The sequence below is a fragment of the Elaeis guineensis genome, chromosome 4 (assembly GCF_000442705.2).
Source record: "Elaeis guineensis isolate ETL-2024a chromosome 4, EG11, whole genome shotgun sequence".
NCBI lineage: Eukaryota > Viridiplantae > Streptophyta > Magnoliopsida > Arecales > Arecaceae > Elaeis > Elaeis guineensis.
Window position 1 is genome coordinate 105,750,392 of NC_025996.2, and position 144,179 is coordinate 105,894,570.

Here is a 144,179-nt window from a genome sequence, read left to right on the forward strand (position 1 = left end):
TCCGCTCACTACCCCTACCGCCAGGAGGACCTCACCTGGACCTCAATAGAAACCGGGCTTCGGCCGTTGCCGAGCTTCAATCGACAGATCCACGCCCCTTGACGGGCCCTCAAAATGGCCACGACCCTGCTTCACTTCCTGTGGCGGACTCCGCACAGCTCCACTATACCCTGGCAGGCCACAGTAACGGCCACGAACTTGCTCCACCTCCTGCGACGGATACCACGCGATTCTCCTGTCCGCTGACAACGGACGCTGCTCCACCCCTCACAACAGATTCCACGTGGCGGGTCGAGGTGATGGCCACGTGTCCGCTCCATTATCTTTCGCAATCAATTCCCCTGACCAGGGGCGGCCCACTACCAAGCGGTTACAAACGTCGCCATCAATCCGCTGCCTCCTCCGTCTATAAAAGGGGGATCCAGATACGTTATTCTCTAAGCTCATTCTTCCTTATCTCAAAACTCTGCTAAATTCTTCGTTTGAGCACTCCATTCTTGTTGAGGCAGAAAACTGACTTGAGCGTCGGAGGGTTTTGCCAGAGCAACCCCACCTCCGGTTTAGACTTCCCTTGCAGGTCCCGGCGGCGACCGCGGCTTCCCCGACTCCAGCTTCTCCGACGCAAGCGGATTTTTGCACCAACATCCCTAAACTTATTTTTCTAATTTATAGAGTTTATCATAATCATTACTAAAGTAAGATGCAGTATATGATGAAAAATACCTTTTATTATTTAAAGAGTCAATACATAAGTCTGGAAGATTACAAGGGAAACCCATCAAAATACAAATTTTGATTGGCTTATAGGTATATTCCTTTCAATCTCCCACTTGCATTAAAGCCAATCTCCCTTATATTTTATCCCCATTCAATCGAGATGGCGATCGAACTGCTGCTGTAGTAGAGCCTTAGTGAATGGGTCTGCTATGTTATTCTTTATTTCTACTCGTTCAATGACAACATCTTGTCTTTCGATTATTTTACGAATGAGATGGAAGCATCTTAGAATGTGCTTGGATTTATGATGAGACCTTAGTTCTTTTGCTTGAGCAACTGCTCCAGTATTATCACAGTAAAGTGGTACTAGATTTTTAATCTCAGGAACGACACCTAACTCAGTGATGAACTTCTTCATCCAGATAGTTTCTTTGGCGGCTTCACTTGCAGCTATATATTCTGCCTCAGTGGTTGAGTCAGCTACATCTGCTACTTGAAACTTTTTCAACTAACAGCTCCACCATTAAGAGTAAAGACATACCCTGAAGTGGACTTGCTATCATCAGGGTCTGATTAAAAACTAGAGTTAGAATAACTTTCTAGTTTTAAATCAGATCCTCTATATACCAAAAAAATATCTCTAGTCCTTCTTAGGTACTTAAGAATATTTTTCACTACTTTCCAATGATCTTCTACTGGATCAGCCTAAAATCTACTAACTATACCTAAGGCATAGGCAACATCAGGCCTAGTACATAGCATAGCATACATGATCGACCCTATTGTCGAAGCATAGGGAATAGAACTCATTCTATTTCTCTCTTTCGGTGTTTTAGAAGACATCCTTTTAGAGAGATGTAAGCCTTGACTCATAGGTAAATAATCTCTTTTACTTCCATCTATGCTAAACCTCTTTAGCACTAAGTCTATGTACTTGGATTGGGACAAGCCTAACATTCTTTTAGATCTATCCTTATAGATCTTTATACCTAGTATATAGGATGCTTCACCCAAATCCTTCATGGAAAACTTACTTGATAGCCATGTCTTGACCGATTGTAACATTGGGATATTATTCCCAATAAAAAGTATGTTATCCACATATAAAACTAAGAAGACAATGGCACTTCCACTAGTCTTCTTGTATACACAAAGTTCATCCACATTTTTGATAAAGCCAAACTCTTTGACTGTAACATCAAATCGGATGTTCCAACTCCTCGAGGTCTGTTTTAATCCATAAATAGATTTCTTAAGCTTGCATACCTGATTTTCTCTCCCTTTTGAGATAAACCCTTCTAGCTGAGACATGTAAACCTCTTCCTCAAGATAACCATTAAAGAAGGCGGTCTTCACATCCATTTACCAAATCTCATAATCATGGTATGCTGCTATTGCAAGCATAATCCATATAGATTTGAGCATAGTAACAGGTGAAAATATTTCCTCATAATCAATACCCTATTTTTGTCTGAAATCTTTAGCTACTAATCTAGCTTTATAGGTTTCAACTTGGCCATCCGCTCCAATCTTTTACTTATAGACCCATTTGCATCCAATAGGGGTCACACCCTCTGGTGCATCAACCAAAGTCCACACTTGGTTGGAATACATGGAGTCCATTTCAGATTTCATAGCCTCTAGCCATTTGTCTGAGTCACTTCTCATGATGGCTTCCGTATAGGTCAAAGGTTAATCATTCTCAATGATGTGAGCTTCATTATTCTCATAACGAACCCATACCTCATAGGTGCATTCCGCACCCTATCCGACCTTCAGAGAGGAGGTGTACTTTATGTTTGTACTTCATTAATGGATATTTTTGGTTGAGGATCATTTTGTGCTTGCATTTGTAGGTCTTGAACTTCTTCAAGTTTAATTTTCTTCCCACTGCCTCTTTCTAGGATAAACTCTTTTTTCATAAAAGTGACATATTTACTGATAAACACCTTATGTTCAGTAAGATAGTAAAAGAGGTATCCTATACTCTCTTTAGGATAACCTACAGACAAGCATTTATCTGCCCTAGCACTCAGCTTATGTCCAAAATTTTTTTTAACATAAGCTGGACAGCCCCATATCTTAAGATACATAAGATTAGGCTTCTTTCCTCTCCATATCTCATATGGAGTGCTTGGCACAGATTTTGAAGGTACTCTATTCAGGATATAGACAGCAGTTTCTAAGGCATATCCCTAGAAAAAATTTGGCAAATCTGTAAGGCACATCATGGACCGCACCATATCCAATAAAGTGTGATTCCTCCTTTCTGCTACACCATTTAGCTGTGGTGTATAGGGAGGGGTCCATTCTGAGAGAATTTCATTTTTTTTAAGATGATCAAAAAATTTATTGGATAAGTATTCTCCTCCTCGATCAGATCGAAGGATTTTAATACTTTTTTCAGTTTATTTCTCGACCATACTTTGATACTCTTTAAATTTATCAAAGGCTTCGGATTTTTGTTTCATAAGACACACATATCTAAACCTAGATAAATCATCAGTGAACATTATAAAAAAAGAGTATCCTCCTTTGGCTTCTATTGTCATAGGATCACATACATCAGTATGTACAAGTCCTAATAACTCACTTGTCCTTTCTCCATGTCCACTAAATGGAGTCTTAGTCATTTTTTTCATAAGACAAGATTCACAAGTACCTAATAATTCATAATCATAAGGATCAAAGAACTCTTCTTTACATAACTTGTTAATCCATGTCTCACTTATATGACCAAGTCGACAATGCCAAAGTAAAGTATTATTCAACTCTTCTCTCTTTCACTTTTTACTTTTATTAATATGAAAAATATTATCATTAGATAGAATTAGAAGACCATTATTAATAACGCCATGATAAATAATTTCATTAGAAAAAGAAATTGAGCAACTATTGCTCTTTCCATTTATTTCATAACCTCATTGCAATAGTAACGATATAAAAATAATATTTCTAATAATCTTAGGTATATAATAATAATTTTCTAGCTCTAAGATCTTTTCAGAAAGTAACTTTAACATATACGTCCCTATAACCTCTGCTTGGATTGACTCTCCTCCAGCACCGTAGAGCTCGAAGTCACCCTTCTTCAGCATTCTAATATTCTGCAGCCTCTGCAATGACTTGCAGATATGAGAATAGCAGACGATATCCAATACCTAGAGTCTGAATTGGAAGAACTTAATGATAAAATTATATGTATCTCATACATACCTTTTGGTGCATCGCTTGCACCAGCCTTTACAGTTGCAAGATATAATTTGCAATTTCTTTTCTAGTGTCCTGCCTTGCCACAGTGAAAGCAAGTAAGTACCCTGTCTGGAGACTTTCTTCCCTTTCTTCATCATCTTGCCACCCTTAGGATTTAGTGCTTTCTTTGAACCCTTAAAACCTGACTTCTTCTTTGAGGTTTTATCCATAAGAAGAAGTGGAGCCTTTTCTTTCTTAATATGGCTCTAAGCTGTCTTAAGCATATTTAACAGCTCAGGCAAGGAGGTATTCAGTTTGTTCATATGATAGTTCACAACAAACTAAGCGAATGACTCGGGGAGAGATTGCAGGATCAAATCTTGACTTAATTCTCTATCCATCACAAAATCAAGTTGACCCAATCTAGTGATCAGATCAATGACCTTCAGGACATGGTCTTGTACAGATGATCCCTCAGTCATTTTAGTATGAAATAACTGCTTAGATATCTCATATCTAGCAGTTCTACTCTGTTCTCCATACAACTCTTTAAGATTAAGGAGTATGGATTGAGTATCCATGCTCTCATGCTGCCTCTACAACTCATTGCTCATAGAGGCCAATATGATGCACTTGACAGTCAACTGTCATTCTTCCACATCCTGTATGTGGATACCTCCTCTTCTGTGGCATCATCCCCAACATCTTGTGGTTCAAGGATGTCAAGAATATAGGAGAGCTCCTCCTGAGTGAGTACGATCTTTAAATTTTTCAACCAATCCACATAATTGAGATCGATCAACTTGTTGGAATCTAAAATTCAATGATAGTGAAGATTCTATTTGTAGAATTTAATCTATAATAATAAATGAATATTACATAAGCAAACAACTCATATTGACTCATACAATTAAATAAGGTCTTTAGATTTAATTGCCTTCCATTATTTTATCGAACATCATAACCCTCTACTATAATCAACGAGATATATTTAATATTTATCTTAGTGGGATTGAGACCCTAATTCCTCATAATGATCTTGTGTTAACACAACAAATCCTTATGAGTTCATAGGTAGGAAACTCTTTCCAATTGCATCTCATGCGATTTTCAATATTATATCTTGGCCTCTAAAATATTATTAGCCTTGTGTTAACACAACAAGCTATAATATTTTAGTTAACTTAGACCCTTCATTTCAATATAATAAAATTCTAATATAACTATCCTTGTATTAACACAACAAAGTAGTATATTCAAAATTGCCGTAAGCATCTTTTATGTACTAAGATTACGTTATATCAATCCTTATGACAAGCGTCATATTAACACAACAAACTAGTCATAGTTTATGATGTAACATTAACCTAGCATGAAGGAAGGCCCTTAATAGTTTTTTCAATATTAGGATTTTTCGATATCAAGATCGCTTATCAAATTGGCAAGGTAAGTAAGGTGGGGGTCTCCCCGTTGCTTTTTTTAGATACCAATAAATTAGCCAGGTCAGATAATGGAACTAATTAAAGAACCACCTATAGCACTTTTCTAGACACCAATTGATCAATTGATTAAGAATTGGTTAACCCATAGTTGCATATTACTACCACTTAATATAATTTTCTAATGAGGGCTTTTATTTGGACTCATGCACATTCTAACTATATAATACCCATTTATGTATCAACATTAAAACTTTCTATATGTGCAAGTGTAACATATGGACATTCATCATCCTAGGACAACCTTGCAGCATAATCCCGTTATGCTAGGACAACCTTATGTCAAGATGATGAAGTGGTGAATGATATATGCATTATTTCATATCATCATATAAAAGCATAAATTATTTTATAGTATAAATCATACTATGGATCATATAAATATTATGTATATATGATTGAACCAAACAAGGCCGGCTCTGATACCACTGTAGGGTTTCAGGGTGGGCATGCACAGTGAAACATAATGGATTTCAAAATTTTAATAAAGAAATCTTAAATATTAAACCCTTAAACCAGCATCTCTTTGATGATTAATAATCATATATAACATAAATTCAAGATTAAATTTAAGTTATAGAAGAATACCTGCAGCGCTTAATCCAAATTTCGGTAGAACCTCCACAGTCACCCAAGTGTTTGCCCTCCAACAGTGATCCACAAAGGGATATGATCAGGACACCAACTATTTGAGATGATTCTTCTTCTAAAATTTTTATTCTAAAAATTTTCTTGAACACTAAGACCTCAAGATCCTCTTCCTCTTCTCCTAGCCTTCCTATCCCTACCTTTCTTCTCTCCTTGTCTTCCTTAATTCTCTTCCTAAACTCTTGTCCTAAAATTGGACTTGTCCTTTCTATTTTTGGACTTATCCTAATAAGAGAAGGACTCACTAATTAGACAATAGGGAGAGGATATTAGAAAAAAAGGAGGAATTGAAAATCTGAATGAATCCAATCCCCCGGCGCACCACCCCTTTAAATACTTAGCGATGGGTTGCCTTCAAAAATTTTTCGCACCCCTTCCACGCGCCATCTCACATCCATCAAAAAATCTCACACCTCATGATGATTTCTCATTCCCATCTAAATATTTTTGACACATGACAATCATCAGAAAAAAATCCAAGAGACGTTTCATGCAGAAGGACTCTTCAGAATATTTTTCTCGATGATTCTCCAATGAGTCGCACAGCTTCCCATGGCATAATTTTTTTCCACCACCCATCAATGTAATTTTGTCCATCCAATGGCAAAAAATCAAGGCACTAACATGATAATATTGTGGAAAAAAATTTAGATTAAGAAGTGGTGTGACAAATGGGTTAGAGTCCTTCACAAGTTGGACTCTTGGTCAGACGCATGGATCAGGCTGACAGGATTTCCAACTTCAACAAATTTACACGATTAAACCAGAAGTAATTTTAACTTAAAAAAAAATTTTCATGCTCAAAACAAAATTAGGAATCATCCAAAAATTTATTTCATTGTGGAACATAGGATAAACTCGAGGATGAGGCATCCCATCTCATGGGATGTGAAAGCTGTTTCTGCACACAAAAACTGCACCCATGCACAAGAAAAATTTTTGACTCTTGGAGACTTGGTTTCCTTGCTCAACATTTTTGGTACATGTATCCAAGGGCTGAATCAACTCAAACCCAAAATTAATTTGAATTAATTTGGCTTTAATTAGCCCAATCTGGAATCAATTTTAAACCTAATTCGAAATAAAGAGCTAGTTTTTTGCAATATGTGCTAGCATGTCAATTTTGCTAACATGATCTAATCCAATTAGACCCCTGATCAATACCATTTGTATGTGACCCACTGAGTTCCACATCTAGCTAGTAATAGGTCTGAGTTCAAGTCAATTTTATTTGATTAGAATTTAATCTAACCGATCTAGATCCAATCGAGCTAACCTGATTTCAGCAATTAGAACTCTTTCTAATTGGTGATTGAATTAAACTCTTTAATTTGATCAAACCCATAAGATAAGATTGATGTCTAGCAATGTATCATGTCTATCTAAAAAATATAAAATTTTTGATAAAAATATCAAAAATATCCTTCAGTGGAAAGTTACCGTGTAATTTGATCCTGCGATCTCCCTGCACCCCTAATATGACTCTGGATATGGAATGATGTCAAATCCAATATCACGTTCATATTTCTCTCAATCTTATATGATGATTCAATTAATAAAATATTAGAAACTCTTTTTAATTTTTATTCTACTTTGATCAAAGGCTTTCTGAATCATCAATCGATCAGAACAAGTAAGATACGATTTCCTCTTATCAGGAGTGATCGATTTCATGTTGACCTACTCACAACCTCCATACACATTCTACTATATCTAGAACATCCTGTACATGACTAAGTCATGAATGAGTATGAATCAAAAAATATGGATTCATGTATACAAGGTTCTATGGTAGTCTCAGGTCAAAGGATTACATGCATAACTCCCACTATAAGAAAACATCTCTTGACAGGTAAGTAAATTCCATAAAATGTTTCTTAGGTCGGATCAATTCAGTGAACTCATTCTCTAATGAGTACCCACTTTTTTGTATTAGTGTCTCACATAAGTGGCATATGAGATCTGCCACCCTCTCCATCGAACATACATAGAAAGTGCTAATCTATCCGAAACATTGATCCCCTACTCAATGCTCCTATGACTAGGAATATTCTAAATTAGGATTTTTAAGATTTTAGGTCTTATAGGTATGATCTCATCATAATCTTAAACCCATTTTCTTGATTTATAAAGTTCATCATAATCATTACTAAAGTAAGATGCAGCATATGATGAAAAATACCTTTTATTATTTAAAGAGTCAATACATAAGTCTGAAAGATTACAAAAAAAATCCATCGAAATACAAATTTTGATTGGCTTGTAGGGCATATTTCTTTCAAAAATTCCATGATCTTTAGACTTGTGAGATAAGTTTAAGTTAGGTCCTATGATCTAATTATCGATGGAATTGTATATCCAGTGCATATGATGTGCGAAACCTTGGAATGATACATTGGATGTACATTGCCAAGACTTAGGTTTTTTTCTTTTTTTTGCATACAATGCATTCACCAAAGATCCAAGGGCTAACCACCATATTGTTGGGCACTCACCATTGTGGGTCTTCCATCTTGGTTGTTGTTCAAGGTATGTGTGGAGCCAAAAAAATTTGATGATGGAAAGGATGCATGAGACATGGATTAGGATTTTTGCCGATGGATTTATTTAACTATAATTCATTAGTCTAATGTGATTAGAATTGATGATTATAGATTAAATCAAATTCATAGTTTTAATTTGATTAGAAGTTATGTTTAATTTAAGTTGATTAAATTATGATTTATCTAATTTGATTAGGGCTTGAGTTATGGTTTATCGAGTCTATACTAACCTAATTGATTTAGATTAACTTAAGAATTGATCAATCCAACTCAAAAAGGATAACAACTGATTGACTTAAAATTAAAATTTGGATCAAGTGTTGAACCTGAATAAAAAATCCTAGATAGGCCTTATGCTTGAATTTTTAAATATCTTCATTGACATGTTTATGAATGATATCACAATTAAGATAACATGAGATATTTGTTATCATATTTTATAATTGTTATAAAATGCATGTTGAGTGGTTATGGACTATGATACATCCATGTGATAGATGTATGTATGAATGCTTTCCTATTAGCTGATTATATAAATGTATCTACAAGAGTTGCAATAAGGACTGGGTGCCCATGATGTATTGTATTATCAGCCATATTTTTTTTTTGTATGTCTCCAACTGTTGATTAGGATTTTTGCATATTGATATAAAATTATAAAAAAATATTATTTGAAAATAGATAAAAATTATTTCTTTCTATTTTCAGATAAAGATCAAACATTCATGGTAGTCTTCATAGAGATGAAGACTGGACTACCAGATATTTGAAGAGCAGAGGTGCATTAAGATTGACCATGAGATGGTTCAATCTATGATGCACCTAGGATTCGGATGATTTTTCAAAAGTCCATAATCATTAGATTTTTTTTATATGCTCTTACATACTGGTAGATAGAATTAAAATTGTATATGATACATTTTATTATATATATTTTGGATATGTATGAGATCTAAGTTTTTTATTTAAATTATATTAAGTCATAATGGTGAAGTGTCAAAAACATTACCCATGTCTTCCTTCATGCTAAGCCAGTATTATGTCAAGAACCATAGTAGGCTTGTTGTGCTATCCATAAAGCTTGCTGTGGAGATTGATTTGAAACTGTCTTGGTGTATAATGAAAAGCTAATAGTACTTAGCTCATACTAAGTCAATAGAGTATGTCAAAAATTATAGTTAGTTTGTTGTGCTATCCACAAAGCTTGCTATGAAGATTGATATGATGTTGACTAAGTGATGCTTATGGTATATTCTGGTAGTACTGCCTAATTATGCTATCTACAAGGGTAGTATTATTCAGATATAACCATATAATATTAAAGGGTATGACTTAACTAAAATACTATAATTTATTATGCTATCCACAAGGCTATAAGTATTTTAGAGGTAAAAGTTATATTGAGAGTTGTATGAGATGTAATTGGTAAAGAGTTACCTACTCTTAAACTCATAGGAGCTTGTTGTGCTATCCACAAGGATTTTTATGAAAAATTGAGATCTCAACCCCACTAAGAAACTAGATGATAGATCTCCTAATTTTTCATACTTGAGGGCTATAAAATTTGTTAAAATAGTGGGAGACATGATTAGATAAAAACTTCATCTAAATTGTGTATGTCATCATGAATAGTCTTTTTATGTTCTTATGTATTAATCTGTATCTTCACTATCACTAAATAGTATATTTGTTACTTTTAAATTGATCGAACTTTATGAAATAGTTGAGGAACCTGAGAATAGTTCTCACATAGGAGATAGCCTCCTATTCTCTTGATTTTGATTTGTTCAGAGTTGATACTATAAAGAAGAAAAAATCACATATGAGATATAGTGGATGACAATATCACTGTCAAATATATCCTTATTAACTTAATCTTACGATTAAGTTAATATCATGGATGGTGAGTTAATTCAGGATTCGATCCTGCTTACTCTCTCAAGTTTCTTCTTTAGTATTTTCTAAGAGAAGAAAGGTGAAGATTATCTTCACCATGGGTATCAATTTTCATTATAGTAATATTAAGCATTAGAGATAAATTGCAAGAGTTGTCTTGCAAATGTGAAATAGTAGTAGGATGCAAAGGTTGCATCTGCCAATGGTTTGTATATGATACAAACTAATTTATTGTTAAGTACTTCAGCTTTAAAATTTTAGGTATGTGATACCTTATATAGGTTCTACTTATGCAAAGTATTGCTGGACCTATAAAGTTAAAGTCAGGTGACTACATACTTTTGGCAGTAATAGATAGTTCATTCATGCTAAGGCTGTAGGAACCAATGTGACCTTCTAGCATGGTTTAGAAATTAATAGACCATTGTTATATGTCTAAATTTATCAAAAATATTATTTCAATTCCTATGCTATTGTAGTATGATTTTAAAATTAATATTACGAGTAAAAGTTACTTTTCTTCTAATAAATTTTATGGGTATGAATTTATGATAATGGTCTTATGTTTCTGTCACTCAATGATATTGTTCTTCATGTTAATGAGAATAAGAAAAGAATATGTGATGGTCACATATCTCTGGTATTGCCAACTTGGCCATTTTTGTGAGTCAAAGGTAAACAAGTAATACAAAAAAGAGTTCTTTGTCTGTATGATTTTGAATCATATAGAACTTGTAAATCTAATCTCATGGATAAAATGATCAAGATCCTATTTATTGGATATGAAAAAAGGTGAGAGTGAGTTATTAGGCCTTGTACATATGGATATTCAAAGGTTAATAATATCTTGACCCAGAGATGGATATCCCATATAAGATATGGTATGTTCCTTTATATGCTTCACAAACCTTGTTATCTCATTTTGGGATATGCCCTAGAAGTTGCTACATGTGTTTCGATTTAGATACCATCAAAATCTATTAGTAGCACTCCATATGAGATATGCAAAGAGGCAGGTTGCCCAGCTTATATGAAAAGAGTTGATGTATATAAGTTTTGTGCTAAAATAGGTTTATATAAATTTATAAATTATCCTAAATGTAGTATGTGATACTACTACTACTCTACAAGACAAAAAATATTTTGTAAGTAGGTATGCCACCTTTTGAAAAAAAAAATTTCTAAGAAGGGGATAGTGAGAGGATGATACTATCATATTTTGTGGAGTGTCCACGAGTTGATCCTTGACCAAATGTGCTCATTGATGAGGCACAACCATGACACATACCTCCTTACCGAAGGTCAATCTAAGTGTTTAATGTACCACTCAAAATATAGATTTGTCATTGAGAATAATTGTACACCATACGTCATTGTGAATGATATTTTTTTAACCTATTCGAAGATAGTCATGAGTAGAGACTCTGATAGATGGCTTGAAACCGTGAAATCCGAAATGAACTCTCTGTACATCAACCAAGTATGGACTATGGTTGAAGTAGCTATGGGTATGACCCAACAGGTTGCTAACAGGAATGTCAATCCGGATTTATACTTGCTATTGCCATACACCATTTAGGGAGTTTGTCTCTTGTGGGAGGACAAATCCTTTTATAGATTAAAGTAAGCATAGAAGAGATGGTACATCTATTTTTGATGAAATAGTTAAAATATTTGACTTTATCAAATATAGATGAACTGTGTGTGTGCAAAAGATAAGTGAAAGATCCACTAACTTCTTATATATGTGAATGACATACAGCATATTGGGAAGGTAGTCTCGATATTGCGCTCGGTCAATGACATGCTGATCATAAAAGTTTTTATTAAAAAGACTTGGATATAGCATCCAATTTACTTGGTATCTATAGAGATAGATGTAAGTGGATGTTAGGCTTGTCCCAGTCTAGGTACATGGATTTTATGTTGAAGAGGTTCAACATAAATGGGTGTAAAATAGTTTATTTACCCATATATTCAATGTACCAAGCCTGATGTGATTTATGCCTTGTGCATAATTGTTGATTTCAGGCAGATCCATGATAGGATCTTTTGAAAATTATGAAAAGTATTGGGTTCCAGTCACACAGTGGAAAGTGATTTTTAAATTTTTTTAAAATACTCAAATCAATAGCTATATCAAATAAAACTATCGAGCCAGACCCAAAACCCTAGAATCGCCTTGCCGAACACGATCAAAGCAAATTCAAGCATGCAAAGAGATAGAATATTATACTTTAACTAAAATAGAAAAGTGGCATATTGGTGTCCTCCACAAGACTCCAAGGTAGAAGTCCTCTAACGATGATCCACACAAAAGTTGGCCAAGGTCCTTCCCAATCGATGCACAGCCGCAGCCTTATCTTCTCAAGAACACGGCCAGCTTCAACTTGCGTCACGATCGCACCAAAACTCAGTTACTTTTAATCTTGCCATCAAAATATCAAGAAGATACTCTTCAGATGTCACACAATCTAGGATTTAATTTTTGACTCCAACACATGGAAAAACCAAATCCCAGGGTACTCCAGCAACACTTGCTGAAAATCTTACCACCCTTGTAGCAATTGTTGCCATGCAAATTTCTCTCTTTTTTTGTCAATTTTTTTTTAGATTTTTTTTATAATTTTTATGTCCCTTCTCTCTAGTCCACCCAAAAATCTCAGCCAAAATTCATTTGAGACATCCCCTATAAATAGGGGACCAGGGGACATTACATGGGATGAAGGGGCACCAACTTTTGGTGCTCCAATTTCCCATATGCCAAATAAATTCATCAAGTAAATTTTTGATAATTTAGATACTTGAAGCAAAAGAACTCTTCCTTCTCTATGTGCTATAAAAATTTTATTAATTTTGGGCATCAAAACATAGGATTTCTTATTTATCTTCTAAGACAACACATTTAATAAAGAGCCTTCTTTAAGAAGGACTCTTTATTTCTCACACTGATTTGAGATGGACGGCAATTATATTTTTGTGTGGGTTTTGGTGAACATAGAGGACTCCTTCTCTACTTGAAACTGGTCTAAGTTGGATAAAGATCTAATCCAAATTGACCCAATCCCATTAGGTCAAAGCCAACTGGTCTAGGTTAGCTTAAATACTTTGAACCAAACCAATTTGGGAACTTGGATTAATACAATGTGCTAGCATATCAAATTAACCCATAGAATTTATATTAAACTCTAATAAAATTAGATCAAAGCTAAATCTCAAAGTATGTGATCCATTGGATTCCAAATCTAGCCAGCAGTGGATCCAAACTTTTGATGTAACCCTAATCCGATGAGATTAGGTCACCCGAAGAGTCCCAATCAACTTGGACTCTTCCAAATTGATTTCAGAATCAAATTCTTTCAATTTTTATCAAGCCCACAAGTTAAAATTAATATCTAGCAATATGTTATGACTATCTGAAAGATTTAAAATTTTGATAAAACATACTAAAGTATCCTTCAATGGCAAGTTCCCGTGTAATTCAATCATTCAGTCAAACAACATCCCAGATGAGCTGTAAACATGAAAATATGTCAAACCCAATCACTTATCTTTATGTATCTCGATCTGAAGGTGATGATTCAGTTGATAATACATTAGAAATCTTTCTCTAATTGTCATCCTGCTTGGGCCAAAGACTTCTAGAATCACCATCCTATGAGATCACATAGGATGTTCGTTCCCCTTATTAAGAGTGACTGATCCCTTATTGATCACTCACAATCTTCATGCATACTTCACCATATCCAGAACACCCCACACAAGGATCAGAGAATCAAGTTAGGTAGTGAACCAAAATATGGATCCATGTACATAAGATACCATGATGACCTTAGTAGGTCAAAGGATCACTTACACAACTTCCATTAGAGAATTAACAGTTGACATGTAAAAAAAACTCTATTTGATTATTCTCTCGTAGGTCAATTTTGTGAACTAATTCTCTAATGAGCACCCATATCCTTGTATTAATGTCACCACACAAGTAGTTGTGAGATCAACCACCCTTATTTCTGAGCATACATATGACATGCCAGTCTTATTGGTATCATTGATCTCCGACTCAATATACCAACGACTAAAAATATTTTAGATTAGAGCTATCAAAGATTTAGATCTCACTAGCATGATCTCATCATGGCCCTAAAATCATTGCCCAGACCTATGGGGTTCATTATAATCTTAAAATTAATAAGATGCATCATATAATAAATCAAAAAATATCAATTTTATTAATAATATTAATGTCAATTATATGAGTTTGGAAGATAAATTACAATAAATACCCTATCACATCCCATATGCGATTGGCTTGTAGGGTATAAGTTTTTCAATCTCCCACTTACACTAAAGCTAATCATCCCTATACATGATACCCATGCTATCAAGATGGTGGTCAAACTGCTGCATTAATAAGGCCTTAGTGAATAGATCCGCTATATTGTTCTTGGTGTCAACACGCTCCACGATCACATCGCATCTTTCGACTATCTCTCGAATGAGGTGGAACCACTTAGGATGTGTTTGGATTTATGATGAGACTTTGATTCTTTAGCTTGAGCAACTATCCCAATATTATAACAATAAAAATACACTAGTTGTTCAATCTCTAGAACCACACCCAACTCTATGATAAATTTTTTCATCCAGATGGCCTCCTTAGCAGCCTCACTTACAGCAATATACTCAGTCTTAGTGATCGAGTCAACAACAGTTTGTTATTTGAAACTTTTCCAACTTACTGCACTACCATTCAAGGTGAACACATATCCAGATATCGATTTGCTATCATCTGGATTAGATTGAAAATTAGAATCGATATAAACTTCTAGTTTTAAATCAGATCCACCATATATTAGAAAAATATCTCTAGTTCTTCTCAAGTACTTGAGTATATTTTTCGTAGCTTTCCAATGATTCTCCCCGGGATCAACCTAAAATTGCTTACAATGCCTAAGGCATAAGCCAGATCAGGCCTGGTACATAACATAGCATACATTATTGATCCTACTGCTGAAGCATAAAGAATAGAACTCATTCTATTTCTCTCTTCAGGTGTCTTAGGAGACATCTTCTTAGAGAGTTGTATGTTATGACCTATGGGCAAGTAACCTCTTTTACTTTCCTCCATGTTGAACCTCTTCAACATCAGGTCAATGTACCTAGACTGGGACAAGCTTAGCATCCTTTTCGATCTATCCTTATAGATCTTTATACCAAGTATATAGGATGCTTTACCAAAGTCTTTCATGAAAAACTTTTGTGATAGCCAAGTCTTGACTTATTGCAATATCGGGATATTATTCCCAATGAGCAGTATGTCATCCACATACAAAATCAAGAAGACAATAGCACTCTCACTACTCTTCTTGTACAAACAACGTTCATCCATATTTTTGATGAAGCCAAACGATTTGACTGTCTCATCAAAATGGATGTTCCAGCTCCTCGATGCTTGCTTTAATCCATGTATAGGTCTATTCAGCTTGCATACCTGATTTGCTCTCCCACTTGAAACAAATCCCTCTGGCTGAGTCATATAGATTTCTTCCTCAAGGTTTTCATTGAGGAAGGCAATCTTGATATCTATCTGTCAGATCTCATAGTCATGGTATGCTGTAATAGCAAGCATTATCTGAATAGACTTGAGCATGGCTACCGGCAAAAAAGTTTTTTCATATTCAACATCTTATTTTTGTCTGAAACCTTTTGCCATAAGCCTGGCCTTATAGGTCTCTACCTGGCCATCTGCTCCAATCTTCTTTTTGAAGACCATTTGCAGCCTATTGGGGTCACAGCCTCAAGCGCATCAACCAACGTCCAAACTTGGTTGGCATACATGGAGTTTATTTCGGATTTCATGGCATTGAGCCACTTGTCAGAGTCACTACTCATGACAACTTCTGAATAGGTCGTAGGCTCATCATTCTCAATGATGTGGGTTGTGTAGTCATTCTCAATGACAAACCCATACCTGAGTGGTACACTACGCACTCTACTCGATCTTCGAAAAGGAGGTGTGTGTAGTGGCTGTGCCTCAACAATGGGCACATCTGGTTGAGAACCATCTGGTGAATCCCGGATGGATTGTAGGTTTTGAACTTTCTTAAGTTCAATAGACCTCCCACTGCTTCCTTCTTAGATAAACTCTTTCTCTAAGAAAATGGCATGCTTACTAACAAATACCTTTTTTGAGTAGGGTTATAGAAATACTATCCTATACTCTCCTTGGGATAACCTACAAACCTGTATTTTTCTGATCTATCATCCAGCTTATGTCCATCAATATTTTTCACATAAGATAGTCAGCCACAAATCCTAAGATACTTAAGATTGGGTCTTTTTTCCTTTCTATATTTCATATAGAGTGCTAGAAACAGATTTTAAAGATACTTTTTTTTTAAATATGCGCTGCAACCTCGAGAGTGTATCCCCAAAAGGATAATGAAAGATCTGTGAAATATATCATGGACCGCACCATATCTAATAAGATGCGATTCCTCCTTTCTGTAATTTTATTTAATTATAGAGTATAAGGAGGTGTCGATTAAGAGAGTATACTATTTTATTTCAAATAATCAAGGAACTCACTAGATAAGTATTCTCTTCCTCGATCCAATCGAAGAGCCTTAATACTTTTACCAGTTTGTTTCTCGATCATTCTTTGATACTCTTTAAATTTGTCAAAGGCTTCGAATTTATATTTCATTAAATCACATATCCAAATCCAGACATATCATCAGTAAATGTGAAGTAAGAGTATTCATCTCTGGCTTGAATCGACATTGGACCACACACATCAGTATGTATAAGGTTCAAAATGTCACTCACACGATCTCCATGTCCAGTAAATGGAGTCTTGGTCATTTTTTTCATGAGATAAGATTCACAAGTTTCATATGACTCATAATAATCATAAGGATCAAAGAAATTATCTTTGTATAACTTGTTAATCCTTGACTCATTTATATGACCAAGTCGGCAGTGCCAGAGGTATGTGACATTCACATCCTCTCTCTTTCTTTTCTTCATATTATCAATATGAAGCACATTATCATTAAGTGAAAGAAACATAAGACCATTATCAATAAAAATACTTAATATTCATTAAAAAAATATATAGAACAACCATTATTCTTTGTAATTATTTTAAAATCTTGTTCCAATAACAATGGTACAAAAATAATATTTCTAACAATATTTGAAATGTAATAATAGATCTTTAGTTCCAAAACTTTTCTCGAAGGTAACTTCAAAATCCTAGTTTCTACGGCTTCGGCTTGAATGGACTCTCCATTTGTGTTGAGCAGCTCGAAGTCACCTTTATTCAGATTCTTTATTTCCTATAGACCCTGCATCGATTTGCAAAGGTGTGAACCATAGACGGTATCTAATATCCATGAATCTTACATTGAAGTACTTAATGATAAATTAATTTGTATCATATACAAATCTTTAGCAATGTTTGCTGATTTTACAATTGCAAGGTACTCCTTGTGATTTCTCTTCTAGTGGCCCTCCTTGCCACAGTGATAACAAATACCTTTAGCGGAGGCCTTCTTCACCTTCTTCTTGGAGATGCCAGCTTTATGGTTCAGCTTTTTCTTAGAACCCTTCTTCGCCTTCTTCTTGCTGATCTTATCAACATAAAGAAGCTGAGCCTTTTCATCCTTGAAATTACTCTTTGCTATTTTTAACATATTCAGCAGCTCAGACAAGCTGATGTTTAGTTTGTTCATATGATAATTAATGACAAACTGAGAAAAAGAGATAGAGAGAGACTGCAGGATCAAATCTTGGCTCAGTTCACCATCCATGGTAAAATTCAGCTGTCCCAGATGAGTGATCAAATCAATCATCCTTAGGACATGCATTTATACGGAAGAGCCTTCAGTCATATGGGCACAAAACAACTGCTTCGATATCTTATATCGAGCAGTTCGACTTTGCTCCCCATATAACTCCTTCAGATTAAGGAGAATAGAGGGAACGTCCATGTTCTCATGCTGCCTCTGGAGCTCATTGCTCATGAAGGCAAGCATGATACATTTGATAGTCACACTGTCATCTTTTCACATTTTGTATGCGGCCCTTTTCTCCTCGAAAGTATCTTCTCCAAGAGAATCTGGAGCAGGTGTATCCAGAATGTAGGAGACTTTCTCCTGAGTGAGAATAATTCTCAAGTTTCTTAACCAGTCGACATAGTTAGGTCTGATTAGCTTGTTAGTATCTAGAATACCTCTAAGGGACAGTGAGAATGCCATAAGTGTAGTTAATTTACAATGACAAGAACACAATATAAGTAGACAACTCATGAAGACATTCACAACTAGACTAGAACTTTTATCTAATTGTGTCTCCTACTATTTTATCGAACTTCATAGCTCTCAAATATGAAAATCAAGAAACATACTAATATTTCTTAGTGGAGTTGAGATCTCTATTCCTCACAAACACTTTGTGGATAGCACAACATGTATTCATGAGTTCAAGAGTAGGTAACTCTTTACCAATTATATCTTTATAATTCTCAACATCTTTCATTCTGGCCTCTAGATCACATATAGTCTTATGGATAGTACAATAAACTATAGTGTTCTAGTTAAGTGGACCCTTCAATCCCATATAGTCATACTTAAATAATACTGTCCTTGTGGATAGCACAACAAAGCAACACTATTCAAATATGCTATAAGCATCAATATGCACTTGATCAACATTATGTCAATTTCTATAGTAAGCCTTGTGGATAGCACAACAAGCTCACTAAGATATTGACATACTCTATCAACCAAGCTTGAAGGAAAGCCCTTATAGTGTCAACATCACTAATCAATCTAAGTCTGAAATTCAAGAAGACCAAATTGATCAGGAAGTAGGTGGGAGGCTCCCCGTAGCTTTTCTAGACACCAACAGAGTTGGCCAAGCTAGCATATAGATCTAATTATAAAATCACCTTTCATGCTTTCCTCGACACCAATTAATCTTAAGAATTTAACTTTTGATTTAAAAGTGAATCCCAACATTACAACTTAATATAATTTTATGAGGGACTTTAAACTGGTCTTGACATATCCTAACTATATAAGCATATAAAATGTACACCATAAATTATGCAAATTTGCATGCTTCTACTATTTAAAATAGCAATTACATTATCATGCCAAAAAATATATAAGGGTGCAATCAAAGTCATAACATATGACTAACAAATTCATATAATATAACATACTCTAATCTAATTTGGCATGCATAACACCCTTATTAGGTATACATCGATTTAATCATCATGCAACCATGATAATAAAATTTTAAATTATCAAAAGTTTATAATTTAATAATTAAAATTTAGAATCATGGTTCACAAAAAGTCAAAAATATTTTTTAGAGTTTAAAGAATTGATGCAAAAATAATGCTACATTTTTGGCAGGATATGAACAAGAACAATTCTAAGCTAATATATTGCACTTGTTTGATCGAATCAGACAAGGGTGGCTCTAATACTACCATTGAATTTCAGCCACACAGTAACAAGTAATTTTTTAAATTTTTTAAAATACTCAAATCAATAGCTATATCAAATAAAACTATCGAGCCAAACTCAAAATCCTAGAATCACCTTGCCGAATAGGATCAAAGCAAATTCAAGCATGCAAAGAGATAAAATATTATACTTTAACTAAAATAAAAAAATGATATGTTGGTGTTTTCCATAAGACCCCAAGGTAGAAGTCCTTCAATGGTGATCTATATGAAAGTTGGCCAAGGTCCTTCCCAACCGGTGCACAGCCGCAGCCACAGCCTTGTCTTCTCAAGAACACTGTCAGCTTCAAACTTACATCACAATCGTACCAAAGTCCAATTACTTTTGATCTTTCCACCAAAATGATATTAAGAAGATACTCTTCAGATGTCATACAATCTAGGATTTAATTTTTGACTCTAACATATAAAAAAATTAAATTCTAGGACACTCTAGCAACTCTTGCTGAAAATCTCACCACCCTTGTAGCAACTTTTGCCACTCAAATTCTCCTCCTTTTTTTTCTTAAAATTTTTTCAAATTTTTTTTCCTTCTCTCTGGCTCACCCAAAAATCTCAACCAAAAGCCATCTGGGGCATCCCCTATAAATAGGGGACCAGAGAATGTTACGTGGGATGAAGGGGCACTAACTTTTGGCGCACCAATTTTTCATGTGCCAAATAAATTCATCAAGTGAATTTTTGATGATTTAGATACTTGAAGTAGAAGAAATCTTTCTTTTCTACATGTCATAAAAATTTTATTAATTTTTGGCATCAAAACATAGGATTTCTGATTTATCTTCTAAGGCAATGCGTTTAATAAAGAGCCTTCTTTAAGAAGGACTCTTTATTTCTCATGCTGATTTGAGGTGGGTGAAAATTATATTTTTGAGTGGGTTTTAGTGAATGTGGAGGAGTCCTTTTCCACTTGAAACTGGTCTATGTTGGATAAGGATCCAATCCAAATTGACCCAATCCCATTAGGTCAAAGCCAACTGGTCCAAGTTAGCTCAAATACTTTGAACCAAACCAATTTGGGAACTTAGGTTAATGCAATATGCTAACATATCAAATTAACCCATAGAATTTATGTTAAACTCTAATTAAATTAGATCAAGATCAAATCCTAAAGTGTGTGACCCATTGGGTTCCAAATCTAGCCAACAGTAGATCTGAACTTTCGATATAACCCTAATCCGATGAGATTAGGTCATCCGAAGAGTCCCAATCAACTTGGACTCTTCCAAATTGATTTCAGAATCAAATTCTTTTAATTTTTATCAAACTCATAAGTCAAGATTGACATCTAGCAATATATCATAACTACCCAAAAGATTTAAAATTTTGGTAAAAAAATATCAAAATATCTTTCAATGGCAAGTTCCCGTGTAATTCAATCCTTCAGTCAAACAACATCTCAGATGAGCTGTGGGCATGAAAATATGTCAAACCCAATCAATTATCTTTATGTATCTCGATCTGAAGGTGATGATTTAGTTGATGGTATATTAAATTTTTTTTTTCTAATTATCACCTTGCTTTGGCCAAAGACTTCCAGAATCATCGTCCTATGAGATCACATAGGATGTTCGCTCTCCTTATTAAGAGTGATTGATTTCTTATTGATCACTCACAACCTCCATGCACACTTCACCATATCCAGAACACCTCACACAAGGATCAGAGAATCAAGTTAGGTAGTGAACCAAAACATAGATCCATGTACACAAGGTACCATGGTGACTTAGGTCAAAAGATCACTTACACAACTCCTACAAGAGAATTATCAGTTGATATGTAAATAAGACTCCATCTGATTATTCTCTCGTATGTCAATTCAGTGAACTCATTCTCTAATGAGCACCCATATTTTTGTATTAGTGTCACCACACAAGTGGTTGTGAGATCAACCACCCTCATTTCTGAACATACATATGACATACCAGTCTTACTGATATCATTGATCCCCAACTCAATGTACCAAAGATTAGAAATATTTTAGATCAGAGCTATCAAGGATTTAGATCTCACTGGTATGATCTCATCACAGCCCTAAAACTATTGTTTAGACCTATGGGGTTCATTATAATCTTAAAATTAATAAGATGCAGCAAATAATGAATCAAAAAATATTAATTTTATTAATAATATTAATATCAATTACATGAATTTAGAAAATAAATTATAATAAACATCCTATCACATTCTATATGTGATTGACTTGTAGGGCATAATTCTATCAAAAAGTATTCTCAAAAGTATTTGAGAAGTACTAAAGGAGCAATGAATTGGAAGAGTTCCAAACAGCAAATTGGATTTGACTTAGTTAATTGCTGTTAGTAAAGATTGCTAAGGAAAGTCGCCTGATGAAAGTGTTTATCACAGAGTTGGGTGTGGTCTCACTAGAAATCCATGCATATCCTATGGCACTTTCACCTCATTTATGATTACATCACAAAATGAGTTCACACTAAGAACAGTATAATGAATCAATTCACCAAGCCTTAACACAGTAGCAGTGTGTTTGCCACCTTGATTGCATAGGCATCAGGTGTTGGGGCAATTAGTTTTAGTATAAGTGGGAGATTGAAAGAATAGTGCCCTATAAGCCAATCACATGGGTGATGTGAAGGGATTTTTTTATTTTTTCTTCCTGCTCATTTGCATGACATTAGTTATTTTATTTATGAGGTATTATATTTTATCATTTATTGCATCAAATTTTTATGATTATGATAAACTATAGATTAGGATAATGATTTTAGGACCATGATAAGATCATACTAGTGAGACCTAAAATCTTGATAGCCTCAATCTAAAATATTTTCAGTCGTTGGAACATCAAGTCAGAGATCGATGATGCCGGTAAGACTGGTACATCCTATGTATGCTCGATGGAGATGGTGGTTGATCTCACAATCACTTATGTGGTGATACTAATACAAAGATGTAAGTGCTCATTAAAGAATGAGTTCACTAAACTGACCCGCAGGAAGAACATCTGATGGAGCCTTACAGCATGTCATAGATGATTCTCCAGTGAGAGTGGTGCATCTGATCTTTTGACCTGAGATCACATGGTACCTTATGTATATGGATCTTTACTTTGGTTTATTCCCTAACACACTACTTTGAGATATATGTGGGATATTCTGGGTATGATAAAGTATGCATGAAGGTTATGAGTGGTCAATAAGGAATAGGTCACTCCTTGTAGGAGGAGAGAACATCCTATGTGATCTCATAGGATGATGGCTCTAAGAGTCTCTGACCAAAGCAGGGATGAATAGTAGAAAAAATTTTTACTGGTTCATCAATCGAGTCATCATCATCAGATCAAGATATATAAGGATAGATATTTGAGCTTAACATGTTTTCATGCCCATGGCCTATCTGGGATATTGTGTGATCGAAGGATTGAATTGCACGGTAACTCACCATGAAAGGATAATTTTAGTATTTCTATCAAATTTTAAATCTTTCAGATAGTCATGACACATTGCTAGATATCAATCTTGACTTATGAACTCATCAGAATTAAAAGAGTCCTAGTTGATTGAGACTCTTGAGCTGACCTAATTTAATCATATTAAGGTTACATCGAGAGTCTGGATCTATTGCTTGCTAGATTTAGAATCCAATGGGTCACACACAATAAAAATTTGGTCTTGGTCTAATCTATTTGGATTTATTGTCAATCCAATGGGTTAATGGAATTGCTATCACATGAATTAACCCAAGTTCCCATTGGGTTCAGTGCAAAGGTGTTTGTGCTAACCCTTCACTTGTTGCCTTGACTTAATGTGATTAGATTTGAACCATCTAATTAATAGGTGGTTTATCTAATTTTTATGGAAGAGTTCTATGTGGAATCAGCCTCCTCCATGCCAATATCCCATGCACAAATAATTGTAACACCCCATTTAATTTTGGCATTAAGAAGGAAGAGTCCTTCTTAACAAAGTATCTTAAATTTCCTTTTTAATTTTACGTGTCCCTTTTATTCCTCATGTCATGGGATGGCTCTTGAGATTATGGGCATAGATAAGAAGGAGGAGTCCTTCTTTTGGAAGAAATTTGAACACCACAAAATAAATGGGATGCCACATGTATGCATTGAATATGGAAGAGTCCTAATTGTTATGGACTCTTGGTTTCTCATCCTTTCCTCAATCCCACGTGCCATATGATGGCATCTTAATTTTTCTTAGTAGAGAAAGAGTCCTTCTGCTAGTCAATCACTTCATATTCTATGCCTTAGCCATTGGTTTCCATGCTAAAAATTAATTTGTGGCGTGTAAGAATTAAGGGACGCCAAGAGTTGGCATCCCATGGTGTCGCCCCTTCTTTCCTATAAATAGGGGGTGCTGCACCTTGGTTCCATGTCCTAATTTGGGCTGAGAGTAGGCATGGAAATGAGAGGAGAATGATGGAAAAATGTCTGGAAAAAGATAAGAAAAAAGGGAGAGAAAAATGGAAAGGAAGAGAGGAAGAAAAAGAAAAGCATGAGATCCTTGTCTTAAAATCAGATTGTTCATGTGTTGAATAAATAATCTGATATTTGTGTGGTGAGATCATTTGAAAAATAGTTTTTAGAGTAGTCCTAGTGGAGGTCTCGAATGCATATAAGTGATGGTGCAATCCATTCTTACAAAGGATGATCGGCAGCAAACTTACGAAGAAGGCTATAGCACTACTTCGAGTTGGGAAAGGCCCTGATCAGTCCCTTATGGATCACCATTAGAGGGCTTCTACTTTGGAGTCTCATAGAAATCTCAAAATTATCAGATCATCATTTTCATATTGGTGTTGGATTCTGACCATACAGTAAAAAGTAATTTTTAAAATTTTAAAATCATACAAATTAATAGCTTTATCAAATAAAACTATCGAGCTGGAATCCAAATCCTAGAATCACCTTGCCGATATCGATAAAACAAAAACAAGCATGCAAAAAGGATAGAATTTTATACATTCACCAAAATAAAAAATTGAAATGTTGGTGTTCTCAATGAGACTCCAAGGTAGAAGCCCTCCAACGGTGATCCACATGGAAGTTAGCCAAGGTTCTTCCCAACTGGTACGCTGCTGCAACCTTGTCTCCTGAAGAACACTATCGGCTTCGAACTTATGGTATGATTGTGCCAAAGCCCAGTTGCTTCTGATCATATCACCAAAATGACAATAAGAAAATACTCTTCAGATGTCTTACAATATAGGATTTTATTTTTGGCTCCAATATATGAAAAAATCAAACCCTAGGGCATACTAGCAACCCTTGCCAAAAATCTCACCACCCTTCTTGCAAATTTTGCCACTCAATTTTCCCTTGAATTTTTCTCAAATTTTTTTCAAATTTTTTTCTATGATTTTTACATCCCTCTTCTATAGTTTTAGTCCAAAATCACACCACCCAACCATCTAAGATGTCCCATATAAATAAGGGACTGAGGGACATGTCATGAGATGAAGGGGTGCCAACCTTTGGTGCTCCAACATCTCACATGGTGAATAAATTCACCATGTGGAATTTTTGGTGCATCAGATACTTGCAGCAGGAGCACTCTTCTTCTTCTATGTGACATAAAAATTCTACTTAATTTTGGCATTAAATCATAGGAGTTCTAGTTTATCTTTTAAGGCAATGCATTTAATTAAGAGCCTTCATGAAGAAGGACTCTTCAAGTTCACACGCTGAAAAGAGGTGGGCGGCATTTATTTTTTATCGTGGTTTATGGTGGGTGTAGAGGAGTCCTTCTTTACTTGAAACTATTTCAATAGATAAAGATCCAATCTAAATTGATCCAATACTATTAGCTCAAAGGTAACTGGTCTAGGTTAGCTCAAATACTTTGATCTAAACCAATTTAGAAACTTGGGTTAATACAATATGCTAGTATATCAAATTAACCTATAAAATTTATATTAAACTCTAATTAGATCAAACCAAGGCCAAATCTCAAAGTGTGTGACCCATTGGATTTCAAATCTAACCAACAATGGATCAAGACTTTCGACGTAACCTTAATCCGATGAGATTAGGTCACTCGAAGAGTTTCAATCAACTTGGATTCTTCCAAATTAATTTTAAAATTAATTTTTTTTAATTTTGATGAATCCACAAGTCAAGATTGATGTCTAGCAATATGTCATGATCTCTTAGAAGATTTAGAATTTTGATAAAAAATTATCAAAATATCCTTTAGTGGTAAGTTTTCGTGTAATTCAATCTTTCAGTCAAACAACATCCCAGATGAACTATAGACATAGAAATATATCTAACCCAATCACTTATCATTATGTATCTCGATCTAAAGGTGATGATTCAATTGATGATACATTAAAAATCTTTTTTTAATTATCATCCTGCTTTGGCCAAAGACTTTCAAATCACCGACCTATGAGATCACATAGGATATTTGCTCCCCTTATTATAAGGGACTGATCCCTTATTGATCACTTACAACCTTCATGCACTCTTCACCATATCCAGAACACCCCACACAAGGATCAGAGAACCAAGTTAGGTAGTGAACCAAAATATGGATCCAAGTACATAAGGTACCATGATGATCTTATGTCTAAGGATCACTTACACAACTTCCACTAGAGAATCGTCAGTTGACATGTAAATAAGACTCCATCTGATATTCTCTCGTAGGTCAATTTAGTGAACTCATTTTCTAATGAGCATCTATATCCTTGTATTAGTGTTACCACATAAATGGTTATGAGATCAACTATCCTCATTTCTGAGCATATATAGGACATACCAGTCTTATCAGTATCATTGATCCTCGACTCAATGTACCAATGACTAAGAATATTTTAGGTTAGAGCTATCCAGAATTTAGGTCTCACTGACGTGATCTTATCACGGTCCTAAAATCATTGTCCGAATCTATGGGGTTCATTATAATCTTAAAACTAATAAAATGTAGCATATAATGAATCAAAATTATCTATTTTATTTATAATATAAATATCAATTATATGAGTTTAAAAGATAAATTATAATAAACATCCTATCGCATCCCATATGCGATTGGCTGTAGGGTATTATTCTTTCAATCTCCCACTTACACTAAAGCCAATCAATCGCCCTTTTACTTGATACCCATACTATCAAGGTGGTGATCAAATTATTGTATTGACAAGGCCTTAGTGAATGGATCTGCTATATTATTTTTGTTGTCAACTCGCTCCACTATCACATCGCATCTTTCGACTATCTTTCGAACGAGGTGGAACCATCTTAGGATGTGCTTGGATTTATGGTGAGACCTTGATTTTTTTAGCTTGAGCAACTGTCCTAATATTATCACAATAAAAGAGCACTGATTGTTCAATCTCCAGAACCACACCCAACTCAGAGATAAATTTTTTCATCCAAATGGCTTCTTTAGTAGCCTCACTTGCAGCAATATACTTAGCCTCAGTGATCAAGTCAGCAACAGTTTATTGTTTCAAATTTTTCCAACTTACTGCACCACTATACAAAGTGAACATATATCCAGATATAGATTTGCTATCATTCGGATCAGATTAAAAATTAAAATCGATATAACCTTTCAGTTTTAAATTAGATCTATCATATATTAGAAAAATATCTCTAGTTCTTCTCAAGTACTTGAGTATATTTTTCACAGCTTTCTAATGATTCTTCCCAAGATTTGCCTGAAATCTGCTTACAATGCCCAAGGCATAAACCACACCAGGCCTGGTATACAACATAGCATACATAATCGATCCAACAGCTGAAGCATAAGGAATAGAACTCATTTTATTTCTCTCTTTAGGTATCTTAGGAGACATCTTCTTAGAGAGTTGTATGTCATGACCTATGGGCAAGTAGCCTCTTTTACTTCTATTTATGTTGAACCTCTTCAACACAAGGTTAATGTACCTAGACTGGGACAAGCCTAGCATCTTTTTTGATCTATCCCTATAGATCTTTATACCAAGTATATAGGATACCTCACCCACGTCTTTTATGAAAAATTTTTATGATAGTTAAGTCTTGATCAATTGCAATATCGAGATATCATTCTCAATGAGCAGTCTGTCGTCCACATATAGGACCAAGATGATAATAGCACTCCCATTAGTCTTTCTGTACACACAAGGTTCATCCATATTTTTGAAGAAGCCAAACGATTTGACTGTCTCATCAAAATAGATGTTCCAGCTCTTCGATCCTTGCTTTAATTCATATATGGATCTATTCAGCTTGCATACCTGATTTGCTCTCCCACTAGTGATAAATCCTTCTGGCTGAGTCATATAGACTTCTTCCTCAAGATTTTTATTAGAGAAGGCAGTCTTGACATCCATCTGCCAAATCTCATAGTCATGGTATGCTCCAATAGCACATATTATCTAAGTAGACTTGAGCATGATTACTAGCGAAAAAGATTCTTCATAATCAACACCTTGTTTTTGTCTAAATCTTTTTGCCACCAGCCTAGCCTTATAGGTCTCTACCTGGCTATCTGCTTCAATCTTCTTTTGAAGACCTATTTATTGCCCATTGGGGTTACACCCTCAGGTGCATCAACTAAAATCCATACTTGGTTGACATATATGGAGTCCATTTCGAATTTCATGGCATTGAGCCACTTGTCAGAATCACTACTCATGACAGCTTCCGAATAAGTCATGGGATCATCATTCTCAATGATGTGGGATGTGTTATCATTCTCAATGATAATCCCATACCTGAGTGGTATATTACGTACTCTACTCAACCTTCGGAGAGAAGGTGTGTGCAGTGGCTGCGCTTCAACAATGAGCATATCTGGTTGAGAACTATTTAGTGAATCCTGGATGGGTTGTAGGTTTTGAACTTGTTCGAGTTCAACAAACCTCCCACTGCCTCCTTCTTTGATAAACTCTTTCTTCAACAAAATGATATGCCTACCAATAAACATCTTTCGTTGAGTAGGGTTATAGAAATAGTATCCTATACTCTTTTTGGGATAACCTACAAACCTACATTTTTTTGATCTAGCATCCCGCTTATGTCCATCAATATTTTTCACATAAATCGAGCAACCCCAAATCTTAAGATGCTTATGATTGGGTCTTTTTTCTTTCCATATTTCATATGGAGTGCTAGAAACAAATATTGACGGCACTTTATTTAAGATATATGCTGCAGCCTCGAGGGCATATCCCCAAAAGGATATCGGAAGATCCATAAAACATATCATGGACCACACCATTCTACTAAGGTGCAATTCCTCCTCTCCAAAATTCTAATTAATTATAGAGTATAAGGAGGTGTCCATTGAGAGAGTATTCTATTTTATTTTAAATAATCGAGAAACTCACTAGACAAGTATTCTCCTCGATCTGATCGAAGAGTTTTAATACTTTTATCAGTTCGTTTCTCAACCATTCTTTGAAGCTCTTTAAATTTGTCAAAGGCTTTGGATTTGTATTTCATTAAATACACATATACAAATCTAGACCTATCATCAGTAAATGTGATGAAATAAGAGTATCCACCTCTAACTTGAGTCGATATTAGACCACATACATCAGTATGTACAAGATCCAATATGTCACTCGTCCTTTCTCTATATCTAATAAATAGAGTCTTGATCATTTTTCTTATGAGGTAAGATTCACAAGTTCCATATGATTCATAATCATAAGGATCAAAAAAATTATCTTTGAATAACTTGTTAATCCTTGACTCATTTATGTGGCCAAGTCGGTAGTGTTAGAGGTATGTGACATTCACATCCTCTCTCTCTTTTTTTTCTTCATATTATCAATATAAAATATATTATTATTAAGTGAAAGAAATAAAAGATCATTATCAATAAAAGCACTTTCATAATACTCGTTAGAAAAGTAAATAAAACAACCATTATTCTTTACATTTATTTCAAAACCTTGTTTCAATAACAATGGTACTAAAATAATGTTTCTAACTATATTAGGAATATAATAATAGGTCTTTAGTTCCAAAACTTAATCTGAAGGCAACTTCAAAATCTTGATTCCCACAGCTTCGATCTGAATGGGACTCTCCACTAGCGTCAAACAGCTCGAAGTCACCTTTTTTCAGACTTTTTTATTTTCTGTAGATCCTACAATGATTTGCAAAGGTGTGAGCCACCGACGATATCCAATATCTAAGAATCTAAAATTGAAATACTTAATGATAAATTAGTTTGTATTATATATAGATCTTTAGCAACATTTGCTGGTTTTACAATTGCAAGGTATTCCTTACAATTTCTCTTTCAGTGTCCCTCCTTGCCACAGTGATAGCCAATACCTTTGGTGGAGACCTTTTTCGCCTTCTTCTTGGAGATGCCAGCCTTACGATTTAGCTTTTTCTTGGAACCCTTCTTGCCTTTCTTCTTGTTGATCTTATCAACAAGAAGAATCGGAGCCTTTTCATCCTTGAAATGGCTCTCTACTATTTTCAACATATTCAGTAGCTCAGGCAGGCTAGTGTTCAGTTTGTTCATGTGATAGTTCATGACAAATTGAGAGAAAGAGTCAGAGAGAGACTGCAGGATCAAATACTGGCTAAGTTCACCGTCCATGGAAAAACCCAATTATTCCAGACGAGTGATCAAATCAATCATCTTCAGGACATATGTTTGCGCAAAGATGCCTTCAGTCATGCGGGCACGAAACAACTACTTAGGTATCTCATATCTAGTAGATTGACTTTGTTCTCTATATAACTCTTTAAGATTAAAGAGTATAGAGGGAACATCCATATCCTTGTGCTACCTCTGAAGCTCATTGCTCATGGAGGCAAGCATGATGTATTTGACAGTCACACTATCATCTTTCTAAAGGAAAAACTGACTTTTTTCTTGTAGGATCTTCCAGATCTAATGAGATCTGGGATGGAATATTTTAAAAAGAAATTATCTGACAATATTTCAGATCTAAGATCTATTAGATCTAATTCCTATTATCTGATATCAAATCTAAAATTAAATCTAAAACATGAGGAATAGAGATACCTCTAGGGTAGATTACCCTGTAGATGATCGCAGCAACGCCCGAGGTTCTAAAATAGCTACGCAGTCGCCTAGCCTCTACCAATATCCACTCAAGCAGGATCTAGATCATCTTCTCCTCATAAATCTTTGCTCCAAAAATTAGATCTAGATCTGATCTGGAAGATCTTCAAAAGATCTTCTGAAGCTAGAGCAGTAGCTTCTCGATAAATCTCTGCAGCCTTCTGATCAAGGAGCCACCACGCCTTGGACAAGCACCAGATGGATGCCCAACCTCTTGGGCATGAAGAGGGGAGAGAGAGAAGTAGAGGGATGTGGAGAATTGGAGGGGTTTCAGGCTTTTCCTGGGTATTGAGCAGATTCTTTAAACCCTAGGCGCAAACAGGGTTTAAATAGACCTTGCTGTGCCATGTAGTGCCACATCATTCGATCAATCAAAAAATTCTAATTAATTTTGAAAAAATTCTGATTGGTGGAGTGATATCATCTGATCATATTAGATAAGAATTCTCACAATCCCTCCTACTATTGGTGCCAATACTGGATAAACACAGTGAGATTGGCGCCCAACAGTTTGAGTCGATCAAGGAATTAGAGTCCTCATCTCATGAGACTTTATCCTTATCCACTTGGGGTGCATGCCCAATCTGAATGTGGCATCCACTTTGAGGCCCAATTTAGCAGGTAGACACTCCACCAAAACTCTCCAATGACCTCTTGCCAAGTGGCCTTCAGTCCAAGGTCCATGGGTCAACATTTGACCAATGTTCTAAAATGAAAATGGCAGGTGACAGGAATTAGTTGGTGCTTGTCTTAAATTCATCTCATGAATTAAGATAAGACTTTTTTGAGCTGGATTGACTCCAGTCAGACTGAGAAAAACCTTCTCAAGGTTCTCTAGATGAGTCAAATCATATTTGGCTCAGTCGAGATGAAAAAGATTACACGAGGAGAAAGTTAGGCTCAATCGTGTGCTAGCACGATTTCTTTGAACCTAATTGGATCTAATCCAAATCAATCGATCTGGACTAGCTCAATTGATGACATCCAGACCCTAACCCTTATTTGTGTGACCCAGTTAGGTTCATTTCTGTATGGTAATGAGACATGTCGTGATCTCATTATTGACATCATCGAAACTCCTTTCGATGGACCAGTACTCTTCTGATTCAGACAATTAGAATGATCGATCATCAAGACCATTCTAATTGCTCCCAAAATTCACCAGTGATACCTAGCAGTATATGGTGGTAACCCATCAGAAATGAAGATGAACCTCTCGGTGCAGCTACCTGTGTGATTGAGTTCTTCTATCATGAGTCCCAACTGAATTAGGGTTAAGGTGAACTCGTCAAACCCAACATCAGTCATATGAATCAATCGATCGATCCAAGTCCGATGTGAAACCCTAATGGAAAACTTTTTTTCATTATTTCACTCTGCCATGGCCTTGGGCTTAAGGACTCGATCTTTCGATCATCATAGGACTACTCCTCTCATCTACCAAGGTTGATAGATCCCATCTTGGTGCAATTTGGTTCCTACAATTAATATGCTACAGCCAACATACACCTCAGGATTTCGAATGGCTAGGAGACCGAGTTATGGTATAGTCAAACTATAACACACTCAAGGTGAACTATCGATGTACCTCTGATCAAAGAACTAGACACACAGCTGCAGCATCGAGCCAGTCATCGACGAGAAGGTAGACTTCCTTATGACTGCTCAAAGTGGTCACGCTCAGTACTCTCATTCTCAACGAATACATGTACTCTCACTCTGGTATCTCTACACCATAGACTCAAGACACATCTACCTTAAGAAAGTGATCGTACACCAACTTTTTGGATCGATCACCATCCTCGTGATGATCCTATGGTCAGGAGCTGTTTATGAGTTAGTTATGTAAATTCATGCCTTAAATTTTCAACTCTTGAAAATATGAATTAACATTCCTACTAACTCAAAAGATGTATCATAGATACAATGTACACAATGTGATAGTAGAATAACCCTTCTATATATTTATAGTCAAAATTATAAATTTGCCCTTAGATTTGTACAGAAATGTTTCGGCCAATCTGACATCTATGAAACACATCTAACAAACTCCCACTTGACCTAATGCCAATTGGCTACATATCTAAGTCCCATCTTCTCAAGGTGGACTTCGATCTTCTGCTAGCCTAATGGCTTTGTCAACGGATCTGCCATATTGTCTGTAGAGTCAACACTCTTAACCTCGACATAACTTTTTTTGAGGTAATCACGGATCAGATGGAATCGCCGCTCGATATACTTGGACTTCTGGTGAGATCTTGGCTCCTTAGCTAGAGCTATGGAGCCATTATTGTCGCAGTAAAGAGAGATGGCATCCGATGACATCACTCCAAGCTCTACGGCAAACTTCTTGTAACAGAATGCCTCCTTCGTAGCTTCCGATGCAGCAATATATTCTGCCTCCATGGTGGAATCAGCAATCACCGTCTGCTTGGAACTCTTTCAGCTAACTGTACCACCATTGCAAATGAACAGACTCCCAAATTTTGACTTTCGATCATCTATATCAGACATAAAGTTTGAGTCTATAAATCCCTGAACCTAGAGTTCTCCATTCTCAAAGACTAAAAACATATCCTTAGTCCTTCTTAAGTACTTAAGAATATATTTCACAGAAGTCCAGTGCTCTTCGCCTGGATTCGACTGATATCTACTTGTGACACTCACAGCATGGGCTATATCAGGTCGTGTACATAGCATGACATACATGAGGCTTCCTATTGCCGAAGCATAAGGGATCTTGCTCATGCGTTCAATCTCCTCAGGTGTGCTAGGGCACATCTTCTTGGAAAGATGAATGCCATGTCTAAAAGGTACTACACCTCTTTTAGAGTTTTCCATGGTAAACTTTTTTAGCACCTCCTCTATGTACATCTTCTATGAAAATCCCAGCATCCTATTTGGTCTATCTCTAGAGAACTCCAATTAGCATTTTTTTAGCATCCTTTTTAGCATCCCAGCATCCTTTTTAGCATCTCCTCTATGCTAAACCTTTAATACCCAGTATAAAGGATGCCTCTCCTAGATCTTTTATAGAGAACTCCTTAGACAACCATATTTTGACTGAGGTCAACATGAAAACATCATTTTCAATTAGGAGGATGTCATCTACGTACAGTATGAGGAAGACAACTGCCTTCCCACTGGCCTTCTTGAATACATATGGTTCCTCCTCGTTCTTGATGAAACCAAACATTTTGATCACATCATTGAAATGAGTATTCTAGCTCCGAGATGCTTGCTTAAGTCCATAAATGAAACTTTGTAGCTTGCAGATCTTGTGATCATCATCACTGAATGTGAAACCAAGCGGTTGTTCCATATAAATATCTTCCTCAAGATATCCATTTAAGAATGTCGTTTTCACATCCATCTGTCATATTTTATAATCGAAATAGGCTACAACAGCAAGTAATGTGTGGATGGATTTTAGCATGACTACGGGCGAGAAGGTATCTTGATAGTCAATGCCTTCGTGCTGACTATAACTTTTTGCTATGAGCCTAGCCTTGAATGTCTCCGCATTACCATCTGCACCTATCTTTTCTTGAAGATCCATTTACACCTAATAGGTACAATACCTTTAGGTGGATCTACCAAGCTCCAGACTTGGTTTGAGTGTATTGAGTCAATTTCTGATCTCATTGTCTCTAACCATTTCTCGGAGTCGATATCTGATATCGCCTCATCATAGGTCTTGGGGTCATCACCATGAGTCCCATTTTCTGTGAGGAACATTTTTTCTACTTCCTCTTGTATAGTACCTAAGTACCTTTCAGGAGGACGGAAAACCTTAGTCAATCTATGAGGTGGAAGAGGTTGTGTTAGGACTAGTTCTAATTGATTTGGTTCCTCAGGTTCTTTAGCTCGTTGCTCTTGGGAGACATTCTCCTTGAGCTTAATTATTCTTCCGATGCCACCATCTTGAATGAACTATTTTTCAAGAAAAATAGCATATTGATTCACAATCACATTGTGATCTTTTGGAACATAGAAATAGTATCCTAATGACTCTTTAGGATATCCTATGAACCGAGCTCTAAAAGACTTGAACTCTAACTTGTCCACCTACTGTCTCTTGATATGAGCCAGACAACCCCAAATTCTGAGATGACTCAGACTTGGCTTCTTTCCATGCCATATCTCATACAGTGTGGTAGAAACAATTTTAGAGGGAACCCTATTCAATACATATATATATTGCTGACATGAGACAATGTCTCCAAAGAAACTCAGGGAGGTCTATGAAGCTCATCATGGAACGGACCATATCTAATAGGGTCCAGTTCCTCCATTCTGAAACCCCTTTGAGTTGTGGCATTCCAGGTGGAGTCCATTGAGAGACTATGCCATTATCCTTAAGATAGTCTAGGAACTCCCGACTAAGGTATTCACCTCCTCAATCTGATCGAAGAACCTTAATGGGCTTTCTTATTTATTTTTTTACCTCATGTCTGAATTCTTTAAACTTTTCAAAGGTTTCAGACTGGTGTTTCATTAGAAACACATACCCATATCTAGACATATCATCGATGAAGGTAATGAAGTAGACATAGTTGCCTCTAGCCGGCACATCAAATGGGCCGCATACATCTATATGTACTAGGGCAAGTAGGTCTGTGGCCCTTTTCCCATGTCCTATAAAAGGGAGCTTGGTCATTTTGCCTTGAAGGCATGATTCACAAACTGGATATGACTCAGAAGTCAACGGACTCAATAGCCCAGATTTCTCCAATTTGTTAACCCTTTCTTCTACTATATGACCTAGCCTTAGGTGCCACAGATACCTATCATTTAGACTATCTCTTGGCCTTTTAATTCCTATGGCATTCACATTTTGCTCGATATTAAATATAGATACATTAATATGTAGCTGATAGAGATTATTAATAAAAAAATTATTTGCAACTTTATTATTTTCATAAAATATGTTACAATGGTTCTTATGAAAGCTAATCACATAGCCTTCTTGTGCTCAACATGAAACAGAAATCAAATTCTTGCTTGCTGTAGGCACATAATAACAATCTCTAAGAACTAAATTTAATCCTAATGATAATTGCAGAGGATAGGTTCCCATGGCCACAACAGCAACTCTTGCTCCGTTCTCGATGCGTAGGATCATATCCCAATCCCTCAACCTCCTGCTCTCCTCAAGACCCTGCATAGAAGTGCACAAATGAGTACTAGAACCAGAGTCAAGTACCCAACTGGATGCGGAGGAAACTGTAAGATTAGATTCTATAACGAGCATACCTCCAGAAGGACCATCTTTCTTGTTCTTCAGGGTGGCCAGGTACTGAGGACAGTTCCACTTCCAATGGCCGTCTGAATTGCAGAGAAAATATTTTTCCTTTTCAGCAGCCTTCTTTTTCGGTTCCATCTTCTTCTTCTTCCCATCCACCTTCTACTTCTTTGCAGACTTCTTCTTTTTTCAAAAGACTTTCTCTTAGAAGAAGTCTGCTCCACAGTAAGGACTGAGCCTTTTGAACCCTTCAAAGAAAGCTCAGCCATAACCAACATGTTCATTAACTCAACCAAGGTACACTGCATCTTATGCATATGGAAGTTCATGATGAACTGACCATATGCATCAGACAAAGACTGAAGGATCACATCAATCTGAAAATCCCTATCTAGGATGACATCGAGCTTCTCAAGCTCCTCAAGATCCTTGATCATTGTTAAACAATGATCTTGGACTGACTGCCCATCACGTATTTTAGCCTTAAAAAGTCTTTGGCAGACTTGATACTTGGCTGCGTGACTTTGTTCACCAAACAACTCTTGTAGGTGAGCCAACATTTGGTGGGTAGTCATAATATTCTCATGCTAGTGCTGCAAGTCATCAGATATGGCACCCAACATAAAGTACCTAGCTTTGTTATCGTCATCCGTCCACTTTTTCAGAGACGCTCTTTGTTTAGCAGTCGGACATGCTGGCATGGCAGGTGGGTCTTAGTCCAAAATATGAGTCAGTTTCTCAGAATCCAAAATAATTCTGTAGTTCCTCAACCAATCCTTGAAATTGGGTCCAGTCAATCTATGGGTGTCTAGTATTTTGGTCAGGAGGTTGGATGCAGACATATTTTCTGTAGAGAGTCAAAAGTTTTTAGTAAGATTTTATAATCAGAGTTAACCAATTTATTTAGGAGTTTCATTTTTAAACAAATTAGGCTCCCACTTTTTTCTCAGATCTCTACACTCCCTAGGTAGAGATGTGAAAATCTCCGTGATTAGTGATTTCTAGTGGGTGGTGCGGTCTCACCGACTGGCTCACCACCTCACCTAACAGTTATTGGTGATGGGTCAACCGATGAGTGGACAACTCTTGTCCAATGATTCTCTAGTCATGGTGCATCCAAAACTTGGTCTCTAATTTATGAAGCTCACCGTGCCCGAAATATTGCTTCAATCCTTAGTTAAGTCAGACCCACCATTTGCACGAACTAGATTCCTGATTGGGTCTCTCACCATATCTGAAATATTGAGCACAACCCATCCTCTAATCCGTAGCATCCAATGCTTAATGGACATGATTGCATCTTCCTGATGCAACTGAGCTACTATAACCAGCTGAGAACAATCAACCCCGAGAAGGGCCCGCACATCCACAATGGTGGAAGACCTTGGACTTAATATTTTTTTAGGCAGATTTGATTTAGGTCTCATTAAACTTGACTTGACATAGTCATAACAATTATGACTAATCTAGCGGCATGGGTTAGCTTAAATTATTAGTCACCTCAAATCAGAACTGGATCGACACATATGGCCAGATAAGTGAGATCGATGGAAGGGATGTGCCATTAACTCGAAAAGAACGCATTCGAGTTGAGTAGCTCCCAATTAAAAATTAGTTGGTCGCATCTGCCCAACTTACCTTAGACATCAAATTGTCGAACGAGAACCAATTGGGTTAGCCTACAATCCAGGCTCTAACCACTGAGCTAAATTAGGTCTTAACTTGATCGAGTCACATCTGAATGTGATTCAATCTTGACTTAGATTTAATCCTATTAAGCTGGTCAATTATTAGCTTTCATGATCCCACCTAACCAATTTTTGATTCAGTTTGATCAACCGCTAGACCTAATTGAGCTACCCAAGCCCGAACCCAATTTTATGAAAATGACTTAGATCTGAAATTCTCAATTTTAGACCTAATTAGGTTTCATAAGCTTAATTCATTAATCAAGTCTTGGGTTCATAAATAAAATATGTAAAATAAATCTTAGAGTTTCAGGATCTAAGGTTTTGCAGAAAAGTAAGTTTGATTTCTGATTAAGGATGAATGCGCAGCACCCCTGCATGCCATAAGAACACCCCATTGAATGGGAGGAGAGGATCTTAAACCCTACTTGGTTCTTATGACCGGACGGCCATAAGGAACACCTTAATCAAAAATATTAATTTAATTATAAAATTAGTTATATCTAAGTTACATATCACATATATAATTTCAGATCTAACATATACATGCTTTGCATACATCTCATGTATTAAAATCTGATCTAATTATCATGCTTTCACATCTGATACATCACATGCAACATCTAAAAAATAAGATTTAAATTAAACTATTCAATATATAATCTATTCTAGACAGTTACTAGAATAATTCTACAACTAGTCTAGGCATGCAACAGATCAATCTAATGAATTAATTTAAATTTTATATTCTATTTTTTGATCTGAATATAATATTTTTAATATTAAAAAAATATAGAATAAATTAGATCTAATTTATATTTTAATCATATTAAAATATAAAACTATAAGACTATTCATAGATTAAACTACTCCTAGTCTAGTCATGCATCTCATACATGTTAGATCTACTTAGATTTAATTTTAAATTTTTTGATTTCAGATCCCATCACATCTGATGTGACATCTAAAATCCATCAATATTAGATAAATAAAAATGAAAATTAGATCTAAATTAGATCTGAAATAGAGCCATCAACCTGGCTCTGATACCAGTTGAAGGAAAAATTAGCTTTTTCCTTGTAGGATCTGCCAGATCTAATGAGATCTGTGATGGAATATTTCAAAAAAAAATTATCCTACAATATTTTAGATCTAAGATCTATTAGATCTAATTTCTATTATCTGATACCAAATCTAAAATTAAATCTAAAACATGAGGTAGAGAAATACCTCTAGGGTAACTAGATTATCCTGTAGATGATCGCAGCAATGCCCGAGGTTCTAAAATAGCCACACAGTCGCCTAGCCTCTATCAGTAACTACTCAAGTAGGATCTGGATCACCGTCTCCTCGCAAATCTTTGCTCCAAAAATCAGATCTGGATCTGATCTGAAAGATCTTCTAAAGCTAGAGCAGCAGCTTCTCGATAAATCTCTGCAGCCTTCTGATCAACGAGCCACCACGCCTTGGACAAGCACCAGATGGATGCCCAACCTCTTGGGTGTGAAGAGGGGAGAGAGAGGAGTAGAGGGGATATAGAGAAGTGGATGGGTTTCAGGCTTTTACTGGGTATTGAGCAGATTCTCTAAACCCTAGGTGCAGACAGGGTTTAAATAGACCTTACTGTGCCATGCAGTGCCACATCATTCGACCAATCAAAAAATTCTAATTAATTCTGAAAAAATTTTGATTGGTGGAGTGATGTCATCTGATCATATCAAATAAAAATCTCCACAATTCCTCCTACTGTTGATGCCAATACTAGATAAACACAGTGAGATTGGCGCCCAACAGTTTGAGTCGATCAAGAAATCAGAGTCCTCATCTCATGAGACTCTATCCTTATCCACTTGGGGTGCACACCCAATCTGAATGTGGCACCCACTTTGAGGCCCAATTTAGTAGGTGGACACTCCACAAAAACTCTCCAATGACCTCTTGCCAAGTGGCCTTCAGTCCAAGGTCCATGGGTCAACGTTTGATCAATGTCCTAAAACGAAAATGACAGGTAACAGGAATTAGCAGGTGCTTGTCTTAAATTCATCTCATGAATTAAGACAAAACTTTTTTGAGCTGGAATGGCTCTAGTCAGACTGAGAGAAACCTTTTCAAGGATCTCTAGGTGAGTCAAATCACATTTGGCTCAGTCGAGATGAAAAAGATTATACGAGGAGAAAGTTAGGCTCAATCGTGTGCTAGCACGATTTTCTTGAACCTAATTAGATCTAATCCAAATCAATCGAACTGGACTAGCTCAATTGATGACATCCAGACCCTAACCCTTATTTGTGTGACCCAGTTAGGTTCATTTCTGTATGGTAATGAGACATGTCGTGATCTCATCATCGACATCATCGAAACTCCTTTCGATGGACTAGAACTCTTCTAATTTAGACAATTAGAATGATCGATCATCAAGATCATTCTAATTGCTCCCAAAATCCACTAGTGGCACCTAGCAGTATATGGTAGCAACCCATCAGAAATGAAAATGAACCTCTTGGTGCAGCTACCTGTGTGATTGAGTTCTTCTATCATGAGTCCCGACTGAATTAGGGTTAAGGTGAACTCGTCAAACCCAACATCAGTCATATGAATCAATCGATCGATCCAAGTCTGATGTGAAACCCTAATGAAAAACTCTTTTTCATTATTTCACTCTAACATGGCCATGGGCTTAAGGACTCGATCTTTCGATCATCATAGGACTACTCCTCTCATCTACCGAGGTTGATAGATCCCATCTTAGTGCAATTTGATTCCTACAATGAATATGCTACAGCGAACATACACCTCAGGATTTCGAATGGCTAGGAGATCGAGTTATGGTGTAGTCAAACTATAACACACTCAAGGTGAACTGTCGATGTACCTCAGATCAAAGAACTAGACACACAGCTGTAGCATCGAGCCAGTCATCGATAAGAAGGTAGACTTCTTTATGACTGCTCGAAGTGGTCACGCTCGTACTCTCATTCTCAACGAATACCTGTACTCTCACTCTGGTATCTCTACACCATAGACTCAAGACACATCTATCCTAAAAAAATAATCATACACCAACCTTCCAGATCGTTCACCATCCTCGTGATGATCCTATGATCAGGAGCTGTTTATGAGTTAGTTATGTAAATTCATGTCTTAAATTTTCAGTGCTTGAAAATATGAATTAACATTTCTACTAACTCAAAGGATGTATCACAGATACAATGTACACAATGTGATAGTAGAATAACCCTTTTATTTATTTATAGTCAAAATTATAAATTTATCTTTAGATTTGTATAGGAATGTTTCGGCCAATCTGGCATCTAGGGCACACATCTAATACTTTTCACATCTTATATGTGGCCCTTTCCTCCTCAAAAGTATCTTCTCAAGGAAATCTGGTGCAGGTGTATCCAAAATATAGAAGACTTTCTCCTGAGTAAGAATAATTTTCAGGTTTCTTAACTAGTCGACATAGTTAGGTCTGATCAACTTGTTTGCATCTATGATGCCTCTAAGTGAAAGTGAGGATGCCATGTGTGTAGTTAATTTACAATAATAAGAACATAATATAAGTGGATAACTCATGATAACATGCACAACTAGACTAGGATTTTTATCTAATTATGTCTCTCACTATTTTATCAAACTTCATAGCCCTCATCTATGAAAATCAAGAAATATACTAATATGTTTTAGTGGGGTTGAGATCTCTATTCCTCACAAACACCTTGTGGATAGCACAATAAGTATTCATGAGTTCAAGAGTAGGTAACTCTTTACCAATTGTACCTCAATAATTCTCAACATCTTTCTTTCTGGTCTCTAGATCATATATAGTCTTGTGGATAGCACAACAAACTATAATATTCTAGTTAAGTTGACCCTTCAATTTTATATGGTCATACCCAAACAATGCTGTCCTTGTGGATAGCACAACAAAGCAATACTATTCAAATATGCCATAAGCATCAATATGCACTTGATCAATATCATGTCAATTTCTATAGTAAGCTTTGTGGATAGCACAACAAGCTCATTAAGATTTTGACATACTCTATCAACCAAATTTGAAGGAAGGCCCTTGTAATGTCTGCATCACTAATCAATCTTAGTCAAAAATTTAACAAGACCAAATTGGTCAGGTAAGTAGGTGGGAGGCTTCCTGTAGCTTTTCTTAGACACTAACAGAGTTGGCCAGACTAGCATACAGACCTAATTATAAAATCATCTTTTGCACTTTCCTCATCACCAATTGATTTAAGAATTTGACTTTTGATTTAAAAGTGAATCCCGACATTACAACTTAATATAATTTTAAGAAGGACTTTGAACTGGTCTTGGTACATCCTAACTACCACTACATAAAATGTACATTACAAATTATGCAAATTGGCATGTAATCACAAAACATAATAGCAATCATATAATCATGTCAAAAATAAATAAGGGTGCAATTTAAAGTCATAACACATGACAAGCATATTAAAGTAATATAGCAAACCCTAATCATATTAGGTATGCATAACACCCTTAACTATGCATCAATTTAAGCATCAACCTACCATGATAATAAAAATTCTAAATTATCAAAAATTCATAATTTTAATAATTAAAATTTAACATCATGGTACATATAAAGTCAAAAATATTTTTTAAGTTTAAAGACTGATGCTAAAAATAATGCAACATTTTTGGCAGGATGTATGAACAAGAATGATTCTATGCAACAACTTTGCATTCGTTTGATCGAATCAGACAAGGATGGCTCTGATACCACTGTTGAGTTCTGACCATGCAATAAAAAATAATTTTTAAAATTTTAAAATTATACAAATCAATAGCTTTATCAAATAAAACTATCGAATCGGAATCCAAACCCTAGAATCACCTTGTCGATATCGATAAAACATAAATAAGCATGCAAAAGGGATAGAATTTTATACTTTCACCAAAATAAAAAAGTGACACATTGGTATTCTCCATGAGACTTCAAGATAGAAGTCCTCCAATGGTGATTCACACAAAAGTTGGCCAAGGTTCTTCCCAACTGGTGTGCTGCCACAGCCTTATCTCCTGAAGAATACTGTCGGCTTCAAACTTGTTGTACGATTGTACCAAAGCTCAGTTGCTTCTAATCTTACTACCAAAATGACACTAAGAAGATACTCTTCATATATCTCACAACCTAAGATTTGATTTTTTGCTCTAACATATAAAAAAACTTAACCCTAGGGCATAATAGCAACCCTTGTCAAAAATCTCACCACCCTTCTTGCAAATTTTTCCACTCAATTTTTTCTTGCCTTTTTCTCAAATTTTTTTCAGAATTTTTTTTATGATTTCCACATCCATCCTATCTGGTTTCAGCCCAAAATCACACCACCCAGCCATCTAAGACATCCCATATAAATAAGGGACCAAGGGATGTGTCATGAGATGAAGGGGTGCCAACCTTTGGCGCTCCAACTTCTCACATGATGAATAAATTCACTGTGTGGAATTTTTGGTACATCAAATACTTGCAGCAAAAGGACTCTTCCTGTTTTATGTGTGATAAAAATTCCACTTAATTTTGGCATTAAATCACAGGAGTTCTGGTTTATCATTTAAGGCAACATGTTTAATTAAGAGCCTTCATGAAGAAGGACTCTTCAACTTCACACATTGAAAAGAGGTGGACGGAATTTATTTTTTGCCATGACTTTTGGTGGGCACAGAGGAGTCCTTCTCCACTTGAAACTATTTTAAGTTGGATAAGTATCCAATCTAAATTGACCCAATCCCATTAGGTCAAAGGCAACTGATCTAGGTTAGCTCAAATACTTTGATCTAAACCAATTTAAGAACTTGGGTTAATACAATACACTGGCATATCAAATTAACCTATAGAATTTATATTAAACTCTAATTAGATTAAACCAAAGTCAAATCCCAAAGTGTGTGACCCATTGAGTTCCAAATCTAGCCAGAAGTGGATCAAGACTTTTGATGTAACCTTAATCCGATGAGATTAGGTCACCCGAAGAGTCCCAATCAACTTAGACTCTTTCAAATTGATTTCAGAATTAAACTTTTTTAATTTTGATAAATTTATAAGTTATGATTAACATCTAGCAATATATCATGATGACTCGAAAGATTTAAAATTTTGATAAAAAATTACCAAAATATCCTTTAGTGGCAAGTTCTCATGTAATTCAATCCTTTAGTTAAACAACATCCCAGATGAGCTGTGGGCATGAAAATATGTCAAACTCAATCACTTATTAATATGTATCTCGATCTAAAGGTGATGATTCAGTTAATGATATATTAAAATTTTTTTTCTAATTATCATCCTACTTTAGCCAAAGACTTTCGAATCACCGACTAATGAGATCACATAGGATGTTCGCTCTCCTTATTAGGAGTGACTGATCCTTTATTGATAAGTCACAACCTCTATGCACTCTTCACCATATCCAGAACACTCCACATAAGAATCAGAGAATCAAGTTAGGTAGTGAACCAAAATATGAATCCAAGTACATAAGGTACCATGGTGATCTTAGATCTAAGGATCACTTTCACAACTCCCACTACAGAATCATCAGTTGACATGTAAATAAGACTCCATCTGATATTCTCTCCTAGATCAATTCAGTGAACTTATTCTCTAATGAGCACTCATATCTTTATATTAGTGTCACCACAAAGTGGTTGTGAGATCAACCACCCTCATTTCTGAGCATACATAGGACATGCCAGTCTTACCGATATCATTGATCTCTGACTCAATGTATCAATGACTAGGAATATTTTAGGTTAGAGCTATCAAAAATTTAGGTCTCACTAGCATGATCTCATCATGGCCCTAAAACTATTGTCTGGACCTATATGGTTCATTATAATCTTAAAACTAATAAGATGTAGCATATAATGAACCAAAAATACCTATTTTATTAATAATATAAATATCAATTACATGAGTTTGGAAGATAAATTATAATAAACATCCTATCGCATCTCATATGCGATTGGCTTGTATGGCATTTTTCTTTCAGTTGGTATATGGCTTCTGATCTCTTCTTGTTATACATGCTTTTGTGGTTTGATTGTAATCATTAAGGGGTTCCTAGGAATTATGTTCTGGTAGTCTAGTTTAGTTACTAAACTTTATTTTCAAATGTTGAATACAAATAAAAATTTTTGAAATTTACAGTCCGCTGCATTATCAGAATCCAACACTATCATCGACATTAGCCATAAAGTCTGAATTAGGGTATCCCTTAACTTTCAGCTCCAATATCCTACCAAAGACTAACATCAAATCCTTAGTCCTTCTCAAGTACTTAAAGATATTTTTAACAGCAATCCAATATTTTTCATCTGGATTCGCCTGATATCTACTCGTGATACTCATGGCAAGTGTTATATCAAGACATGTACATAACATGGCATACATGAGGCTCCCTATTGCCGAAGCATAAGGCATCTTGCTTATATGTCAGATCTCCTCAAGTGTATCAGGGCACATTTTATTAGAGAGAAGAATGTCATGTCTAAGGGGCAAAAGATCTCTTTTGGAGTTTTTCATGTTGAACCTCTTCAGTACCTCTTCTATGTATATTCGCTGTGAGAGTCTTATCATTCTCTTAGATCTATCTCTATAGACCTTTATACCAAGAATGTAGGATGCTTCTCCTAGGTCTTTTATGGCAAACTCTTTCGACAACCATACTTTGACCGGCGTCAGTGTGGGAATATCATTTTCAATTAGGAGGATGTCATCCACGTATAATATAAGGAATGTGACTGTTGGTGCAAAAATCCACCGGCGTCGGAGAAGCTGGAGTCTAGGGAGTCGCGGTCGCCACTGGGACCTGCAAAGAAAGTCTAAACTGGAGTTGGGGGTGCTCCGACAAGACCCTCCGACGCTCAAGTCAGTTCTCTACCTCAACAAGAATGGAGTGCCCGAACAAAAATTTTTAGCAGAGTTTTTAGATAGAGATTAGAGCTCTAGGAATAACGTATCTGGGGGTCCCTTTTTATAGGCGGAGGGCGTAACAGATTGACAGCGACGTCTGTAGCCGCCTGGTAGTGGGCCGTTCGGGGCCATGAGGAGTTTGTTATGAAGAGTAGTGGAGTGGAGTCGTGGCCATCACCGTGGCCTGCCACGTGGAGCCTGTTGTGGAGAGTGGGGTGATGTCCATTGTCGTGACTCGCCAGAGCATGATGGAGCCGCATGGGATCCGTTACAGGAAGTGGAGCAGAGTCGTGGCCATTACTGTGGCCTGCCAGAGAGTCCAGGCCTGTCGGCCGAAGCTCGGTTGGGGTATCTGGTGGAGAGAGTTAGTTCTCCATCTAAAAGGAGCTCGGATGTTGCTAGCGAGCCTTCTACCATTGGGTGCCTTGGGTGCTAAAGCTGCAGGCGAAGGTCATCTACTGTAGAAGCTCGATCAGGGGCTTTCTATGGATGAAGTTCGGTTTCATGCAGAATCCGACAGAAGGTCGATCGGTAGTGGATGTCGGATGGCGCTGGAGAGGTTCACCCGCTGGAGGGGTCCAGCTACTGGAGCCCGTGTGTCGTAGGAGTTCGTTCGGAATCTATCCACTACAGAAGTTCATTCGGAGTCCGATTCCTGTAGAAGTCCGAATGGGGATCATTCGTCGAGGAAGCTCAGCCGAAGCCTGCCTGCAATAGAAGTTCGGAAGGAATTCGTTCACAATAGAAGCTCAGGTGGAGGCTTACAGTAGAAATCCAACGTAGACCGCTCGTAGTAGAAATTTGAAGTAGACCGCTTGTAGGGGTAGCTCGAAGCAGATCGCTTGTAGTAGAAGTTCGGAGTAGATCGCTTGTGGTGGGGGCTCGAAGTTCGGCCCTTGTCAGAATTCGGATGAGGCCTACCTGCAATAGGAGCTCAGGGCTGAAGTCCGACTTTCGTAGGAGCTCGGACGAAGTCTACTTGCAGTAGGAGTTCGGGGAAGGAGTCCGGCTCCCGTAGGAGCTCGGACGAAGTCTACCTGCAGTAGGAGTTCGGGGAAGGAGTCCGGCTCCCGTAGGAGCTCGGATGAAATTCGAAAGGTGGTCGACCGTCGTAGAAACTTGGATGGAGTCCGTCCGTCGTGGAGATCTGCTGTTGGGAAAGTTTGGCCACTGATGAACCGATGAAGTTTCGAAAGAAATTCGGATTGGAGTCGATCGAATCCTGTTGGGAAAAAATCTGGAAGAGGTCCGGAGAACGATTGACCCTTGTAGGAGGTCAGCTGACAGTAGAATCCTAAGAGCACTTGGAGCAACCTGATAGATGACTGAAGAAGCTCATCGTTGGAGAAGTTCGAGAGATGCGGCGGGGGTTCGTCCGTCGGGGGAACCCGATCGACACCTACGGAAGGAGCTGTGGGAGTTTATCCATCAGCAGGACTTGAAAATGTTTCAGAAGCTCAACCGTTGGAGAGGTTCGAAAATATGCCGCCCAAGGTCGGACGCCGGCAGAGTCCCGGGAGGGTCACTCCCGACCCGAACTTTGACTGGGGGGGTATTTTATACCCAACACCAGTCACCCTACTTCCGAGTTTGAGCTTCGAATGAAGGAAGTATAGAGAAGTTTTTACAGCCGAAGTTGCCCCCTTGAATTCTGTGCATGACCCCCTCAGAAATCCTGACATTTAATGTGCGCATGCCGGAGTCTTTTTCTAATTGGGGCGACCCGAAGAGACTTTTCGAAATTTCCGCTGGAGTGCAGTCCTAAGTGCCACACCATAATGGTCCCGCCAGCAGTCAACCATACGCCACGATGAGTGGGACACATGGTGGGGATTGGCCGGCCTAGGGATATCCACCGCCATGACTATGCCAGGCCCCGTTGCTTATTTAAACCCCCTCCTTCCCTCCAGGGACTTCATTTCGCCTGAGAGTCAGACGGCACCTTTCTTCTACCTGAGAGTTCTGCCGCCCATCCGCGCACTTTTCGACCCTAAGCATTCTTTGCATCAATCCTTGCCATCTCCGCCGACTCCCCACCTATGTCGGGCTAATCTAGGTTGGTCCCAAAACCTCTCTTGTCATCGCTGTTGTTCCTTCCTCTTCTTGCTTTGTTTGTTCAGCTTCTGAGAGTTTATTCGCAATCTCTCCCGATCTTTCGGGATTTCCTTCTTTCTTTTCCCTTACTACAGGCACGGACGTAGGAGTTGCCCGGGCGGCCCTCGCTGTCGACGTCCCTTACGATGCCGAGCCTTCAGTCCTCCAAGCCCCTTCGAGCAGTTCTCCCACTGGGGCTTCTGCCCCAGAGGTCGGTCTCGAGGGGATGCTATGGATCGAGAGGAGTGGGAGAGGGGAAACAGTGGCCCACAAGTTCAGCGACTGTCGAGCTGCCACTGAAGGCTCCCACAGCTTCGAGGGGGACTCGAGGGAGAATTCCTTCAACAACAGGGATTTAATAACAGAACTAGCCAGTGAGTGAATCCTGCCCGAGAATTCCGAAGTAGTTGAACGGGGCGACACCGGTCAAGGGGGTAGAGTTGCCGTCATAAGCCGTGGCGGGTTTCTTGATGTCGTTGGGGTCGAGGGACCAGAGGCGGCCGGTGTTGGCGACGGAATAGTAGAACTTGTTGCGGGGGCGGTGAAAGTAGCGCATGCTGACCTCATGAAGTACCTAGGATGGTAGTTGTCAGAGAGAACACAGTGGTGGTGCATGCCTCCGGCGTTATCGCGGCCTCCGGGTACTTTCGATTCTTCCTGATGCAGGTCGTCGTTGCCGCTGCCGTCGCCGCCGCCGCCCCTTGAGTTCTATCCCCCCCTTTTCCCCCTAGGGTTAGGGTTTCGACAATGGGGCGAAACGAGGCGGGGGGCAAGAGTCGATGGGTTCATCACACGTACTGGGAAATACTGCTGAGAAAGATGGAACTGGAAGGAGAAGTCGAAAGCTTGAAGCGGTCTCTAATGTATTCTTTTCAGGTCTTGTAGTATTGTTCTTCTTTCCTTGGCCTTCAGGGCTTTGTAACGTATACCTTGTTAATCGAGAATGAAAAAGAGATTTTTGTTACCTTGTCCGCACTTTGCATCAAATTATCGCCCGTCGAACTTCTTCTATTCATTATTGTTATTATTATTTTTTTTTTCTCATTCGATGTCGATGTTGCATGGAGGTTCTTGGTCGTCACCGTGTTGGCTTGCTTTTCTTGTCATCTTTCTTCTTCGGCCTTAAGGGCTTTGTAATGCATACTTAGTTAATGACATGAAAAGAAAATTTTTCGTTACCTCTTTTACTCACATGTTGAGTTATCGTTTGTCGAACTTCTTTCAGCTTTTGCCTTGCTCGATATCGATATCATTCGAAGGCACCCAATTGTCATCGCATTGACCTGTCCTTTTTGTTTATGGCCACGGATTTATCCTGGGCCACTCGAGTTTGACGCTTTCTTTCGAGTCCGAACTCGGGGGTCTAAACTTCTCGTCGCCCTGAGGAAGCCATCTTATCCTTGGCCTGTGTTGAGAGCCCTCTTGGAGACTGGAGATTTCGATAAGAACCCCCATCCTCGCTGAGATGAGATTTTCTGTATCTTTGATGTAATTTATTTTTCATTTGTCGCTGATGTAGTTCGTCACTTTCCTTTTTAACTTTCTCCCTTTTTCTTTTTCTTTTCTCGAGTGAGGGTTTTCCCTCTGCTCTTAGTGGGGTCGCGGGAGCGCGGAGGGGCCGTCGAGAAGGTTCCCTTTTTCCCATCTGGTCTTGAATGACCAGATCTTAGTTGGTGTCAGGATGAGGTTCTTTCTCTATTTCTGATGTAGTCGATTTCAGCTCAGGTTAGGATGAGATTCTTTTTCTGTTCCTAACAGGGCTATGGGGGCGCATATGGGCGTTGCAGGGCCTCTCCCCCTATCCGGTCTAAGGGTAACCGGGCCTTCGACTTTGCTCATGTTAGGGCAAGGTTCTCCTCCTGTCTCTAACAGTGACAATGCTCCCACTGACCATTTTTGTACATACATAGCTCCTTCTCATTTTTGATGAAATCAAACATTTTGATCACATAATTGAAGCAAGTGTTCCAACTCTGAGATGCTTGCTTAAGTCTATATATGGACCTTTGCAGCTTGTTGACCTTGTGATCACTATCACTGGACATAAAACCTAGAGGCTGCTCCATATAAATATCTTCTTCAAAATATCCATTTAGGAAGATAGTTTTCACATCCATCTGCCAAATTTCATAATCATAAATGTTGCTATCGCAAGCAGAGTATAGATGGATTTCAACATAGCTATGGGCAAAAAGGTTTCATGATAGTCAATGCCTTCATGTTGACTATAACCTTTTGTGACTAGCTTTGTCTTATAGATTTCTATCTTACTACCTGATCCAATTTTTCTTTTGTAAATCTATTTATACTCAATAGGTACAATACCTTCAGGTGGATCTACTAAGGACCAAATCGGGTTGGAATGCGTGAAGTCAATTTCTGACTTCATCACTTCTATCCATTTCTCGGAGTCTATATCTAACATTGCCTCATCATAGGTTCTGAGATCATTCCTTGTGTCCCTATCTCCCACAAGAAATGCTTCCTCTAAATCCTCTGTAAGAATACCTAAGTATCTTTTAGGAGGATGGGAGATCCTGCTTGATCTACGAGGTGAAGGAGAGGTATCACATCTATTGGTTCATTATTGGGTTTAGGCTCCTAGACATGATGCTCTTCAGAGATTTTCTCTTTGAGCTCAATCTTTCTCCTGCTGCTTCCATCTTGGATAAACTCTTTTTCTAAAAATACAGCATGATGGCTCACAATCACATTGTGATCCTCGAGAAGATAGAAGTGGTATCCCATGATTTCTTTAGGATACCCTATAAAGCAAGCCCTAAAGGACCCTAACCTCTAACTTGTCTGTCTGCTATCGCTTGACATAGACCGGACATCCCCAAATCTTGAGATACCCAAGAGTTAGCTTCTTACTATGCCATAGCTCATATGGTGTAGTAGGAATGGATTTAGAGAGAATCTGATTCAAAAGATGAATCATAAAAAGTAGTGTATGTCTCTAAAGAAAGGAAGATCTGTAAAGCTCATCATGGACCAGACCATATCTAATAAGGACTGATTCCTCCTTTCGGATATCCTGTTGAGTCAAGACATCTCTGACGGTGTTCACTGTGAGACTATGCCATTATCTTTGAGATAGGCTTGAAATTTCTCACATGGTGTTCTCCTCCTCGATTTGATTGAAGAACCTTTATGGGTTTTTCGATCTATTTTTCTACTTCATATCTGAACTCTATGAATATTTTAAAGGCTTCAGACTTTTGATGCATCAGATACACAAATCTGTAGTGTAAATAATCATCGATAAAGTTTATGAAGTAGATATAGCCACTCCTAGCTTGTACATCAAATGGACCACACACGTTAGTGTATACTAGGGCTAATATCTTAGTGGCCCTCTTTTCTTGTCCCACAAAGGGCAGCTTGGCCATTTTTTCTTGAAGAAACGATTCACATATTGGATAAGACTCGAAAGTCAATGGTCCAAGAAGACTATCCTTCTCTAATTTGTTGAGTCTATCCTCTCTAATATGTTGGGAATTATGTCCTAAAACCAATCGTGTGATGATTGAGTTCATCTTTGTATATGAATTATTAATTATTGAATAATAGTTATTCTGATATTTTCCATCACAAAGTGACATCTTCCTTGAACTCTTGTACTACGATGAAGTCCCTAGAACTATGCAAGTGTACGATAAAGAGAGAATTTATCGTATAGTTCTTAAACAAGTTCATGACCAAATGATACGTCCTTACGGGACAATGATGTTTATCAAGTGAAGGTCGTTGTGTGCCATATGGGTTGGTTGTCCTCTTAACCAAGGAGTGTGGTGACACTGATATGACATACAGGTGAGATGTAAGGGTACATCGTCACTGAATAAGTGACTCACCTGTTGAGCATTCTACTGTCAAGAGCTGCTCATAAAACATATGGATATAAATATCCTTCAGACCTGAGATCACCATAGTGACTTGCAAGCAACTCACAGTGCTTTGGTACTGAAATACCTAGATTTTTAATACAGTGACAGAAGGCTACTGGGTACAGTCAAGTACTTGCGAAGTCTGTATGTGGATTAAGATGGGATTGATCCTTCAAAATTATTGAAGTTGATGTATCACTGTCTTTCAATTTAGTAAAATCTTAGCCAGGGTAATCCATGAGATGGATTTGAAAGATTGAAATACAATGTGGATGAAGCAATCTCGGTGGACAGTTAACCTGAGACCATCCTAGAGCATCCATGGTCAAAGGGATGAATTATGCGGTAACCATGAGTATGGATTTTAGAATATTTCTTTGCAATAATTTGATCTATCTGGATATCAAGAACCATTTCTAGATGGTATCTTGATTAGTGCAGAAATTGGTTCTTGTGCTACCAGTTTAGTGTTTGAATCTATGGAGTTACGCACACAAGTCAGATAAAGTAGAAATGAATTGACCTATATTTATATGTCCAATCTAGAAGTATTTGACTTAATTGAATATATAAGCTAACTTGATTGAGAATTGAGTTATGGGTCAAATGAGATTGAAGAGTTAACTATGTCTAGCTAGCACTACACATGAGGTTCAGGTTCAATCCCGGGGATGAATAATTTTTATCTATGATCTATGAAATATATAAAAGATTGGATTTAAGTACTAATTAATTTTAGATTAGATCTGAATTAATTAGACTTAAATAGATCTAAAATCTAAGTTAGACTTGATACAAAAGTCCTAAAGAGTTTAGGATTGACAGTCTTTCGAAATTATTTTATATTGGTTTCGAATTGGATTCAAATCCAACTTGTTTTGGATGAGATATGAGTATTTCTACTTGTACTAAGAATACCAACTCATGAAGCATGACCAAAAATTAGTTTGGTGCTTATTTGGGGTGTTCTAAGTGGGTGTGGGAGTGGGTGCAAAGTGGATGTCATAAGTGATGGCAATTATATCTCATGTAAGAGTCCTTTCATGAGTATTGGATTAATTCAAATCAGATTTGAATAAAGAATCCTCCTCTCATTGGGTCATGAGAATAATCTATAAATAGAGAGGGTCTCTATTTATGGATAAAAGAAGAGAATAAAATAGTAAATAAATCAAATTGAGAGGAGAAAAAGAGAGAGAGACAGGCATGTGAAGAGAGAGGTCCTTTATCTTCTACATCTCTCCCTTTGTTGCCACCTTCTCTCCTTAGGCGTGGATCCTTCTTAGGCATCCTATCTACTGGTATGAGGTGTCACACCATCATATCTCATCTCTTGATTGATTGAGTTGTGAAACCAATTGGATTGAAGTTCATCCTACTTTTCTACGGCGTCTGACATGCATGCGAAGTAAAGGATCCGCATATCCAGGTGTCTACGAAGGTTTATATTAGATAATTTGAGATTTGATCCCTGATTCTACTGTAATTTAGGTAAGCATTTGATCCTTAAATAATTAGAATATTAAAGAAAATTCTTAGATGCAACCTGGGCATTCTGGAGAGAAATTGTTTCTCCCCTTCAACTGGTATCAGAGCAGGCCTGAAATATATGCATAGAAAATAAAATTTTTTGTGATTATTTATATGAGATATAATTAAGATTTTTTATGTGACACTAAACTCATTTAATTCTATTTATATAAAATTTCTAATCTAATTTTAATTATATTATTGGTGCCAAATCAATGATTGATTGAGGTTGTTATAAATCTGTTATAATAGAATTCTCCTGTTGCTGAATTTTTGATGAAAAATAATATGAATTAATCTATTTTAAATCTATTTTAATAGAATTTTAATTTTATTATTTTTATTATGAAGTGAGGATTATTTTAGATTTAAATTGGATCCATTTCGATGGATATTTAGATTTAAATCTTTTCATAATTTAGCATTGCACGAAAATAGATTTTACCAAAAATTAATTTTTATGCTTTCATATTTACATCTAATTATTTTTATTTAATATCAAATCTAAAATTAATATTTTATAATCAGTATAAGATAAGTTTTAGATTTGATATGATGTATATGATACATCAAATCTAATTGGATTAGATGAAGAACATAATTGATGAGATCAAGGATATGTTCATGACATAAAATAGTTTTGTCAATAATTGCATGTTGATGTAATTATATATAAAATTAAATTTTAGATTTTAGTGGCCTAGTACTCAGATTGATGAGATCATCGGACCATCCGATCATAAGAGATTGAAGAGATTAATCTCTCTTTTGCCTATTCGATGGGTTCTCTTATGATGTGTGGGGGTATCATTGTGATCCAATTTCATGAAGAAAAAAATGAACAGACTTTAATATATTATTTTGATCATAAATATATTTAGATTAGATCTAAAATAATTTATGATTCATTATAATAGCATAAAATTTAGATATAAAATTATTTTAGATTTGAATTATATGTTAAATATGATGTAATTGGTATTGATCTAAAAGTTATCATGATACATGAGATGTATGAATAAAGTTTAGATCATACCTATGTATGTTTAATTATTAAACATATTATAAAAATTTATTTTCATCTATTGAAACATATGGTATGCTTCACTTGAAACTCTTGTAAAATAGTTCTATAAATCAAAACACACGTTTCACACACTTAATTTTAAATTAAGTTTGAATGATTTAGATTTGAGAATTAAAGATTATTAAGATACCACATAATATGATGAGCAAAGGGTTAGCATGAATCAGATCTTTTTAAAGGGTTAGACCTAGGGTTAGGAACACACATGGACCAAGTAGAGAAATTAATTAAATCTAATCAAGTGTTGAATTAGATTAGGTCAGTATTTCTCTAAATCAATCTCAATAGTTGAAGTTTGATCAAGTCCATGTGTTTGACCCTAATAAATGGACCATGATCATGGCTCCATGGTTGAGCTCGAATCTTCTGGTATGCCAAATTGAATCTAATTAATCAGTTGGTGTCTAAGGTAAGTTTGGCTGATTCGATCCAGTGATTTTTAATTGAGAGCTATACACCTAAATGTATCTACGGTGAGTTAAGGGTAGATCTCTCCCGTTGATTTCACTTACCTGACCAACATGGTAGATTATGTTTTGATTAGGTCACTAATCGATTCGTGCAGACCCATGCCATTAAGGTGAATCAGTGTGACTGATTTAGGTGTCTTTAGACCAGCTTGTGTTTAATCTTTTACATGACTTGGTGAAGTCAGTGGAAGGATTTGCAGCTTACAGGTCGACTTTTTCTCTTATTCTCAGGTTAATGAAATCAAATTCTCTAAATTATTAGGTCCATAAAGTGATAAAGTTATGAGATAACTTGATCATTGCCTCCCATTACGGTGTGTGATAATGAGTCGAATATTCCAAACAGACATTGGAGGCGCCACATGCTTGGTATCTATTATGTATTGGAATTGTCATTCATCATATGACCATCATGATATACCTTCAGATCAATGCTCAGGTTAGCCGAGCCACACTCGGACCTAGATATCCATTTGTTGGATGCACTTGATGTATCATGTTAATGGTTGGACCTAATTAGGATTTTCAGTGGAGGTGCCACACGTCTGCTGAAGGAAAGTCTGGGGCAAAATCCAATGCTAGAAGTTGTTTAAAGAAATAATTGGTTATGAACCTATCCATGGATGCACTAGGATTGGTCGAGCCACACTCGGACCCGAATGCAGTCGTGTGGATTCTATTACCCACTAAGAAATTAATGTAATTCCTCGAGTTTGAGGTAGAGGCTATCAATTCGTAAAAAATAGTGGGAGGACCTTTAGACTAGTCTATATTTTCAAGATTAAAAAAATAATTCATATACTAATAGGTTAATATTTTCTCCTTTCAGTTATGGCCAACACACTATCCCTCCGTTCATTGTTGGACAACGACAAGCTCACCGAACCCAACTTTGATAGCTAGTATCGAAAGTTGAAGATCGTGTTGGAGCATGAGAGGATTTTGTATGTCCTTACAGATCAGGCACCTGAAGAACCTGCAATCAATGTTTCTCGTGCTGCAAGAGACACTTACATGAAGTGGCTTAATGATCGCATGACTGTGCGTTGCGTGATGAGGGCAGCTATGAACGATGAACTTAGTCGTAAGTTTGAGGATGCGCAGCCCGAGGAGATGATTCAAATATGGAATGAGTTCTTCCGCACCACTGAGGATGTAGAGAGACATAAAATCTCCTGCACAATGTTCAATGCCCGTATGTGAGAGGGAGCTTCAGTCACCGATCATATATTATACATGATTGAGCAGATTGAATGCCTTAGCAAACTTGGCTTTCCGTTGCATGAACAGTTAGGCAAGGATGCTATCCTCAATTCGCTACTGAAATCCTACCTACCCTTTCTTAGTCATTATAGAATGACAAAGCCTACAGTAAACTACCATGGTTTGCTAGGGTTACTACAGACTTTTGAGAAAGATCACCAGCTCCAAAAGGAGCCAGTGAATTTAGTAGAAGGTTCATCTGCAGGGCGTCGATCCTCTAGGAGAGAAAAGAAGTAAAAGGTATAAAAATCTCGTGCCATCGATCCCAAGTAGAGCAAACCATTAAAAGTTGATAAGAGCCATGTAGTGCTTCTTCTGTAAGAAGCTAGGTCATTGAAAAAGGAATTGTCCTGCTTATATAGCCACCCTTGACCCAAACAGGCCTAAGAACAAGAGAAAGAGGTAAGTGGTTGCTTCACAAGGTATTTATATGATAACATCTTGTAATTTTTTTATTTGTGATACTGCTACCTGGGTATTAGATACCGAAAGTCCTATTAATATATGCAATTCGTTGCAGAGACTGCAGGTAAGTAAAAAATTTTGAGAGGACGAGCGGTCCCTTAATGTTGGAGATGGAAGCCTTGTTCTAGTTCTGGTCTTGAAACTTCGTAGCTTGTCTTCGAGTCCAATAGTATCTGTAGGAACTGTTGGGAAATGTGTCCCAAAAAGCCAATCGTCAAGCTGTTGACGGTTGAGCAACCAAGTATTGTAATTGATTTGTTAATAAATAAAATATATTTGGCATCTTCATCATAAGCTTTCATCTTCTAATGAACTCCGTTGTTATGATGAAGTCCTTAGGACTATTTAGGTTCGATAAAGAGAGGATTTATCGATTAGTCCTTAAAACTGTTCACGACCAAATGATAGGCTGTTAATAAGGACGACAGCTTCTATCGAGCATAGGTCGCTGTAGGCCATATGGGTTGGTTGTCCTCTTAACCAAGGAGTGTGGAGACACTGGTATGGCATACAGGTGAGATATAAGGGTACATCATCATTGAACGTGACCAACTCCAGAGTATTCTACTGTCGAGAATATCTCTGATGGGATATAGGTATAAGTGTCCCTTAGACCTGAGATCGCCTCAGTGACTTGCAAGCAACTCACTGTGCTTTGGTACTGGACTAACTGAATTTCTAATTCAGGAATGGAAGGCTTCTGGGCATAATCAAGTACTTGCGAAGTCAGAGTGTGATCGAGATGGGATTGACCACTACAAGAGTTGGAGAAGAATGAGTCGCTGTATTTCAATTTAGCAAAACTTTGGCCAGGGTAATCCATCAGATGGATTTGATATTTTGAAATACAATGTGGACAACCTGATCAGAGCTGACAGTTAAACTCTGGGGTGTCCTATGATCATTTTGGTCAAGGGATGAATTATATGAAAATTATATCCGCATGGGTTCTAAGGATGTTGTTCTACACATTCGACCTATCCGGTCGTCGGGTACCATTGCTAGATGGTCACTTCGATTGGTATAGAAATTTGTTCCTATGCTACCGGCTTAGGTTCGGATCTATGAGGTCACACACATTAGAGTTCATGATCTGATCAGATGGTTGATCAATGATTAAGAATCATTCTAGGGTTAAATGATCAATACGATTGACATTTAACCCAGTGCAAGTGTTGCAGAAGGATCGATTAGCAATTCGATTGCTAATTGGCTTAATTTGATTAAGCCAATGGGCTGAAATTAAGTCTAATTAAATATGATTTAATTAGATTTATTTTGGGCTTGATTGGATCAAGTCCAATTGGTTTATTGGATAAGCCAAGTGCAAGGAAAAACTAGTCCTAGTTCAACTAGGACTTGGGTCAATCTAATTTTTAATTTGATTAAAAAATTAAATCAGATTTAAATCTAATTTAATCTGATTAAATTAGGTTCTTAATTGGGTAAAGACTTATTTTAATTGGGTTGATCTAATTTTGATTTGATTTGGTTTGGAAAACCAAATTAAAACAAGTCATAAGACAGAATCCTAGTAAGACTAGGATTCCACCTTGCGCCACATAAGCCTTCTCCACGCCCTCTCTCTTATTCAACGCCAATCTCCACTTATTTTGTGCAACAAAAGCCCTCTTTCAAATCTCTCCCACGTTCACAAAAGGTCTTCTCTCTTCTTTCTTACATGGAAGGTGGTTTGGATCAAATCTAAAAGGAACAAGTTTGGATTTCGAATTCTATGAGATAGAGTTTTAGAAATCCAAAACTCTTTCAATTTTGCACCGAATTTATCCAAATTTTTTTTGAAATTTTTGTAGCTTTTAGGGTATACATTGTGCACCCTTTTCTATTGATCTATACATGAAAATATGAAGGAGGTGCTCAAGAGTTGGGCGTCCCTTAACTTGCCATGTTTGGATAAGCCTTGACTAGGTGTTTGACCTTGACAAGGACTCTATCATATCTCTCTATATAAGATGAGTTTCTTCATGAAATTTTAGAAAAAGTTAGAGATTTGAGAGACCTTTGTGTCACCTAAAAATAAAAGAGAAATACCTTTGGGTCATGGAGATATAAAAGATGCAAGTTTGGGTGTCTAGAGAGAAAAACGTGAAGAAGAAGAGGGTCATCTTCTTGGGTTTTTGTTTTCATATCTTTCCTCCCTCCATCTTGAGTTTTCTAAGAGTGTCTCAGATCTGAAACTCCTCCTTCTACTTTCCATCTTTGGAAGAGTCCAAATCAAGAAGAAGGAGGCACCTGATCAACCATCAAAGAAGGATCAGCACAGTACTAGCATACTGTGCTGATTTCCTGAAGCGGGACTTCTGATCGAGATTCGTGGGCTCGTGTGGATGACTCCTAGAGGCCGGAGCGTGTGCGGCTTGAAACATCATCCTCAAGCCCAGATCAGCAAGGTTTGAACGTCTAACTTGCAAGGTAATAGATCTGATCTATTGTTTAATACATACATTAGATGTAGTATAGAAATATGTTGATATGATCAACATGTAGTTCATGCTATATTTATATATTTTAATTTCTGATTTAATGCCATGTAATAATCATGTAATAGATCTTAGATCTAGGGATTTTTCAATCTTAAAAAATAAATTTTGATTTATTTTAGTCTTTCGCTGTATGATCTTGAAAAAGTTTCAAGATCTAACCCTCTTTTTCAAGATCTAACCCTGAAATCCTAGATCTAGTTCCTTCAATTGGTATCAGAGCCTAGGTTCTTTATTACATGATTATTTATACATGCTTAGATTATTTTTAGATTAGATCTAATTTATAATCTGATCATTAAATCTGAAATTAAAATTTTAGATCAATCACAAACTGCAAGGTTGTCCTGCTGTAAGGTTTACCCCTTACAGTGCAAAGATTGTCCTAGTTTGTATAGATCTATCTTTAATCATAAATTTATTAGATATGATCTAGATTAAATTTATGATTTATTAGATTTAAAATATATTTAAATCTGAAATAAAATCTCTTTGTTAATAATTTTTGTACAAAGAAATTGTTTAAAGTTGAAATTGTTTCAATTACATGAACCTGTTTAGATTAGATCTAAAGTAGTTTCATGTTTATTTCACTTGCATCTTGATTATGAATCAAACATGCAATATGGTTGGTAGAATCATATTGTAAAATTATTTTACAAATATGAAAATTATTTTTTGAAAAGCCGAACCCAACCCTCAGCCCAAAACTTAATTAAGAATTAAGAAGTTGTTTGATTAGGTTCTAGGATTGTGAATTGAAGAACCTAAGACACAAATCATAACACATTGGGTTAATGGGTTAGTGGGAATTAGGTCCATTAATTGGGTTAGACCTATGGTTAGATTAAAGATGGACTTAATTAGAGAATTGACTAAATCTAATCAATTGTTGTCTTAGATTAGGTCAAGGATTCTCTAGATCAATTACAATAGTTGTAGTTGGTCAAGTCCATGTCTTTAACGAGAACCAAATGGACTTGATTCTTGGCTAAGCGGTCTAGCACGAACTGTTAGGTTGATCTAATCGAAACTAATTAAACCAGTTGGTGTCTAAGGTAAACCAGACCGGTGGTTTTTAATTGGGAGCCCGCTTACCTGGCCATTTCTGATGGTGTCTAAGGCAAGCTTTGGCAGACCCTTCCACTGATCGAACTTACCTGGCCTCTTGGTGAAATTATGTTTTGATCGGATCACTTGACTATTTGAGCTGACCCATGTCAGCTAGGTAAATCAGTGTGACTGATTTAGGTGCTCCTAGACCAGCCCTGGTCTCCCTTAAGCTGACTTGGTGAAGCCAGTGGGAGGATCATGATAAGCTGGTTCATCTGACCTCATCCTCTAAATTATTTAAATTCTCTAAAATTATTAGGTCCTTAAAATGATAAAGTTATGGAGATAACTGAGTCATAGCCTCCCATTAAGGTGTTTGATAATGAGTCCATTAACTCAATAATCATTGCAGACCCAAAGGCCTGGTGCTTGTTGACTAATGGAATTATCACTCATCATATGACGACTTGGAAGTATCTCTCTAATGGTGGTTAGATGAGCCAACCAATGTTGGGCTTAATCATTCGTTAGTTAGATACACCAAGTATGATCATGTTAATGGTTGGACCTAACCGGATCCTTACAGTGGAGGCCAAAGCCAACTGATTAGGTTTCTGGGGTAAAATTAAAATTACTAGAAATTATTTAGAGAAACAATTGGTTATGAACCTACCCTTAGATGTACATGGGTTGGCCAACCAAAGTTGGGCTTGTGTGCAGTCTAAGTGGATTCTAGTACCCACTAAGGAATTAGGGTAATTCCTCGAATTGGAGGTAGAGGCTACCAATTCGAATAAAATAGTGGGAGAATCCTTTTGATTAAAGTCCAAATCTTTAGGTTTAATGAATCAATTACTAATTAGGTTATGGTTCTCCTTTGTGCAAATATGGCCACTTTCCTATCGCTCCGATCATTGTTGGACAATGATAAGTTGGTGGGACCCAACTTCGGTAGCTGGTACCGAAAGTTGAAGATAGTCCTGGAGCATGAACGGATCCTATATGTGATAATAGATCCTGCACCTGAGGAGCCAGCTGTCAATGCACGTGGAACAATCAGAGACACTTACCAGAAGTGGCTCAGTGATCGGACCACGGTGCACTGTATCATGCTGGCTATCATGAGCGACGAGTTCAGTCGCAGATTCGAGACGGCTCAGCCAAAGGACAAGCTTCAAGTATTGGAGGATGCCTTTGGCACACCCGATGATATGGAGAGGCACAAGACTAGTTGTGCCATCTTCAACACCAAAATACGGGATGGTGCCTCTGTCACTGATCATGTATTGTACATGATCGAGCTGATGGAATGATTGAGTAAGCTCGACTTTTTCTTGCATGAGCAGCTTAGGAAAGATGCAATACTGAACTCGCTGTCCAAGTCTTATCTCCCATTCCTCACTCATTATAGAATGACAAAGCCTGAAGAGAACTACCACGGGTTACTGGGGTTGCTTCAGAACTTTGAGAAGGATCACCAACTTCACAAGGAGTCGGTGAATTTAGTGGGAGGTTCATCTTCTGGTTCTCGACCTTTTAAGAAAGGGAAGAAGAACAAGAAGAAGAAAGTAAAGAAGGTGCAAGTTCAGGCTAGGACATCAGTGCAGAGCCAGACCAAAATGGTCAAGCCTGATAAGAGTCTATTCTACTGGCAAGCACCCTAGATTAGATAGTGTGTCAGATATCTACTTATGGCACTGTAGGCTAGGTCATATAAACAAGAACAGTATAAACAGGTTGACTCAAGAGGAAATTCTCGAAGTCAGTGATTGTGAATCACTTCCAACCTGTGAGTCCTGTCTTCTTGGTAAAATGACCAAGTCACCTTTTACTGGAAAAGGTGAGAGAGCTACTGAGCTCTTGAGCCTAGTACATACTGATGTATGTGGGCCCATGAGCACCAGTGCTAGAGGTGGATATTTCTACTTCATAACTTTCACGGCTGACCTATCCCGATATGGATATGTCTATCTGATGAAACATAAGTTGGATTTATTTGAAATGTTCAAACGATTCCGAAGTGAAGTAGAAAAACAAACTGGGAAGAGTATTAAAATTCTTTGATCTGATCGAGGAGGAGAGTACCTTTCTAGTGAATTTCTCACATATTTAGGAGAGAATGAGATTCTCTCCCAATGGACTCCTCCAGGAACACCACAGCATAATGGTGTGTCTGAAAGGAGGAATCGGACTCTGTTAGACATGGTCCGATCCATGATGGGTTTTGCTAGCTTGCCGATATCCTTCTGGGGATATGCACTCGAATCGGCCTGTTATCTGTTAAATAGGATTCCAAGTAAGTCTATAATTAAGACTCCATATGAGATATGGATAGGGCGTAAGCCAGTACTTTCACACCTTAGGGTCTGGGGGTGCCCGGCCTATGTCAAACGATTAGTCACAGACAAACTTGGACCTAGGTCTGACAAATGCTCATTCATAGGGTACCTCAAAGAGACAAAAGGATATTTTTTCTACCATGCTGATGAACAAAAGGCGTTCGTCAGCCTTAAGGCAATCTTTTTAGAAAAGGAGTTCCTTGGTGAAGGAACCATTGCTTCTAAGGTTGAACTTGATGAAGTTCAACAGGTAGAAGGACCGACACCAATAGCTGAACCTGAGTCGGATATGATTAGATCACATCTGGAGCCCAATATACCTGCACCATTAAGGCGATCCGGTAGAGTACCGCGTCAGTCGGACAGATACTACGGTTTCTTGATACGGGATGGTGATCCCATCGAACTTGATGAGAATAATGAGGATCCGATCACCTATATGGATGCTATGCAGAGATCTGATTCTGAGAAATGGCTTGAAGCCATGAAATCCGAAATGGAGTCCATGAAGGTCAACGATGTATGGACATTGGTTGACCCACCTGAAGGGGTTAAACCCATTGGGTGTAAATAGGTCTTCAAAAGGAAGAGGGGCACAGACGGAAAGGTGGAGACCTATAAAGCCCGTCTGGTTGCCAAGGGGTATCGTCAATGTTATGGTATTGACTATGATGAGACATTTTCTCTTGTGGCAATGCTCAAATCTATTCGGATAATGCTTGCAATAGCTGCCCATCTGGATTATGAGATCTGAAAGATGGATGTAAAGACAGTTTTCCTGAATGGAGAGCTGACTGAAGAGGTGTATATGATACAACCTGAAGGGTTTACATCCACAGATGAGTCCAAGGTGTGCAAGCTTCAGAGATCCATTTATGGACTGAAGCAAGCTTCTCGGAGTTGGAACATGCGTTTTGATAAGGTGATTAAAACGTATGGCTTCATTAAGAATGGAGAAGAGCCCTGCATCTATAAATGGGCAAATGGTCCAGTTGTGGTATTCCTTGTCTTGTACGTGGATGACATTCTCTTAATCGAGAATGACATCCCCGCACTACAGGGAATAAAAGTTTGGTTGTCATCACAGTTCTCCATGAAGGACTTGGGTGAAGCATCCTACATCCTAGGGATGAAGATCTATAGGGATAGATCTAAAAGGATGCTTGGGTTATCCCAGTCCATGTACATAGACACTGTGCTGAAGAGGTTCAGCATGGAGAATTCCAAGAAGGGCTATCTACCGATAGGCCATGGAATTTCTCTCTCTAAGAAGGATTGTCCGACAACTCCTGAAGAGAGAGAGCGTATGAGTAGAGTCCCATATGCTTCAGTCGTGGGATCTATCATGTACGCCATGACATGTACAAGACCAGATGTGGCATACTCACTAGGAGTAGTGAGTAGATACCAATCTGATCCTGGAGAAGATCATTGGAAAATGGTTAAAGCCATCCTTAAGTATTTGAGAAATACTAAGGACCAATGGTTGGTTTATGACGAGTCAGATCTGAAACTTGTGGGGTTCACAGACTCCAGCTTCCAATCTGACCATGATGACAGCAGGAGCGTGTTGGGTTATATCTTTACTCTGAATGGTGGAGCCATCTGCTGGAAGAGTTCCAAGCAGCATACTATGACAGACTCTGTTTGTGAAGCGGAGTATATCGCAGCATCAGATGCCGCGAAGGAAGCTGTGTGGCTGAAAAAATTCATCAACGAGCTTGGAGTAGCACCCTCCCTCGATGGTCCAGTCCTGCTCTATTGCGACAGCACTGGTGCCATAGCTCAAGCGAAGAAACCCAAAGCACATCAGCGGACGAAGCACATCTTGCGCCGCTTCCACCTGGTCTGGGAGATCGTGGATCGAGGTGACGTCGACCTTCAGAAGATCGACGGAAAAGAGAACCTAGCCGACCCCTTCACTAAAGCCCTGGCAATAAAGGAGTTCGACAACCACAAGTCGAAGATGGGTATTAGATACTGTGCCGAGTGGCTTTAGGACAAGTGGGAGTTGTTGGGAAATGTGTCCCAAAAAACCAATCGTCAAGCTGTTGACGGTTGAGCAATCAAGTATTGTAATTGATTTGTTAATAAATAAAATATATTTGACATCTTCATCATAAGCTTTCATCTTCTAATGAACTCCGTTGTTATGATGAAGTCCTTAGAACTATTTAGGTTCGATAAAGAGAGGATTTATCGATTAGTCCTTAAAACTGTTCACGACCAAATGATAGGCTGTTAATAAGGACGACAGCTTCTATCGAGCATAGGTCGCTGTAGGCCATATGGGTTGGTTGTCCTCTTAACCAAGGAGTGTGGAGATACTGGTATGGCATACAGGTGAGATGTAAGGGTACATCATCATTGAACGTGACCAACTCCAGAGTATTCTACTGTCGAGAATATCTCTGATGGGATATAGGTATAAGTGTCCCTTAGACCTGAGATCGCCTCAGTGACTTGCAAGCAACTCACTGTGCTTTGGTACTGGACTAACTGAATTTCTAATTCAGAGACGGAAGGCTTCTGGGCACAGTCAAGTACTTGCAAAGTCAGAGTGTGATCGAGATGGGATTGACCACTCCAAGAGTTGGAGAAGAATGAGTCGCTGTATTTCAATTTAGCAAAACCTTGGCCAGGGTAATCCATCAGATGGATTTAATATTTTGAAATACAATGTGGACAACCTGATCAGAGTTGACAGTTAAACTCTGGGGTATCCTATGATCATTTTGGTCAAGGGGATGAATTATATGAAAACTATATCTGCATGGGTTCTAAGGATGTTGTTCTACACATTCGACCTATCCGATCGTCGGGTACCATTGCTAGATGGTCACTTCGATTGGTATAGGAATTTGTTCCTATGCTACCGACTTAGGTTCGGACCTATGAGGTCACACACATTGGAGTTCATGATCCGATCAGATGGTTGATCAACGATTAAGAATCGTTCTAAGGTTAAATGATCAATATGATTGACATTTAACCCAGTGCAAGTGTTGCAGGAGGATCGATTAGCAATTCGATTGCTAATTGGCTTAATTTGATTAAGCCAATGGGCTGAGATTAAGTTTAATTAAATATGATTTAATTAGATTTATTTTAGGATTGATTGGATCAAGTCCAATTTGTTTATTGGATAAGCCAAGTGCAAGGAAAAACTAGTCCTAGTTCAACTAGGACTTGGGTCAATCTAATTTCTAATTTGATTAAAAAATTAAATCAGATTTAAATCTAATTTAATCTGATTAAATTAGGTTCTTAATTGGGTTAAGACCTATTTTAATTGGGTTGATCTAATTTTGATTTGATTTGGTTTGGGAAACCAAATTAAAACAAGTCATAAGACAGAATCCTAGTAAGACTAGGATTCCACCTTGCGCCACATAAGCCTTCTCCACGCCCTCTCTCTTATTCAACGCCAATCTCCACTTATTTTGTGCGACAAAAGCCCTCTCTCAGATCTCTCCCACGTTCACAAAAGGTCTCCTCTCTTCTTTCTTACATGGAAGGTGGTTTGGATCAAATATAAAAGGAATAAGTTTGGATTTCGAATTCTATGAGATAGAGTTTTAGAAATCCAAAACTCTTTCAATTTTGCACCGAATTTATCCAAATTTTTTTTGAAATTTTCATGGATTTTAGGGTATACATTGTGCACCCTTTTCTATTAATCCATACATGAAAATATGAAGGAGGTGCTCAAGAGTTGGGCGTCCCTTAACTTGCCATGTTTGGATAAACCTTGACTAGGTGTTTGACCTAGACAAGGACTCTATCATATCTCTCTATATAAGATGAGTTTCTATATGAAATTTTAGGAGAAGTTAGATATTTGAGAGACCTTTTCGTCATCCAAAAATCAGAGAGAAATACCTTTGGGTCATGGAGATATAAAAGATGCAAGTTTGGGTGTCTAGAGAGAAAAACGTGAAGAAGAAGAGGTCTTCTTCTTGGGTTTTTGTTTTCATATCTTTCCTCCCTCCATCTTGAGTTTCCTGAGAGTGTCTCAGATCTGAAACTCCTCCTTCTACTTTTCATCTTTGGAAGAGTCCAAATCAAGAAGAAGGAGGCACCTGATCAACCATCAAAGAAGGATCAGCGCAGTACTAGCATACTGTGCTGATTTCCTGAAGCAGGACTTCTGATCGAGATTCGTGGGCTTGTGTGAATGACTCCTAGAGGCCGGACGCATGTGCAGCTTGCAACATCATCCTCAAGCCCAGATCAGCAAGGTTAGAACGTCTAACTTGTAAGGTAATAGATCTGATCTATTATTTAATACATACATTAGATGTAGTATAGAAACATGTTGATATGATCAACATGTAGTTCATGCTATATTTATATATTTTAATTTCTGATTTAATGCCATGTAATAATCATGTAATAGGATCTTAGATCTAGAGATTTTATGAACTTAGAAAATAAATTTTGATTTATTTTAGTCTTCCACTGTATGATCTTGAAAAAGTTTCAAGATCTAACCCTCTTTTTCAAGATCTAACTCTGAAACCCTAGATCTGGTTCCTCCAGATCTAGGGTTTCAGGGTTAGATCTTGAAATTTTTTCAAGATCATACAGCGGAAGACTAAAATAAATCAAAATTTATTTTCTAAAATCAGAGAATCTCTAGATCTAAGATCCTATTACATGATTATTACATAGCATTAAATCAGAAATTAAAATATATAAATATAGCATGAACTACATGTTGATCATATCAACATGTTTCTATACTACATCTAATGCATGTATTAAACAATAGATCATATCTATTACCGTGCAAGTTAGATGTTCTAACCTTGCTGATCCAGGCTTGAAGATGATGTTGTAAGCCGCACATGCATCCGGCCTCTAGGAGTCATCCACACGAGCCCACGAATCTCGATCAGCACTCCTACTTCAGGAAATCAGCACAGTATGCTAGTACTGTGCTGATCCTTCTTTGATGGTTGATCAGGTGCCTCCTTCTTCTTGATTTGTACTCTTCAAAAGATGAAAGTAAAAGGAGGAGTTTCAGATCTGAGATGCTCTAAGGAAACTCAAGATGGAGAGAGGAAAGATATGAAAATAAAAAACCCTACAAGAAGACCCTCTTCTTCTTCACGTTTTTCTCTCTAGACACCCTAACTTGCATCTTTTATATCACCACGATCCAAAGGTCTTTCTCTCTAATTTTTGGATGGAACAAAGGTCTCTCAATTCTCTATCTCTTTATAAAATTTTACAAAGAAAATCATTTTATACAGAGAGATATGATAGAGTCCTTGTCTAGGTCAAATACCTAGTCAAGGCTTATCCAAACATGGCAAGTTAAGGGGCGCCCAACTCCTGAGCACCTCCTCCATATTTTCGTACATAGATCATCAGAAAAGGGTGCACAATGTGTAACCTAAAAGCCATAAAAATTCCAAAAAAAATTTGGATAAATTCGGTGCAAAATTGAAAGAGTTTTGGATTTCTAAAACTCTATCTCATAGAATTCGAAATCAAAACTTATTCCTTTTTTATTTGATCCAAACCACCTTTCATGTAAGAAAAAGAGAGGAAACCATTTGTGAACATGGGAGAGACCTGGGAGAGGGCTTTTGTCACACAAAATAAGTGGAGATTGGCGTTGAATAAGAGAGAGGGCGTGGGGAAGGCTTATGTGGCGCAAGGTGGAATCCTAGTCTTACTAGGATTTTATCTCATGACTTGTTTTAATTTGGTTTCCCAAACCAAATCAAACCAAAATTAGATCAACCTAATTAAAATAGGTCTTAATCCAATTAATAATCTAATTTAATCAGATTAAATTAGATTTAAATCTGATTTAATTTTCTAATCAAATTAGAAATTAGATTGACCCAAGTCCTAGTTGAATTAGGACTAGTTTTTCCTTGCACTTGGCTTATCCAATAAACCAATTGGACTTGATCCAATCAAGCCCAAATTAAACCTAATTAAATTATATTTAATTAAACTTAATCTCAGCCCATTGCTTAATAAAATTAAGCCAATTAGCAATCGAATTGCTAATTGATCCTCCTACAACACTTGCATTAGGTTAAATGCCATTCGTATTGATCATTTAACCCTAGAACGATTCTTAATCGTTGATCAACCATCCGATCGGATCATGAACTCTAATGTGTGTGACCTCATAGGTCCGAACCTAAGCCGGTGTAAAAGAATAAATTTTTATACCAATCGAAATGACCATCTAGCAATGGTACCCGACGATCGGATAGGTCGAATGTGTAGAACAACATCCTTAGAACCCATGTGGATATAGTTTCCATATAATTCATCCCCTTGACCAAAATGATCATAGGACACCCCAGAGTTCAACTGTCAACTCTGATCAGGTTGTCCACATTGTATTTCAAAATATCAAATCCATCTAATGAATTACCCTGGCCAAGGTTTTGCTAAATTGAAATACAATGACTCATTCTTCTCCAACTCTTGGAGTGGTCAATCCCATCTCGATCACACTCTGACTTCGCAAGTACTTGACTGTGCCCAGAAGCCTTCCGTCCCTAAATTAGAAATTCAGTTAGTCCAGTACCAAAGCACAGTGAGTTGCTTGCAAGTCACTGAGGCGATCTCAAGTCTAAGGGACACTTATACCTATATCCCATCAGAGACATTCTCGACAGCAGAATACTCTGGAGTTGGTCACGTTCAATGATGATGTACCCTTACATCTCACCTGTATGCCATACCAGTGTCTCCACACTCCTTGGTTAAGAGGACAACCAACCCATATGGCCTACAGCGACCTATGCTCGATAGAAGCTGTCATCCTTATTAACAGCTTATCATTTGGTCATGAACAGTTTTAAGGACTAATCGATAAATCTTCTCTTTATCAAACTTAAATAGTCCTAAGGACTTCATCATAACAACGGAGTTCATTAGAAGATGAAAGCTTATGATGAAGATGCCAAATATATTTTATTTATTAACAAATCAATTACAATATTTTGTTGCTCAACTGTCAACAGCTTGACAATTAGCTTTTTGGGACACATTTCCCAACAACTCTCACTTGTCCTAAAGCCACTCGGCATATTATCTAATACCCATCTTCGACTTGTGGTTGTCAAACTCCTTTATCGCCAGGGCTTTAGTGAAGGGGTCGGCTAGGTTCTCCTTTCCGTCGATCTTCTGAAGGTCAACGTCACCTCGATCCATGATCTCCCGGACCAGGTGGAAGCAGTGCAAAATGTGCTTCATCCGCTGATGTGTTTTGGGTTCCTTCACTTGAGCTATGGCACCAGTGCTGTCGCAGTAGAGCAGAACCGACCATCGAGGGAGGGTGCTACTCCGAGCTCGTTGATGAATTTCCTTAGCCACACTGCTTCCTTCGCGGCATCCGATGCTGCGATGTACTCCGCTTCATAATCAGAGTCCGCCATAGTATGTTGCTTGGAACTCTTCCAGCAGATGGCTCCACCATTCAGAGTAAAGATATAACCCGACACGCTCCTGCTGTCATCATGGTCAGATTGAAAGCTAGAGTCTGTGAACCCCACAAGTTTCAGATCTGACTCGCCATAAACCAACCATTGGTCCTTAGTATTTCTCAAATACTTAAGGATGGCTTTAACCACTTTCCAGTGATTTTCTCCAGGAACAGATTGGTATCTACTCACTACTCCTAGTGAGTGTGCCACATCTGGTCTTGTACATGTCATGACGTACATGATAGATCCCACAGCTAAGCATATGGGACTCTACTCATACGCTCTCTCTCTTCAGGAGTTGTCGGACAATCCTTCTTAGAGAGAGAAATTCCTTAGCCTATCAGTAGATAGCCCTTCTTGGAATTCTCCATGCTGAACCTCTTCAGCACAGTATCTATGTACATGGACTGAGATAACCCAAGCATCCTTTTAGATCTATCCCTATAGATCTTCATCCCTAGGATGTAGGATGCTTCACCCAAGTCCTTCATGGAGAACTGTGATGACAAACAAACTTTTATTCCCTGTAGTCCGGGGATGTCATTTCTGATTAAGAGAATATCATCCACGTACAAGACAAGGAATACCACAACTGGACCATTTGCCCATTTATAGATGCAGGGCTCTTCTCCATTCTTAATGAAGCCATACATTTTGATCACCTTATCAAAATGCATGTTCCAACTCCGAGAAGCTTGCTTCAGTCCATAAATGGATCTCTGAAGCTTGCACACCTTGGACTCATCTGTAGATGTAAACCCCTCAGGTTGTATCATATACACCTCTTCAGTCAGCTCTCCATTCAGAAAAGTTGTCTTTACATCCATCTGCTAGATCTCATAATCTAGATGGGCAGCTATTGCAAGCGTTATCCGAATGGATTTGAGCATTGCCACAAGGGAAAACATCTCGTCATAGTCAATACCATAACGTTGATGATACCCCTTGGTGACCAGACGGGCTTTATAGGTCTCCACCTTTCCGTCTGGGTCCCTCTTCCTTTTGAAGACCCATTTACACCTAATGGGTTTAACCCCTTCAGGTGGGTCAACCAATGTCCATACATCGTTGACCTTCATGGACTCCATTTCGAATTTCATGGCTTCAAGCCATTTCTCGGAATCAGATCTCTGCATTGCATCCATATAGGTGATCGGATCCTCATTATTCTCATCAAGTTCGATGGGATCACCATCTCGGACCAAGAAACTATAGTATCTGTCCGACTGATGCGGTACTCTATCGGATCGCCTTAATGGTGCAGGTACATTGGGCTCCGAATCTGATCTAACCATATCCGACTCAGGTTCAGCTATTAGTGTCGGTCCTTCTACCTGTTGAACTTCATCAAGTTCAACCTTAGAGGCAACGGTTCCTTCACCAAGGAATTCCTTTTCTAAAAAGATTGCCTTAAGGCTGACAAACACCTTTCGTTCATCAGCATGGTAGAAAAAATATCTTTTTGTCTCTTTGGGGTACCCTATGAATGAGCATTTGTCAGACCTAGATCTAAGTTTGTCTGTGACTAATAGTTTGACATAGGCCGGGCAACCCCAGACCCTAAGGTGTGAAAGTGCTGGCTTACGTCCTGTCCATATCTCATATGGAGTCTTAATTACAAACTTACTTGAAACTCTATTTAACAGATAACAAGCCGATTCGAGTGCATATCCCCAGAAGGATATCGACAAGCTAGCAAAATCCATCATGGATCGGACCATGTCTAACAGAGTCCGATTCCTCCTTTTAGATACACCATTATGCTGTGGTATTCCTGGAGGAGTCCATTGGGAGAGAATCTCATTCTCTCCTAGATATGTGAGAAATTCACTAGAAAGGTATTCTCCTTGATCAGATCGAAGAGTTTTAATACTCTTCCCAGTTTGTTTTTCTACTTCACTTCGGAATCGTTTGAACATTTCAAATGAATCCGACTTATGTTTCATCAGATAGACATATCCATTTCGGGATAGGTCATCCGTGAAAGTTATGAAGTAGAAATATCCACCTCTAGCACTGGTGCTTATGGGCCCGCATACATCAATATGTACTAGGCCCAAGAGCTCAATAGCTCTCTCACCTTTTCCAGTAAAAGGTGACTTGGTCATTTTACCAAGAAGACAGAACTCATAGGTTGGAAGTGATTCACAATCACTGACTTCGAGGATTCCCTCTTGAGTCAACCTGTTTATTCTGTTCTTATTTATATGACCTAGCCTACAGTGCCATAAGTAGATATCTGACACACTATCTAATTTAGGGTGCTTGCCAGTAAAATAGACTCTTATTGGGCTTGATCTTTCTGGTCTGGCCCTGCACTGATGTCCCAGCCTGAACATGCACCTTCTTCTTTTCTTCTTCTTGTTCTTCTTCTCTTTCTTAAAAGGTCGAGAACCAGAAGACGAACCTCCCACTAAGTTCACCGACTCCTTGAGGAGTTGGTGATCCTTCTCAAAGTTCTGAAGTAACCCCAGTAACCTGTGGTAGTTCTCTTCAGGCTTTGTCATTCTATAATGAGTGAGGAATGGGAGATAAGACTTGGACAGCGAGTTCAGTATTGCATCTTTCCCAAGCTGCTCATGCAAGGGAAAGCCGAGCTTGCTCAATCATTCCATCAGCTCGATCATATACAATACATGATCAGTGATAGAGGCACCATCCTGCATTTTGGCGTTGAAGATGGCACAACTAGTCTTGTGCCTTTCCACGTCATCGGGTGTGCCAAAGGCATCCTCCAACACTTGAAGCATGTCCTTTGGCTGAGCCATCTTGAATCTGTGACTGAACTCGCCGCTCATGGCAGCCAGCATGATACAGCGCATCGTGGTCCGTTCACTGAGCCACTTCTGGTAAGTATCTCTGACTGTTCCACGTGCATTGGCAGTTGGCTCCTCAGGTGCAGGATCCATTATCACATATAGGATCCGTTCATGCTCCAGGGCTATCTTCAACTTTCGGTACCAGCTATCGAAGTTGGGTCCCACCAACTTATCATTGTCCAACAATGATCGGAGCGATAGGGAAGTGGCCATATTTGCACAAAGGAGAACCATAACCTAATTAGTAATTGATTCATTAAACCTAAAGATTTAGACTTTAATCAAAAGGTTTCTCCCACTATTTTATTCGAATTGGTAGCCTCTACCTCCAATTCGAGGAATTAGCCTAATTTTTTAGTGGGTACTAGAATCCACTTAGACTGCATACAAGCCCAACTTTGGTTGGCCAACCCATGTACATCTAAGGTTAGGTTCATAATCAATTATTTCTCTAAATAATTTTTAGTAATTTTAATTTTGCCCCAGAAACCTAATCAGTAGGCTTTGGCCTCCACTGTAAGGATCCGGTTAGGTCCAACCATTAACATGATCATACTTGGTGTATCAAACCAACGAATGATTAAGCCCAACTTTGGTTGGCTCACCTAACCACCATTAGAGAGACACTTCTAAGTCGTCATATGATGAGTGATAATTCCATTAGTCAACAAGCACCAGGCCTTTGGGTCTGCAATGATTATTGAGTTAATGGACTCATTATCAAACACCTTAATGGAAGGCTATGACTCAGTTATCTTCATAACTTTATCATTTAAAGGACCTAATAATTTTAGAAGATTTAAATAATATAGAGGATGAGGTCAGATGAACCAGCTTATCATGATCCTCCCACTGGCTTCACCAAGTCAGCTTAAGGGAGACCATTAAAAGGGCTGGTCTAAAAGCACCTAAATCAGTCACACTGATTTACCTAGCTGACATGGGTCAGCTCGAATAGTCAAGTGATCCGATCAAAATATAATTTCACCAAGAGGCCAGGTAAGTTCGATCAGTGGGAGGGTCTGCCAAAGCTTGCCTTAGACACCATCAGAAATGGTCAGGTAAGCGGGCTCCCAATTAAAAACCACCGGTCTGGTTTACCTTAGACACCAATTGGTTTAATTAATTTCGATTAGATCAACCTAACAGTTCGTGCTAGACCGCTTAGCCAAGAATCAAGTCCATTTGGTTCTCGTTAAAGACATGGACTTGACCAACTACAACTATTGTAATTGATCTAGAGAATCCTTGACCTAATCTAAGACAACAATTGATTAGATTTAGTCAATTCTCTAATTAAGTCCATCTTCAATCTAACCATAGGTCTAACCCAATTAATGGACCTAATTCCCACTAACCCATTAACCCAATGTGTTATGGTTGTGTCTTAGGTTCTTCAATTTACAATCCTAGAACCTAATCAAACAACTTCTTAATTCTTAATTAAGTTTTGGGCTGAGGGTTAGTTTCGGCTTTTCAAAAAATAATTTTTTATATTTGTAAAATAATTATATAATATGATTCTACCAACCATATTGCATGTTTGATTCATAATCAAGATACAAGTGAAATAAACATGAAACTACTTTAGATCTAATCTAAACAGGTTCATGTAATTGAAACAATTTCAACTTTAAACAATTTCTTTGCACAAAAATTATTAACAAAGAGATTTTATTTCAGATTTAAATATCTTTTAAATCTAATAAATCATAAATTTAATCTAGATCATATCTAACAAATTTATGATTAAAGATAGATCTACACAAACTAGGACAACCTTTGCACTGTAAGGGGTAAACCTTACAGCAGGACAACCTTGCAGTTTGTGATTGATCTAAAATTTTAATTTTAGATTTAATAATTAGATTATAAATTAGATTTAATCTAAAAAATAATCTAAGCATATATAAATAATCATGTAATAAAGAACCTAGGCTCTGATACCAATTGTAGGAACCAGATCTAGGGTTTCAAGGTTAGATCTTGAAACTTTTTCAAGATCATACAGCGAAAGACTAAAATAAATCAAAATTTATTTTTTAAAATTAGAGAATCTTTAGATCTAAGATCTTATTACATGATTATTACATAACATTAAATCAGAAATTAAAATATATAAATATAGCATGAACTACATGTTGATCATATCAACATGTTTCTATACTACATCTAATGCATGTATTAAACAATAGATCAGATCTATTATCTTGCAAGTTAGACATTCTAACCTTACTGATTCGGGCTTGAAGATGATGTTGTAAGCCGCACACGTGTCCGACGTCTAGGAGTCATCCACACGAGCCCACGAATCTCGATCAAAAGTCCTGCTTCAGGAAATCAGCACAGTATGTTAGTACTGCGCTGATCCTTCTTTGATGGTTGATCAGGTGCCTCCTTCTTCTTGATTTGGACTCTTCCAAAGATGGAAAGTAAAAGAAGGAGTTTCAGATCTGAGATGCTCTCAGAAAACTCAAGATGGAGGGAGGAAAGATATGAAAACAAAAAACCCTAGAAGAAGACCCTCTTCTTTTTCACGTTTTTCTCTCTAGACACCCTAACTTGCATCTTTTATATCTCTATGATCCAAAGGCATTTCTCTCTAATTTTTGGATGTTACAAAGGTCTCTTAAATCTCTATCTTGTTATAAAATTTGACAAAGAAACTCATTTTATACAGACAGATATGATAGAGTCCTTGTCTAGGTCAAATACCTAGTCAAGGCTTATCCAAACATGGCAAGTTAAGGGGCGCCCAACTCTTGAGCACCTCCTCCATATTTTTGTGCATGGATTATTAAAAAAAGGTGAATAATATGTATCCTAAAATCCATAAAAATTTCAAAAAAAATTTGGATAAATTCGGTACAAAATTGAAAGAGTTTTGGATTTCTAAAACTCTATCTCATAGAATTCGAAATCCAAACTTATTCCTTTTTGATTTGATCCAAACCACCTTCCATGTAAGAAAGAAGAGAGGAAACCTTTTGTGAACGTGGGAGATACCTGGGAGAGAGCTTTTGTCACACAAAATAAGTGGAGATTGATGTTGAATAAGAGAGAGGGCATGGGGAAGGCTTATGTGGCGCAAGTTGGAATCCTAGTCTTACTAGGATTCTATCTCATGACTTGTTTTAATTTGGTTTCCCAAACCAAATCAAATCAAAATTAGATCAACCTAATTAAAATAGGTCTTAACCCAATTAAGAATCTAATTTAATCAGATTAAATTAGATTTAAATCTGATTTAATTTTCTAATCAAATTAGAAATTAGATTGACCCAAGTCCTAGTTGAACTAGGACTAGTTTTTCCTTGCACTTGGCTTATCCAATAAATCAATTGGACTTGATCCAATAAAGTCCAAATCAAATCTAATTAAATTATTTTTAATTAGACTTAATCTCAGCCCATTGGCTTAATCAACATAAGCCAATTAGCAATCAAATTGCTAATTGATCCTCCTACAACACTTGCACTAGGTTAAATGCCAATCGTATTGATCATTTAACCCTAGAACGATTCTTAATCGTTGATCAACTATCCGATCGGATCATGAACACTAATGTGTGTGACCTCATAGGTCCGAACCTAAGTCAGTAGCACAAGAATAAATTTCTGTACCAATCGAAGTGACCATCTAACAATGGTACCCGACGATCGGATAGGTCGAATGTGTAGAACAACATTCTTAGAACCCATGTGGATATAGCTTCCATATAATTCATCCCCTAGACCAAAATGATCATAGGACACCCCAGAGTTCAACTGTCAACTCTGATCAGGTTATCCACATTGTATTTCAAAATATCAAATCCATCTAATGAATTACCCTGGCCAAGGTTTTGCTAAATTGAAATACAGCGACTCATTCTTCTCCAACTCTTGGAGTGGTCAATCTCATCTCGATCACACTCTGACTTCACAAGTACTTGACTGTGCCCAGAAGCCTTCCATCCCTGAATTAAAAATTCAGTTAGTCCAGTACCAAAGCACAGTGAGTTGCTTGCAAGTCACTGAGGCGATCTCAAGTCTAAGGGACACTTATACCTATATCCCATCAGAGACATTCTCGACAGCAGAATACTCTGAAGTTGGTCACGTTCAATGATGATGTATCCTTACATCTCACCTGTATGCCATACCATTGTCTCCACACTCCTTGGTTAAGAGGACAACCAACCCATATGGCCTACTGCGATCTATGCTCGATAGAAGCTGTCGTCCTTATTAACAGCTTATCATTTGATCGTGAATAGTTTTAAGGACTAATTGATAAATCTTCTCTTTATCGAACTTAAATAGTCCTAAGGATTTCATCATAACAATGGAGTTCATTAGAAGATGAAAGCTTATGATGAAGATGCCAAATATATTTTATTTATTAACAAATCAATTACAATACTTGGTTGCTCAACCGTCAACAGCTTGACGATTGACTTTTTGAGACACATTTTCCAACAGTATCATGTTAGATGATTGTCATTATTGTCTCTCCTTTATAATGAATGTCATCTCTGTAGGTTTTTTGGCCAAATTTGGTTACAAGTTTATAATAAAGGATGATTTTTGTGATATCATTATGAATGGTACTACAATTATATGTGGACAATTAAAATATGGCATATACATAATATCACGGCCTGTTACTGTAATGTACACACCTAGTAAATGCCCAAAATAGATAATGTCAGTGAATCCTACCTTTGGCATTGTAGGCTTATTCATGTGAACAAGAATAGGATTGTTAGGTTGATCAAGGAATGTGTCCATGAAATAGATGATTGTGAATCATTGCCTACTTATGAATCTTGTCTATTTGATAAGATGACTAAGTCACCTTTTAAAGAAAAAAGTGAAAGAGCTGGTGATGTCCTAAGTCTAATACATACTGATGTATATGGGCCTATGAACATAAGTGCCAGAGGAGGATACTACTACATCATATTTACAGATGACCTATCGAGGTATGGGTATATCTATCTTATGAAGCATAAGTCAGAATCATTTGAAATGTTCAAACGATTCCATGCTGAAGTAGAGAAACAAACTGGAAAGAGTATTAAGATCCTTCGATCAAATCAAGGAAGTGAATACCTCACCAATGAGTTTCTAACATATCTGAAAGAGAATGGGATTCTCTCACAATGGACCCCTCCTGAAATACTACAACATAATGGTGTGTCCAAGAGGAGGAATCAAACCTTGTTAGACATTGTCCGATCCATGATGGGCTTTTTCAGTCTATCAATATCCTTTTGAAGATATGCTCTAGAGACTGCCTGCTATATTTTGATTAAGGTGCCCAGCAAGTCTATCGATAAAACTCCATATGAGATATAGACTGGGCGTAAGCTGGTGCTCTCACATCTTAGGGTCTGGGGGTGTCCAGCTTATGTCAAGTGTTTAAAGATAGATAAGGTTGGACCGAAGTCTGATAAATGCTTGTTCGTAGGGTATCCAAAGGAAACTAAAGGATACTACTTCTACCTCGCTGTAGAATAAAAGGTGTTTGTCAGCAATCGGGCAGTCTTTTTGAAAAAAGAGTTTCTTGGTGAAGGAGCTAATGCCTGTAAAATTAAACTTGATGAAGTTTATTAGGTGGAAGGATCGATACATACACAATTGAGTTCGATTGGTGAATCAAATATGGAGCCAGTAGAGGCACCATTAAGGAGATCCGATAGAGTACCGCGTCAGTCGGATAGATACTATGATTTTTTGATCCAGGATGGTGATCCTATTAAACTTGATGAGAACGATGAGGATCCGATCACCTATATGGAGGCCATGCAAAGGCCTGACTCTCAAAAATGACTTGAGACCATAAAGTCTGAGATGGAGCCCATGGAGATCAATAGTGTCTGGACACTAGTTGATGGGAAGGTAGAGACTTATAAAGCCCATCTAGTTGCTAAGGGTTACCATCAACATTATGGTATTGACTATGACGAGACGTTCTCTACTGTGGCAATGCTCAAGTCCATCCGGATTATGCTTGTTGTCACTGCACCTTAGATTATAAGATCTTGCAGATGGATGTCAAAATCGGTTTTCATAATGGAGAGCTGGAAGAAGAGGTATATATGATACAACCTGAAGGGTTCACATCCACAGACGAGTCAAAAGTGTGCAAGCTGAAAAAGTCAATTTATGGACTTAAGCAGGCATCGAGGAGTTGGAACATGCATTTTGATAAAGTGGTCAAAACATATGGCTTCATTAAGAACGAAGAAGAGCCTTGCGTCTACAAATGGACTTCTAATTTTGTGGTCATTTTTCTTGTGCCGTATATAGATGACATACTGTTACTAGGAAATGACATCTTGATTTTGCAGAGTGTGAAGCTATGGTTATCATCACAGTTCTCCATGAAGGACTTGGGAGAAGCATCCTACATCCTAAGGATGAAGATCTATGGGGATAGATCTAGAAGGTTGCTTGGATTGTCCCAATCCATGTACATTGACAGCTTGTTGAAGCGGTTAAACATAGATAATTCCAAGAAAAGCTATCTTCCGATAGGCCATAAAATTACTCTTTCCAAGAAGGATTGTCCGACAACTCCTGAGGAGAGAGGCATGAGTAGAATACCATATACTTCGGTAGTGGGACCTATCATGTACTCTATGACATGTACAAGACCAGATGTGGCCTATTCACTAGGGTTAGTGAGTGGGTACCAGTCAGATCCAGGTGAGAAGTATTGGAAAATTGCAAAAGCAATTCTTAAGTATTTGAAAAATACTAAAGACCAATAGCTTATCTATGGCGACTCTGATTTGAAACTTGTGGGATATACTGATTTCAATTTTCAGTCAGATTGTGATGACAACAAAAGCGTGTCGGGCTACGTATTTACCTTGAATGGAGGAGTTGTTTGCTGGAAAAGTTTCAAGCAACATACTGTGGCCGATTCTGCATGCGAAGCAGAATACATTACTGCATCGGATTCTGCAAAAGAGGTGGTGTGGTTGCAAAAGTTTAATATCGAACTGGGAGATGTACCTTCCATTGATGGTCCTGTCTTGCTGTATTATGACAGCTCCAGTGCCATAGCTCAGGCGAAAAAATCTAAGTCGCACCATCGCACTAAATGTTCTGCGCTACTATCACCTAGTGTGAGAGATCATGAATTGAGGTGACGTCGAGCTTCAGAAGATCGACAGAAAGGAGAACCTAGCTGACCCATTCACTAAAGCTTTCGGGATCAAAGAGTTTGATGACTTCAAATGGAAGATGGGTATAAGATACTACCCCGATTGACTTTAGTCCAAGTGGGAGTTGTTGAGAATTGTGTCCTAAAACCAATCGTGTGACGATTGAGTTAATTCTTGTATATGAATTATTGATTATTGAATAATAGTTATTCTGATATTTTTCATCACAAAGCGACATCTTCTTTGAACTCTTGTACTGTTATGAAGTCCCTAGTGTTGGGAATAGTGTCCCAAAGTCAATCGTCAGCCTGTTGACGGTTGTGCTCATTTTTATATTTGTACATAAATTATGAATTAATAAAAATTATTTTGGTATTTTTCATCATAAAATATTTCATCTTCTAATGAACTCCTATGTTGTGGTGAAGTCCTTAGGACTATTTAAACTCGACAAAGGAGGATTTATCGTTTAGTCTTTAAATCTGTTCGCGACCAAATGATACGTTGTTACCAAGGATGACAACGTTTATCAAGCATAGGTCGTTGTGTGCCATATAGCTTGGTTGTCCTCTTAACCAATGAGTGTGGAGACACTAGTATGGCATACAGGTGAGATGTAAGGGTACATCTGCACTGAACGTGACTGACTCTGAAGCTATTTCTGCTGTCAAGATTTGCTTCGATGGAAAATGGGTATAAATATCCCTCCGACCTGAGACTGCCACGGTGACTTGCAAGCAACTCACTGCACTTAGGCACTGGACTATCTGAATTTTTAATTCAGTGATGGAAGGCTGCTGGGTGTAGTCAAGTACTTGACTTATCAGTGCATGTGTCAAGATGGGATTAACCACTCTAGTTTAGGAGCTGTGTATAGTCATATTTCAATTTAGCAAAACCTTGGTTAGGGTAGTCCTTGTGAGGAGTCACAGGACTGTTTGAGTTGAGCACGATTCGGATGATCTGATCAGGGTTGACAGTTTAACCCTGAGTCGTCCTAAACACAGGGGTCAAAAGGATGAATTATACTGTAACCATATTTATGTAGGTTCTAAGTGTTGTGATTGCGACTATTCGACCTATCCGGATATCGGATACCATTGCTAGATGGTTACTTCGATTAGTATAGGAATTGATTCCTGTGCTACCGGCTTAGGTTCGAACCTGTGAGGTCACACACATTACAGGTTCCTATCTGATCTAATGGCTGATGTAGAATCCTACATGTTTGGGACTCAATGATCGAGAATCAAGATTCTCTGATCATGAGTTCCACACATTATGGGTACCGGGGTCAAGAGTCCCACTGGTTGGGACTTTTCGATCAGGGTTACATATCGATGAATTCTGATGTCTGATTGCCCATCGGATTTGGACTCAGTATTTATGAGAGGTTTAATTAGTGATTTGATTGCTAATTAACTCAATTTGATTAAGTAATTATTTTTTGAACAAGTCCAATTGAATTGGATTCAGTTGGATTTGACCAGATTAGGTTAAGAGTTGACCTAATCGTCGAGATGGTTTGGTCCCTGATTTGATCAGGGGTTGGGCTTAGTCAATTCCTAATTTGATTAGGATTTTATTGAGCCTAATTAAGCCTAATTAAGTTGGATTTAAATTTACCTAATTGGACCTAACTTATTTGGTTCAATTAGGTTGGTTTAAATAATGAAACCATCTTGACCCAATCTCCATGCGCCACCTCACTTCCATTGCACCCATTTGAATTCATGAGAAGGAACTTCTCATGAATTTTTTCCTCATACCAAGCCCTCTCCACGCCCCATTTTAATGTGCCATATGAATGGATAAGGATGATTGGTTGGCCATTCAAATTCAAAATAAAGTTTGAATTTGAATGGGCAATCAATCTTTGCAGCTTATCCTTTTTTTTATGCCCCATTTATTACATTAGAAAAAGTTTCTCATGAAATCACTCCATGCACAATTTAAGCCACGCCTCACACCTTTAGTGGATAAGGGATGAGTTGGTGTCCATTTGAATTCAAAATTTGATTTGAATTCAAATGTGCAATTACTCATCTTTATCCTTTCTTTTGGATAAGATGTTTGACATTGTTATAAAAGGAGGAGAAGAGTGGGGCATGCAAGAAGAAGATTTTTGGAGAAAAATTTTGGGGTGTGAGGAAGTCTTGTGCGTGAGAAGGAAGTCCATATCCTTCCAAGAGAAAAAGAAAGAAAAGTGGGTGCAAGGTTTTCGGTGAGTTCCCTAGAGTTTTAGCCTGGGGTTCGGGAGTGAGAAAGTGAGCTACGAGTGTCGTGAGCCCACAAAATCTTAGAGAGATCTTCAACATCCTCTCAAACATATCTGTTGATGATCTGAAGTATCCGAAAAATCGACAGACATCAATCGAAGGAGTTCGATCAGCATCGGCCGTCAAAAGGGCTCTACAACGAGCTAGCACTCGTGAGGAGTCGATCAGATTGGAAGCTTCATGTGGATGATCCGTAGAGGCCAGACATGTTGTGTGGCTGTGTCACGACGATCAGACTCTCCCGACGGTGATCAGATTACGACGATCTACTACCCGCATAAAGGTATTGTGTTCTGAACACATTACAGTAAAGTGTTTACTGTTCGAATTTGAATTTCAAATTTAAATGAATGCATGCTATATATCATATTTAGATCCTAGTGTAAAGTAAATTCATATTAATTAATTAGATTAATTAATATTTTTCACTGTAAAATCATAATTTTAAAATATTTTAAAATTACCATTTTACCCCTACACTGATTTTTCCCACAAATGGTATCAGAGCGGGTTCTTAGATATAATATATATATTTGCATGTGTAGATTAAGTTGTAATCTAAAAGTTTAAATTTGAAATTTAAAATTCAAAATTTAAAATTTAAATTTTGAAAGTTATTCGAAATTCAAAAATTTAAAATTCAAAATTTGAATTTTGAATTTTGAAATTTGAAATTCAAAATTCAAAATTCAAAATTCAAAAATTTGAAATTCAAAATTTGAAATTTAAAATTTGAAATTTGGTTGAAATTTCAAATTTGAAATTCAAAATTTAAAATTCAAAATTTGAAATTCAAAAATTTGAAATTTGTTTGAAATTTGTTTGAAATTTAAAATTTAAAATTTGAAATTTAAATTTTAAAATTGATATATTTAGATATACTTGATCCAAGTAGCAAGCAATCGAATTGGATTGGTTGCCATGACCGTCCGATCATAGGAGAAAAGCAGGGTTTAAAGCCCTCTCCTCTCATTCGATGGGGTCTCCTTTGGCGGTAGGGGTGCCGCTGCAATTATATCCCATGCAGATGAAACAGCGAAAGGAATTAATTGTAAAGGTTCAATTATGAAATTTATCATGAATATGTTAGATTAGATCTAAAGGAATATTTATGATTTATTTTGATTGAGTTATTTTCTGTTATGTAATTAGCAATAGGATTGCTATTTATGAAATGTGCTGATCTATTTGTGAAATGAGTCAACATATTTGGTGAACAGAAAATAAAATCTTTCAAATTTGAAAATTATTTTTGAAATATCAAACCTTGATCCATCAGTCCAAAAACTTAATTAAAAGAATTAAGTATTATCTAGTAGGTCTAGAATTGTGAATTAAGACCTAAGACAATTGCATAAACTTGTGGGCCAATGGGTTAGATGGATTAGATCCATAATTGGGTTAAACCTAAGGTTAGCTTAAAGAAATGGACTAAATTAGAGTAATTAGTCAAATCTAATCAAAAATTGAATTAGATTAGGTCAAGGATACTCTAGACTCAACTCCAATAGTTGTAGTTGAATGGGTCTATGTCTTTAACTAGACCAAGATGGACTTAATTCATGGCTACATGGTGGAACCCTATTTACTAAGTTGATCAAATTAAAACTAATGAACCGGTTGGTGTCTAAAGTAAGTTTGGCAGTTTGACCAGTGGTTTTTAAGTAGGAGCTACTCGCAGTGATTTGATCTCTGACGAGTTAATGGCTTATCCCCACCACTGATCTCACTTACCTGGCTAACCTGGTGAATTAGGTTTTAATTAGATCACTTGGTGATTAGGGCTCACCCATATCATTAGGTTAATCAGTTTGACTAATTTAGGTGCTCCTAATGCCAGCTTTAATTAAATCTTTTTTAATCTGACTTGGTGAAGTCAGTGGGAGGATTGAAATTGGCTGGATATTTTCTTCTCATCTATCTTTTAATAAAATCCTCAAAAATTATTAGGTCCCTAAAAATGATTAAGTTATATTGATAACTAAGTCATAGCCTCCCATTAAGTAAGTGATAATGAGTCCATTAGTTTAATAATCATTGGAGGCCCAAAGGCCTGGTACTTATTGACTGATGGAATTATCATTCATAATATGATAATTTGGTTTGAGTCTTTCTGATGGTGGTCAGGTTGGCCGGCTAAAGTCGGGCCTGATTATTTATTGGTCCGATTCATCAAATCAAATCATGTTAATGGTTGGACTTAACCAAATCTTTTCAGTGGAGGCCAAAGCCTACTGATTAGGTTCTGGGGCAAAATCAATTACTAGAAGTTGTTTAGAGAAACAATTGGTTATGAACCTACCCATAGATGCACATGGGTTGACCAACCAAAGTTGGGCTCGTGTGTAGTCTGTGTGGATTCTAGTACCCACTAAGAAATTAAAGTAATTCTTCGAATTGGACGTTGAGGCTACCAGTTCATAAAAATACTGAGGGAAACTTTAGACTAAAGTCCAAATCTTTAGTATTTATAATTTATGTACTAATAGAGGTCTGGTTTTTTTTTATGCAGCTATGACCACTACCCTGTCCCTCCGGTCATTATTAGATATGACAAGCTCATGGGACCTAATTTTAATAGCTGGTATCGAAAATTAAAAATCATCCTTGAGCATGAGTGGATCCTTTATGTAATAACAGATCCGGCACCTGAGGAGCCAGCCCCGAACGTTAGAGGGACGGTCCGAGATACTTATCAGAAGTGGCTCAACGATCGCACCACCGTTCGGTGCATTATGCTGGCGGCAATGAATGATGAGTTCAGTCACAGGTTCGAGAATGCCCAGCCATAGGAGATGCTTCAAATGTTGAACGACTCCTTTGGCACGCCTGACGATGTTGAAAGGCACAAAACTAGTTGTGCCATTTTCAATGCTCGGATGAGGGATGGAGCCTCAGTCACTGATCATGTACTGTACATGATCGAAATGATTGAGCACCTAACTAAACTGGGCTTTCCCCTGCACGAGCAGCTCGGTAAGGATGCGATCCTTAATTCATTGCCCAAGTTCTTCCTCCCCTTCCTTACTCATTTTCAGATGACAAAGCCTGCAGTGAACTACCATGATTTTTTGGGGTTGCTGCAGAACTTTGAGAAAGATCACTAGCTCCATAAGGAGTCAGTGAATGTTGTGGGAGGGTCTTCTTCTAGTCGTCGACCATTTAAGAAAGGGAAGAAGAAGAACAAGAAGAAGAAGAATAAGAAGGTGCAGCTGCATGCTGGGACGTCTGCACAGGGTCAGACCAAGAAGCGCAAACCCGACCAGAGCTAGGCGGAGTGCTTCCTTTGCAAGAAGCAGGGGCACTGAAAGAGGAACTGTCCTCTATACATTGCCTCCCTGGACCCGAACAGGCCGAAGAAGAAGCAAGGTACTTATATGATAACACCTTGCAACTTTTTCATTAGTGATACTACTGCTGGGTATTGGATATCGGAAGCCCTTATCATATTTGCAATTCAATGTAGGGTCTGCAGGTCAGTAGGAGATTTGATGAAGGTGAGAGATTTTTGAACGTTGGAGATAGAAGCAAAGTTTCAGTTCTAGCATTAGGAATCATGAACCTTGTAATCAATTCTCGAAACGTAATTCTGAATGAATGTCACTATTGTCCAAGCTTTTTATTAAATATTATTTCTGTTGGCCTTTTGTCTATGAACGGTTATCAATTTTTAATAAAAAGAAATATTTGCAATATCATTTTGAATGGTGTTACAATATTTGTTAGACAACTTAATAATGAATTTACTTTCTATCACAACCTGTTAATGTGGTTCAAACCTTCAGTAAACGCCCTAGAATAGATAATGTGTCAGAAGTCTACCTTTGGCACTGTAGGCTAGGTCATATCAATAAGAACAGGATAAACAGGTTGGCTCAAGAAGAAATTCTTGAAGTAGGTGATTGTGAATCACTTTCAACCTGTGAGTCCTGTCTTCTTGGTAAAATGACCAAATCACCTTTTACTGAAAAAGGTGAGCGAGCTAGTGAACTCTTGGGTCTGGTACATTCTGATGTATGTGGACCCATAGCTCAAGTGCAAGAGGTGGATATTTCTACTTCATAACCTTCACAAATGACCTATCGAGGTATGGGTATGTCTATTTAATGAAGCATAAGTCAGAGTCGTTTGAAATGTTCAAACTATTTCGAAATGAGGTAGAAAAACAAACTGGAAAGTGTATTAAAATTCTTCGATCTGATCGAGGAGGTGAATACCTTTCAAATAATTTTCTGACATATCTTGGAGAGAATGGGATTCTCTCTCAGTGGACTCCTCCTGGAACACCACAACATAATGGTGTATCTGAAAGGAGGAATCGGACCTTGTTGGACATGGTTCGATCCATGATGGGGTTTGCTGGTCTGTCGATCTCCCTCTGGGGATATGTGCTCGAATCGACTTGTTACCTTCTAAATAGAGTTTTGAGTAAGTCTGTAATCAAAATGCCATATGAGATATGGATAGGACATAAGCCAGTACTCTCGCACCTTAGGGTTTGGGGGTGTCCGACTTATGTTAAACGTTTAATTACGGACAAGCTTGGACCTATGTCTGACAAGTATAATTTTATAGGGTACCCAAAAGAGACCAAAGGGTATTACTTCTACCTAGCTGATGAGCAAAAAGTGTTTGTCAGCCTTAAGGCAATCTTTTTAGAAAAGAAGTTCCTTGGTGAAGAGACTATTGCCTCTAAGGTCAAACTTGATGAAGTTCGGTAGGTGAAAAAACTGACACAAGTTGCTGAACCTGAACCAGATTTGGTTAGATCAGATCCGAAGCCCATTGTTCAAGCACCCTTAAGGTGATCTGGTAGAGTACCACGTCAACCGGACAGATACTATAGTTTCTTGGTCCGGGACAGCGATCCTATCGAACTTGATGAAAATGATGAGGATCCGATCACCTACATGGATGCAATGCAGAGACCCGACTCTAAGAAATGGCTGGAGGCCATGAAATTCAAAATGGAGTCCATGAAGGTCAACGATGTGTGGACATTAGTTGACCCACCCGAAGGAGTAAAACCCATAGGGTGTAAGTGGGTCTTTAAGAGGAAGAGAGGCGCAGACGAAAAGGTGGAAACCTATAAAGCCCATCTGGTTGCCAAGGGATATCGTCAACATTATGGTATAGACTATGACGAGATATTTTCTCCTGTGGCAATGCTCAAATCCATTCGGATTATGCTTGCGATAGCTGCCCATCTGGACTATGAAATCTGATAGATGGATGTGAAGACAGCTTTCCTAAAAGAGAGTTGGATGAAGAGGTTATATGATACAACTTGAAGGATTCACATCCACAGATGAGTCTAAGGTGTGCAGGCTACAGATGTCCATTTATGGACTTAAGCAAACATCACGGAGTTGGAACATACGTTTTGATAAGATGATGAAGACATATGGCTTCATTAAGAACGGAGAAGAGCCATGCATTTATAAGTGGGCTAATGGTCTAGTAGTAGTATTTCTTGTATTGTATGTGGATGACATTCTCTTAATCGGGAATGATGTCCCTGCATTACAGGGAATAAAATTTGGCTGTCGTCATAGTTCTCTATGAAGGATCTGGGAGAAGCTTCCTACATCCTAGGGATGAGGATCTATAGGGATAGATCTAAAAGGTTGCTTGGTTTATCTCAGTCCACGTACATTGATACTATGCTGAAGAGGTTCAGTATGGAGAATTCCAAGAAAGGTTATCTTCTGATAGGTCATGGAATTTCTCTCTCGAAGAGGGATTGTCTGACAACACCTCAAGAGAGAGAGCATATGGGTAGGATTCCATATGCTTCGGTAGTGGGATCTATCATGTATGCCATGACATGTACATGACCAGATGTGGCATACTCACTAGGGGTAGTGAGTAGATACCAATCTGATCCAGAGGAGAATCACTGGAAGGTTGTTAAAACCATCCTAAAGTATTTAAGAAATACTAAGGACCAGTGGCTTGTTTATGGTGAATCAGACTTGAGACTTATAGAGTTTACAGACTCTAGTTTCCAGTCTGATCACGATGACAGCAAAAGTGTGTCAGGATTTATTTTTACCCTTAATGGTGGGGCTATCTGCTGGAAAAGTTTCAAGCAGCACACAGTGGTTGATTCAGTTTGTGAGGCGGAGTATGTCACTGCATCAGATGCTGCCAAAGAAGTGGTGTGGCTGAGAAAATTCATCACCGAGCTTGGAGTAGCACTCTCCCTTGTTGGTCCAGTTCTGCTCTACTGTGATAGCTCTGGAGCCATTACTCAGGCGAAGGAACCAAAGGCACACCAGCGGACAAAGCATATTCTGTGCCACTACCATCTCATTTGAGAAATTATGGATCGAGGTGACGTCGATCTTCAAAAGATCGACAGGAAGGAGAACCTGACTGACCCATTCACTAAAGCCATTGCGGTGAAGGAGTTCGACAACTACAAGTCGAAGATGGGTATTAGATACTGCACCGATTGGCTTTAGGCCAAGTGGGAGATTGTTGGGAATAGTGTCCTAAAGCCAATCGTTAGCCTGTTGACGGTTGTGCTCATTTTTATATTTGTACATGAATTATGAATTAATAAAAATTATTTTGGCATTTTTCATCACAAAATATTTCATCTTCTAATGAACTCCTATGTTGTGGTGAAGTTCTTAGAATTATTTAGACTCGACAAAGGAGGATTTGTCGTTTAGTCCTTAAATCTGTTCGTGACCAAATGATACATTGTTACCAAGGATGACAACGTTTATCAAGCATAGGTCATTGTGTGCCATATAGGTTGGTTGTCCTCTTAATCAATGAGTGTGGAGACACTGGTATGGCATACAGGTGAGATGTAAAGGTACATCTGTACTGAACGTGATCGACTCCGGATCTATTTCTGCTATCAAGATTTGCTCCGATGGAATATGGGTATAAATGTCCCTCCGACCTGAGACCGCCACGGTGACTTGCAAGTAACTCACTGCACTTTGGCACTGGACTACCTAAATTTTTAATTCAGCGATGGAAGGCTGCTGGGTGTAGTCAAGTACTTGACTTATCAGTGCGTGTGTCAAGATGAGATTGACCACTCCAGTTTAGGAGCTGTGTACAGTCGTATTTTAATTTAGCAAAACCTTGGCCAAGATAGTCCTTGTGAGGAGTCACAGGACTGTTTGAGTTGAGCATGATTCAGATGATCTAATCAGGGTTGATAGTTTAACCCTGAGTCATCCTAAACACAGGGGTCAAAAGGATGAATTATATAGTAACCATATTCATGTAGGTTCTGAGTGTTGCGATTGTGACTATTCGATCTATCCGAGCATCGGGTACCATTGCTAGATGGTCACTTCGATTAGTACAAGAATTGGTTCTTGTGCTACCGGCTTAGGTTCGAACCTGCGGGGTCACACACATTAGAGGTTCCTATCTAATCTGATGGATGATATAGAATCCTACATGTTTGAGACTCAGTGATCGAGAATCAAGATTCTCTTATCATGAATTCCACACATTATGGGTACCGGGGTCAAGAGTCCCACTGGTTGGGACTTTTCGATCAGGGTTACATATCGATGAATTCTGATGCCTGATTGCCCATCGAATTTGGACTCAGTATTTATGAGAGATTTAATTAGTGATTTGATCACTAATTAACTCAATTTGATTGAGTAATTATTTTTGGAAGTCTAATTGAATTGGATTCAGTTGGGTTTGACCAGATTAGGTTAAGAGTTGACCTAATCGTCGAGATGGTTTGGTCCCTGATTTGATCAGGGGTTGGGCTTAGTGAATTTCTGATTTGATTAGGATTTTATTGAGCCTAATTAAGCTTAATTAAGTTGGGTTTAAATTAGTTTAATTGGATCTAACTTATTTGGTTCAATTAGGTTGGTTTAAATAATGAAACCACCTTGACCCAATCTCCATGCGCCACTTCACTTCCATTGCACCCATTTGAATTCATGAGAAGGAACTTCTCATGAATTTTTTCCTCACACCAAGCCCTCTCCACACCCCATTTTAATGTGCCATATGAATGGATAAGGATGATTGGTTGGCCATTCAAATTCAAAATAAAGTTTGAATTTGAATGGGCAATCAATCTTTGCACCTTATCTCTTTTTTTACACCCCATTTATTACATGAGAAAAAGTTTTTCATGAAATCACTCCATGCACAACTTAAGCCACGCCTCATGCCTTTAGTGGATAAGGGATGAGTTGGTGTCCATTTGAATTCAAAATTTGATTTGAATTCAAATGTGCAATTACTCATCTTTATCCTTTCTTTTGGATAAGACGTTTGACTTGTTATAAAAGGAGGAGAAGAGTGGGGCGTGCAAGAAGAAGATTTTTGAAAAAAAATTTTGGGGTGTGAGAAAGTCTTGTGCATGAGAAAGAAATCCATATCCTTCTAAGAGAAAAAGAAAGAAAAGAAAGAAAAATGGGTGCAAGGTTTTCGGTGAGTTCCCTAGAGTTTTAGCCTGGGGTTCGGAAAGTGAGAAAGTGAGCTACGAGTGTCGTGAGCCCACAAAATCTCAAGAAGATCTTTAACATCCTCTTAAGCATGTCTGTTGATGATCTGGAGCATCTGAAGAATCGACAGACATCGATCGAAGGAGTTCGATCAGCATCGGCCGTCAAAAGGGCTCTACAACGAGCTAGCACTCGTGAGGAGTCGATCAGAACGAAAGCTTCATGTGGACGATCTGCAGAGGCCAGACACGTTATATGGCTATGTCCGATGATCAAACTCTTCCGACGGTGATCAGATTGCGGCGATCTACTACCCGCACAAAGGTATTGTGTTCTGAACACATTACAATAAAGTATTTACTGTTCGAATTTGAATTTCAAATTTAAATGAATGTATGCTATATGTCATATTTAGATCCTAGTGTAGGATAAATTATATTAATTAATTAGATTAATTAATATTTTTTCACTGTAAAATCATAATTTTGAAAAAGTTTTAAAATTATCATTTTACCCCTGCACTGAATTTTCCCACACCTAGAACTATACTAATGTACGATAAAGAGAGGATTTATCATATAGTTCTTAAACAAGTTCGCAACCAAATGATACGTCATTACGGGATGATGATGTTTATGGAGTGAAGGTCGTTGTGTGCCATATGGGTTGTTGTCCTCTTAACCAAGGAGTGTGGTGACACTAGTATGGCATATAGGTGAGATGTAAGGGTACATCATTACTGAACAAGTGACTCACCTGCTGAGCATTTTGTTGTTAAGAGTTGCTTGCAAAACATATGGGTATAAATATCCTTCAGACCTGAGATCACCATAGTGACTTGTAAGCAACTCACTGTGCTTCGATGCCGAACTACTTGGATTTTTAATGCAATGACGGAAGGCTACTGGGTACAGTCAAGTACTTGCGAAGTCTGTGTGTGGATCAAGATAGGATTGACCCCTTCGGATTATTAGAGTTGATATATCACTGTATTTCAATTTAGTAAAGCCTTGGCCAGGGTAATCCATGAGATGGATTTTAAAAGTTGAAATATAATGTGGATGAAGCAATCTCAGTTGGCAGTTAACCTAAGACCATCCTAGAGCATCCAGAGTCAAAAAGATGAATTATGCAGTAATCATGGGTATAAGTTCTAAAATATTTTTTTGCGATAATTCAACCTATCTGGACATCAGAAACCATTGCTAGATGGTATCTCGATTAGTGCAGGAATTGATTCCTGTGCTACCGGCTTAGTGTTTGAACCTATTGAGTCACACGCACACAAGTCAGACAAAGTAGGAAAGAATTGATCTATATTTATATGTCCAATCTGAAAGTACTTGACTTGATTGAATATATAAGCTGACTTGATTGAGAATTGAGTTATGAGTCAAATGGGATTGAAGAGTTGACTATGTCTAGCTAGCACTACATATGAGGTTCAGGTTCAATCCCGAAGATGAATAATTTCTATCTATGATCTATAGAATATATGAAAGATTAGATTTAAGTACTAATTAATTTTAGATTAGATATGAATTAATTAAACTTAAATAGGTCTAAAATTCAAGTTAGACTTGATACAAAAGTCCTAAAGAGTTTAGGATTGACAGTCTTTCAAAATTATTTCGAACCGGCTTTGAATCAGATTCGAATCAGACCTATTTTGGATGAGATATGAGTATTCCTACTTACACTGAGAATATCCACTCATGAAGTATGACCAAAAATTAGTTTGGTGCTTATTTGGGGCATCCCAAGTGGGTGTGGGAGTGGATGCAAAGTGGATGTCATAAGTGATGGCAATTATATCTCATGTAGGAGTCCTTCTTTCATAAGTATTGGACCAATTCAAATCAGATTTGAATAAAGAATCCTCCTCTCATTGGGTCATGAGAATCATCTATAAATAGAGAGGGTCTCTACCTATGGATAAAAGAAGAGAATATAATAGCAAACAAATCAAATTGAGAGAAGAGGAAAAGAGAGAGAGACAGACATGTGAAGAGAGAGGTCCTTCATCTTCTACATCTCTCCCTTTGTTGCCGCCTCCTCTCCTTAGGCGTGGATCTTTTTTTGGCATCCTACCTACTGGTGTGAGATGTCACACCATCACATCTCATCCCTCGATTGATTGAGTTGCGAAGCCAATTGGATTGGAGTTCATCCTGCCTTCCTACAGTGTCTGACGTACATGAGGGTCTGCATATCCAGGCCTCCACAAAGGTTTATATCAGATAATTTGGGATTTGATCCCTGGTTTCACTACGATTCAGGTATGGATTTGATCTTAAACAAGTAGAATATTAAAAAAAATTCTTAGATGCAACCTAGGAATTTTGGAGGGAAATTGTTTCCTCCCCTTCACAATATGGCCTAGCCTAAGATGCCACAGATACTTTTGGCTAATCCTATCTCTAAGTCTCTTAGACCCTATGGCATTCACTATTTGCTCGTTAATGTTTACACTCACATCTATATGCAAATGGTAGAGACCATCAATCAAGAAAGCACATATAATAATTTTATTTTCGAAATAAATTGAACACATGTCTTTATTGAAATAAAAATTATAGTTATTCTGTGCTAGCATAGAGATAGAAATCAAATTTCTACTGGCTACAGATACATAATAATAGTCTTTCAAAAGCAAACTATGTCTTAACGGTAGTCATAGAAGGTAAGTTTCGACGGCCACAGCAGCAATCTTTGCTCCATTATCAACCCAAAGAGTGATCTCTCCTTTCTTCAACCCCCTAACTTCTTCGAGATCCTGCATAGAAGTGTACAAATGAGTACTTGAACCAGAATCAAGAATCCAACTAGAAGAAAAAGAAACTGTTAGATTAATTTCAATAACGAGCAATTCAGATGTACCTTCAGAAAGCCCATCCTTCTTCCTGCTCTTGACAGTCGCCAGATAGGCAGGACAGTTCTTCCTCTAGTGGCCTTCGACGTTGTGATGGAAACATTTTTATTTATCGTCGGTCTTCTTCGGAACCTATTTTTTAGGCTTGGTTTCGTTCTTCTGCTTCTTTGTGAGCTTTTTCTTCTTCTTAAAAGAAGATTTTCTTTTAGAGGAAGCCCGCTCCACAGCTAGAACAGTATCCTTTGAACTCTTTAAGGTGCCCTTGCAGTCACCAGCATATTCAATAACTCAAACAAAGTAGCATCGATCTTATTCATATGGTAGTTTATGATAAACTGCCTATATAAATCAGAAAGAGACTGGAGGATCAGATCCACCTGCATTTCCTTGTCTATATTCATACCGAGCTTCTGAAGCTCTCCTATGTCCTTGTTCATTGTTAGAGAATGATCATTGACAGACTGCCCATCACCTATCTTCGCTCTGAAAAATCTTTGAGAGACCTCAAAGTGAGCTATGTGACTTTGTTCACCATACAACTCTTACAGATGAACCAGTATCTTTCTGGCAGTCCTCATGTCTTCACGCTGTTGCTGAAGATCATTGGACATGGATACTAAGATGTAGCACTTTGCCTTATTATCTTCATCCATCTATTTCTCAAGTGCAGCTCATTGATCAGCGGATGGACGAGCAGGTAACATAGGTGCTTCCTGATCTAGGACATGGGCGAGTTTCTCAGACTTGAGAATAATTCTCATATTTGAAGACAGCCTTTGTAATTAGTGTCGGTCAACCTATTTGTATCGAGGAATCAGACTAAGGAATTTGGACTCGACATGGTTATCTGCAGAGAGTACTGTTTCTAGTTAGATTTTGTACTTATAAGATTATTTATTCTAGAAACTTTAAAAATAAATAAAGACTCTCACTATTTCTTGAATCTTCCACACTCCTCAGGTGGAGAAACGAAAACTTATATGCAATTGATTTCAAGTGGATACTGCGGTCCCATTAATCTATACACACCTCACCTAGCAGTTATTAGTGAGTACAGACCAATGAGTGGATAATATTTTATCCATTACTTCACTAAGCAAGATGCAATGGGCTTGGTCTATAAGTTCTGTGGCCTCACCGAACATTATTGATACATTTCTTAATTAAGTCAGACCCATCATTCACCAGTGGATGCAAAGCTATCATTGAAACCCTCATCTAACAGTTATTGGGCCCCACCCTATCTTTATCCTGAGACATCAAATATTAATAGAGTGATTGTACCTTTTCGATACAACCGAACCACTGTAACCAGCCGAGAATGATCAATGCCAGGAAGGCACTTGCATCTTTACAATGATGAAAGACCTCTAGACTTAATATTTAATGAGGAGATTTGGATTTAGGTCTCTTCTAAATCAACTGATCTGACATCTGACTAATTAAATTAGGTTAGCACATCAATATGTCTAACCATCCTAATCGGCGTGGATGAACTCGAGTCAACAAGTAACCTAATATGAAACTGAATCTCCCAAAATAGCCAGGTAAGTTAAGATGCATGGGGATCCCTCCATTGCTTTCCATAGACACTAATCAAAATTGGTCAGGTCAGATAATGAAATCAATTAAATAACCACCATCTAAATACTTGCCTTAGACACTAAATTAGTCAATTAGAATCGATTAGGTTAACCTATGGAAATAGGCCCGAATCACTGAGCCAAATTAGATCTTGAGTCAATCAACTCACATCAAAATATGAATTGATGTGACTTACTGTAACTAACTCAACTTTGGAACCCTTTGATCTAATCCTAATCAACTATCGATTAGGTTCAATCAACTGCTCAAAATCGACAATGAGTTTTAGCCTGATCTAATCAATTAGATCCTAATTGTAGTTTAATCACTAGATCTAATTTGTTCAACCCATACCCACATGCAAAAATATAATTTTAGATCTAAAAATATTTTTAGATTATATTTCATTACATGCAAATAGTGGCTTATGATCCTGAAACTGTTTCAGATCTAGACCTTATTTCATATATCAAATATATGTAGTTTCAGATCTAAATTAAATATGCATCACATACACATTAAATTTCAGATCTATAGATAAATTTATAAGTATCAAATATATATAAAATTAGATCTAAAGTAATGATTAAAATATTTTAAAAATATCTTTTCAAAATTGATTCACATCAAACTTGGACAACCTTTATAATATAAGGGGTAAACCCTATATCAGGACAACCTTATATCAATTTGATGTGAATTTTTAAATATTTTAATTTTAGATCTAAACTCAAAATTAAACATAACATATATGCTAATTTCAGATCTAAAAAATTTGATTTAATTATTTTGAAAAGAATTTTCAAAATCAATCAATCTTGTGCTAAGATAACTTTTGCAATATAGGGGTAGACCCTATACCAGGACAACCTTATATCAGTACAAAATTGATTTTAAATCATTAAAACTTTTAGATCTAATCTAAAAACTAGATCATATATATTTTCAAAAATTTATGGCTCTGATACAACTGTTAGAAAACTGGATCGATAGCATGTAAAGATTTTAAAATTTTATCAAAAATACAGCGAAAAAATAAAATGGGTTAAACCCTTTAACCCCACATGTAAAAGATCAAATCTAATCCTACACAAGCTAGGAGAAAATATATATATACAATCTAAAATTTAGAGATAAGTATGAGATCAGATCTCATTATCTTGGTGCAGATAGATATTCACTACTTTTGATGATTACAGATTCGTAGATGCTCAAGCCGCACACGTATCCGACCTCTATGGATATCCATCAAGAATAATCTCAAACTGATCTTCTTATTGAAAAATTTTCTTTCCAAGAAGAATCTTAGTCTTGAGATCTTAGACCAACACCTTGATCTGGACTACACGATCAACTCCTTGATTTGCAGTCTTTTTCTTCTTCCCCTCGATTTCACTCTTGAAGATAAAATAGCATCACCTCTTAGTGTGTGGAGAGGGGACACCCAACTCTTGGGCGTGGAAGAGAAGAGAGGGAGGAAAGGAGGCATGGAGAAGGAGAGAGAGAAATTTTAAAAAGATAGATCCTTATCTTATAAGAATCTTCTACTTTTTTAATCTGATTTATTTCAATTAAAACTAGCTATAATTGGTATATAATCAGCCCCTTTAAGTAGGTACAAGAGGCACCTTGGAATATTTGTCAGGTAGTTGGAGCGCCAACTCTTGGCACCCCACATTAAGGTTTCTAGCTAAATAAGAGGGGGCGTGGCCGCACTCGATCTCCTCCACATCAAACCATATAAATGAGCATCCACAGCTCACCACACGCGATCCTCCTCAAAATCAATAATATCAAATATACCGAGTCAATAACAAATATTAGAAGAATACCATGCTAATTAAATATTTACAGTATAGTTTATTTTACTTATAACTGGGTGTAGAAAATCACTCTCTGAGCCCGTAAAATGTGACATCAATCGAAAAGCGTTATGGGGGCATAGCTACAGCATATGATGCCTAGCTCAGTCTGCCACGGCTCACACCATCCCCTAATGGGCCTGGTGTAGTCAGGTGGTATCTCAATATGGAGATATTGTTCTGGATGCTTGCATCTCCAATGCTCTAGAGCGAAGTTCTTCGATAAACCTCATCCTCGCCTCACCACTGGTGGAGACTGGCTTGAAACAACAATAAATAAATTATTAGTAAGATAGCTATCCAAATAAAAAAAATTAAATTTTATTATATAAAAAGTATAATAATACCACTCGGATCCATCTCACTCAGACTCGCCTCACTGGGATCTACCAGTGCAGGACCCTCTAGCGATGGAGCTGGTGTGGTAGTGAAAATCGATGAAGGCACCTCAACCTTCAGGGTAGACTGCGAATGCGAACGTCGTCATCTGTCTCCTAGTGCCATACCTGCAAATCTTGACATATAAATGAATATAATATTGAATAAAATAATAAAAAATAAATTACATTCCAATGAATAGAATTATATCGTATACCATTATTACAAGAGAAGATTGAACAAAGAATATAGATCTACTCATCAATATTTGTATGTTCCTTGATATGTAGGTCCTCCTCCGAATTAGAATAATCGACATATATATCATCTTCTATCTCATTGTCATTTATGAACCGATCGTCATTCTCTAACTCATTAAGATTAAATACAAAATTAGCTTCAACTTCGTTGGGTGGCAGATCAGTCCTATTCAAAGGAGCTATTATAAGTTCTTCATCAATAAGAAGCTCGGCTAATATTTGTTCTTCTTCTTGAAAGGCTTTCTCTTCATGTAAATCCAAATTTTCATCCATCTCTAATCGGGTTAGTATGTCATATACATCTCTAAGTGTTATTTTTTGTATGACATGCTAATTACCTTGATGCTTTAGATTCTTCAAATATATTACTTGTTTCGCTTGAGTTGCTAATATATACGGCTCATTCTGATACTATGTTTGTGTAAATTTTACACTGATAAAGTGTGGATCAATGTGAATACCAATCTTTTTATTGCTAATATCCCATCATTCACACTGAAACAAGAATATAGAATTACTAGACCCATACTTCAGTTCTATGATATCTATCAGTACACCATAATATTCAATCTCTTCTTCTTCTTCATATCCTATCGTAGCAATCCTACTATTCTATGTCCGTCATTACATTTCAAACTTCCTTGTGTAAAATCTCATTTCTCCAATGATATAGGATGCATAGTGGTTAACCCTTCGATCGGGACCATAAGCTAAATCATACAACTCATCGGTTGCACCCTATTCTTTATTGAAATATTTATATTTCATCTACATCATAACATAAAAAATTATATTGGTTCAAATAATTATTTCTATAATTATTAAAAATAATGTATTACTAGTGCAACTTATAAGGTCACCAAATTATTTTGTAAATTTTCTCCTATGTCGATCATCAGCATCCGTATTATTCTATCTGCATAATATACTCTTGTGCTCACTGCAACAAGTCATGATTTTTAATTTTACATCGACATGAAAAAATTACTTAGAATATTAAACAGTATACTAAGATGGTACTTACTCAATGAAATCTTTAATTTTTTTATAATTATTTAGAACGTAGAAGTGTGCTGTGGATAGCTCATTCACGTCCATTCAACAAGTAGACATATTCATACTCGATAGGTCATCTATGAACATAATAAAGTATTGATGCCCTCCTTTCGCACTTATACTCATCGGTCCACATACATCAGTATGAACGAGACCTAGAACATTACTGGCTCATTCACCTTTTTTTAGTAAAAGATGGTTTGGTCATCTTTTCAAGTAGACATGATTCATAGGTTGGCAATGATTCACAATCATTGTCTTTAAGAATTTTCTCTCGGATTAACCTGTTCATCCTATTTTTATTAATATGACCTAGCCTATCGTGCCAAAGGTAGCTATCAGAGACATCACCTATCCTAGGGTATTTTCTTGATGTGTACATTATACTAGGCCACGATATAACGTAAATTTCATTGTTCAATTGTCCATGCATTACAGTAACACCATTCAAAATGATATCACAAAAATTTTTTTATTAAAATTTCATAATTTTTTTTTGGCCAAAAGGCCTATAGAAATAACATTCAATAAGAAATTAAAATAATAATGACAATCACTAAAAATAATGATATCAGAATTGAATACAAGTTTGATGATTCCTAAAGCTAGATGTCACGCCCCAAATTCGAGACGTAACATGGCCATGCTACCGAGGGATGGAGCCCACGATAATACGAAGCCAATCCATCATAATCATTTAAAATCTATCAAATAAAAGATTCAATTTCTTTATTCATCAGATAATTAAACCAATATTGGTTCAGAGCATCTAAATCCGAAAGCAAATATAAATTCATATCTCAAAATTCATAATTATTTACTATAAGTTCGTGATCATCATAAAACTAAACTTCATCTATAAAATTTCTAAGCTTGCATCGCAGATCTCCAAAGCCTAAATTTCTTTTGTCGGTCCTAACCTTACTCCTCTATTCAAACAAAAAGAAAATAAAAAGAATATGAGCTACACTAGCTCAGTAAGTAGAACATGTGCTTCCTTATCGGATCAAGCATAAATTTTTCATGATAATGCAATATTTAAAAAATAACAGGTAATACAAAATAAAGTATTTCATAGAGTATATAACAAAATAAGTTATAAACTCATCATGCATGCATAAATCATGTATATTTCACAATCATAAATTATAAATTATTTTCATCATATATTCATGTCATGTTTCAAAATATTGCTCCCAGATATTCATGTTAAGGTCACTATTATATCCATGATAGGGTCATGTTTCTTAATCAACAGAGTTCTTAATTCATGTGCCAACTTTATACCTGCTGGCAGGGCCATGTTTCGTGTGGATGCTAGCTCTGGATGTTGACCTTCCCGAAGAGATTCATTCATAGCTATCTGAGAGCCTTTGAAATCTTTATATCTTTTTCTTAAAACATACATATACATAGATGGAAAAATAATAAAATTTATGCTTCATAATCATGCTATTTTTATAAGACATATTCATGAAATCAATGCTCATAATAAAATATACTTTTTCATATCACATATACTGATCCTTATTTTTTGAAAAATATGATTTCATCAATAGTAATTCTTTGCATAAAAATATGATTATTTAAAAATAAATAAGGAGCATAAGATCCACTTACCTCATTCATCTTAGATCTTCAAATTTTGTTGGAAGAATCAGCTAATCCTATTTAAAATATTAAATTATCATCAATTTCTATTCCATAAATATAATAAGATTAAATCATAAGAAAAGAAGACTGTTGTCTGGATGTGTCGGACCATCCAGATACCAGGGCAATTCAGGGTCTCTGATCTGAGGGTCAGATTTAAGTGACTTGATCAAGAAATTATGAAGCACAGATTAGATCAAGATCATCAATAGAGTTTATTAATAATGAATTTGAAAGATACTTGATATGATCAAATGAGGTTGACATACAGCACGGATATCAAACCAACTTCGGATCATCTTATTAGAGTCAATATGAGCCCCTAAAAGATGAAGGCATGACTCAATATAGGATTCATAGACCTTCTTAGAGAGAGAAAGTCGATCATGAAAGAGAAAATAGAGAGAGAAAGTGGAGAGAGAATCTTCGTATCCTTCAAAAGTGGCAATCATGATTGAGATCATCAGAGGTCATATCAGGATGACTTAATATAGATTAACCATGATCGATGTTATCAATTTTGAATAAGGATCGGATCGAGATCCAATCTACTGCATAAATTTTAGAGTAATCTTAGGTCATCATACTTTCATCTCAAGTTTATCCTAGGGTCTGTGATGCAATCAGAGAGAGAGAATGACTCTAGAGAGATAAAATCCAAAAAAGAGATAAAAGGTCTAGAGAGAGAAAATAGAGAGAATTTAGAGAGAGAAACTAGAGAAAGAAGATAAAGAGAGGAGAGAGGAAAGAGAGAGAAAATTCTCTCTTCTCTTTTTTTTTTATTTTTCTTTCTTTTTTTCTTTTTTTTCTTTTTCTTTTCCTTTTCTTTTTCTTTTTCCTTTCTTTACCTTTTCTTTTCTTCCCGTGGTCTTCCCTGGTCAAAACAGGGATCGATAGGTCCCCTCCCTTTGATCGACAGTTTGGGCCACAGCAGGCACAGTGAAGGCTGGCGGCAGGGGGGCAACCCTCTCAAGTTCAGACAAGCCAAGGCCAGTGGTCGGTAGTGATTGCCGGCACCAGAAAATCAAAGAGAAGAAGAGACCAAACGGGGGTCCCTTCTCCGACGACACCCATCGCCGGCAGTTGTGCACAGAGGCACGAAAAAAAAGAGAGAGGAGAGAGGAAGAGGAAGAAGGGCTTACCTTAGTCTCCGGTGACCCCGTCGATGAGAAATCGCGGTGAGCACGAATCGAGGGGCCACGGCTTCAATCGAAAAATCAGAGAGGAAACATCGGCGATCGTTGGTGATTGCTTTATCCTCTCACAGAGGAGAGGAGGGGGGTTCTTATAGGGCTCATCCTAGGGTCCTTCAATGGCCCTAGGACTCCGATTTTCAATCGAAACTGGGAAAGGAGAAGACTCTGATCGGGAGTCTTCTTCCCCTGTTTTGTTTGTTTTTTTTTCTTTTTCTGATAACCCGACCTGTTGGGCCTAAAGCCCATTAAGTCCACCCAAAAAAACAAACAAACAAACAAACAAAACAAAGGAAGAAGACTCCCGATCGGAGTCTTCTCCTTCCCTGATTTCGATTGAAAATTGGAGTCCTAGAGCCATTGAAGGACCCTAGGATGAGCCCTATAAGAACCCCCCTCCTCTCTTCTGTGAGAGGACATAGCAATAACCGACGATCATCGATGTTTCCTCTCCAATTTCCTCGATTGAAGCCGCGGCCCCTCGATTCGTGCTTGCCGCGATTTCTCACTGGCGGGGTCATCGGAGGTTGAGGTAAGCCTTTCTTCCTCTTCCTCTCTCTTCTCTCTTTTTTTTTGTGCCTCTGTGCACAACTACCGACGATGGGTGTCGTCAGATTTTGTCGGAGAAGGGACCCCCTGTTTGGTCTCTTCTTCTCTTTGATTTTTCGGCACTGACGATCATTGCCGACCACTGGCCTTGGCCTCTCTGAACTTGAGAGGGTTGCCCCCCTACCACTGGCCTTCGTCGTGCTGGCTGCGGCCCAGACGGTCGGTCAAAGGAAGGGGACCTGTCGATCCCCTGTTTCGGCCAAGGAAGACCACGGGAAGAAAAGAAAAGAAAAAGGAAGGAAAAATAAAAAAAAAGAAAAGAAAAAGCAAAGAAAAAAAATAGAAAAAAAAAAAGAAAAGAGAATTTTCTCCCTCTTTCCTCTCTCCTCTCTTTACCTTCTCTCTCCAATTTCTCTCTCTAAATTCTCTCTATTTTCTCTCTCTAGACCTTTTATCTCTTTTTATGGATTTTGTCTTTCTAGAGTCATTCTCTCTCTCTGATTGCATCACTGACCCTAGGATAAATTTGAAATAAAAATATGATGATCTGAGATTGCTCTGAAATTCATGTAGTAGATTGGATCCCGATCGGATCCTTATTCAAAATTGATAACATCAATCATAGTTAATCCATATTAAGTCATTTTGATATGACCTTTGATGATCTCAATCATGATTGCCACTTTTGAAGGATACAAAGATTTTCTTTTCACTTTCTCTCTCTATTTTTTCTCTCATGACTGACTTTCTCTCTCTAAAAAGATCTATGAATCCTGTACCGAGTCATGCCTTCATCTTTTAGGGGCTCATATTGACTCTAACAAGATGATCCAAAGTTACTTTGATATCCATGCTGTATGTCAACCTCATTTGATCATATTAAGTATCTTTCAAATTCATTATTAATAAACTCTATTGATTGATCTTGATCTAATCTGTGCTTTACAATTTCTTGATCAAGTCACTTAAATCTGACCCTCAGATCAGAGATCCTGAATTGCCCTGGTATCTGGATGGTCCGACACATCCAGACAATAGTCCTCTTTTCTTATGATTTAATTTTATTATATTTATGAAATAGAAATTGATGATGATTTGATATTTTAAATAAGATTAGCTGATTCTTTCAATGAAGTCTGAAGATCTAAGATGAATGAGATAAGTGGATCTTATGCTCTTTATTTATTTTTAAATAATCATATTTTCATGCAAAGAATTACTATTGATGAAATCATATTTTTCATAAAATAAGGATCAGCATATGTGATATGAAAAAGTATATTTTATTATGAGTATTAATTAAATGAATATGTCTTATGAAAATAGCATGATTATGAAGCATGAATTTTATTATTTTTCTATCTATATATATGTATGTTTTAAGAAAAAGATATAAAGATTTCAAAGGCTCTCAGATAGCTATGACTGAATTTCTTCGGGAAGGTCGACATCCAGAGCTAGCATCCACACGAAACATAGCCCTACCAGCGGGTATAAAGTTGGCACATGAATTAAGAACTCTGTCGATTAAGAAATATGATCCTATCATGGGTATAATAGTATCTTAGCACGAATATCTGGGAGCAATATTTTGAAACATGACATGAATACATGATGAAAATGATTTATAATTCATGATTATGAAATATACATGATTTATGCATGCATGATGAGTTTATAATTTATTTTGTTATATGCTCTATGAAATACTTTATTTTGTATTACCTGTTATTTTTTAAATATTATATTATCTAAAAAACTTATGCTTGATCCGATAAGAAAGCACATGTTCTACTTACTGGGCTAGTGTAACTCATATTCCTTTTATTTTCTTTTTATTTGAACAGAGAAATAAAGTTAGGACCGACAAAAGAAATCCAAACTTTAGAGATCTACGATGCAAGCTTGGAAAATTTATAGATGAAGTTTAGTTATATGATGATCACGAACTTATAGTAATTAATTATGAATTTTGAGATATAAATTTATATTTGCTTTCGGATTTAGATGCTCTGAATCAATATTGGTTTAATTATCTGATGAATAAAGAAATTGAATCTTTTATTTGATGGATTTTAGATGATTATGATGGATTGGCTTCGTGTTATCGTGGGCTCCATCCCTCGGTAGCATGGCCGTGTTATGTCTCGGATTTGGGACGTGACATTTTATGGTATCAGAGCTTAGATTATGATCATTGGGGATTATGATATAAGTGATTAGGATATGATAGAATAATATCAAAGCTTAGGTTTAAGATCACTGAGATTATAAAGTGATATCAAAATTTTATGTATGATCAATAGGATGTGATAGAGTGGAGTATAATGGATAATATCCAAGCTTAAAATTATGATCATTAAGAACGTGATAGAATGATATAAAGTTTAGGTTATGATCACTAGAGAATATGACTTAAGTGGTATTTGAGCTTAAGATTATTATTATTCGGGATTGTAACTTTAGTGATATTTGAACTTGAGGCTAAGATCATTAGGAACATGATAGATATAAAAGAAAGAATTCAATAATATGATTTCGAATCAATAGGTATTATGATGAAATTTATGCATAAGTGGCATATGATGTCTATAATAGAATTAACGAGTTATATCTTAGATTCCAATTAGCAGGGTTGACTTGAGTACGAGAAGTATTGACCCTAGAATGAAGAGGTATTGATATATTATGTTGGATATATTTGATGACATTGAAATGCTAAACCTATATAGATAAAGGATATGATAACTTTACTGATTTTGATGTTAATTTTTTTTTGCAAAGAAAGGTTGGTTTGGAAGTTGTCTAAATGATTGTAAGATAAATCGAAGGTTAACTCAAATTAATTCTAGACATATTGGATTCTTGAGGAGTGGTGAAGCTTATGTAATAAGTTCAAACATAGAAGCTGGATGAAGATTTAATTTTAATATGCTATGCCTAAAAGATAGTAATGACAAAAAAACCTTAAATTTTATCCTAAATTTTATATGAAATTTGAAAGTTGGATCTATCTTTGATTGATTTAACATACAAAGATATTTTTATTTTTGATAAACTTAGATAATTTGATAAGTTGAGATCAGAGTATGCAGCAAAAGCATGGTGGTATGAATTGATTAGAAATATTAATCTTTTAAATCAGAAGATATTATGTAATAAGTTAGTTATAAATAAAGAAGGATTTTATTGATTATAAAAGGATGCTAGAGAGAAAATCTATCTGATCAAGGAAAGACTCAAGGTAGCACAGGATAAACAGAAGAGTTGGACAGATAGAAAAAGAAGAGAATTAGAATTTTAGGTTGGTGATCATATTTTTCTAAAAGTATCACCTACAAAAAGTATCATGAGGTTTGGGAGACATGGCAAGCTGAGTCCGTGATATATTGGACCTTTTAAAATTTTAAGCCAAGTAGGAGATGTTGCTTACGAACTCCCCTTACTATCGGATTTATCTAAAGTGCACAATGTCTTTCATATTTCACCACTGAGAAAATTTGTACCTGATCCAAATAATGTGGTAAAGTATGAGCCATTGCAAGTTCATGAAGACTTAACTTATGAAGAGTTTTCCCTCTGAATTGTTGATCGAAAAGAGCAAGTGCTAAGATGATGCATCATTTCATATGTGAAGATTCATTGGAGTAGTCATGAGGAGAGAGAGGCTACTTGAGAGCTTGAAGATGATATAAAGATGAGATATCCACACTTATTTAAAAATGAAGGTATGTTAAATTTTGAGGATGAATTTTTTTTTAAGGGGGCTAGAATGTGATAACCCGGCCTGTTGGGCCTAAAGCCCATTAAGCCCACCCAAAAAAAAAAAAAAGAGAGAATTTAGAGAGAGAAATTGGAGAGAGAAGGTAAAGAGAGAAGAGAGGAAAGAGAGAGAAAATTCTCTCTTCTCTTTTTTTTTCTATTTTTCTTTCTTTCTTTTTCTTTTTATTTTCTTTTTCTTTTCCTTTTCTTTTTCTTTTTCCTTCCTTTTTCTTTTCTTTTCTTCCCGTGGTCTTCCCTGGCCGAAACAGGGGACCGACAGGTCCCCTCCCTTTGACCGACCGTCTGGGCCATAGCCGGCACGGCGAAGGCCGACAGCAGGGGGCAACCATCTCAAGTTCAAAGAGGCCAAGGCTAGCGGTCAGTAGTGATCACCGGCATCGAAAAATCAAAGAGAAGAAGAGACCAAATAGGGGGTCCCTTCTCTGTCAAAATCCAATGACACCCATCGCCAGCAGTTGTGCACAGAAGCATGGGGAAAAAGATAGAGGAGAGAGGAAGAGGAAGAAGGGCTTACCTCAGCCTTCGATGACCCCGTCGGCGAGAAATCACGACGAGCACGAATCGAGGGGCCACGACTTCAATCAAGAAAATTGGAGAGGAAACACCGATGATCATCGGTGATTGCTATGTCCGCTCACAAAGGAGAGGAGGGGGGTTCTTATAGGGCTCATCCTTGGGTCACAATGGACCTAGGACTTCGATTTTCAATCAAAATCGGGGAAGGAGAAGACTCCGATCGGGAGTCTTCTTCCCCTATTTTATTATTTTTTTTTCTAGGTGGGCTTAATGGGCTTTAGGCCCAACAGGTCGGGTTATCACACTAGAATTGAAACTGATCTTCCATCTCCAACATTCAGAAATCTCTCATCGTCTTCAAATCTCCTACTGACCTGAAGTTCCTGCAATGAATTGCAAATGTTAATAGGACTACCAGTATCTAATATCCAGATCGTTGTATCATAAATTGAGAAGTTGCAAGGAGTTATCATATAATTACCTTGCTTAGCAACTAGTTGCTTCCTCTTCTTAGGCCTGTTCGGATCAAGAGAAGCAAAATATTGAGGATAATTTCTGTTCCAATGATCCTGCTTCCTATAATAGAAGCACTCTGCCTGACACTGGTCAGACTTGGACTTGGACTTCATGGTCTGACCCCCAGTACTTGGCACCTTATTTTTTTTCTTCTTCTTTCCTTTCTTAAAGGGATGACGTCCGCCTGGAGAAGATGCTCTCACTACATTCACTGTCTCCTTGTAAAGTTGGTGATCTTTCTCATAAGTCTGCAGTAACCCCAACAGACTGTGGTAGTTTATTACAGGCTTCATCATTCAATAATGATTGAGAAACAGTAAGTAGGACTTTGGTAGAAAATTCAAAATTGCATCTTTCTCAAGCTATTCGTGCAAGAGAAAGCCGAGTTTGCTGAGACACTCGATCTATTTGATCATATACAACACATGATCGGTAACTGATACCCCCTCTTTCATCCGTTGAGTATAAAATACCCGCAGCCGAAGTCCTCAGCAAAATCGACTCCTACGGGAGCCGGGCTTTGCCCTCAACTCCAACGGCTGCAGACAGACTTCGTCCGGACTCCTACGGGAGCCGGACTCCACCGACAACTCCGACCGCAAGCAGACTCCGCCCGGACTCCTACGAGAACCGGGCTCCATCTTTAACGTCAACTGCTGGTAAATCCCGTCCGGACTCCTACGGGAGTCGGGCTTCACCTTTAACTTTGATTGCAGGAAGACTCCGCCCGGACTCCCATGGGAGCCGGACTTCGCCCTCAACTCCAACGGCTGCAGACAGACTTCGTCCAGACTCCTACGGGAGCCAGACTCCGCCGACAACTCCGACCGCAAGCAGACTCCGCCCAGACTCCTACGGGAGTCGGGCTCCATCCTCAACGTCAACTGCTGGTAAACCCCGTCCGGACTCCTACGGGAGCCGGGCTTCACCTTTAACTTTGATTGCAGGAAGACTCCACCCGGACTCCTACAGAGGCCGGACTCCGACCGCTGCCGAGCTTCAGCCGATGGATCTGCGCCCCCTGGCGGCCCTGCTCCACTTCCTACAACGGATTCCGCACAGCTCCATCACCCCTGACAGGCCGCAGTAACGGTCGCAGCCCTGCTCCACTCCCTGCGGCGGACCCTGCGCAACCCCATTACTCTCTGACAGGCTGTATCAACGGCCATGATTCTGCTCCGCTCCCTGCGGCAGGTGCTGCGTGACTCCACTACTCCCTGACAACTAGCGGCACCGGACGCCGCTCCACTACCTGCAACAGGCTCTACGTGGCAGGCCATAGGATAGCCACGGGTCTACTCCACTACCCTTCGCAATAAATTCCCCCTGACTATGGGCGGCCCACTACCAGACGGTTACAAACGTCGCCATCAATCCATTACCTCTTCCGCCTATAAAAAGGGGGACCCAGATACGTTATTCTATAAGCTCATTTTTTCATCTCAAAACTCTGTAAATTCTCCGTTCGAGCACTCCATTCTTGTTGAGGCAGAGAACTGACTTGAGCATCGGAGGGTCTTGCCGGAGTAACCCCACCGCCGGTTTAGACTTCCCTTGCAGGTCCCGACGGCGACCGCAACTTCCCCGACTCCAGCTTCTCCGGCGCAAGCAGATTTTTGCACCAACAGGATTGACGCTAGAGGAAGGGCCTGTGTGTCTTCGCAGTACCCTTGTTCTTAAAGGAGTGCTCAACGGATTCGCTTCCGGCCATCTTTTCCGGCACCCACTCCTCGTTCCCTCATCTGATGCCTTCTCACGAGGCCTTTGCACAACTACCTCCGGCTATGGTTGCCGATAAGGAGTGGCCGGATGACCGGCCCCTGTCGGATTCCGTCAATGCCATCTCGGGGGAATCCCGACGGGAGACAACCAACATACCAGCTGCATCCCCCAAGCGGCAAAAAGTTGAAGAACCCATAACTTTTACCGAAGAAGACACCCAGGGAGTCCAATTCCCTCATAATGATGCGGTCGTAGTTTCCCTGAATATAGTGAATTACGACGTCCGTCGCATTCTCATCGACAACGGAAGTTCGGCCGACATCTTGTTCTACGATGCCTTTTCAAGGATGTCCGCTCTTGGCGGTCATCTGAGGCCGATTTGCTCCCCCTTGATAGGGTTTACCGGTGACACCATTCCGACGGAGGGAATGATAGCTCTGACTGTGGCCGTGGGTCAGTATCCAAAGCAGTCCAGGGCTCTGGTGAATTTCTTGATGGTAAAGGCCCCATCCGCCTACAATGCAATCCTTGGCCGACCCGGCCTCAATGCTCTAAGAGCTGTCGTTTCAACCTACCATTTGAAATTGAAGTTCCCCACCAACCAGGGGATCGGAGAGGTCTGGGGAGACCAAGCCCTGGCCAGACATTGCTACAACATCGCCTTGCAAAGAAGCGATCGGCTGACCCCTATCCCGTCGATGGATTGGATGCTCGCGACGACCTCACCGAAGAAAGGGGCGGCCCAATCGAAGATCTGGTACCAGTTCCCCTGAATGATGGGAACGCGGAGCATGTGGTGTTAATTGGCTCCAGCCTGGGGGAGGAGGTGCGGACGCATCTTATTGATTTCCTCCGAAGGAACGCGGACGTTTTCGCTTGGGTTTCGACGGACATGCCAGGGATTGACACGGAAGTCATGGAGCATCATCTAGCGGTCGATCCTAAGCATCGACCGACAAAAGAAAAAATCCGGAATCATGCCCCGGAGAGGCAGAAGGCGATAGCTGAGGAAGTGGATAAGCTTCTCAAGGCCGGATACATTAAGGAAGTCAATTATCCTGATTGGATTTCCAATGTTGTTTTGGTCAAGAAAGCAAACGGCAAGTGGAGGATGTGTATAGACTTCAAAAAGCTGAATAAGGCTTGTCCAAAGGATAGCTACCCCCTGCCCAGAATCGACCAACTGGTTGACGCTACCTCAGGCCATGAGCTCCTCACTTTTATGGATGCATTCTCCGGCTATAATCAAATTAGAATGGCATCGGAAGATGAAGAAAAGACAGCTTTCATCACTAATCGCGGCCTTTACTGCTACAGGGTCATGCCATTCGGCCTCAAGAATGCGGGAGCAACCTACCAACGGCTGGTGAATAAAATTTTCAAAGAGCAGATCGGCCGAAACATGGAGGTCTACGTGGATGATATGCTTGTAAAAAGCAAGTCCTCCAGAGATCATGTCGCCGACCTCGAGGAAACCTTTGGCGCTCTTCGAAAGTACAGAATGAAGCTGAACCCAACTAAATACGCTTTTGGGGTAACCTCAGGGAAGTTCCTGGGCTTCATGGTATCAGAGCATGGGATTGAGGCCAATCCAGAGAAAATTTACGCTATCCAAGAGATGACCGCCCCAAAGTCGATCAAGGAGGTTCAGCGCCTCACAGGGAGGATAGCGGCTCTTAATCGCTTCATCGCGAGGTCGGCCGAACGATGTTTGCCCTTCTTTCAAACCCTCAAGTAGCTGAAGAACTTCTGTTGGACCTCTGAATGCCAACAGGCGTTCGAAGAATTAAAAAACTACCTCAGCTCACCCCCGCTGCTGGCAAAGCCTGAACCTGGGGAGGAAGTATTTTTATACCTGGTGGTCTCTCCCATGGCCCTTGCGGCCGTCCTTGTCAAAGAAGAAACGAAAGTCCAGCGACCAGTCTACTACATTAGCCGCGCGCTAAGGGACGCCGAGAGCAGGTACACCAAATTAGAAAAACTGACCTACGCCTTGTTGGTTGCAGCTCGGAGGCTCCGACCCTACTTTCAAGGGCACACCATGACGCTACTCACTGATCAGCCGATCAAGGCGGTTTTGCATCGGGCTGACGCCTCCGGAAGAATGGCAAAATGGGCGATCGAGCTCACAGAATTTGACATCAACTACAGACCTAGACCAGCGGTAAAGGCCCAAATATTGGCAGATTTCATAGTAGAGTGCACCATCCCAGAGGAGGCCGAACCTGAGCAAAGCAAGGGTGATGACCTAAAGTCTCAACCGAACTCCCCCAACGAAGAAACCAATCCCTCCGATTGCTTTTGGACCCTCTATGTGGATGGATCTTCCAACATGGCGGGTGCGGGTGCAGGCCTGATTTTGGTCAGTCTGGAGGGAGTCATCGCAGAGTACGCTCTGCGTTTCGAGTTTCCTGCAACAAATAATGGAGCAGAATATGAAGCTCTGATCGCAGGATTAAGGATCGCCAAAGAGCTGGGAATAGGTCAACTCCGGGTACACAGCGACTCCCAACTAGTGGTGGGACAAGTCAGTGGGAGTTATGAAGCGTGGGAGGACAGTATGGCCAAATATCTTGAGAAAGTAAAGGAGCTTACCCCCGCCTTTAGCAGTTTCGACATTAGGCAGATTCCAAGGCTGGAGAATACCAGAGCCGATCTTCTCTCCAAGCTGGCGACATCGGCTCCGGCCGAATTGCCCAAAGGCGTCCTCTTTGAAGTTCTGAAACATCCGAGTACAGAAGAATCGCGGCCCGTAATGGAGATCGACCACGAGCCCAGCTGGGTCGACCCGCTGATAACCTATCTTAGAGATGGAGTTCTCCCCCAGGATGCGAAAGAGGCTCGGAAGCTCCGAAATCAAGCCTCCCGGTACATCCTTTATGAGGGCAAATTGTACAAAAGATCATACTCCTTGCCCCTCTTAAGATGCCTCCGGCCCTCGGAAGCTGACTACGCTTTATGGGAAGTGCACGAGGGAGCTTGCGGAAACCATTTGGGAGCCAGATCTTTATCCCACAAGTTACTCCGCCAAGGATATTACTGGCCAACGATGCATCATGATTTGATTGAATATGTCAAAAAGTGCGATCGATGCCAGAGATACGCCAACGTCCAGAGACAGCCCGCCACCGAGCTCACACCCTTGAGTGCCCCATGGCCTTTTGCACAGTGGGGGATGGACATCCTTAGCCCCTTTCCCATGGCATCCGGACAAAGAAAGTTTCTCCTTGTAGCGATCGACTACTTCACCAAATGGGTTGAAGCCGAACCACTAGCAAAAATCACAGAAGCGAAAGTACAAGATTTCGTCTGGAAGTCAATTGTGTGCAGGTTCGGTCTGCCTAGAACCCTAATTACTGATAATAGATGGCAATTCGCGGGAGCAAGATTCGCCGAATTCTGTGAAGATCTAAACATCTCCCACAACTTCACTTCAGTAGCCCATCCTCAGGCGAACGGCGAAGCGGAGGTGACTAATAGAACCCTTTTGCAGGGATTAAGACAAGGCTCGAAAAAGCAAAAGGAACTTGGGCGGATGAGCTTTATCATGTGCTATGGGCGTATCAAACTACCCAGAGGTTACCTACGGGGGAGACCCCCTTTGCTTTAGCCTTTGGAACGGAAGCCGTCATCCCGATCGAGCTTAAACTCCCGTCGGCACGAGTCGTGGCATTCGACGAACACCAAATTCATAAAGTCTTAGAGCCAATCTCGACCTGCTGGAAGAAAGACGGGAGATCACTCAGGTTCGAATGGCAGCCTACAGACAGAAAGTTGCTCGATATTACAACGCTCGGGTCAAGAACAAAGCCTTTAAAGTGGGAGATCTAGTGCTTCGATGAGCTGCTGTCTCGCAACCTCAGGATCGGGGGAAGCTCGCCCCGAACTGGGAGGGACCTTATGAGGTCAAAGAAGTAGTCCGGCCCGGAACTTATTATCTTAAGGAGCTCGGAGGAGCCGACCTCCCGCGACCATGGAGCTCAGAAAACTTGCAGATGTACTACCAGTAACTTCGTTTTAATCAATGATCGCATACCCATACGTCTTTGGACAATTCAAACAAACTGTATCAAAAACAAAAGGGCAACCTCATAAAGTCGAAGGCCCGGTTCTATTTAGACCGGATGGGGGGAGAGGCCTTACAACGCCCATATGTGCCCCCACAGCCCTGTTAGGGACAGGAGGAGAACCTCGCCCTAACTTGAGCAAAGTCGAAGGCCCGGTTTCATTTAGACCGGATGGGGGGAGAGGCCTTACAACACCCATATGTGCCCCCACAGCCCTGTTAGGGACAGGAGGAGAACCTCGCCCTAGCTTGAGCAAAGTCGAAGGCCCGGTTCCATTTAGATCGGATGGGGGGAGAGGCCTTACAACGCCCATATGTGCCCCCACAGCCCTGTTAGGGACAGGAGGAGAACCTCGCCCTAACTTGAGCAAAGTCGAAGGCCCGATTTCATTTAGACCGGATGGGGGGAGAGGCCTTACAACGCCCATATGTGCCCCCACAGCCCTGTTAGGGACAGGAGGAGAACCTCGCCCTAACTTGAGCAAAGTTGAAGGCCCGGTTTCATTTAGATCGGATGGGGGGAGAGGCCTTACAACGCCCATATGTGCCCCCACAGCCCTGTTAGGGACAGGAGGAGAACCTCGCCCTAACTTGAGCAAAGTCAAAGGCCCGGTTCCATTTAGACCGGATGGGGGGAGAGGCCCTACAACGCCCATATGTGCCCCCGCAGCCATGTCAGGAACAGGAGGAGGACCTCATCCTGACATGAACAAAGTTAAAGGCCCGGCTCTTTTAGATCGGATAGGGGGAGAGGCCCTGCAACGCCCATATGCGCCCCCCCCAAGAGGAAAACCTTGCCCTAGCTTAAGCAACTTTGACCGGTCGTAAGCCCAGCCCGAACTCCTACGGGAGCCGGGCTTCGTCACCGACTTTGACTACGTGACAGCTCCGCCCGGACTCCTACGGGAGCCGGGCTCCATCACCGACAGCTCCGCCCGGACTCCTACGGGAGCCGGGCTCCATCACCGACATCGACTATAGGACAACTCCGCCCGGACTCCTACAGGAGCCGGACTCCACCGACAACAGCGACTATCGGTAAGCCTTGTCTGGACTCCTACGAGAGCCGGACTTCGCCTATGACTTTGATTGTAGGAAGACTTCACCCTGACTCCTACGGGAGTCGGGCTCCATCCACGACGCCGAGGAAGGCTCCACCCGGACTTCTACGGGAGCCGGGCTCCGCCCATAACTCCAACTTCGAGAGGGATTCTCCGTTCGGACTTCCATGGGAGCTGAACTTCGCCTCGGCTTTAGCGGAGAAAGACTCCAAGCGAAAAAGGAAGGCAATGGATTGTAACAGTGACGATTGAAAAACAAACAGCACCCGAGGTATAAACCCTGTCACAACAAGGATTGGGACTCCCGATGGGAGTCCCAGCTTTCAAGGAAGCTTTCGGTGCAAAATAAGACAACTCTCTTAGGGTGACAGAGGCTCGGATCCTCGAATTCAAGCCTTGGGAGGGACCCCGGACCCGAATGACCCCAAGCGAACCTGCGGCCATTGAAAGAATGACAACCGGGTATCTTCGAACGACGTAAAAGTCGAAAAGAAGCTCAGCAAATAACAACCCCACACGAATAAAAGAGGTCGTCGATGACCTTAGGACGACGTGAAAAAGACAAAAAGAAAATGAAGAAGTTCGACAGACAACTATTCGATGCAAGGTACAGACAAGGTAACAAAATTTCCTTTTCATTTAAGATATACGTTACAAGACCCGATGGGTCGAGGAAAAAAAGATATACATCATTGCAAGCCTCGCGAATACAGCTTGGAAAGGATATACCGGAGGCCGCTCCAAGCTATGAACTCCTCTTCCCGTCTCTATCCTTCTCAGCCGCGTTCTCCAGTGCGTGTAACGGACCTATAGGCTCTCGTCCCGTCTCACTTCACTCCATCTCCGAAGTCCCAACCCTAGGAGGAAAAGGGTGGGATAGATTCCCGAGGGCGGTAAAGGCAACGGCAACAATGACGAAGACCTGTTTCAAGAAGAGCCGGAGTCACCTTGGAGGCAGCGATGATGTCAAAGATATGCTCCACCTCCGAATGCACTGCGACAGCCGCCACCCAAAATATTCCGGCAAGGTCGGCATGCGCTACTTCCACCATCCTCGCAACAAGTTCCACTGCCCCACCGTCGACGCCGACCGCTTCTGGTCCCTCGACCCCGACGGCATCAAGGATCCCGCCACAGCTTGTGATGACAGCTTTGCCCTCTTGACCGGTATCACCTCGCCTTGCTACTCCAAAATTCTCGGGCAGAATAACTTTACCGGCGGCCCCCGTTATTAAACCCCTGTTGTTGAAGGAATTCTTCCTTGAGCCTCCTTTGAAACGACGGGGATCCTCACCGGCCGCTGTTCTCCTCCTCGCCTTCCTCCAAGCCCTAGACATCCCTTCAAGGATGGCCTCCGGGGTAGAAGACATGGTGTGAGAACCCCTTAGAGAAGAATTGGGGGGCTGAAGACGACAAGGACTGGTACGGGGGAAATGGCGGAGTGGCTAGGCTCTCAGATGAAAGAAGGGTGCCGTCTTCTCGACAGAATGAAACCCCGAAGGAAGAGCAGGGGGTTTAAATAGACAGCGAATCTGAGCGCAATTATGGCAGTGGGCGTATCTGGGCCAACTGATACATGCCACGTGTCCGGCATGTCCCCCTCACCGCTATCAAGGGTTGACCGTTCGCAGATTTCTGAAGCACGGTGCTTGAGATCGCGTTTCGGCGGGAGTTCCAAAAGACTCTTCGGGTCACCTTAACCAGAAAAAGAACTCTGATATGCACACATTTAATGCCAAAATATCTGGGGGCGGCGGTGCGCAGAGTTCGAGGGGACGATTTCGACTGTGCCCATCTCTCTGTACTTCCTTCATTCGAAATTCGAACTCAGAAGTAGGGGGACTGGTGTTGAGTATAAAATACCCACAGCCGAAGTCCTCAGCAGAATCGGCTCCTACGGGAGCCGGGCTTCGCCCTCAACTCCAACGGCTGCAGACAGACTTCGTCCGGACTCCTACGGGAGCCGGACTCTGCCGACAACTCCGACCGCAAGCAGACTCCGCCCGGACTCCTACGGGAGCCGAGCTCCGTCCTCAACGTCAACTGCTGGTAAACCCCATCCGGACTCCTACGGGAGTCGGGCTTCACCTTTAACTTTGATTGCAGGAAGACTTCGCCCGGACTCCCACGGGAGCCAGACTTCGCCCTCAACTCCAACGGCTGCAGACAGATTTCGTCCGGACTCCTACGGGAGCCAGACTCCGCCGACAACTCCGACCGCAGGCAGACTCCGCCCGGACTCCTACGGGAGCCGGGCTCCGTCCTCAACGTCAACTGCTGGTAAACCTCATCCGGACTCCTATGGGAGCCGGGCTTCACCTTTAACTTTGATTGCAGGAAGACTTCGTCCGGACTCCTACGGGAGCCGGACTTCGCCCTCGACTCCAATGGCTGCAGACAGACTTCGTCCGGACTTCTACGGGAGCCGGACTTCGCCCTCGACTCCAACGGCTGCAGACAGACTTCGTCCGGACTCCTACGGGAGCCGGACTCCGCCGACAACTCCGACCGCAAGCAGACTCCGCCCGGACTCCTACGGGAACCGGGCTCCGTCCTCAACGTCAACTGCTGGTAAACCCCATCCAGACTCCTACGGGAGCCGGGCTTCACCTTTAACTTTGATTGCAGGAAGACTCCGCCCGGACTCCCACGGGAGCCGGACTTCGCCCTCAACTCCAACGGCTGCAGACAGACTTCGTCCGGACTCCTACGGGAGTCGGACTCCGCCGACAACTCCGACCGCAAGCAGACTCCGCCCGGACTCCTACGGGAGCCGGGCTCCGTCCTCAACGTCAACTGCTGGTAAACTCCGTCCGGACTCCTACGGGAGCCGGGCTTCACCTTTAACTTTGATTGCAGGAAGACTCCGCTCGGACTCCCACGGGAGCCGGACTTCACCCTCAACTCCAACAGCTGCAGACAGACTTGTCTGGACTCCTACGGAAGCCGGACTCCGCCGACAACTCCGACCGCAAGCAGACTCCACCCGGACTCCTATGGGAGCCGGGCTCCGTCCTCAACGTCAACTGCTGGTAAACCCCGTCCGGACTTCTACGGGAGCCGGGCTTCACCTTTAACTTTGATTGCAGGAAGACTCCGCCCGGACTCCTACAGAGGCCAGACTCCGACCGCTGTCGAGCTTCAGCCGATGGATCTGCGCCCCCTGGCGGCCCTGCTCCACTTCCTACAATGGATTCCGCACAGCTCCATCACCCCTGACAGGCCGCAGTAACGGTCGCAGCCCTGCTCCACTCCCTGTGGCAGACCCTGTGCGACCCCATTACTCTCTGACAGGCTGTATCAACGGCCATGATTCTGCTCCGCTCCCTGCGGTAGGTGCTGCGTGACTCCACTACTCCCTGACAACTAGCGGCACCGGACGCTGCTCCACTACCTGCAACAGGCTCTACGTGGCAGGCCATAGCGATAGCCATGGGTCTACTCCACTACCCTTCGCAATAAATTCCCCCTGACTATGGACGGCCCACTACCAGACGGTTACAAACGTCGCCATCAATCCGTTACCTCTTTCGCCTATAAAAAGGGGGACCCAGATACGTTATTCTATAAGCTCATTTTTTCATCTCAAAACTCTGCTAAATTCTCCGTTCGAGCACTCCATTCTTGTTGAGACAGAGAACTGACTTGAGCGTCGGAGGGTCTTGCCGGAGCAACCCCACCTCCGGTTTAGACTTCCCTTGCAGGTCCCGACGGCGACCGCAACTTCCCCGACTCCAGCTTCTCCGGCGCAAGCAGATTTTTGCACCAACACATCCTAACATTGAAAATGGTACAACTGATATTATGCCGCTCAATCTCATCAAGAGTGCCAAAAGAATCGTTCAATTCTTTCAGAATTTCTTCTGGCTGAGCTTCTTCGAATTTGCGATAGAACCCATCGTTCATAGCCGCTCGCATAATACAACATGCTATAGTGCGGTCGTTGAGCCACTTCAAGTAATTATCTTGAGCTACACCACGAGCGTTGGGAGTAGCTTTTCAGATGTCGGATCCATCAGCCGTACAAGATCTGCTCGTGCTTCAGGACTATCTTTAATTTTTGATACCAGCTATCAAAATTGGGTCTTCTCAATTTATCACTATCTAACAGCGATCGGAGCGATAAGTTGGTGGCCAAAACTGTAAAAAAAAAATCACAACCTAATTAGTATATGAATCAATTAAGGCTAAAGATATGAACTTTAGTCTAAAGGTTCTCCCACTATTTTAAACGAATTGGTTGCCTCTATCTCCAATTCAAAAAATTATCCAAATTTCTTTGCGAGTACTAGAATCTACATAGTTGCACTTGAGCTCGACTTTGGCTGGCTCACCCATGTACCTCTATGTATAGGTTCTCAACCAATTATTTCAATAAATAATTTCTAGTAATTGATTTTGCTCTAGGATCTTAACAATAGAATTTGGCCCCTATTGAAAGATTTGGTTAGGTCCAACCATTAACATGATCATACTCAGGAATCAAACCACAAATGATCAAGCCCGACTTTAATCTATCATCCTGATCACCCATAAGAGAGACTCGACTGAGTCATCATATTATAAATGATAATTTCAATAGTAGATGAGAATCAAGCCTTTGGGCCATCTAATGATCATCCAACTATTGGACCCATTATCACTCAACTTAGTGGGAGGCTATGATCTAGTTATCTCTATAACTAATTCATTTTTAGAGACATAATAATTTTAAAAAATTTAATTAATTGAGCTGATAGATGAGAAAAGACTCAATCAGTTATTCTTAATCCTCCCACTGACTTCACCAAGTCAGATTAAAAGAGATTAGGTTTAATCTGATCTACCCAATGAGTCATAAATCCTCTACTAACTTTATCAAGTCATGAAGAGGACTCAAAATAATTTGGACTAGGGGTACCTAAATCAGTCATACTGATTTTTTAGTTAGTATGAGTTAAGCTCAATCATTAGGTGATCTAATCAAAACATGATTGACCATATTGGCCACATAAGTGAGATTGGTGGGAGGGATATGCCATTAACTCATCATAGACTCAATCTATACGAGTAGCTCCCAATTAGTGACCATCGATCAAGACTGCCAAAACTTACCTTAGACACCAACTGATTATCCAGTTTCAATTTGATCGACTTATAGACTTGGGTTCGACCATAGAGCTATAATCAATGTCTATGTTGGTTTAATCAAAGACATGGACTTGACTAACTACCACTACTAAAAATTGATCAAGAGAAGAAATTGACCCAATCAGAATTAACTTTTACTTAGATTTGATCAATTACTAACATGATCCATTATCAATGATTTCTAACCCTAGGTCAAACCCAGTTAAATAGACTTGACTCAAGCTAACCCATTAACCCATGAATTATAAAATTGATGCCTTAAATTTTTTATTCTTAAATCTAGATCGCTTAATTCTTAATTAAGTTTTAAGCTGACATGGGTTGGGATTCGATGCTTGAAAATAATTTTTATTTTTTAAAATATTTTTACAAACAATCATCCAATGATCAAAATCTTAATTTTAGATCTAAAATAAAATTTTATTTTTTTTTATTATTCATTATCATGGAAAAGACTGTGCAGCATCCCTATACACCATAGGAGATCCCATCGAATGGGTAAATAAAGCTTCAAAACCCTGATTTCTCCTATGATCGGATGACTATGAGGATCTATCCAATCAGATTACTATATGACTCAAATTTTGAATTAATTATTTAGATCTAATCTAAATAATTAAAATTAGATTAATATTAGATTTATACAAAAAAATTATGTCATAAGAAATCAAAGCTCTAATACCATTGTTGGGAAATAGGCAGTTCCAGCATGTGTATTTTTAAAATTTTTATAATGAAAGTAGTAGATTAAACTATTTAATCTCTTACACATATTTTAGATTAGATTTAAACTATTTTTTTAAGGATCTATGATATAAAAATGTTACACAAAAAAAATTGATCTAAAAGAAAATACTACATCGATCATATCGATGCCTTAAATTAGATCTGATGCTTAGATCTAATCCGTTGAGTTCAGAACCCAATATCTGATCGTGGATCGATGATCACCTCTACTGACGCACATGGTAGGAGATCCTTCTTGATGTTGAGTAGTCACACAGTGTATCCAGCCTTTACAGGTGACCACTCAAGATGCTGAATAGATCATCCTTTTCGAAAGTGCTAGCTCACGATGAAGGATTTGGATGGCTGATGGAGACCCCTTTCTTCAGATCAAATAGATATTTCTAGATTAAAAGAGAGAGCTTTTCAAGGAGGAGGTGGCATGAAAGAAGAAAACAAAACTCCTTTTATTTTCCACTCTCACAAAATAGGAACTAAGAAATCCTAGAACCCTACCCTAGATCTCACACCCCAAAGAGGATCTTCTTCCTCTTTTTCTCACACACAGACACCCACCCCTCTTTTTCATATTTCTTATGCACTTTTTGAGGATTTCTCACACCAAATCTGAAGTAGTTTGGCATACAAAAAGTCACCCTTCTTAAAGGTGGCACCCCATGTAGAGTTTGGATAATCTGGTTCAGCTTAAAATAGCCTTTGATCTTATCATGAATTCAAATCAAATTTGAACTCTTTTTCAAACCAAATTAATCCACAACTAAAAGATTCAGAAAGGAGGTTACAAAACTCAGATTGTCATAAAAAATATCATGCAAAAATTTATTTGCACATGAGAAAGAAGGCTGGTCAGCGGCAATGAAGAGTCCCACAAAACTTGGACTCTTGATTTAATCTTGATTTCAAACCAATTTGATGTCAAACTTGAACTAACCAAATCTTGATCCAAAGAGAATCAGAAGAAGGTATTATACACCTTCTAGTTACAAAAAATTATATGTGAAAAGCATTCTCACATGTGAAGAAATGCAGGGCACAGTGAAAGGTAGCGCATGGGGTGTTCTTATTCCATTCAAATTAGAGTTTTGTATTCATTTCTAATTAGTTTCTTGACCCAACCAAATTTAGTTAGACCCAATTAGATTACCAAATATAATTAGGTGATAAGTTATCTCAATTAAATCTTAATTAGATTAAAAATTAATCTAGCTCAAATCAGGAATTAAATACCCTTAATGATTAGATAATCTCATAACCTGTTCGGGTCAAACAAAATTGAATCCTATTCAATTAGATTTAATCTAAACTTCAATACTCAATCAAATTGAGTTAATCAATAATTTAATTATTAATCAATTCTCTTTTAATTTACTAATAATTAGTGAATTAATTTATTAAAATTTTTGCACAAGTTTCATCATCAATCAAATTGACGATTAAATTCTAGAATGATTCTCAATCATTGATCAACCACATGATTAGTCAAAAATTTCTTTTGAGTATGATCCCATAGGTTCGAATATAAGTAGGTAGCATAAAAATAATTTTTTAAATTAATTGATGTAACCATCTTGCAATGAGACCCGACATCTGGATAGGTCAAAAGATTGCAAAGCATCATTCATGAACTTATTGGCATATGGTTACCATATAATTCATCCTTTTGACCCTAATGCTCAAGGTGACCTGGAGTTTAACTGTCAACCTCAGATAAGTCAGCCACATTTTGTTTCAACCTTTCAAATCCATCACATAGATTATCCTGATCAAGATTTTATTAAATTGAAATACACTAATGCATTAACTCCTATTTATTCAGAGGGGTTAATTCCATCTTGACTCACACACCAACATCATAGGTACTTGACTGTACCCAAAAATCTTTCATCGTTGAATTAAAAATTTAGATAGTCCAATACTGAAGCACACTGAGTTGCTTGTAAGTCACTGTGGTGATCTCAGGTTGAAAAAAAATTTATACCTATATCCTTCGCAAGCTACTCTTGACAGCAGAATATCCAACAATTAGTCACGTTCAATGAGATATACTCTTATATCTCACTTGTATGCCATATCAGTATCTCCAAAATATATGGTTACGAAGATAACCAATGCATATGACACACAATGACCTACACTCGATAAACACTATCATCCTAGTAATAACATATCATTTGGTCATGAACTAAATTTAAGGACTAAATAATATATCCTCCTATATCGATTAGGATAGTCCTAAGACTTCATCACAATAATTGGAGTTCATTAAAAAGATGTACACTACTTTATGATGCAAAAAGATAAATAATAATTTTATTAATTTATCAATTTATATATATTTACATTGTTTAGCACAATGATCAACAGGCTGACGATTGGCTTTGGAATATAATTTTCAACACTTAGGAGCCCTAGCACGATACCATTGCACCATACTTGTCTTTCCTCTTTAAGAGGATTGATGTCCTGTTGAGGGCAAATCTTCAAGTATGCCAAAAGACTTGTTCAATATTTGAAGCATCTCTTTCGATTAAGCATCGATGAATTTACAACTAAATTTATCACTCATAGCAGCCCTCATTATATGTAGTACTATCGTACAGTCATTGAGCCACTTCTGATAAGTGTCTCTAACCATCGTATCTGCATTGGGAGCTAGTACTTAAGGTGCTGGATCCATAATCACATATAGGATCCTTTTGTGCTCGAGAACTATTCTCAACTTTCGATACTAGTTATCAAAATTTAATCCTATAAGCTTATCACTGTCCAACAATGAATGGCACGATAAATTACTAGCCATTACTGAAAGAAAAACATTAAGACCTATTAGTATATGAATTGTTTAATTCCAAAGATTTGGACTTTAGTCATAAAGATCCTCTCACTATTTTATTCGAATTGGTAGCCTCTACCTTCAATTTCAAGAATTACTTTAATTTCTTAGTGGATACTAGAATCCACACAGATTGCACACCAGCCCAACTTTGGCTGGCCCACCCATATGCATTTATGGGTAGATTTCTAACCAATTATTTCTTCATTTAACTTTAAGTAATTGATTTTGCCCCAGACATCTCTTCAGCAGGCATGTCGTGCCTCCACTGAAAATTTTAGTTAGGTCCAACCATTAACATGACTACACCAAGTGCATCCAACAAATGAATATTCAGATTCGAGTGTGGCTCGACCAACCTGAGCATTGATCTAAAGGGCACAACAAGATGGTCATATGATGAATGATAATTCTAATACCCAATAGACACCAGACGTATGGCACCTTCAATGCCTATTTAGAATATTAGACTCATTATCATGCACCTTAATGAGAGGCAATGATCTAGTTGTCTTCAAAACTAGCTTATCTTAAGGACCTAATAATTTAGAGGATTAGATTATATGATTTGAGAATATTTTGATCAATGAGTCTTAAATCCTTCCACTAACTTCATCAAGTCACAAAAAGGACTAGACAAGCTGATCCATTGAATTGGCGAGTCAAAATCCTCTCACTGACTTTACTAAGTCATGAAGAGATCTAAAGGCAAGCTGGTCCAAAGGCACCTACATCAGTCGAACTGATTTTATGATTTGAGAATGAGAAAAGAGATCGACTAGCAGTTGAATGTCCTCCCACTGACTTCACCAAGTTATTGAATTGGACTAGAGACAAGGCTAGTCAAGAGATATCTAAATCAGTCACACTGATTAACCTTAATGGCATGGGTCAGCTCGAATCAATTTGTAACCTAATCAAAATATGATTTATCAAATTGGTTAGGTAAGTAAGATCGATGGAAGGGTCTACCTCGGCTTGTCTTAGATACCATTAAAATGGTCAGATAAGTGAACTGCCAATTAAAAACTACCGATCATATTGCCAAGCAATATTGCTAGATTTATCTCAAACACTAATTGGTTGAATAGTTTCGACTCAGTCAACTAAAAGACTCAGGCTAAACCATTTAGCCATGATCCGATCTATTTAGTATGGTCAAAAATGTAAACTTGATCAAGCTATAACTATTAAGGTTGATCATAAAAAAATTTTGACCTGATCTAACTCAACTCTTGATTTGATTTAATTAATTTTTCTAATTTATCCATATTTATTTCTAATCCTAAGTCTAACCCAGTTAGAAGACCTGATTCATGCTAACCCATTGCCCATTGATTTATGAGATGTCATAAGATCTTCAATTCTCAAGTCTAGATCATTTATATTTAATTTTAAATTAACTATGTGAAACGTGTGTTTCAGTTTGTAGAACTATTCTATCAGAATTTCATGTGAAGCATACCATATGTTTCATATTATAAAAACTAATTTTTATATCTATGTTTAACAATTAAACATGCATTAATATGATCTAAACTTTATATATACATCACATGTATGATGACTACTTTTAGATCACAACTAATTATATTATATATAACATGTTATTCAGATCTTAAAATCAATTTTCATATCTAAATTTATCTCATTAAAATTGTAACGAATCATGAATCGCTTTAGATCTAATCTAAACTTATTCATGATCAAAATAATTTTAAAATTTTTTTTACTATTCTTCTTCATGAGGCTTGATCACAGTGGCACCCCTATATGTTATAAAAGAACAAGTCGAATAGATAAGAGAAGGACTCAATCCCTACTACCTCTTATGATTGGATGGCCTGATGATCATCACAATTCGAGTACTGAGCTACTTAGATTAGAAATCTAATTTTTAAAATTAATAGCATCTATCCATGCAATAAACAAAATCCAAATATGTATACATGTGAACATGATAATATCATATATATCATGCATCTAATCTAATTTGATCATATCATCATATGATGTTGCAAATAAATTTTAGATCTGAACCTACTTTCATACAACATATAAAATATTCAATTCATATTTAAAATCATATAGAAAAATAATTCAAACATATGCATGAATGTATAGAAATAAAAGTCTAGTTAGATCCGATTTTGCATTGTACAGAATTTTATGAGAAATTAGATCTCAAAATTTGTTAAAATATATTCAATTCAGATCTTGATTATATCTAACATTCAACCCAAAATGACATCATAAAAATTTTATAAAAATAGATTTAAAATAGAATTTAATTTGATTGTTATTTCATCAAAAATCTGCATTAACAAAATTCTGTTATAACAAATTTATAACAACCTTCAATTAACCATTGATTAGGTTCTTCAAATCTGATCAAAATCAGAATATAAATTTTATACTAACAGGTCTAAATTAGATTTAATATCTAACAAAAAATTTTGACCATATGTCATATATATTCATACCAGAAAATATAATCTATGTATCCATATATCAACCTGACTCTGATACCAGTTAAAAAAAAAAATTATCCGATCCAATCGGATGGCCAGGGTGCATCTGAAAAATTTTCTATATGCTAAGGATAACATAACAATTATGGATAACCTTGTTCATAATGAAAAAGGTATCAATATGCTCAGGAGATTCTCGAATCCATTGCCTCATGAGGACTGAAAGCACAGGCTCTCTACTTTGCGTGCACATCAGGATCTGTAGGGAAGAGAAATGATTCCTTGGGCATTAATCTTTAGAAGAGAAGCAAGGGGAGGAATGAGATCTCATCTCAAGGGAGAAAGAGATCTTGGATAGGAGCCTTCATGCCTTGAATGGAGCGACCAAGAAGTCTCCATGCCAAAACACATGCCAAAAACTATTAGTGCCCCTCCTTTCTCACGATGGTTATTCCTCACAATAAACCTTTTTTTGGTTTTGCTTTGTTGCACAAAATAAAACCCCATAACCAACCAGTGGTTAAGCCCTTCCTTCTTATATTACATGCCCTATGATCTGATTAGAACTCCCTTTAGATTAGGATTCCTAATCTTATCCAAAGAGGGAACCGGTGTTAGAAAAAAAGGGAGTGCCAAAACAACTCGCATAAACTCCTTCACACATGCACATATAGGGTGGAAAATATTAGCACCCCACCTCTCCTTTGGTCAGCCCCTAAGCAAGAGAAACCCAGATATCTTGGACCTTTGGATCTAATTCAAATAGAGTCTAATTTGAGTCTAATTCGAATCTAATTCGAACCAAACCCGAAGAGACTGTCAATCCTAATCTAATTAGAATTCTAGCCTAAGTATAACTTAGATTTTTAATCCAATTAAGTCTTAAATAAATTAGATCTAATTTAAAATTAATTAAGATATAAATTCAATCTCTCATAAAATCTTTGGATCATTGATCAGATCATCATCATCTCCAGAATTAAACCTGAACCTCATGTCTAGTGCTAGTTGGACATAGTCAACTTGTTTAATCCCGTATGACCATAAACTTAATTCTTAATTAAGCTAATCTATTTGTTCAATCAAGTCTCATATTTTCAATTTGAACACATAGACAAGGGTCAATTCTTTCCTACTTTGCTTGACTATGTGCGTGACTCCATAGGTTCGAACACTAAGCTGGTAGCATAGAAAACTATTTCCTATACTAATTAAAGTTACCATCTAGCAATGGTTCTCAATGTTTGGATAGGTCGAATGTTTACAAGGCAACACTCAAGAACCATAGAATATGGTTACCACATAATTCATCTCTTTGATCCTAAATACTCAGGACGATCTAGAGTTTAACCGTCAACCTTAGATTAGTCATCCATATTGTATTTCAATCTTTTTAAAATCTTATGACTCATTACATGGATTGCCTTGATCGAGGTCTTACTCAATTGAAATACAGTGATGCATCAACTCTTAAAATATGGAGAGTCAATCCCATCTTGATCCACACACTGACTATCACAAGTACTTGACTGTGTCCAAAAATCTTCCATCACTAAATTAGAAATTCAAATAGTCTGGCACCAAAGAACAGTGAGTTGCTTGCAAGTCACCAAGGTGATCTCAGGTTTGAGAGATACTTATGCCTATATTCTTCGTGAGCAGATCTGGACAGCAGAGCGCTCCACAGGTGAGTCATTTGTTTAGTAATGATGTACTCCTACATCTCATCTGTGTGTCATACCAGTGTCTTCATACTCCTTGATTAAGAGGACAACCAACCTTTATGGCACAGAACGATCTACACTTGATAAACGTCATCATCCCCTAATGACGTATCATTTGGTCACAAATATATTTAAGAATTATTCGATAAATTCTCTTTTATCGATTGTCATATAGTTCTAAGGATATCATCACAACACTTGAGTTCTATCAAGGAAGATGTACACCTTGTGATGAATAATATCAAATAATTTTTATTAATTCATAATTTATATACAAGTTATAAAGAGCACAATCATCCAAATGATTGGCTTTAGGATATATTTCTTAATATGACTAAGTCTACAGTGAACTACCATGGTTTGCTAGGTTGCTACAGACATTTGAGAAAGATCATCAGCTCTAAAAGGAGACAGTGCGTGTTGTGAGAGGATCATCTATAGGTCATCATTCCTCCAAGAGAGGAAAGAAGAAGAAGGTGCAAAAGATTTGTGCCACTGATCCAAAGCTCAAGCAGAGCAAAAAGTTGAAGGTCAATAAGAGCTAGGCAGAATGCTTCTTCTATAAGAAGTTGGGTCATTGAAAGAGAAACTGTTCTACAAATGTAGCTTTCCTAGATCCAAACAGGCCAAAGAATAAGAGAAGCAAGCAATTGTTGCTTCACAATGTACTTATATGATAATTCTTTATAATTTCTCTATCTGTGATACTACTACCTAGGTATTGGATATCAGAAGTCCTGTTAATATTTATAAATCATTGCAGGGACTACAAGTTGGTAGGAAGTTTAAAGAAGGTGAGCGGTTTTTGAATATTGGAGATGAAAGTCTTGTTCCAGTTCTAGCCTTAGAAACTATGCAACTCATTTTTGAGTCGGTAGTGTCATGTTAGATGAGTATTATTATTGTCTTTCTTTTTTTATGAATGTCATCTCTGTAGGCCTTTTGGCCAAATTTATTTTAAATTTTTAATAAAAAATAATTTTTATGATATCATTATGAATGATACTAAAATCATATGAGTGTTAGATTAGTGCCCTAGAAGTTAATTGTTAGCTGACATATTTTATACTTTCAAGACTTAATTTTATCCTTGTAATATTTTTATATTGATAAAGGGTTTTCTTTTTTCAATCATATTTATGTATCTATGATTTGTCCTAAAAATTAACCAAGATGATTTTTATATATTCTCAAGGTATTGAGAATTTGAGACATATTAATTAGTGGTTAATTTCTAATTGCTCCCGATCAAAGGATCATCATGGAGGATAGTGATCAATTCATTTAAGATCGATGTACTATTTATCTCTCTTATAGATAGATGAGCCTCGGATCTACAGTGTAGGGACACTGGGGTGAAAGTATGGGTGGTTGTTAGAGAATAACTTACACTGAGCGTGACCAACATGAGAAACCACTTATCTACTCACTCATCAGTGGTTATCTCAATGCTGCAGTGGTATCAGTGGTCCTTTGAACTGTGGTGTCATCAGCTATTCGTAGTGAGGCTACTGAGTTTGACTACACATTCTCATGGTCCCTAGCTATTCGAATTCTTGCTATGTATGTTTGCTACAGTAGGTTTAGGTTTGCTATTAGGAGTAGGATGTACCTAGAAGAAATCTATCGATCTTGGTAGAAAATGAGAAGTTCTATGCAATTTGCGAGACTAAGTTTAAAAAATCTTTGGCCAAAGCAAGTATGAATACTGAAAAGGAGTTTTCATGGGCTTCACAAGTGAACTCAAGTCGAGCCAATCTAGCATATGACTGATGATGGGGTTTGACGAGTTTTCTATGACCTCCGTCAAGTCAGGACTCATGATAGAAGGATTGAATCATACAATAACTACACCTAAGGATTTACATTTTTATTCTACTGGGTTGCTACTAATACTGCTAGGTATCACTGGTGAATTGTGGGACTCATCGAGCATCATCTTGATGATAGATGACCCTCAAAGGATAGTGCTAGAATTGTTTCAACCTATTGAAAAAAGTTTTGATGATATTATGATTGAGATCACAATATATCTCACTACCAGATAGAATGGAATCTATGGGGTCATACATTAAGAGATTTAATATTGAATTAACCAATTTGACTTGTGAAGTTCTAATTGGATTAGGATTTAATGAAATCCTATTTGGTTTAAGAGAACTATGCTAGCACATGGTTAAACCTAATTCTTCTCTGGACTTCAATTTCTTATTAGATGAGGATTGGATCAAGTCCATTGCCTTGAATCTAATCTAAATCTATTTTGATTTGAGTTGAGTGGAGCACCTATTTATGGACCCAAAAGAATTGGATCAAGTCAATGAGTTGGCAAACTTATCCTCTTATTTTCTCTCTATTTTTTTTTTGTGGCGAGGATTAATTGGAAAGAAGAGATGGCACATACTCCCTTATTTGGAAACTCCAAGGGGCACCATCGCTTGGAGAGGGCATGACAAAAAGTGAGGGACCCACCTCCGCTTTTGCTTAAGTGTGGAAGAAGAGAGAGAGAGAGGGGGGCCACGCATCCCCTCTTGTGCATAAAACCCTAAGGGGGTGCCAACTCTTGGCACCTCAACTACTTGACTTAAATATCAAGTGGCACCCTCTCATCTTACTTTATAAGATGAAGGTGCCACATCTACTTGACTTTAAAAGCAAGGGCTTTTCTAATTAAGTCTGGTTTTCTTGGAAAGAAAATTAGATTAAAAGGTAAAAGACCTTATGAGATAAGATCTAACTTTTTTAGCCTGATTGGATAATTATTTGGAATCAAGATATGCCTATTTGAAGAGATGGTCTCCTAGGGTTTAAGATTAATTGATTAATTGAATTTAAGAATTCAAAAACTCCTCATCTCCTTCTCCACGCCACCCCTTCTTCCTCTCTTTCCAATGCCCAAGTGTTGGGCATCCCATCTTCCCACATGCCAAGGTGAAATGTGGCTTCTTCTACATCAAGCAAAAGGGAGAAAGGCTACAGTTCAGGTGTTGACACCACAGTTAGAGATCAATGTGTGATCAAAGGTTTAAAAGATTGAGATTCTACTTGGAGAAGAAGGATCTACAATGAGAAGAAGAGTTCAAGGTGGATCTCGATGGATACTTGTAGAAGCCAGACACGTGTGCGGCTCAGGAACCTTCAGATCTAAGATCATCAGTTATGGTGAATTTCAACCCGTGCAAGGTATTGAGATCTAATCTCAATTTTATTTTAATTTTCAAATTATATGTATGTCTTAAATTCAAGACTCGAGTAGATTAGATTTATTGCATATGGGGTTAAATGGTTTAACCTAGATCATTTTTTGCTGCTACTTCAAAAAAGTTTTGAAATCTATACATACAACCCTATCCGATTTTCTAACAATGAGGACAATTAAAATATGACATATACTTATTATTACAGCTTGTTGATATAATGTACACATCGAACAAATGCCTAGGATAGATAATGTCAGCAATTTGTACCTTTGGCATTGTAGGCTGGATCATATGAAGAAGAATAGGATAGACAGATTAATCAAGGAGAGTGTTCTTGAAATTAATGATTGTGAATCATTATCAATCTATGAATCCTGTCTTCTTGGTAAGATAACCAAGTCACCTTTTAAAGAAAAAGGTGAGCGAGTCAGTGATGTTCTAGATCTAGTACATGTTAAAAAATGGATAGGATTGCATGCATAGATTTCAAAATAATTTTAAATAACAGCAGAAACAGATCTAGATTAAATCTTTTAACTCCAAATGCATTAGATTAGATCTAATACTACTCATTCCCAAATCTAAGATATGTATATAATTTGAAAATTAAAAATTAAAAATATTCAGATCGGATCTCAATACCTTGCGTGGGTCGAACTACGCTACAATCGATGATCGTAGATCTGAATGGTTCTTCTAGCCACGCACGTGCCTGGCCTCCACAAGTATCCATACGAGGACTCATTCTAATCAGAAGTGAGATGATCTTCTTGAGGTGCTAGCTCCCTTGCATAGATCTTCTTTTTGATGGCTGATCTGGTTCTCCTTCGGATCTCACACACTCTCTTGAGAACTAAGAAGAATGGGAAGAAGAGAAGAAGGAAGGAGGCTCGGATTTTGAGCAGAACTTTTCTCTCAATTTTTTTCTCTCTTTTTCATTCTCCAGGCATCCAATTATTGGACCCTTTTTATAGGGAGCAAGAGATATTAGGGCTAGAAGGAGGTGCCACCTTTTCCACATGCCAAGACAATAGGGGAGTCCAATTTTGTGCCCCAAAGAAGGGAGTGGCATGAGAAAAAATCAGATATGATTTCTTCTCATGCTCAACTCTTTCTCAACATAGAAAAAGATAGGATAGCACCACAAAAGTTTCCCATTATCCCTTGATCTCATTCCATCTAATCCTTATCACAAGATTTGAATCAAATTCAAATATGGAATGGATAAAGATGATGAGTCATAACCATGTGCCATTCCCACCCTTTTTGCGCCCATATTTCTCATGCAAAAATATCTCAATGCAAAATCTTTTTGCATGAGTTTTCTTGGCATGAAAACTAGGGTGTGCAAGGGAAGAGAGAGTCCTAAGGAGATGGGACTCTAGGGTTTTCTATTTTGATTAAACTAAATCAGATTTGGTTTGACCCAAATAGATAATGGAACCTAAACAAATTAGGAACCCAATCTACTCAATCAAATCCTAATCTAATTAGGAATTAATTGAACCTAAGTCTTGATCAAATCAACAATCAATTTTCTTCACAAGTAGCCTTGATCCAATCAAATCCTATTCAAGTCAAAATGAATCCAATTCAATTAGACTTGATCTGAACCTCATTGCTCAATCAAATTGAGCCAATTAGCAATTTAATTGCTAACTAATCTTTCTCTAATTTGTTAACACTTAGTGAATTACATAATTACACCATTTGCATAAGGTTAATCACCAATCATATTAACAATTATACCCTTTAATGATTCATAATCATTAATTAACCATTCGATTGAACAAGAACCTCTTTTGTATGTGACCCCATAGGTTCCATTCAATCTGATAGTGAGATATATTATGATCTCCATTACAATACCATTGAAACTCCTTTCAATGGATTAGAACAATTCCAACTCTACCCTTCGAGGATCATCGATCTTCAAGATGATGTCCGATAAGTCTCATAATCCACTAGTGACACCTAGCAGTATGTAGTGACAATCTAATAGAATAAAAGAATGAACCCTAAGTGCAGTTATCTATGATTTAGTCCTTCTATCATGAGTTCTGACTTGATTGAGGTAATAGAGAACTCGTCAAACCTCATTGTCAGCCATATGCAAGAGTGGCTCGACTCGAGTTCACTTGTGAATCTCTTAGAAACTCTTTTCTAGTATTTACTCTTACTTTGGCCAAAGACTTTCTGAACTAAGTCTCACAAATCATATAGGACTTTTCCTTTTCTACTAAGATTGATAGATTCTATCTAGGTGTATCCTACTTGTAATAGCAAACCTGAACCTACTGAAGCCAACATACACAGCAAGGACTCGAATGGCTAGGGACCTAAAAAATATGCAGTCAAACTCAGTAGCCTCACTGTGAATAGCCGATGATACCTCAGGTCAAAGGACCACTCACACCACTACAGCATCGAGATAATCACTGATGAGTGAGTAGACATCTAAGTGGTTTTTCATGTTGGTCATACCCAGTACAAGTTGTTCTTTGACAACCACCTGCACTCTCACCCCAGTGTCCCTACACTATAGATCCAAGACTCATCTACCCAGAAGGGAGGTGATCCGTGCATCGATCTTAAATGGATTGATCACTATCCTCCATGATGATCCTATAATCGAGAGCATTTAGAAACTAACCATTAATAATGTATGTCTCAAATTCTCAACATCTTGAGAATATACAAAAATTATCTTTGTTAATTTTTAGGATAAATTATAGACTCATAAACATAATTGGAATAAAAATATAGTTTATTGATAATAAAAATGTTACAAGTATAAAGTTATACCTTGAAATTATAAAATATGTCAGCCAACAATTAGCTTTAGAGGCACTCATCTAACAAACTCCCACTTGGCCAAAAGTCAATTGGCCATATGTCTAAGATCCATCTTCTCAAGGTGAGCTTCGATCTTCTACTGACTAAAGGCTTAGTCAGTGGGTCCGTCACATTCTGTATGGAGTCAACTCTCTGCATCTCGACGAACTTTTCTCGAGATATTTGCATTTATGGAACTGTTACTCTATATGCTTGGACTTCTAGTGAGACCTGGGCTCCTTAGCGAGGGCTATGGTGCCATTATTGTCATAGTGCAGTGCAATGGCATCTGATGGGATCATACCCAGCTCTGCAACAAACTTCTTGAACCAAAAAAATTTTTTAGCAACTTCATAGGTAGCAATATACTTAGCTTCTATGGTTGAATCTGTAATGATCGACTGCTTGGAACTTTTTCAACTAATCGATCCTCTATTACACAAGAAAATACAGCCCGATGTAGACTTTCTATCATCGACATCAGTCATAAAGTCTGAATTAGTGTATCCCTCTACTTTTAGCTTCAATCCTCTATCAATAATTAAGAACAAATTCTTAGTCCTTCTTAAGTATTTAAGGATGTTCTTCATAATAATCCAGTGCTCTTCATTTGGATTTGCCTGATATCTGCTTGTGACACTTATGGTAAAGGTTATATCAGGTCGTATACATAACATAGCATATATATGACTCTCTATTGTCAAAGCATAAGGGATCTTGCTCATATGCTAGATATTCTCAAGTGTGTCAGGGCACATCATCTTGGAGAGATGAATGTCATGTCTAAGGGGTAAGAGAACTCTCTTAGAGTTTTTCATATAGAACCTCTTCAGCACCTCTTCTATGTATATTCACTGTGAGAGTCCTATCATTCTCTTAGATCTATCCCTATAGACCTTTATATAAAAAATATAGGAAGCTTCTCCTAGGTCTTTCATGATGAATTCTTTTGACAATCATACTTTGATCGATGTCAGCATGAGAATGTCATTTTCAATCAGGAGGATGTCATCCATATACAATATGAAGAATGTAACAGCACTCCCACTGACCTTTTTGTATACACATGGCTCCTTTTCATTTTTGATGAAACTAAATAGTTTGATCATATCATTAAAGCGAGTGTTCCAACTTCAAGATGCTTGCTGAAAGAATTGTACCCTACAAGTCAATCATATTTCATATGTGATAGGATCTTTTCTGAAATTACTCCCAACTCATGTTTGACATTTATTATTAATCAATAATAAAGAAGTATTTTTAAGATTCATCATTTGTTGTGTCTTAATAATTTTTAAGATTATGATGAACCCCATAGATTAGGACAATGGTTTTATGGGCATGTAGGGTTCATATCAGTGAGACCTAAAATCCTAATCTAAAATAATCTTAGTCATTGGATCATTAAGTCTGGAGATCAATGAATCTGGAAAGACTAGCATATCCTATATATACTTGATAGAGAGGGTGGTTGATCTTACAATTACTTGTGTAGGGACACTAATATAAGGATGTGGGTACTTATTAAGATATAAGTACACTGATTTGATCCATCAAGATAATATCTTATGGAAGTCTTATTTGTATATCAAAAGATAGTTCTCTAAGTGAGAGTTGTGCAAGTGATCCTTAGACTTGAGATTATAATGAAATCTTGTGCACATGAATTTATATTTTGATTCATACTTAATCATGACTAAAGTTATGAATGAGGTATTCTAGATATGGTAGATTGTGTATGAAGATTGTGAGTAGATCAACAAAGAATCGATCACTCTGAATAAGAGAAGATGACATCCCATGTATTCTCATCTCTATATAACTCAAGAAGTCTTTGGCCAAAGCAGTATGAAGACTAAAAAAGATTTTTAATTCTTCATTAGAGTTATCATTGATTAATGATATGTCAATAGGAATGTGTTTGAGTTTGACATAATTTCATACTCATGAATATATTCGGAGTGCAGGATGATCGAATGATTGAATTGTATGGTAACTTGACATAATAATATACTCATGAATATATTCAGGTAGGCATGACATGTTGCTAGACATCCATCATATCTTATGAATTTTCATGAATTAAAGTGATTAATTCATGAGTCAATTAGAAAGAGTTTTAATTTGACAACTCGGGTTGATGTGGGTTTGACTTAAATCAATTAGATGGAGTCTAATCTAATTAGGTCAACATGCATCTGGACCTACTATTGGCTAGATGCAGAGCCTATAGGGTCACACAGATTAGGAAATTAATCAAAAATAAGTTTTGGTTTGTTGGTTGGACCAAAGGAACCAACTAGGGTTGCCGGGAAACTTGCTAGCACTTGTGGCACAAAATCTAGCTCCTTAATCGAGCTGATTTGATCAAAATCTTGTTGAATTGGCTAACCCAATTAGGCTATTAATTAAATTAAATTAGGTTCTAACTTGGAACAGATTTATCTGGATTTTATTAAATATTTTTCAGCCATTTGGGGTGCCATAAACAGAGTCCATGTTAGTTAGGACTCTATCAAGTTTAGCGCATAAAGTGATAAGGCTGAAATTATTTTGATCGGTGAAGGGGTTTTAAATCTTCTTCTTATCTGATCTCCATACTTATGATGAAGCACTCACAACTCTCTATCTGCATGGTACAGAGTTAAAAGTGTGCTATGGCCAGATGGGGCGTGAGATGCCTCAAAGATCTGCACGCATGGCAGTGAGAAATGCAAAGAGTTACAAATTCATGCATTTCTTTCTCATGATTGTGATATTGTAATGCTTTGATTTTTATGCCATTAGAATCTTAGTTCAAGTGGCTACCATGTGGCAAAATTTTGAAATTTTTTGAGATGGTTTAAGGTGCATATGGCATCTCCTAATTGATGATATGCGAAGGGGATGCGAGAGAATGCTGAATCATCGTATCTTATAATTAAGAGTCCTTGCCAAATAAGACTCTTAATTTTTGATACGTTGATTAAGTGACTTTGTGAAAGAGCATATCTGGACCCCTTCTATGCCCCTTGTATTGCTATAAATTGGTGGCGACAAAGTGGTTCAAGATATTTCCAACTCTTTCTGATAGTTCTCTTCCTTGTCTTATTAAAACATTATCTTGAAATTAAAATAAGTCTGTCCTACTTTAAGACAAAAGCCTAGGAAGAGAATTAGGAGAAAAATAGAGGAAGGAAGAGAGGGTTTAGAAGTCCAAGTCCAAGTCAAGGAGAGGCCAAGTCCAAGTCAAGGTGCGGGTTTGATCAGATTGGGTCAAACCAAGTTCTATTGGTTAGAACTCATCAACAAGGTTTTGGCATAAGGAGTCCTGTTCCTAGGGCAATTTCTATGTGGATCACCTGTGGAGGGCATACGCTTGTGTGTCTATGGAGATTTGAGAATTTAGCATAAGAGGTATCTATCTAAACTACTTCTTAATTACTTTATTAGTTATTTATTAATTACAATTAGTCAAGGGATCTTGGGTCTATGGTTTTGAGTGTTATGAATTTTATGATCATAAATTTGAAGTCCACTATTCTGTTGCACTATCCAAACCCAGCAGTGGTATCAGAGCTACCTTGATTGATTCAATTAATGATTCATTAGATGTTATGACATATGAAATGCAAGTCAAGTTAATATTAGTAGCATAGTTGTTGTTATACAATATGTATTGTTGATTGTCATTGATTAGGTGTTTCACCTAAATCCTAGTCAATATTATAGACATGTTTAAATTTAGTTAGTCATCATTCTATTATAAGGTAGTCCTCGCATAGCAATGGATGTCTGCTATGTTAAAAGGTTGTCTTAGAATAATGATATAACTATGCACTTTTGGCATAGCATGCTATTGTTATGATTATCATGTTATTTTTTTTCTTGATATGTTATAGCATATGATATAGTTTGATAAAGTAAGATAGGATGTGTATTAGAGACCATTAAAGCCCTCTTAAAAATTATATTTAGTCATAGTGCTGAAAATCAAAAGCAACTCCATTCAGAAAATGAGTGATCAATTGGTGTCTAGAAAAGTGATTCTAGGAAGGTAAAGAGCTGGTGGTTTTTAATTAGGTCTATTTCTTACCTGGCCAAATCTTTTGATTTCTAAGGCAAGAACGAGGGGCCTCCCACCTCTCTCCCACTGACCTGGCCAATTTGATTCATTTACATCTTGAATTGGAAATACTTAATGATTAGGACACTACTAATGCCTTCTTTCATGCTAAGTCAAAATCATGTTAAAAACTATGGTAGGTTTGTTGTGTAACATAAGACTTATTATAGGAATTGATGTGAGATTGTCTTGGTGCATATAATGCTTTATGGCATATTTGATGATGTTGCTTTTTTGTGTAACACAATAGCAACATTATTCAAATATAGCTATATGAAAATGAAGGGTCTGACTAAACTAAGATATTATAGTTTGTTGTATAACATAAGGCTATAAGTGTCTTAGAGGCAAGAGTTATGTTGAGAATTACATCGATTCCAATTGGGAAGAAAAATTTTCTACTCTTGAACTCATGAATGTTTGTTATGTAACACAGGGCATTTGCTAGGAAGTGGGATCTCAACCCCACTAAAGAAACCAAGATAGGGTTTCTCGCTTACCATAGGTGAGAGCTATGGTGTTCGTAATAAATAGTGAGAGACACAATTAGATTATGGAGCCCTCATCGAGTTGTATTTATCATCTTGAGTGATCTGCTTATACATTGTTCTTTATTTAATATAGATTAATTTTAATAGCTTCTTCACTATCACTGTGGTGCATTTTAGATGCCAACAAATTGATCAGTTTCAATTATGTGATTGGTTAAGAAATTTGAAGATTTTATTAACTCAGGAGAAAGTCTCCTACATCCTCGACTCTTTGGATCTTGAGCCGATCGAAGAAGATGCTATGGAGGAGAAAAGAGCCACATATAAGATGTGGCAAAGTGACAATTTGACTGTCAAATATATCACATTGGCCTCAATGAGCAATGAGTTATAGAGGCAACATGAGGACATGAAATCTCAGTCCATATTACTCAATCTTAAAGAGTTATATAGAGAACAAAGTAAGACTGCTCAATATGAGATATCAAAGCAGTTGTTTTGAGCTAGAATGAGTGAGAGCTCATCCATGCAGACCCATGTTCTAAAGATTATTGACTTAATCACTCGATTAAGTCAAATGGGGTTTGTCATGGATGGAGATCTTAGTCAGGACTTCATCCTGCAGTCGCTCCCTGATTCCTTCTCTCAGTTTATCATAAATCACCATATGAACAAACTGAATAATACCCTACCAGAGTTGTTAAACATGTTGAAAATAGCTGAGAGCCAAAGTCGGAAAAGGTTCCTCTTCTTCTAGTTGATAAGAAGAAGATAAAGGTAGGAAAAAAAGATTCTAAAAGAAAATAAAACCCTAAAGGTGGCATCCAGAAGAGAAAGAATGCAAAGGACTTCGCAAATGGTGCCTGTTATCACTGTGGTAAGTAGGGGAACTGGAAGAAGAATTGTAAGAGCTATTTTGCAAGGTTGAAGCATGATGCAAATAAAGCATCGAAAGGTTTGTACATGATATAAACTAATTTATCATTGAGTGCTTCAACTTCAAATTCATAGGTATTGGATACCGCATATGGGTCTCATATATTCAAATCATTATATGAACCATAAAAAATTAGAAGTTTAAACAAAAGTGACTTCGAGCTTTATGGTGCGAATGGTCAACCCATTCAAATAGAAGTTGCTGGCAACTGTATATTGTCATTGCCATCCGACAAGATATTAGAGTTACAAGATTGTTATTATATGCCCAATGTCATTAGAAATATTATTTCTATACCCTTTTTATTGGAACATGGATAAGAAATAAAGGCTAAGAGCAATTATCTCTCTATTTTCTATTCTAATGAGTTTTTAGGTAACACATATGTGGATAATGGTCTCTTTACTCTTTTGCTCAATAATAAAATTTTTTTTATTGATAACAAGAGGAAAAGAAAGAGAGATGATGAGAATAACTCATATCTCTGGCATTGCCAGATCGATTATATTAGTGAGTCAAGGTTAAACAAGTTGTACAAAGAAGAATTTTTTAATTCTAATGATTTTGAATCATTTAAAAATTGTAAATCCTGTCTCATGGGTAAGATGACCAAATCTCCATTCATAGGACATAGAGAAAAGGCAAATGAATTGTTAGATCTTATACATTCAAATATCTGTGGATCTATGACAACTCAAGCCAGAGCTGGATATTCATATTTTATAACTTTTATAAATGATTTATCAAGATATGGATATGTGTATCTCATGAAACACAAATTCGAGGCCTTTGATAAGTTTAAAAAATATCAAAAAGGTTGAAAATTAAATTAGGAAAAGTATTAAAGTCCTTTGATCTGATCAGGGTGGTGAATGCTTGTCCAGTGAATTTCTTGATCATCTTAAAAGATATGAAATTCTCTCTGAATGGACATCTCCTTATATGCCATAGTTAAATGGTGTAGCAGAAAGGAAGAATTATACTCTATTAGATATGGTGCAGTCCATGATGTGCTTCATGGATCTTTTCGTATCTTTCTGGGGAAATGTCCTAAAAATAGCGCTTACATCTGGAGTAGGGTACCATCTAAGTCAGTAACCAGCACTCCATATGAGTTATAGAAAGGAAAAAAGCCAAATCATAAATATTTTAAGATTTGGGGATGTCCTGCTTATATCAAAAATATTTTTAGATATAAGTTAAGTGCTAGGGCTGACAAATATAGATTTATAGGTTATCCTCAAGAAGGTATTGGATACCTCTTTTATCATCCTATTGAACAAAAAATTTTTGTTAGTAGGCATGCTATTTTCTTGAAAAAAAAATTTGTTTGAGAAAAGAGATGTGGGAGGATGATTGAACTAAGCGAAGATCAAAACCTACAATCTACCACATCTTATTCTCAATATGAAATTCCAAAACCAATTGAACATTCACAGCACACACCTCTTCGAAGGTCAGAAAGAGTATGAAATATACCTCTAAGATGTGGTTTTGTCATTGAGAATGACAATGAAGCCCATATCATTAAGGATGATGATCCTATGACCTATACGGAAGCTATAAATGATGTAAAGCCATGAAATCTGAGATGGATTCCATGTACTCCAACCAAGTATGGACTTTGGTTGATCCACCTGAGGGTATAACCCCAATAGGGTGCAAATAGGTCTTCAAAAAGAAGATTGGAGCAGATGGCCAAGTAGAGACCTATAAGGCTAGGCTGGTGGCAAAAGATTTTAAGCAAAGACAACGAATTGATTATGATAAAATCTTTTTACCAGTAGCAATGCTCAAGTCCATTCAGATTATGCTTGATATAGCTGTATATTATGATTGTGAAATCTAAAAAATGGATGTAAAAACTACTTTTCTCAATAAAAATCTTAAGAAAGAAATTTATGTCATAGCCGGAGAATTTTATCTCAAGTGGGAGATCAAATCAAATATGCAAGCTAATGAGATCCATTTATGGATTAAAGTAAGTCTTGAGGAGGTGGAACATCCATTTTGATGAAACTATAAAGGAGTTTGATTTTATCAAAATATTGATGAGCCATGTGTGTATAAGAAGATAAGTGGTAGTACCACAGTCTTCTTAGTTTTGTATGTTGATGATATACTTATAATTGGGAATCATATCTTAATGTTATAATTGGTCAAAGCTTGGCTATCTAAAAGATTTTCCATGAAAGATTTGGAAGAAGCATCCTATATACTGAGCATAAAGATCTATAGAGATAGATCTAAGAGGATACTTGGCTTATTCCAATCTAGCTACATTGACTTAGTGTTGAAAAGATTCAACATGGAGAGAAGTAAAAGAGGTTACTTACCTATGACTCAAGGCATACATCTTTCTAAGAAGATATCTCCTAAGACACCTGAAGAGAGAGAAAAGATAACTAGAATTTTTTATGCTTCGATTGTAGGATCAATCATGTATATCATGTTATATACCAGGCCTGATATTGCTTATGCCATAGGCATTATAAGTAGGTTTCAGGCTTATCCGGGGGAGGATCATTGAAAAGCGGTGAAAAATATTCTATAGTATCTTAGAAGAATTAAAAATATTTTTCTAGTTTATGAAGGATCAGAGTTGAAACTAGAAGGCTATACCGACTCTAATTTTCAATCAGATTCAGATGATTGTAAATCCATATCAGGATATATATTTACTCTGAATGATGGTGCAGTGAGTTAGAAAAGTACCAAACAACAAACTATAGCTGACTCAGTCACTGAGGCAGAATATATTGCTGCTAGTGAAGCAGCTAAGGAAGCTATCTAAATGAAAAAATTCATCATCGAATTGGGCATAATTCTTGAGATTCAACATCGAGTGCTACTATTTTGTGATAATGCTAGAGCTATTGCATAAGCTAAGGAACCGAGGTCTTACCAAAAGTCTAAACATATTCTGTTATAGCCCAAACCCGTTTCAGCCCAGTAGATTAAAGCCCAAAGCGAAAAAAAAAAAAAAAAACAAAACAAAACAAAACAGGGGAATTCAAAATCGGGAAGAAGACTCCCGATGGGAGTCTCCTTCTCCGACGAAATCCGGACGGAATCAGGACTCCTAGGACCCCTCGGAGTCCTAGGGTCCTCTATAAGTAGACCCCTCCCCCTTGAGACCCAAGAACGGCCTCCTCCCTCTCTCTTTCTCTCCGATTTTCCCGAAGAAGAGCAGCGGGCACAGTTGGGTTTCTCACCGTGTTTTCTCTCCGACGAGGTCCCAAGAGGCCGAGGTAAGTTCTTCTCTTTTTCCCCTCTTCCTTCCTCTTTTCCCCGTGCGTTGTGCGTGGTGGCCGACGATGAACGTCGCCGATTTTTTGGGTCGGGAAAGACCCCTGTTTTTGGGCTTACTTTCCGTGAATCTCCGGCGCCGGTGATCGGCTTTGATCGTCGGCCATGTTTCCTCTGTGACCGGAGGAGATGGCCCCGTCGGCCGTCGGTCTCCGCCGTGGCAGCCGCAGCCCGAACGGCCGATTGAGGTCTGAGGACACGAGTCCTCTGTTTCGGCGCAGGAAGAAGAAGAAGAAGAAGAAAAAGAAGAAAAGAAGAAAAAGAAGAAAAAGAAAAGAAAAAGAAAAAAAAAAGAGAAAAGAAAAAGAAAAAGAAAAAAAAAAGGGCCTGAGAGAGAGAGAAACTCTCTCTCTCTCTCTCTCTTTCTCTCTCTAGATCATAGGATTTATGGAATTAATTTATTATTAAAAAAAAAAATTTAGCAATAAAAATAAATAATAAAATTAGGGTGTCCATGGGTTAATTCGAAAATCGGGATGCTGTAGACGAATTGATCCTAGTGGAGACATTAGATTTTAATAAATTAGTTATTTTTAATTCGATGAAATTTTGATTTAAAATATGATATTTGACGTATCAGGTTCTGAGAAGGATTTTCGAGATCCCTAGAATTTTTAGTTTGGACTTTCTTTTGAGGTAAGTAGTGTTTACTTTTACTGAATTTATCTGGTAAATTATGAATTAAATAAATTTATGCATGATTGTGATTGAAATTATTTATTGAAATAATTATGGAAATTATTTATGATGAAAGTTAATTATAGAAAATTATTTATTGAATGATGTTATTTGCTGAGCAATTATTATGATGATATATGATCTCAAAGAATGTTATAATTGATTTGACTCGAATATCAATTAATTTTATTATTCTTGAAAATAATATATGAATTGAAAGACAATATGAAATTGACAACCTGACTGTGTTGAGGACCCCGCCAACGGGGGCATATACGTTGACAATTGACTGTCCTGAGGATTTACGTCGCCAGTAAGACCAGCGACATGTCGCCAGATAGACCAGCGACAAAACCGCCAGTTAGACCAGCGGTTCCAAAGGACTTGGCTGCCAGATGATTCGCAGCCCACCGCAAGCAGATACGCGGTATTATGACCCTGCCACAAGGATAATGTGGTCATAGTCATGGTTGGTAAGAAGAATTTAAGAAATTGACGAAATTAAGAAGAAAAGCATAATTGAAAATTATGATGAATTGACTTCTAAATATGATTGACAGTATGAATATGATTTCATGAAATTACATATTGAATTGTTATGCATAGTATTATTTGCCTGATTATTCAGTTAAAGGTATACACTGCTTACTGGGCTATTTAGCTCATGATAAGTTTTATGTTTTTCTTACAGATCCAGAAAATTAGCATGATGCGAGATTTCAGTTGGGAGAGCGATTAGAGATAGAGTTGACTCATTGATTTAGGATTTTTCTCAGAATTGATTCAAGACTTTTAGTTTTGTTTTAGTGTTGACTTTGTCAGACAGTTACTTTCTTTTGAACACTTAGTTTTGATTTGTTATTTGAACCAAGGTTTGATTATTGAATGAAGAAAAATTTATTTAACTGTTTGTGAAGATATCATGATGAGATGCCTTGCATGCTTATGGAAAAAGTATTCTATAAGTATGCGGCGGTTGCCATGACCCTCGATTCAAATCTCGGGTCGGGGGCGTGACAATTAATATGGTATCAGAGCATAAGTAGATAGATAGAGATATGTAGAATAAAGTGAGTGATGGGTAGACATTAGGAAATTGAAAGGTTAAGTTATGATAATTATGATTTGACTTGTCACAAGTTATAACCTTATTAAGGATAAGTTATTATCCCAATTTTAACATAGGTCAATATGCCTCCGCGACGAGCGAGGAATACTCAAGGAACGGTAGGAGGGACATCAAATCCACTTGGCGATAATACTCCCCAATTAAACAGCGGTATAACTCAGCAGGAGGGAATCCATGATCCTACCAGAAATACTCCGACAGCACAGGAGCCAAACATGACTCAACTAATGCAAACTTTGATCGGAGTAGTTCAAACACAACAACAGTTACTTCAACAACAACATGCACAGCCACATCAGCATTTTCCACCGGCACCTGGACATGGAGAACATCCGATGCAGAGAAACAATATCGTCAAATTTAAGAAGCTAGCTCCTCCAGCCTTCAAAGGGACCATCGAGCCACAAGAAGCAGATAACTGGATTATGGAAATGGAGAAGGCCTTCACCGTGCAAGAATGCCAAGATGAAGAGAAGATCCGCTATACAGCATATCTGTTACAAGGCGAGGCATACAACTGGTGGCGTATACTGGAACAAAAATATGAGCATGATGGGATACCACTCACTTGGGAGAGATTTCGAGATGAATTCTTTGACAAGTATTTCCCCCGAAGTGTCAGAATACAGAAAGAACAGGAGTTCATTCACCTGAGACAGGGTAACAGATCCATTGCAGAATATGAAGCC